The following is a 144,179-nucleotide window of genomic DNA, read 5'->3' on the forward strand; positions in this document are numbered from 1 at the left end:
TGGTAGCTTTGCCGAGGAACTCATGACTACAGTCACGTACAACACAACGGCCTGGAGACCCTGCCCCAGGAATCACTTATTTTTAATGTATTTTCACTGCACACACTCTTCTTCATCTCTGCTATGAGAAGGGTTGATGGTAGGGTTGTGAAATCAGTGCATGTAGGCAGGGCTCCATGTTTCAATCTTTGCCTTTTACAAATCATTTTGAGTGAATAGTATCCCCATCTACTAAGAACAAGTTGCAAATAGAGGTGGGTGCACCAGCAAATATATATAGGGGGCCAAGCCAGAACTGAGCCAAGAGTGTAGCTTGGCACTACGAGTCCGCACACGAGCGAAGCTAAGAAATGTTTTGCATGTAAATCATGCAACAACATAATGTAAAAATGTGATACAGTTGCTTCAAAATTCAAAAAAGTGTATTTCTTTTAACATGTGAAGTATTTAATCTTAGTACATCAGATTATATTACAGTGTAGACAGACATTTATTAAAATGAACGTTTTTTAACATGGACTTAATATCTCGCCTTCAACGACAATGTTATTAGTGAACAAATAGACAAGTCAATAGTCATATAAAATCTAAATCTGGCCTAAATTCTTAGTTTAAATGGGGTAACATTATAGCATGTTAAATCAAAAATAAGAGATGCATGTGCAGTGCACATCATGAAAGCAGGCATTTAAAAGTGTGCTCATACCTGATGATAAAGAAAAAGGAGGCTCTGTGAAATAAAACGGTCGCTCAGAAAAACAAATTTGGACAAGCAAAGACGCTGGTATAACTACCAGGCCAAGGATGCATTTTGGAACTGTGTTTCATGCTAGTGTTTTTATTTGTCTTTTTAAACAATATTAACAGTTGAATTGCTAGTACTTTTACTCAGTATTAATAACAATTTCTGAGGAGGACGTGGAGTAAAATAGATTGAGCCCCTTGATCTGCATAATCTGATACCAATGTCCCAATCTACCTATGAAAAAAGATGCATCTCCAGAAATACTCACATTACAGGCATTGGCTTCTGTGATATAGGACAAATTGACCTGCCAAATGTAAGAACTGAGCCCGTTTCTTATAACTGATGCACTTGTAACTAGTTTTCTGTTTGATTCTCTGCAAAGGCGGGTATGCCCATTCGTGTCAAAATGGCCTTTTTGTTGTATGCTGCTGTTAGAAGAAGCGTTCAGATAGGAACGTGATAAACCCGTGCTAGGCAAGGATTCTGTAAAGGGATATATGTGTCAAAAAACATACCTGCTTTGTACTATAGATGGTACGTTCATTGTCAACATAGCTAAGTTAGCATGAGCTTCGCTGCCATGAGGCTGCTTTTACGCTCAACACTGCACGCGTTTATTTTGCAAGACTGTTTGTGCCCCTTTCAAATGAGAACTGTCTGCCTTTCACATTCTCTGCTGTGCTCTGAGGTTTAGTCTGCACACGATGTACAAGGTCGATCAACAATGCCCATTGTTATTCTGTTCTGGTCAGTCCCTCACACCTAGACATAACATGACACACAGCTGCACTACTGAAAATCGTATGCTTTAATATTGCAAGCGAAGCATGTTGTTCATGCACTTGGAGAGAGACCTTTCAGCTGTGCTTGTCCTGTGATGTAAACCTTCATCTAGGCCTTGAGGTATGGGGTCTGCTGACAAAGCCCAGAGGTCTTCCTTTTTATAATACATTTCTTTTTACCACGGGGAGGGTGGTCAGGCACTGTAATCCTTTTCCACTGTCTATAAAATGATTTCCCCATTTTTATTCGATGGAATTTAAACAATGCTTACTATATTTTATTTATGCATTTTGCTGCTAGCATTGTACCATAGTGCGAGTTAGTTAAAATAAACATTTTAAACTATACCACGTCTCAGATTACTCTCATTGTGGACAAATATGAGTGAGTGAGCAAAAGAGTTGTCCGGCTCCCGCGATCCCCGAGAAGGTTCGGGAGTGTCGTGTTCTGGGTTGTCCAATCATTGGTAGGTTCGCTGTGCGTCAGAGAACAAATGAGACACTTGCTAGTCGGTTTGGTATTTTGGGTACTAATGTGGTAGGTCGGTACACCCCTATTCACTGAGGTCCTGGTTTCTTGCACATAGTTCTGTATATGTGCAGCATCCCCGCAACATGGCGCCACCAACGTTTTGGTCTGGTTCTTATCTGCGAGACGCTTGTAATGTAATGTAAAAGGGCATTTCTATAGCGCTGCTTTCACTCCAAGGAGTATCTTGGCGCTCTATCCAGCCTAGGTGAAAGGGCTGGGGGAAAAGAAATGACCTGAGTATTGTGCTACACACTACACTACACTAGCATCAGACAGGGTGAAAATCCAAGTTTTCAGTGCTTTCCTAAAGTGTGACTCCTGAGAAAGTGTACGTAGGTGAGGTGGTAACTTATTCCAGGCTTTGGAGCCCAATACAAAAAGTGATTTACCACCTTTTGTTACCAGCTTGAATCGAGGGATTGTGAGCAGATTCTGACTGGCAGACCTTAAACAACGAGTGGGGTAGTATCTCTTAAAACCATTACACAGGTATTTTGGACCCTGTTGATGGAAGGCTCTGAAAGTAATTATCAGAATTTTAAACAAAATTCTTTTCCCTATGGGCAGCCAATGGAGCAGCTTGAGTGCTGCTGAGGCTGAGGACCTACGAGGCCAACGCAACACCAGCCGAGCGGCTGCATGTTGTACCATTTGCAATTTATGGAGAACTATTTTGTTGGCTCCAGCATATAACCCGTTGCAGTAGTCCAACCTGGAATTTATTAAAGCCACTGCTACTGTTTTCCTGGCCGACAGTGGGAGGAAATCAAAAAATTTTCTCAAAGCTTTTATTATCTGGAAACACGTTCCGGCCACTGTCACTGCTTGATGTTTAAAAGACAGTTGGTCATCAAATTTGATGCCTAAGTTACGGGCAGATGTAATGGTCTTAGGAGGTGTTTCCGCATCCACTGGCCAGCATACTCCAGGGGAAAACAAGTTGTTATTTCCGAACGGTAGGATTTCGGTCTTACCAGCAGTACATTTCAAATGATTGTCAGTCATCCATTTGAATGTTGCTGCTAGACAATCCTTGAGGTTTTCTTCAGCATTCGGTCGCTCCCTATCCAACACCAAAATGAGTTGGGTGTCGTCAGCATATGAGATTGAACTGATCTGAAATGACGCGATCAATTCTACTAGGGGTGCCATGTACAGATTGAATAGTACTGGGCTTAAGCTCGAGCCCTGAGGAACCCCTGAGCGGACGACCTTTGCTTCAGATTGGTGTTGACCCAGTACTGTGACTTGACGTCTATTACTCAGAAAATTCGTAAGCCACGCCAGGACATTCCCCCCTATGCCTGCGGCAGCCAGACGATCCACTAAGATGTTATGTGAGATCGTATCGAAGGCTGCCGACAGGTCGAGTAGAATTAGAACAGCCTTCATTCCCTGGTCCAAGGCTGCTCGAAGGGTCTCTGCTGTATAAAGCAGGGCTGTTTCTGTAGAGTGTTTTGAACGAAACCCTGACTGGTTGGGATGAAGGATATTATTCATCTCCAGAAAGTTTGTCAATTGAATATTGACGAACTTTTCGGCCAGTTTAAACAGCACAGGGAAATGGGCCGTAAGTTGGATAGGGTGGTAGGGTCGGCGAGTGCCTTTTTTTGGAGGGGCTTAACAGCAGCACACTTCCAATCGTTCGGAATATCTGCCGTGGCTAGAGATGAATTTATAATCCCATTGATTATGGGATTAACTGTCTCTGCTAGAGTATGCAAAACCAGGGGGGGACAGGGGTCCAGAGGTGATCCGGATTTAGTGGCTAAAATAGCCTTCGAGGTCTCCTCAAGAGAGACCAGTGTGAAATCTTCCAAACGTGCAGTAGACCTTATCGCCTCCCTCTGTGTAGGGACAGTCGACATGGTTGAAACTAAGGGAAAGGTTTTTACGATAGAAAGAATCTTGTCTTCGAAGTAATCCGATATTGCGTTACAGAGATCCTGGGATGGAGGAATCTCCTGCAATAGGGCTACTGGACTCATGAACTCCTTTACAATTTTAAAAATTGCTTTTTGTTCCTGACCTGCCTCAGTAACAGCCTGTAGATAATGGGCTTTCTTAGCAGATTTGAGCTCAGCATGATATTTTCGTCTTGCTGACTTATAGATGTTGTGGGTGGTGTCATCATATTTTCTACGCCACCTTCTTTCCAGGGTTCTTACCTCTCCCAATTCTAGTTTCAAGGCTAGTGAGAACCAGGGGGCATTCTTTTTAGTTTTGGTAGTTCTTAAAGTGTTCTTATTTGTTGATTTTAACATTGCCCCTGCTTTGGCAATCCAGTCGTAAAAGATTTGAGTATCTGTAGTGGTATGACCGGATAAATCCGGTATACACGATTTCAATTGGGTTACAACATCAGGTCTATTGGCTAATTCTTTCCAATTGGGAGTGTGTCTGGCTTCAGGCTTTGTTTTACTTATAGCAGGAGAAACAGTAGGTAGGGGGTTCAAAACGATATGGAACGGAATAAAAAAGTGGTCAGTCCAAATCTGAGGACTGGGTTCTCCAACCCTCAACCTAATGAAGTTAGAGCAGACACAATCCAATAAGTGTCCAGCCTGATGTGTGGGTTCCCTGTTAAGAAGTGTGAGTCCTAGAACTTCAATAGTATCCATGAAACTACTCACTCCAGGTTCTTTAGGGGAGTCTAGGTGCAGATTTAGATCGCCTAATATTGTAAATTGGGAAAATCTGAGTGTTAAATCACTCAAGACTTCGCCCACCGTATCCAGGAACTTTGAAGAAGGGCCCGGAGGGCGATGCATAAGAGCACCCGAGAACGTGAGTGAGTCATGGATCCCTAGAGTGAAGGCCAACGCTTCGGCTCCTTTTATGTCCACCAGTTCTTGAGTGGAACATTCCAGAGACTTGTGGTGTATTATGGCGAGGCCTCCTCCTCTTATTTCTGGTCTATCCAGCCGTTGTATAAGGAAGTTCTGTGGGATGGCTAGGTCGGGATTGCACCAGGATTTTAACCACGTTTCAGTGACCAAGAGTAAATCAAGATTATTCTCTACGATAAGGTCATTGATATTTTGGGAGTTTTTAACTAGGGATCGTGCATTGATTAGGCCACCCCGTAATACGGGTGCATATAAGGGTTTGTCCGGGGAGGGCTCCGGAATTAGCGTCAGCTGGCACTGACTACAACCAGCCGGGCCGATCCATGTATCAGGATGTAACGCATCATGGCATGAAACATGGGGCCCTTTACAGGATAGCAGGAATTCCCTAGACATACCTGGGGTGGGAGTGATGATACCAACAGTAGCACAGAGTCCGCCGCCTCACCGCTTCCTTAGCGCTGACGGGCGCAGACGGGCAGGACTCTGGCTTGACTCAGGCGCGAGTCAGGCGCTACCGCTGCGCGTCACCGCTGCGCGGCAGGGGTTAGGATTAAATAAAGGCTGACCTGCTCTGAGCACTAGAGCGCTCAGGCGAATAACGCAGAGGAGGTCCCGGTCCCACCCAAGATGGCGGAAAACGCCACAAAGAGCAGGTGAATACCCACTTAAATCCGCTCAAAAAGTGGTGGGGGGCACAAATTAGAGTGCAAGTGTGTGGGCGCTATGAAGGTGATTCTAAAAACAGGGTCAAATAAATTAAAAGAACCAAAATAGAAAACGCGGTAATATTTAAAAATTAGCGCTGCACGCTCTGATCTATGCTGCCAGTGAAGCGTAATACAAATATAACATTACCTTTCCCAAGGGCAAGTTGCTGCAGGTGTTCGCCTTAAATAAAGGCTGACCTGCTCTGAGCACTAGAGCGCTCAGAGTAGTGCTTGTCCACAATACCCTCACTTCTGTCTCGGTAGACAGCTGTGACGGTGCAACCTCCTATACTGATGTTTTTATAGGTTCTTTCAAGCTTGAAGTTTTAAAATAGGTTTCTCTCTCTTTATTCTTGAACCAGTTGTTGCGCTGCCGCTTTTTAGGTTGTTAATCTTTGCTTTCAGTGATGGCACATAATATTCCGCCTCACAGTTGTGGGGCTTTCAGAGCCTTTTTGGCTATACATGAAGTCCCTGATTCAGGTCATTTTTGTAGTAGAAGCGGATCCTGCTTACCACTTCAAAGTGTTTTTTTCATGGGTCACCTTTCCGGCGGTGGATGGAGCAGATAATCTGTTTCATGAGTACACTGCCATGGCCCTGCCTAATGCATTTCAGCCCTATCGGCCTCTGGAAGTTCCGCTTACAGCTTGGAGATACCGAATTTGATTTAATGGCGCCCTGCCTATCCCAATCACGCCGGTCCGTTCAGGCCCTTTATCAATAGATGGGGCCACTTTGCCCATTTTGGATGGGTATACCCGCACCTGAGGACAACAGCCACGCTGGCAGAACTTCAAGTGTTACATACTTCCTTGATACACGTATATAGAGCTGTCATACAGTTCATGTCGCGCAATTGTCAGGTGGGACCACCTGGCGTTGCTGCGCAGCCTGCTGGACCTTTTGGTGTAACCATCAGTTCAGTCATGGTAAATTCGGTAATGGGCAAGCACCCACAAAATAAGGGTGATTTACCGTATTGGCTTGCAGAAAAATTTGGACAACTTGAGGCTGTCTTTCCTAATATCAGTCCTGTGGAAAAACACAGGATATTACTATACGTTTGCCTAAAGACTTACTTCTTGAGGTGGCTGATTGTAACACCTGGGGTAGGGTGTTTGCAGCCGTGTATTCAAAGTGTTTCGGCACTCCCTTAATGACTTTACTCCCCTCCGTGATTAAACGTGTTCAAGATGAACATGGTGCTGAAGCAGCTGTTGAACTGGGGATGCGACAGGTGGGGGTGTTCGACGTGGTTGCCGATATAATCCTTGCCAATGTCCAGGGTGATGCCGTGAGCTTTCAAGTGGCGAACCGCTTGGAGTCTGTCCCCGAGGCAGACAAACCACACTAATTACCAAAAAGTATTCCAAAGGCTTATAAAACCATAGGCCGCAATAGTTTGGGAGTTAAGTCTTTTACTCAAACGCAAACTCAATCTCAAAAACAACAACAGGGCCAGTCTGACAAAGACAGGCATCCAGTCTTTCCGAAAAGAAACTGGAAGAATAATAAAAAGGGGCAGCGACAACAGAAGCAAATGCGGGTGCGGGTTCACTGACAACGGAACCCACTGAGCGCATCTATGACTTGCGCGAACGCGCAAAACTTAAAACTCCTGATAGATTTCAGATTCCTGATCAGCGTTCTCCTCGTTCTTCACAGGACACGTCTGGCTCTCATGTCTGAGGAGGGGATCGCCAAGATCATGGCAAGAGTCAGCCTGCGCCACAGGGACGTGATCAACCTCGACAATTTGACGTCAAGGGTAAACAAGAGGAGCAACCATGCTTCCGACCCACCTTCCAAAAGAAAAAAGTTTCCACTTTAACAGCGCGATATGCCTCAGACGGTAAGAACACGACCACTGGATTGGACTTGGGCTGTGACTTTGCTCGACAGCGCAGCGGAAGTTACCATAGTGCAGGAGGCACTGCGTCCTTGTCTGGAGGCGACAGCAACTGAAACTTTCATTACAGTAGAAACAGCTGACACCCGAGTTGCTCCCCCCCCCCCCCCAATAGACTATATACTATAGTTTTTCAAATTGCAGGTGACATTGAACGTGTAGTCACAGGGATTTTTGGGGAGAATCGGACCTCTCTGTACGACATTTAGTCAGCGGAGGCGGATTGGCCCCCACCTTTTGTTCTGCATCGAGAGAGAAGGATGTGATACTTCCGCGTTTTTCGTGTTACATCTCCAAAGAGCATGCAGAGGCCTTTGCAGCTGAGTGGACTTTAGCCCTGGCACCAGCAGTGTATCGTAATTAAGTGGGCTGGGATAAAGATTCTCCGCCACATGAGATTCCATTGCGGTCTATACCTCGACCACAACCCCAATATCCCATCTGACAGGAAGCTAAAGGTCCCGTTTCAGAGGTTCTAACTGAATATCAAAAAGTGATTGAGACATGTATGTCACCGATTAATAATCCTCTTTTCACTGTATCCAAACCTGATGGGTCGTACCGCATAGTTTTAGATTACCGGCATTTGAACTCTCATTGTGGTACTTTTGCAGTACAGAATACCCATAGCTCTGCTCTAATAGACAGTCTAGTTCGTAAAAAAATATAAAATGACACTTGACATTTCCAATGGCTCTTTAGCCATAACCTGTCCCCTGAATGCAGTCAATGGACAGCATTCACTTCCGGTGGAAAACAGAAAACATTTTGGAGTTTCCCTATGGGGTATAAGACTAGCCCCAGGGTTTCTGCAGTGTGAGTTGTCTCTTGTTGGACAGCATTGACCCAGATGCATACTCATACGCTGACTATATTTATCTAACAGACGACGAATTATGGCCGCATCTATGCCGTGTTGATTGCATCATACTTTTGTTTGCAGAATACAGTTACAAAATTAATTTTGCTAAATCACACATCGCTTGCTATGCGGTGCTCCTTTTGGGCTAGGAGCGAAACAATGGAAGTAGGGACTTGACGCCCCACTTTCTGGAGAAATGCGCACATTTGCAGTCTCCGACTTCTCTGAAAAAACTTCAGTCTATGCTGGGATTTTTAAATTTCGGGCGGTCTTACATTCCCGATTATGCCCAGTGTATTAAGCCTCTTTATGCCTTGATACAACCTACATTTTCTAAAGCCAGCTGGCTTCCAGAACATTCTGCTATCTTTGCAGTCTGATCTTCTTGAATCTACGTACTTGTTGACACATGATAACCACACAAACCTGGTGATACGAATCGTGCCAGGAGATGTGGGTTTCACTTACTTGACGTACAATGAAGGTGACACAGTACCTATTGCATACAAATCGCATTTGTACACTTCAGTAGAAATGTGGTTTTCCATTGTTGAAAAAGTTCAAACTGCTGTGCAGATGGCAGTCCTGAAGGGACGCGCAATAGCACAGGGGAAACGCATTTTGGTGGTCACTCCTTACCCTGCATTGGAAGCCGTGACCAAAGCAAGTGTCCCAAACTCTAAAGCATTACATCCCCATTGGAAACAATGGGCTACTTCTTTGACGTCTCCGGATGTCACGTTTATCTTTGATCCTTCTCTTGAGACACAGGAGTTTTTGCAGTATGAACACGTTCATCCACTTCCTCTACTTGGCTTCCTCTAGAGGAGTACACATGTATCATTTACACCGATGGTTCAGCACAACCGGACACTACAGTTCTAAACATGCTTATTCAGCGGCTTGTGCTATTATGACAAGTAAGATGGTGAATGGAGGATTCCAAGTCTGAAATAGTTAGTTTCAATGTACTCCATAGGTTGAATATATATTTGTCCTTTCAATAGCTTGCCCAGTAAGGGAAGCAGAAAGATAGCACGATATTCAGAAAGGTTCACAGGTGATAAATGTACCTTTTTTTTATTGGAATGACCTGTGCTGTTCTCCAAGCGAAGCGGAACAAGTTGAATAATGAGCAAATGATAGGAGCAAGCTGAGAGAACAATGTTGCATAGATACTATGTGGACAAGTGTCTAATGGAGACCCTGATTTGGCGGCAGCCAATGCTTTGTGAATGTCATTGGCAAAAGCAGCTTAAATTTGTCCAGAGCAAAAGCACTTTTAGAAAGCTGCAGACGGGAATTAAACTGTTCGCTTTCTGGCTCAGCTATTGTAGGGAAATTACAATAATTTTTCCTTCAAAGTGATTCACTAGGGAATCTCATAACGCTTGGGATGGCTGAATCTCTTGGAAGCAGGCACAGGGATTTATGAAATCATGGAGAAGTTTGAATAACTCTTTGGAAGAGTTGCTTGCAGGATTCATTAGATGAGAAATGTATGCCTAGCAAGCTTTTTTTCATGGTACGATGATAGCTTGTTACAAATTATTTATACACTGGTGAGTGCTTAGTCGATGGGGGTCATCAACGGAGGATCTTTTCTTAAAGAGGACTCCTTGAAGGGAGTGCGAGGTGCAGATGGTGGAGCTGAAGCTGCTCTTTGATGAGAGGCAAACAGGCCAGGCAGTTCCTTTTTTTGCCCCATTTTCCTCAAAAGTTTCTCTGGCTTGAGACTTAGATTATTTAGAGTCTGTATGAAAAGAGAATGGATCCCCCTCCTTTTTTCTAGAGAAGGTATAAGGCTTCTACTCACATTCACAGCCGGAGTCCTTGGCAGCCTTCTTTCTATGCAGCCAGAGAAGCAGCCTATCCTCTCAATCCTGGAGGAATTTGCAGGAAAACTACAGCAGTACTTGCATTCTCTTGGCTTATGGTATGGATAAAGGCAATACTGGCACTCTTTGTGTGGATCCTCAGAGTAACGTGTGGATTTTCCACACGTCTTGCAGGGCCTAAACAACCTTTTTTAGGCTCAGACATTCTGCAGAAAAACAGGTAAACACACTTCCTTAACTGTACCTAAGGTGAAGAGAAGCGATGACTGGAAACTGCAAGTTTAACAGTTGACAAACTTTGACTGAGCACAGCTCAGGGAGATTTCCTAACACAAGCATGTGTATCTATAAAATAGAATACTGCACAAACAGGGGGAGCATAATCAACTAATCATTCACAGAGAAAACCTTTCATATTGTTGATTTATAGAGTTTAGATTTTGGGACAAACAATATGGCATTTTTATTATAATCGTCCTTATATAACAATAACTTATGTTATTGTTAGTCCATAGATCATATGCTGGGGCCATGCAACAGTCTGATACTTTTGAGCATTTCTTCTGGACTTGTTCCACAGTTGACTCTTGAGGGTATACCCGTTTGATAAGCCTTTTTTGTTTGTTAGATTGTTAGATTGTTTCTGTCCATTGCTGGTAACTCGTGCTTTACCCCCTGTGGCTGGACGCCATGCAGCTTTTTAAGGCTGAAAATTTTAAAGAAGGTAATTTATTTTACAGATTTATTTAATATTACATAAAGTGTAAATGGTGAGCACTCGTGAAAACACTGCACGCCAGGTGAGAAAAGGGTGTAAAGAAGTGAACACACAATGTTTGGTAATGTATTTGACAAAGCAGTAGATAAGCGCTATTTAAATTGTAATACCCACCGCATACATTGATATACCATTTAGAAAGTCCAGAGATAAACAAATATTTTGGTGTGGAGTACTATGGCACCGATCACTATGGCTTCCAGGCCAGAAAAACATGTTAGCAGTGGGAAAGTGTGAAAAGGGAAAAGGTATTGGTGTGGGATTCTGTTACTCTAAAGGGGACATCCAGTGAGTGATGACACAATACATCTCAAAAGCCAAGCACACATCTTTAAACAAAGTAACCTCCTAGAACGCCTAATGTGGGTGATTGTTAGCGATGCACGACTGGGTGAAGAGCAAAGATATTTTTTATCTGTAGGATAAAGATGAGAAGAGTAAGTGATCGTCATAAAGGTGGGGCAGAAAGAGGATCTGGACTGGTGTGGGGGGAGTTGTGACACTTGCCATATTCTCTCGTACAATTTCTGGGCTAGCCTGCTGCGACTTCACTGGACTGCGGCCTTGACCAGGAGTGGTGTTCTGAAAGGAGTGCATTGATGTACCAGTGTAGTGATGTTCTCACTGGTTGGTTTAAGCACAAGCTGTCCACAGTGCATGGCGCCTGGTTTGCAGGTTTCACAAGCGTTGGATGCATTTCTGGGAAAACACACAGAACATTTTAGGTGTGACTGGTTGTTTAAGGCACTATTGTACAAAACCTTGACAAAAGATAATCTCTCTCAGAAAGATACACATTTAAAAGCATAGCGTAAAAAAGCCTTCTACGCTTCTTAAATTGAGAGTCAACAGGATCTAAGGGAAGAGGATTCTAGTACTAGAGAAGGAGGATGGGAGTAAATGTCAAATGGCTGGAGAAACAACAGACATAGCAGTCCACGTTTTATGCAGGCACCTCGCGACTGAACACACCAAAGGACTACTTGAGCACATGAACTTTAATATTTTTATACAACGGGTCAAAATAAAAAGCAAAATAGGTTATTATGTTCAAATGTTTATTGTACAAAGTTCTTCTGTATCATAACATGATTGATGAGGACCTCGCCAAACTCGGACCTTCGCTTCAAACGAAGGGAACAAATGTGGCTAGATTCATCTGACACGGACATGACCAGCCCTGTTAATGGCAGAGCAGAAACTTTAGGACTTTACACGCAATAAGGTCTTCCACGGGGGAATGTCTTGAGATGAGTATTTTTTGCATAAATGCAATAAACGTAATCAGTCTAGCTTCCTAGGGTGGGACAAACTTGAGTGATGTCCTGCTTTTGGAAAGGAACAAAGGTCCAGCTGGCTGGAGTTTCCTGACAATCTGTAACAGCTGCCCTCAAATACTACTCGAGTTTAAGTGCTTGCACACCAAAATCTATTATCAGGCCTTGGCTGCAAGAGCAAGGACCCTGCAACATTGTGTTTTCCCTATGGATGTTTGTACACCTTATACCATACCCTACTTTGCATTCTTAAAACGTTCTACAAACCTCAACTACCCAACAAAGGCCTGGGAGAGAAGGTCCGAGACAGATTTCATGATATCCTTAAAAGTGAAGTTACTTAAAATGAATCTAAAGGAAACTTGTGTTCATAGTCAGTGGTTACCCTTAAAATCAGTCATGAAACCACCATCAATTCCTTGTTGGACAGCTCAATCCGAAATTCTTAGACCATGTCAAAGAAACGTTACAAGCAAACATAAAAGTAGTTCGTCTGAGATCAACTGGTAAGAAATGGGCTCTCTAACTTGCACAGATTCAAAACCAACAAATATGTCCAAACTTTGGAAGTCATGTCAACAAATGAGTGAAACCCTATGAAGGAAGGGCACTAGCTAGGTCAATGAAGTTGGTCATCCCAGTTCTGTCAAAGGCAGGTGCTTCTGGCCAGGAAAGCGGGCACTGCTACTAAATCATATTACGTCTCTACAGCAGAAGATGAAAACCACAACCTGCGCCCGTTCCTTGGTGTACCACAGCTAACCTCTGTGCATGCCGCAACAGAGGGACACTCAAATCTCCCATAGCACATGTCCACTGTACAAGATCACTAGGTTTCTTGGCAAATAACAGTAAAATAACTGTGCAGCTCCAAGGAGACTGAGGGGTAGTACAGAGCAGAGGTTATGTAGAGCTATCTATGATCATGATGTGAGTCTAGGGTAATTATTTTCTTTGCCACATAGTCATGTTTAACTCAAACATTTCACAGTTAACTAAAAGCCTTGAGGACGCTCACTCTGAATCTGAGGCACTAGTGGATTTCGGTGGCCAAGAGCCACAGGCACCCTCACAGCACTAACAACTAAAACAGCAGTCGCAAGGAAGGTCGCAAAATATTTTTGGTCTCCATCAAGCAATTTTTTTTTTACATCAAAACTAAAGGCTACAGTCAATTGAGAAGAAAGCACTCCTTCCCACGCTTCACTCCTCCTGATACACATGAGCATCCCTATTCCACTAAGCCTTATAAATATAAGAACATAGGAAAGTGGAGGGTGTGGATTATACAAAAAAAACTGTACATCGCTCAGCAAACAGCAGAGCTGCATTAAGATTTAACCATCATCGATCAAATGCAAGTTTCAGATCGTGAAGGATTGCTATACGCGAGGGTAAGGCCTCCTCGCACCATGAAACATCCCTTACCTTAATGTGGGGAGAGAAATATTTTGTGCTCCCTGAGACAGTAGCGAAGCTTTGCAACAAGTGAAAGAGAGGCAAGTTATGCTGCCACCCTGTCTGAGCAAGAGTGTGAGGTGAGGGTCCTAAAATGCTTATCTACCAGCCACAGGAAGAGGGCAGAGTACTGACCATGTCCCCATACTTCCTCAAGCAAAAACTGTTGAAAGGCATGAACACAACAGTCGCCCGAGTAAAAGAGTTGAGAGCACCACTTAGTAGTGGTGTTCACGTGACTCCCCCCTCCCCCACTCGCCCACCCCCAACAAAAAGCAGCATTAGCCCTGTGCAATGCTTCTCTTCCATTCAAGCATGGAGTGTGCGCTCTGGCTACGTCGGACCTTGAAACTATCTGCGTTTTGAAAAGCTTTTCCAGGTAATCTTTCGGTTTCATATCCAGCTTCTCTTAGCTTAGGTGAGCCGGACCCCTCCTCTGCAAAGCACACCTACATAAAGCCTAGCCGGCTCCTCTCAAAAAGAAAACGCCTACAGTGGCCGTCATCACTGCTCCCAGTTACAACACAGCTTTCTGGGAACACCAATGCGCACTTACTGATGTGCCATCTCAGAGTATAGAAGACCTTGAGCAGAAATTGCATCTCCAAGCCCCACTGTTCGCACAGGATCTTTGCATATTAAGACAGGAGTGTAGTGGAAAGAGACAGCACCCCTCTTCCAAACAGAGACAGGTTCCAAGGGATTGAAAGCTATCCTGATGGCATCATCTGTGCGAGACGTCACGAACTCCACTGGGGCCTTCAGGACAACCCGGGTCATGTCAATGGCTTCAGTGGCACAAGCTTGTGTTGCTGCGACCCGGGCTCCAGCAGCCACAGCTGCCACCTGATTTGACCAATGTCCCTCCACAGTGGCCAGCACATGGAAGGCCAGAGTGTGGAAGTGAACTCTGGTGAGATCTGATCCTCTGCCCTCTTCTGTCCTTCCGTTCTCCTGCAGAATCCAGTATATAATGTCGCTGACCACTCCAACATCTGGTACACCATTCCAGGTGGTCAGGGAGGAGTGCGGGCCAGAGGAAGACTGGGTGAGGAAGAGCAGCTCTTGTTCATTCAGGCCGATGGAATTCAGGAGGGGAAAAACCTGCTAACAGAAAAAGATGGATGAAACAGCAGTACTCCCCGAGAAGGGTCAGCATAAGTCTTTGTCATGAGGGAAGGATTCCTTGTTCTTTTCATCTTATCAAACACTGCAGTACCACCACCAAGACTCCAGGAAATAAACCTCAATGCATTGAGTTTATAGTCTAAAGTGCTTGCTTGTCCCCTTGAAGAGGGGCATGCAGCACTGCAGAAGTGAATGTTTCCTCCACAGACAGACACCAAGTGACCTCTTCATCCAAGGATATACAGAAGTGCTCCACTGACAGAACTACTGATTACCTTCTCAAATTAAGGCCGTTCAACTGTTCAAGGCTAATGTTAATTTGCACTCTTTTTTCTACGTTCCTTGTACAGGTTCATGACAGTAAATAGTCCGGAGTAGGAAAAAAGTCTCAGAATTTTTTCTCAATCCACAAAGGAAAGTTGACACATTTCAGATATCACTTACCACCAGCTCCTGTCCCCAGCCCACCCACATACCACCAAGATCTTTCTCAATCAATGATTTTCTGATCATTTCATCCAAACTCAGCACACTCCTTCTCATCAGTGGATGCTGCTCTGGTATCAACGGTGAACAAAACAAAGGGAATGAAAAGACGAGGTTAAAGCAATGGTTTATGGTCTCAGGAGAATGTGATTTGGAGTCCTTGCAACAAAAACAACCTAGTCTTCATTTCAATCAACAACTGCCTGAAAGCCAATTGTGCAAAGCTGACTTGAAGAACCGTCAACAGTTGACCATTGAGTTAGAGCTGCTGGCTCAGGGAGAGGAACCTTAGCATGTTGATGCTTCTGCGTTTTATTCTGTATTTAGAATGTTAGAGTTTCCTGCCTTACACAAGGAGATCCTTATCTGTTAAACCCTCTGACTATATTCGACCTAAACAATTTCAGTTAAGAGGTGCTGTATCGTATGATGGAGAGGGTTATTTGGATGCATCATTGTGCCTCATGTTCATTGGACATTAGGTTTACGGAGGCAGTGTGCGAAACCCTATTGAAACACCTCAATCTTCCTAGATTCCTCTTATAATATTGAGAAATGCTTGGATTTGGCTGTGTCAGTCCTGGCTCCTCAGGTCCAGGCCTTTCCTTAGAGTCTAGCTAAAAAATTGGAAGGAGGCTCTAGACCGTCCCACAAATAAGTGTCTGTAGGTTCTTCCCCCTGTTCTAGCTTATAGACCAAATTAGACCGCTTTTGTCATCCAACTAAGGTGGACTGCATGGTCCATCATGACCGTTTGCTTTACCTGGCTGTCTGCCACACCATCTTTACCTTTTCCATTTGTGTCAGGGTGTCCCAGGGGATTTCAAGATAGCACAATGGCCTAACAGACTTTTCCAGGAGGGTGGTTTAGGTGGGGGTGGGGTGAAGGGGAGAAGAATACACAGTGGAGATAGGGACGATGGCCTAATTAAATGAAAATGTTAGTCTGATGACCGAAATTTGAAAGACTAGTTAAACTATTCAGCCAGGACCTACGTATTAAACAAAAAGAGCAAACAATTTTGTTAGTTTTATGGCATAACCATTGAAAACGTTAAAGTACAAAAGGATATCTGTAAGATGACGAACCAATTTGCTTGTTGATTAAGAGACTGTATTTTTAGGTTCAACCTAGACAGTGCATGTTATGTCAGTAAGACATGCTGCATCTCTTCTGTGGGCTTTTGGCACGCCCATTGATTGCCATTGGTTGTTTTCTATGGCATTCAGTAATGCTTGCTTTTTAGTGGTGTTCCCTCCCATAGGGTGCAGTATGTGATCCTTCTGGTTGGCCATCATGCGTTCACGGATCCCCCTGGTCATCTGCTCGGTTAGTCTTGTGTTTATAGTGTAAATAAAGGAGCCTCAGCCTATCGTGTCTGTCGGATGCTCTCTGTGCTAGCTCAGTAACGTAATCTGTAATAGACTCCTTCAGCTCGCTACATCGGGTGCTGTTGCTACCGTCAGGCACAGGGAACATCATCGCAGAGAGCAAGAAGAGCAGATGGTAGCCTCGGAAAATGCACCACGCACCAGTGAGCCTTGGCAGTCAGTGTGCACCTACACCTGCGTGCATCTTAATAGCTCTTGGTGTCTGATACCCATCCACTAAAGTGATTTCAGATCCACTTCATGGAACCACCTACAATAGTACTCTTAATGAGGCAGCCTTTTAAATGTTTTTTTCTTGCTTGGTGGCTTTCACCTTTCATTGACTTCGTCTTAATAGGCCACTTTCAATTGTTTGCCTCTGGCTGCTCTCCCTCCCATCTTCCCCTTGTTTGTCGTTCCATGGCCCTTTCCAGACAGCGCAGCCAGAAGATCTTCTGCTCCAACTGCTGATGTAGGAGGTGCAGACTCCCCCTCCCGCCCCCACACCTCTGGCAGCTCACCAGTTCACGCTCCATGTCTGGGACAGAGTGCACATCCATTCACGTGGCCCACTGCCTTGCATTCACGTGGCCCACTGCCTCCTGACTGTTTGCTCTCTGTGCTATCTCAGGGGTGCCCAATCCTTTTGTTCTCCGCCGCAGTTTTGCACTTTCATTTCTCTCTGCCTCTTGAAGGCCTCAAAAGCTTCCGGTAGATTATCTGTTCGAATGACTGGGCGATTGCATGCGCAATTTACGAGTACTATTAGTTACTTGCAAATTGCGCATGCAATTTCAAGGATGCAAGGGTGTTAAAAGGACACCCTGTTGCACCCCTGAAATTGCTCTGTGCACACATGTTGCGCACACACATGCCCCAAGGGCATGTTTGTGTGTGACCTACAATGTTGAAAAATGCACTTTAGTGCATTTTTCAAAGTTTTTGCAAATTTGCATCAAGTTGAACTTGATGGTAATTTGCGCCCTCTAATAGCGAAATCACGATTCTAAAGTAGTTCTTGCACTGCAGTTAAGGAATCGTAAATTGTGATTCTTTAAATGCAATCAAAATTTGAGAAATCACAATTAATGGAGAATTCTCAAATTGCGAGTGCCTTGAACCTTGATGCATCGCAAATGCCCTTTTTACGGGTGCAAACGGAAGATTTTTGCGAATGGCACAGTTTGCGCTCGCAAAAATGGTGTATGCATGTGCCTGCAAATTACAGCTGGTGTTAGTTTGCCACTATGTCAACTACCATAGTGTAAAACGTGAAAAGCTGGTGATAACGGCAAACAATAACAAGGGCATGAATTTTAATTTCCACTAACTTACAAAGGCTTCTTTGTAGGCTCCACTTTTTTACAAATGTAATTAAAATGTATCAATGTTTTAATGTACTTGTCTTCAACCCACTTCTGAGAGCTCAAATACCACCTTCACTTCTCTGCTGTCAATTCTACTGCCAGACCCATGATCACTGCCACACTGTGCGATAATGTGCTGCATGGCTAAATAGTTAAAAGGTCCCAAAGGTGAGACAGATTGCATTGCAAATGCTTGTTCACTATGGCCGCGTTTTATTTTAACAAGGGACGAAACAGTAGCTTTAACCATTGTTTACCTTTGAAATGCTCAGCTGGGTTACTGTGCCAAGCGAGAATGAACATTGAAACTCCTGCTAACATTCTCCTCCATTTTTCAGAAAAAGCCCACTTTTGTACTTCACTAAGTCCGTGCTTGGAGCCATCATACCAGCCAGTTATCAACTTCTTCAAATTGCCTTTACGGGGTTGCTCTTTTGTGCTAAGAAAGGTTTCACTCATCGCTCCAGGCTTCCACCTGATTCAACAGTGACTTTGCCAAGAATACCTCTACTCACAGTCTGTTGGATTGTGAGGACTGCACCACGTGGGACACTTAGTTGTGTGACATCACCAGTGGATGGTACACAGCAAGCTGAGATTGTTTGCAGGGAACTGTTCTTCTCTTTTCACCTCACTATTTGGATCCTTTTTTTACCAGATTCCATGACATTCCTGGCAACATATTGGTTCAAAACCTGAACTAAATCTGTTCTTAAGTCATGCTACACTATCATGTATTGTTAAAGGTACTGTGTGAGGACCACATTAGTAGTCTCAGCATGTAGAAAGGAAATATTACTGAGATGACTTCACCCCATGTAGAACTTGCAAAACACGTGATGGCCTCTCTCATCCGCACGGAGAGACACCAAAGTGGGGATCTTTGGCTAGAACTTCATGGAGGCATTTCTGTACCACTGTTTGAGGAGCGGGGTGGTTCTGGATCTAGCGTTTCCAGGCTCCGGGGAGCAGCAGAGTCCCTTGAAGAGAACATTTCTGATCGCATCAGGAGCATCTTAAACATGAAGTGCTGCAGTTCCTCATTTATGGTGTGTGGCTTAATTACAGGAAAATGGACGTGAAAGGAAGTTGGTGGGACGTGTAAATACGACATGATTTCAAGCTATGTAGTTTGTTATGACATGTTTTCAACGAAGGACTAAGCGATAATGACCTACCCAGCGTAACAAGACTGCGAAGAACTTAGGCCACATTTTTTTTACGTGTTTGTCAGCAAGGGGGGTCAAGGACATTTCCGGTTTATAATAAAGTAACCATCAGGTGATAGTACAAACTGGTATGCCTATTTCTCGGCCACCATTACATCCTCCTGCATCACTCTTCCTACTACCCACCCCTCTGCCCACTACTCTTTAAATTGATGTCAGTAGTTGAAATAGTTTGTTGACATTGGTTACATGATGTAGCCTGCTACATGGCATATAATGTAAATCCAGTGACCGGTGAAGAATTTCCTTTTCTGAAAACCACAATTGATGAGTTGCAATTGTTTGGGGGTTTGGAATACAAGTAAAGTAAGGATGAGAAAGGAAGAGGAATTAATGAGAAAGGGCATGGGGAGATCATTGTGAGGGGAGGATTAGAGAAAGAGGAGGCAATTTGGAATAGTACTGATTACCTGATGCATGATATTGTTCATAAGGTCATGGTCAACCATACTGGCTAGTTCCAAATGCACAGGAATATCGCTAGGAATGTCAGAGATGGAAACAACAGCCTGGAAAGAAAGAGTGACACTTATTTAGCAAGTATTCATATCACACAATGTTACAAAGGGGACAAAGGGGATGTAGGAAGGGTCCTCACATAAAGCCACACTAGCCTGGTGAGTCACTGACCTCTTGCAGTCTGCTTTCCCGCGTTTCTGGGCTTTGTCCTTCCATCATATGCAGACCGGACAGGACCACAAGGTCTGGCTGGAACTCCTCCAGGCTTGCAACAAACACTTCCAACATGTTCATGGCCCCATTGGACACATCGTGGGAGAAGATGAAGCGACTGGCGCTGGGAGCTCGACTCGATCCCCACTGCTCTCCTAGTTATGGAGGTAGAACACATCAAGAGATCAGCAGCTGCAGCACCGACTGAATCTTCCATTTAAGGTGTTCCATCAAAGAAAACAGCGTGGATTGCTGCATCAACTGAACTGACCTATAGGAATCATAGCCATTATTTCATAATGTTCATAATGTTGCCCCTACCTCTGTGAAGCGCTCTGATATCTGTAAAGATCTTGTTTGCGCTATATAAAACTTTGAATAAATAAATAAATAAATAAATAAATAAATGTTCCTAGATACAGTTTAGAAAGAATATTAAAATTTGCATGTCCGGTGTTGCACATTAACTTGCTAAATAATGTCAGACCAATGCTCTTGGTCTCAGTAAACTCAGGAGTAACTATAAAATTGTAAAACAAGCTGCACCTGAGACCTCAGCACCAGATACTTCGGCTAGCTCACACGACATCCTCTTTAGACGTTGCCGGTCAATGAGTAGTGACTGAAGCAAATGACACGTTTACAGCGCATAATCACTTAGGTGTCCATGTTCCATTGGTGGCTGCTCCCTTTAAGTAGTGAAGCGATCAAGCGGGCACTCCAGAATGTCCAACGCGCTCAATCGTGGCCTGTTATAAACAGCGTTTATAACGGGCCACGGTTAAGAGCCCTGGAGTTGGGGCGGAAGGCAGTGCGAGTTTCTCACACTTCCTGGCCGTGTTTTAAAAAAATGAAACAGTATCCGAAATGAAAAGAAAGAAAAACATACCTACCTACTCCAGTCCTCTTGGGTCGCAATTCTGCAGCAAGGGGTCTCTGAACCAACTCCCCTAACTACTCCATATGCTTATCTCATGATGTCAATCAGCATGAGGGAAGCACCAGGATTGGTTGGAGCAGGCTGGCTAGCTCAGCGCTCCCAAAGGCACTGGAGGCCTGTGTCTGCTCTCCACCAATCTGTCTAACACAGGTCGGGTGAAGAGGTTTAAAGTGCACGTCAGGCTGGCCATCACAAGACAGCCGGCTAAAGGGACATGCGCACTTTAAACTTTAGGTGTATACCAATCCTTTCCCCTGCTGCCAGTCAGCAGTGCTGGACCCGCCCCAACACTTGGCTCGGGATGACCAGCTGTGTTGAAAAATAAAACGGTAATAAACTCATTTTATTACAGTTTCATTTTTCAATTTTGCTGTGCTGGCAGCAGGGAGGGCGCCGATCCTGCGCCTTAGTGGACACACTGCCATGTTCTAACTGAAAAAAATATTCGATTTTTATTCAGTTCAATAGTGTAGTAAAAACACATAAAACCTTTTAGTCTGTTATTTTCCACGACAATGAAATGTGTGTGTGGGCAATGAGGCTTACCCAATGTTGCAGTAGGAAAAGTAGATGCTCTATCTGAAATAGGGAACACCAGAGTGTGCAACTAAAATACAGTCTAGGCACTGTATTTGGCCTAGGCGATTCAGTACAGAAAGTTACGCTCTGCATTTAATGTTCAGTTTTACTTAATGCCATGTTTAGTGGGCAAACGAAATCTAATGCACTCTGTAATGGACAGAGGACGTTTGGGTATGGTGGTTAATGCGTCCACTGTAGGGGCCTGTGTTTGACCTCATGGTCACAGGTTCAAATCCAGGCAGATCCACTCAGCCTTTCATCCTTCAGAGGTCGATAAAATGAGTAACATTGAGTTGGCTAATAATAAACATCTGTTTTTAAGCTCGAAGATGCCCTAGGGTGGACGTGCCCTTTACAAATACACGTTATGTTATTTGGAGGAGTCGTGTGCAGGGCCAGCTAGTGTGGAGGCAGAGCAGCACAGAGGCCTGCATAGTCTCATGGAGAAGCGATGTGAATTAAGTGGCAGCAGCAACAATGGGCAATTTACTGGATGCAGTTGAGTGGGTGATGCAATTCAGGAGATCATGCGGAGGCCCACAACCACAGGGACAAAGAAGCACGTGCTGAAAGAGCTGTGTACTTAGAGGTATGGAAGATGACCCCGACAGTCAAACACTTAATAGTGGTCGGTCTACTAAGCTTCTTCAGCTCTTCCCTCACGCTCCTAGCAGTTAAGCACAGCAATGGTAAAGTCCTCTTTCTCAGGTAGACTTGTGAGGGCTTCGCTCCATAAGGTGAAGAAACATGGGCCTGTCTGGGCAGCGCCAAAAATACTCTGGTCTTGGGAAGTCTCCTCCCAAAGGCACCCGACCACATGGCAGCATTCACAGCACCTGACCTGATTAAGGCAAGATGTAAACATACTTTGCAGCCTGTTTAATTCTTCAGGTTGAAGCAAATGCATGGCTTGTCCTCAACCATGGTCCTGACACTTCTAGTGTGGACGGCTAGCCACAACCCCTCCCCTGATCTTATCCTTCTCTTAGTCTGGTGGACAGTACTTTGACTTCAAGTCCGAGGTGAACTAGAATAACTGTCACTCAGAGCCAGCATATATTATGCAACAGTGGCAAATGGTTCCAAGTCATCTGGCCACTCAGAATTCCTGCAGCACTTGAAATTTTAGCTAGAACTAATCAAGGTCAAGTTCACATTTCCCTTAAGTACAGTTTAGACCTGTGGTAAGGAAAGCTCTCATAATAATTACAGTTTCTCAGATTTCATGGTGATGGCTGGCAGAGTCCTGCGCTCATTTTGCCCCAGGACTCAACCTATACCTCACTGATGAGCTAAGTAGCTTGAGAGTGGTCTGGGATTGCTTCTGTTTCCATCTGAAGGGAATTGGCCTGGCAGTTCAGGCTGGACTGCTCCTATTGCAGCAGGATCAAGACTGATTTGCATAATGCGGGTCTCGGTCTAGAATGGTCGAAAAACGATGGTCTGGAATACAGTCCAGAGAGATAGCCAGCGGCTGCGATTAATTCAAACATTAATCCATCTCCTTGTTGTTTTTGAGAAGCTTCAATCCAGGTACACACCAAATGTGAAATAAGCCTAAATGTTTAAAAGCGGCCATATCCACTTTTGTTTATAACCACACTAGCAGCCCGCCCCGACGTTGTCCGGGTATGAATTGCTGCCGGCCAGTAGTAGATTGTTTAGTAAGATTTCGTTTAGATAGCATTTCTTATCTGTGACAGGCCTGTGAAACGCTCAGATTCACAGTGCACTGTTGATGCACTTAAGAGTGCGCGTTCAGTAGTGTGTGAACTCGAGTTTCCCTACTTTATTTTTCCTTGCAATATTATATAGCGCAAACTCGACAACATGGCATGAGCACAATTTACATTACAAAAGAACACATTCATTTGTGGTAGGCATGGGGAGACAAAGCGATTTGCCTGGAATCACAGGATGTTGAGCTGATGCCGAGATTCGAACGTAGCTCCCCAGCTCTAAAGTTCGCAATTCTAGAACTTGTGGCGGGAGGTGTGTCTAAAAGTGTATGTCGGTGCTGGCCATCAATGAGAGAGACCTGTGCATTTTTCAAATGGGTTGTGAAAAAATATGACTATGTTGCTGGAGGTGTGGGCCGCCGTGCCACCAATGTACTTACCGGGGGAGGGTAAACACCCATTATTCCGCAACTTTCTTTCCGCATACCATCACTCCGCATACTTTGATTACGAAAGTACCATGACTCTGCAATGCCATTATAACGCATGACATTACATTTTATATGCTTTTACCACGCATACATTTACAACGAAATTCGTTGTAAATGCATGAAAGGTAAAAGCATGTTTTTTTAATGTTTGGATAATGTAAGTATGGGTATAGGGGTATATGTTTTGGGGTGTTTTGAGTATTTTGAGGGTTTAGATATAGTTTTGGGTTATGGGGTACAGGGGTAGTTTTAGGGTTTAGGTATGGGTTTTGGGGTACAGGGGTATTTTTAGGGTTCAAGGCTAGGTTTGGGTTTTGGGGTATTTTTAGGGTTCTGGGGTAGGTTTGGGTTTTAGGGTACAGGGGTATTTTGAGGGTTCAGGGCTAGGTTTGGGTTTTGTGGTACAGGGGTATTTTTAGGGTTCAGGGCTAGGTTTGGGTTTTGGGGTACAGGGGTATTTTTAGTGTTATGAGGTAGGTTTGGGTTTTGGGGTACAGGGGTATTAAGGGTTATGGGGTAGGTTTGGGTTTTGGGGTACAGGGGTATTTTAGGGTTCAGGGCTAGGTTTGGGTTTTGGAGTACAGGGGTATTTTTAGGGTTCAGGGGTAGGTTTGGGTTTTGAGGACCAGGGGTATTTATAGGGTTCAGGGCTAGATTTGGGTTTTGGGGTACAGGGTATGTTTAGGGTTTAGGGATAGGTTTGGGTTTTGGGGTACAGGGTATATTTTATAGGGTTAAGCTGGGTTAGTGTTTAAGGGTGTTGGTGTATTTTAAGGAGTAAGGGTGGGTTATGATTCTGGGGTGCAGGGGTATTTAAAGGGAGATATGAGACATGGTATGAAGGGCGGAACGTACCACACGCCCCCACCCCCGTCTGCATAGCCTATGTCCTTCTGCTGCAACAGCCCTTTCCAACGCTGTATTGGGTGTTGTGATTGGTGCTGTGGTTCCTGAGATTACCCGCCTCAAAGGTTTGGGCTCTCTCTTTATTATATTAGTATGGATACATCAATTAAACCATAGCCCTTCACATTGCTAATTACCAATGATCTACACGTGCAAAATTCACGGCTGTGTATGGCATGGTTATAATATTACTAGATTTGTGCACCTGACTAATAAAAATATTTTTTTTTCTTTAAATAGGTGACATTTGTACACAACTATAAACTGCAGTAACCCTTTCCAGGGTGACACAAGCATACAATACATATATTGAAAGCAGACTTTTGCATGGAAGCATTGTATGCGGCTTCCCATCCAGAGGCCTGTACTACATGTAAGCCCTCTAAAATTAATGTTGGCCTCTATTTAAGTAGAGATCCTTGAGAATGCATGTTAATTCAACTTCACTTTCTTCACTAATAAATTACTGTTATGATCGGATCTGGAGATTTCTAAGATGGGGAAGAAATCAGCTGGAGACTGTTCAATCGAGTCCCATTGGACCTTATACTGCTGGGTCTGACCGACCTATGCTCTGGTGTATATTGGTTTTACAGGAACTACATTTGGACAGGAATTGCCAGTGTGTTAATCTTGCATAGACTGCATGCCCGTTTTATAGACTTATTGATGTCCCGATCCTACTCATTCATGGTTAAAGACATAATCTACAAAAGATTTCCAAATTTGGCATAAAACATGGAGAAGATCCAATCAATGAATTCTGGAAGTGATCCCCAAACCTGCCACAAAGGATAGATACAATGACACACATTCACTGTCCCCTGCAAACCATGCCTGAAGTACAACGAACACATTCCATTTTTAAAAGTTCCTCTAAATTGTCCTCATGTTCCCATATCCTGATAACATAGCCCGATTACAGCCTACGTGGGGAGCCAACAAGGTACCAATTTGTGCCCTAAGATCTGGGATTTCCAGTGTCTGGTCACCTGCTTTGAACTCCAAGATCAGGTGGAACTCATCCACCTCCTGGAGGGATGCTGGCGGGACTGCAATCTGCTCATCAAGAAGCTGGTGAAGTTTGGGACCGATGGGGCCACACAGAAGAACCTGAAAACAGAGAAAGACATGTTTAGGGATAAAAAGAGGCAAGGATGGAGATAAAAAAACTGGACTCAAGGAAACAGTCAAGAGTCAACTAGGCTGGAGGAATTGCTAGATAAGAGCGGACCGTTGCAAAAGAAATACAGGACACTAGAGGGCCACAAGGACAGAGATTTGGACATCATAAATGCACCAAGGTGATCAGTTTACATTTATCACATCAAATGGAGCTTACCGTCAGACCAGGATTAGATGCCAGCTTCTGACCAATTAGAGCAGCATTTCCTCCTACATAGATCTGTAAAAGGTAACGAAAATAAAGTCATTGCAAAAACAAACCTGCCACTCAATCTCAGATGTGGCTGTGTGTACCTGGAATGTACGATGATACTTGGCTACAGCTGACAAGCGACTGTGCTAGATATCATTCGCTCTGATTTTGCATGGTAATGGCACTCTACAGGCTCTACATAGGTTGTAGGATATAACCACCTATGAGGATGATTATCGCCTAACCCTACAACAGAGGTTACAGCTCGCCATGAGTGGCCTTTCCTGGTTTTGCAATGCAACTTTAATAGAGAAGATAAAATTACTAGCGCTCTGTGCATATTACAGCAATAACAGTGGCCTTACCCAGGCCCCATGCTAATAAGTCTTATGGTGGTTACCATTGAGGCCACTTGTATAAGGAACGATTAGCCACAAAAGCATTCATCCTCTCGGTCAACAGAGCCCGCTACTAACAATTTTGCGAATCAATGGATCCTACCACACTTAAAAACAAGGCTCTATATTTCTTGAGCAACAAGACTGGCATTGGGGATGACTTATTCCACAAGTTTAAAATGGTTAGATTTATTAAATGGGTGGGCCATTCTGTCAAATCTATGCCAGGTGACTGTGTGGTTCTGAGCTTCAGGTCACCCGCTTTGGTTCGCCATATTTTTTGAGATGGCCGGTCATTTACCATACACTGCGGATGGGATTAGACTCCTCCCCCTTGGTTTTTTCTACAAACAGCATATGATGCCTAGAAACAGGGATTTTTCTGCACCACAGGAATTCAACAACTGGTACAATTTTCCCATTCAGATCAATAATCGCTATGAGGTTTTATCCTCACTTGAGGATATTGACTGACTGGGAATGGATGGTAATGGACAGCTGGGATCAGGTGGAGGGGCTAAGAAGGCAGGGGTCAAGGACCTGCTGACTGTAGGGTGCATAACCCCAGTTTCAATGGAGGTGGGATGTTCAACTCAAGCTACAACAGAGGTAGTAACAACAAAGGTTCTCTCCCCCCTTGGAACCTCCATGTTACCCCACCCCCCAGTATTAGAATCTAGTTTAAATGTGGCTGGGTTACTTACTGGGTGTGGTGGTCTGGTTATGAGGACGTCATCAATGATTATTTCCTCCTGGATATTAGCGGGCTTGGAATCGAAAGTATTGTCAGCTGACTGGACATCATACATAGAAGGCGCAGATATCTGTGCATTCCAAGAAACATGGTCTACAGAAGGGGTATTCCATGTTAGTTTTCTAAACTTCTTCAAACCAGCAATTAGGGGTTTTAGGGGCAGACCAGTGGGTGGACTGACCTGCTGGGTAAGGCAAACTGAGGGGATAAAGGTAGACGAGGTTACTATCGATAGCCCAGATATCCTGGTTATAAAAGGTCAGATCGGTGAGTGGCCTTGACATAACTTTGTACAATGTTTACGCTAGGGGACAACCTGGTGGAAGGAGTTCTCAGGTTATTACGCTTTTAGAGAGTCATTTGTTACAAGAGGCCCCCAATGGTAACTTAATCATTGCGGATGATTTTAACACCTGCTTTGAACCAATAGACCCAGAAGACGGCAGGCTTAGTGAAGAGGTTGATTCGCTTTGGGGGGGTGCCGCAATTGGACCTCCAGCCCATCAAGAAATGGACCGAGGCTGCACTACAAGTGAAAGGGTTGTGCCTGGAACGGGGCTTCAGGGCAGCCAATGGCAGGACTAAGTTTGATGCCAAGGGAGCGGTGACCTTTGATAATGGTAGATCCAAAAGCCGCATTGATTACATTCTCGGGAATGTGGAGCTAGGGTCTACAGTAGTGGATATGGAAGTGCCATTCCGCCCTGAAAGTGACCACAATTCCTTTGTTCTCACACTAAACGATAGGAGCTTCTCTGGACCCGTACAGACGGAAGATGGTACCTGCCCTAATTTGTTAACTATTTGTAATGATTTAAGAAGAGTTCGGTGGGCACGGGTAGTAATAGACGAAAGGAAAGTGGTGGAGATTAGGGCGTTAGTATCAGGGTCTCTAAGGGAACTATCTGAATGCGGCTCCCGAGATATGCTAAATGCCAAACTGCCGGGAATTCACAATGACCTTTTTAGCAGCCTGAAAAGGTTCTTTATAAACGCTAAACCCGCTAAAAAGATTAGTATGCATAAGCCTAACTCAATGTACAATAACACGGGTAGGCTAGCGCATAAAGCTCTAGTGGTGGCAATCAAATCTAGGTCCCATGGTAATATGAAGTTGTGTAGAGCAATATACAAATCGGCCTTAAGACAGGCCAAGAGAGATTGGGACGAGGATCGTTGGCGATGTCTATTATCAGCTTGTAAAAGCAGGAATATAACCAAATTGTGGGATCTTATTAAATGGGGGAACGGGCAGCGGTCGACAACCCCGAACAACAATGTTGAACCGCAGCAATGGGTTGCCTTCTTTGAAGCCCAATTTCAATTAGGCACTGAGAGGATAGAGGTTGCTTCACACATTATAATCGATGATCCCTTGCTGTTCAATGTTAGAGAGGTAGAGACAGTGTTGAAGTCTATCCCAAGTGGTAAGGCACCGGGGCCTGACTGCATTCCTGCTGATTTATTTAAGCAAAATAATGATCTATGGATCCCCTATATTACCAATCTGATAAATTCATTAGCTGGTGGTGCACCAATTCCTGTATTTTGGTTCGGAGCGGAAATTATTCCGATTTATAAGAAGGGTGATCGCTCTGCTCCGGCCAACTACAGACCCATCAGCTTAATTGATGCAGTGCAAAAGATAGCAGCACGTTTGATTACTGGTAGGATTCAGTGTTGGATGGCTGAAGATGACATTCTACCACCTCTACAGGCAGGGTTCCGGTCCCATATGGGGACCTTGGACCAAGCCTTTAGATTTGTGTTAATATATTGGAAGGTGGTCTTTTTGGGTGGGGGAAAGCTCTATGCAGCTTTCGTGGATTTAAAATCCGCTTTTGACCTCGTCCCAAGAGCAAAATTGTGGCAGGTTTTTTTAAGGCTAGGGATGCCTAAAGAGTTAGTCTCCTTTATAATAAGACTCCAAGAATCTACTTCTGCCCAGGTACGTTGGGGCAAACCGGGTGAGGTCACCGAGAAATTTAAGGTAGGGAAAGGCGTCCGACAATGGTGTGTGCTGGCACCTACACTGTTCTAGCTATTTATTAATGAGGTGGTGCAGTATTTTGTTAATTACCCAACGGATGCGCCAATGCTAGCTGGCCTCAAGGTGCCCTTGCTCATGTTCGCGGATGACACCCTGATACTATTGAAGACGAGACAGGGGTTACAGCTGGCACAGACTCGCTTCGAGGTGTTTTGCCGCGAACATGAGCTTGTGGTTAATGTTGGGAAGACTAAGTTTATGGTGCTCCATGCGTCCAGGCCCGTCAAAGCACGAGTTTTTATGGGTGGGAAGCTCCTGGAACAGACCAATGTCTTCACCTATCTGGGTGTCACTTTCGGCAACAAGTTGAGCTGGAAACCCCAAGTTAAGATCCTTGCGCTGAAACACGCCCAATTAGCTGGAGCATTGATTAAGGAACACAGGTTATCTCTAACCAAGCCCATAGCTCCTGTTGTTAAAATCTACTCAACGCAAGTCATTCCTGCTATCCTATACGGTGCTGAAATCTGGGGATTTAGTAATTTGACCCAACTGTCTATTGCACAGAATAAATTTATGAGATCGGTTGTGGGTCTGCCTCAATCCTCCCCCCGCATTCCACTGCTCCTTGATCTAGGCTGCCATGCAATTGAGGATATCGCTCGCTACAGGCCACTGGCTTTTTAGAGGCGTCTCTGGATCACTCCAGAGCTCCACCTTTTTGCCAGGGCGCTGTTAGAAGTAAGGGTTATTGGATCCTTCACACAGGATCTCATGGTTATCCAGTATTAAAGCTCTACTTATTGATATGGGGATGAGGGATCTCTGGGATAGCCCAGAGACGGCGGAATTCCCCTCTAAAGAATCCTATAGAGCAGCATATTGGGAGCTAAAAAAAATCAGGAGATTCTCCTACCTTACTAGCTCTACTCTTTCTAGGGATTTCCTTGAGCTAAAAGATGAACCCTGCCTGGAAAGTTACTGGGATCTCATATTGAAGCCCTTAGATCGTAAGCTTTATCATCAGTTTAGAGTAGGGACACTGGCGCTTAGTAGTTTAACATGTAAATGGCACCCAGGAACTAGCGATAAGTGCCGTTTTTGCCCAGATCATACAGAAGATATTGATCATCTTTTATATGTTTGCCCGGTTTACCAACAACCCAGAAGCTTGTGGCTGAAATCAGTATGTTGGAATCTAGGAACTAGCTCTGCGATGGTCGCTAAGAGGATACTGAAATCTGGCTCTAACGATATTGCAGTAGCTAAGTTCCTGAGTTGGGCATGGGTACTACGGGTGAACTATGGAGGGCCTCAATAGCTATTTGATTAAATTGTTGGGTTACTGTGTCCACCGTGTGAACTGAAATTTTAAGGATTTTATTATGTGTATAAAGTCTTGTGCGTGGGTTATATTTAATCCTTTCTTAAGAACTGTTTTTAAATTGTAACTATAGGTATTTATTTTTTTAGATTTTTTTGTCAAACCATGTAAAGACAGCACTTTTGCTAAGGTGTATTTATGGTTGTAACCTTTTGTAATTAATTGACTGTCCTGTCTTTTAAGATGAACAATCACAATAAAGACTTTTTTTAATTGGATCCTACCATTGCAGCACAGGATCTACTGGGACAAGGCTAATAAGAGCACCACTAGTCTGCATTTTCAAGATGATTCTAGCTGCAGACCTCCCCAATTCTCCTCCATGGGAGAACCACTCAGATGCAGGTGTTATCCCATTAAAAATGCCTACATCACCCTTTTACAGAGCTGGTAAAATACATCTCTCCTTGTCAAGGTTTAAAACTGTTCCCAAACGTCTTGCTGGAGAAATTTCAAACCCTTGCATTCATACCTGCGCCCCTGGATACTCCGAGGCAGCGCGTGCGATGGCCCGGAATGCCTCCTTATCACTGAAAAAGCGCTCAGCTGCCACCCCTTTCTCCATGAAGTGGATGAAGGCTTCCTTTAGGTCAGCCCTGGACCTCAGCACCTCATGATCTCTCCCATCGCCAGGGTCCAGTCCTAGGGATTGAAGAAGCTTCACCCCAGAGAGCACCACATCCACACATGCATTCACTCTGGAAGAAAAAAGACACAGAATGACCTATGTGGCACAAAATCATATTAATTCTAATTATCAGCAGCTTTAAAACTTTCAGATTTTTTTTTAAATCAGTACAATCGGAGCATTAAAAAAAAAACAGATAGATTACACATTATGGAATGACTAAGTCACCAACATTTGGCAACCTCAGTGTAGCATGCTACCCATTCGAAAAGGGCTACTGTGCCTTTTTGGTGGCAGTGTAGTAAGTGCTTTACAAATACGCATATCAAATTATAGGGGTATACTTGAGCCTCTATAGTTAAAGTTGGATAACTCATACTAGAGCAGGGGTCTTCAACCATTTATGCAACACGAGCTGATTGAACAATGAAAATTGTTCTGAGCTCCTAATGGCTTTGAACACTGTTGAAGTGGTGACTGCATCAAATAGGGTCACAATAGCGAGCACACCTTGCAGGATTACAAGTAGTGACCATCAAAATGTATGTGACAAGTTATGTAAAAATAGCTTTACTATTCTTTACTGCACATCTACAAAATTGGAAGATATGTATGTCTTGCAAATAAATTATGTGCAGTTAAGAATGTTAATAAAATCATACATAATAGGCGTCCCCTGCTTGTCTTAGGTGTGGATCAGAGGTGGGAACGTTGATGCATACAATTTGGGACTGCAGGGCGCTACAGAGATTCTGGAAGGGAGTGTTCCAATGCCTGGGTGAGATTCTGGCCTGGGTGCTTCAGAGAGATCCTAAGCTGGCCCTGCTGCATGTCATGGCCGGGGTAGGGGGTAATAGGTATAAGCGCCATCTACTGTTACTGGGTCTAACGCTAGCAAAGAGAGACATTGCACGATCGTGGAAGGAGCCCCGGGCCCCGTCGCTTGTGGCCTGGAAAAATGGGATGGACTTCTGCATGGGGCTGGAGCAACCCATATATGTGGCTAGGGGCTGCCCTCGGAAACATTTCAAAATCTGGAAGAGGTGGGCGGACTATCGTGGTTTGGAGCTGGATCCGCCACCTGAGGACGATGCTGACCAGCCCTCCTGACAGCTCGTCAGTAATGACTATAATACTGGCACGCAGGTGCACTTGGCACACATTATACTGGATGTACATGATAGAGGTGGAGCAGGAAGCGGCACGCGGGGGGTTGATCTGCGGGTTGGGGGGCGCGGGGGTTTCATGGTTACACCTTCTGTTTGTATGTTCTGACTTAATATAGGAAATGACTGCATTTATGATTGGTACATTGATAATGGTGATTGTCTCTGGATTACAGAGCGTTACATAATATGTGCTTACTAAGCAATCAATAAAATCTGTTTTAAAAAAAAAACATAAATAATTACCTCTGTGATGTTGTGGTAGTCGACAACATGGATTCGATTATTTTGTCGGGATGAGACTTAAAACTCTATATTGTAATAGAATACCAACCAACCACTGCATAAAACAGCACTACTAACTACAAAGTTTAATCAATATAAAATACCTCCACCTGACTAATAAAATAACATCCACATCAGAAGGTGCCCACTGAGGCAAAGGAAATACTAACACCTAAAAAATCTCCTCACCACTGTTCGAATCTCATTCAAAGAGCAGCTTCAAATAAGTTCTGGATTTTTAACCATTTTGTTTTCAAACCTCCATATCCGTTTCTCAAAATACATGTTTTTCTGTCTCAAAATACTTTCCATTTTGGATTAACACACTCAAAGAAACTCTTGTCTTTTTCTGAGGAAAGAAAACAAGTCACCTTTTGCCTCAATATTCAGTTTCCAGTCATGTTCCCCAAATGTCATCTTGTGATTTCCCCTAGTACAAATGCATCACATTGACACATTCCGCTCCACCTTACCAAGCATTACCATTACATGTCATATCACAATGCGAACAACCACATCAAGTCAGCCATCAACATTATTATTCAAAAGATTCCCATAGTGATAGTCATCAATTAGGCCAAGCAGCATACTCACAATATGGCAAGTATAGCACACATAAGCATACATATGGCACCAAGACATATTTCAACAAATATGCATACATGCAAGCACACATCACTCCCACCGTCTAAAACAAAAAAGTCCATTACCTGTCTAAACTCTCAGTCCAGCCGCTGCGTGCCTTATTAGCTGCACAGCTGCTAACGCACAATTATCTCACACTGTCACTCTATCTCCAGTCAGTGGCATACTCTAACAATTTCACTCTGGATGTTGCCAACACTGCTTTTCTAGCTCAATTTTCACACTGTGAAACCTACTGTATGATCGATAAAGAGGAGATTACAAAGTGACCAACTTTCATGTGACTTTGCTAAACAGAGTGGAGACAGGTGGTCATGTTACAGTTACCTTACGTTGGCATGATGTGTTTCACTAATGTCTGGAACACAAACATTTGCAGTTAAGATGTTCATATTTCAATTTGGTAAGAAAGAAGAAATTGATTTATTCATGACATCGTTACACTTCATTTGATCATGACAATGTTATAATTTTTTTAGAGCTTGAAGTAAAATAAAAATATTTGCGTCCCTAACGTGGTATATCTTCAAAAAATACAGTCTGTCCAGATGACATCAGCACAGTCAACACGTTTCATCTTAAAAAAAAAAAAGACTTAGTTCGTGGTCGCTCACGTGTAGCATCAAAAAGGCTGCGGATGCGTAATTTGTACGTCAATAACTGTGGTACACGAAGTATTTGACGCTCAAAGAATTAAATAGAGAGCATTTTGCGGACATTGAAGAATGCGTAATCACCCAAGAGTCCATAGCGGTAAGTATATCTGACATGATAAGTATACAGAATATATGTGAAGATCCCCCTTGCTAAGTGATGCTATCCACCAAGTCGGGCTCCCCGGCCGGGGCCCTCTATGAGGTCATCTGGACGGATTGTATTTTGTAGATATATTATACCACATTAGGGACGCAAACATTTTTTCTGCTCTACGTCACGTTCTAAAAAATTATGATATTCCCATTTAAAAATTAACTGTAACGTTCTCACGAATAAATACGTTCCTTCTTTCCTACCAAACGGATATGTGACTGCATCTTACTACAAATGCGTATGTGCTCCGGAGATTAGCGAAACATTGTAGTAGTCACTACTTTGACAGTGTACTTGCTTGCACCTCTTGGGAGCATGGGTGAGGTCTGTGATAGCACTGTGTAATATTGCTCTTATTACTGACCACACTCGTAGGAAGGTGTATGTGCAGGTTGTATTCCTTCTTTTGCTGCCAGGTTTGTAATCGCTGTCATGATGTGGGTTTGTTTGTAAGCCTGTGTCCCTTCCACTGGTGCGGTTGATGACCACGCCAAGGATTTGGCTATGTAATTGTATTGTGTAGTATTGCCATTTTCAAAATGGATAGACCCTCTAAATTATGCATCGCGCTGGGATGCACTTCAGGGAACTAATTCCATTGTACCAGGGAACTACCCGTTGGGGACCTCTATTCTAGAGCGAATCCAGTTTTTGCACCCGCAATAATAGAGGCTTGAATATTAAAGCTTGAAGAGTGCCAGTATACAGCTCACACATCACAGGGAGTCACAAAATGTTTATTTTCCTAATTTAACATGGGTTTTCCCACAACAAACGCCTGCGCACAGAAAACTACGGAACGGCTATGCTAAAGTTCACCAATTTGGTGCCTTTGCTTTGTTTGGAGATAGATAGATATCTAGATAGATAGATAGAAAATTACTAGAAAATCGAAAAATGTGCATGTGGCACATATTCACTAGACATTCAGCTTGTCCACCCTTCCAATGCACAGGACCACTGGCAAAAAAAATAAGTGCAGCAGTTAAGCTGATACTTTATTATTTCCACTTATGCAGGCAACTCCTGCAGTGATCGCCAGAGGGAGATAAAACAAAAGAGCCTGGCTATGACTGGGCAGACAGATGTACACACCCATGAATGCAACAAAATGTTCCTCCCTAGCCTTGCCACGTGGCCACAGAGTGCGTGGACGCTACCCCTTTTTAGTTTTCACCCGAGACAGCATGCATAAAATGTCAGCGAAATCTTGTCAACAAAAAAGGCTTAAGAACAAGCTTACAGCTGGCCTATTAATTACCATTACTTACCACCGGTTGGCTTTGAATCACTCTTGTTTCCTTGTTTTCTATTGGTCACTGTCTCGTAATTCTTGCTGGGTCTTCAAGTGTTTGCCCCTGCTGTGGAGAATGGACCAGGTACAGTTTCCTGTTTGCAGCCATTCACTCCCTCCTTCCACTATGTATGCTCTTTCCCCAACTCCACCCTCTCTCCATTGGGTTGCTGTTCCTTCCCTCTCCTCCACACACCCCAAACTCTTTGTTGTATTGCTGCTCCTTCACTCCACCCTCACATCCCCCTTGTTTTGCTTGACCCCTGCCCTCCTTTCCATGTCCATTGTGTTGCTAATCCCCTCCCTTTACTGTTCCACTCTCCCTCCAGCCCACCACAAAAAAAACAATAAACAAAGACAAATAGTTCTTGCAGATGCAAGTGCTATTTGTTTGTTTTTTTAAAAGAAGATTTTTAGACATATTGCACAGCAACCTAGGCTGCTGTGCTATATGGCTTAAAGGAAAAAAAAGTGCTATGACGCAGTTAGCGCAGACCGTGCCCCACCGCTTTAAAAATGTTTTTATTTTTGTTTTACTTTAAGCCATGTTGTACAACAGTCTGCGCTGGCAACATGTCGAAACACACACAATGATAATAGATCTTGCTTAGGTGAAACCTATTAGCTGGGCCAGTTGCTTGTTCAGTTCACCCACCCGCCTTGCCCAAGGGTGGGGAGTTCATTCATACGCTTCCCCATCTTGGGAGACGTATGTTGGGGGGAGGGGCACCTTTCCCAGAGAAAAATAAGGGTCATTTGTTTAATTTTTAAGATTTTCCAAAGTACCGGATATGGATACTTAAATAGGAATTTATAGGGGAAACAATAGTCAGGGTTCATTTTTAATATGGCTCTCTCTGTTGCCTCGTTTACTTTAACTATCAATCATAAATCATTAAGGCAGCTCTAGGACACATTTTAAAGTGCTTTCTGCGTATATGTTAGTCTTTAAATAGGTACTGAGAAGACGAAAAAATACAGTCTTTAGCTGATTTTCCTACTTTTTTCCTACTCAGCTGGACATTAAAATACTGGTCATGCAGGTAAATAAAAATGGCCAGGTAAGTAATCCTAGATGTGTGCCGTCCATCCATGACGGAAAACCAACACAACTGGCAACTTTCAGCAACCCAGATACTGTTTATGAAACCCCTCTCCCGTGGGTACAAAGTTTTGGCCCCTTCCCCCTCTACCTACTCAAAGGTGAGGTGGGCCAAGAATAATGAAGTGGAGCAGACCTGGTGATATTTATGTCCCTCCCTTTCATGGTATGTCCAAGTGCGGGCGTGAGTACACCTAAACCCTAGTATTACTCTCCCTCTACCCATTCCTTAACCCTAAAACCACCCTTAACCCCCACCTTTACCTCTACCCACATTTTTACCCGGGTTTTTAATAGATAACATTAAAATAATATTATTAAAAAATGTTTGGGGTTTAAACACCCGCGGGGCAAAATACTGCTTGGTAATGGATGCGTGGTAACCATAACGATAGGAATCACTTACCTGCGAGTTAAACTATGTGGTATCTGTCATGCGTCATAAAATCTGCGTGGTGAATGTAAAATACCCTCCCTTAACCTCATTCGAATTCCTCAACTGTGAGGAGGGGGGCGACTTTGCTACACCACCCACTTTGACGAAGCGCAGGAAGTGAATATCTTCTACAATTCCCCCATCCCCCCGCACAAGTTAATGCTTTCCTTAAAACCCCAAAGAGATTAGATAGCACCCCGACCCTCTTGATTAGATGGCTACTAGTAGAACCAAAGTTTCGTTTGGCTTAGGTGGGACATTTTCAGGTTCTCAGTGTTCTTATATATGACGTCTTAAGGCATTACGTATGACACTTTGAATGATTATTTCTCAAGAGAAAAAAAAAGCATTTCTGTTTATTCAGGGCACACGTTGGGGGTGGGCAGAGTCCCTCCTATTTTTTTTGGGAGGGGTCTCCATTCCTCTTACTCAAGTTTGAAGGGGGCGAGAGGTGTCAACTAGTGCTATCACTACAACTGCTTGCATTTACAAACGCTGCCTGTGGGTAAACTGGTCCAGTGTGTTTCCAAAGGTAGTGTCCCTTTTATTTGTAAGAAATGCACAGAGGGTTATCTTTCAATCACATATCTCAGGAAGAACAGAGTACTTCACTCCATTATTCCTAACCTTCTCCAATGAACTGCAAATTTGCCAAGAGTTTGTGCTTTTAGGCTGGATGTGAATACCAGCAGATACAAACATACATTAACAGCGACTGTGACTGTTCACAAAAAACACCTATTACATGTTGTTTAATCTCAAAACACATACATTTAAGATGGAATACCAGGTTCCACATCCCAGTTTTAAAATACTATTCCTTTCAGTCATTTCGAAGCTCAAATACACACAGATGTGTGCCAGCATCATCTGCGCCCATCGAGTCAAAGTTTTATCCTACGCCAATGGCGCACAGCGGATACACTCTGTCTCCGACAAAACACTTACAACCAGGACAAAGTTCTCCGCTTGCTTGACCAAAGTCGCTGACTGGAAGAAAACCAGCTGTCTCAAACTGAACACAGACAAGGCAGAAATTGTAATCTTCTCTTTGGTAGATGCTGCTCTGGTGGCCTGCAGAATTGGCTCCCCCACCACGCTAAAAATCTAAGCATGATTATCGACAATCAACTTACCATGAAACCCAAGTCAACACTGTCTAGGTCTCCAGCTTCTGCACCCTGCTGATCTTCAAATAGCTTTCCATCAGCGCCTGCAGAACTGCCACCCAAGCATTCATCACAAGCAAACTGAACTATGAGAATACCCTATATTCTGGAATCAGCACACACCTGACTAGGCAACTCCAAATCAGGGCTTCAAGTGGATTAAAAAACTGGGGGGAGTTCAGTCGAAGAGTCAGGTCTTGAGGTCCTTCCTGAACATGTGCAGAGTTGGTGAGCGTCTGATGTTCACTGGGACATCCTACATCGCATTCCAGGTCCTGGCTGCGATGTAGGAGAAGGCCCTCCGGCCTGTTGTGTTTCTGCGGATTCGGGGAACCTCTGCCAGGTTGGCGGAGCGGAGGTTCCTATTGGGTACGTGGAAGGATACTCTCTCGAGGTATTTCGGTCAGATGTTGTTGAGGGATTTGTGGGTGAGGAGTCTGAAGGTGACCCTCTTCTCGACAGGGAGCCAGTGGAGGTCTCATAGTTGTTTGGTCAAGTGCTTGTGCCGCGGTGTCCCGAGAACGAGTCTGGCTGCGGCATTCTGGATGGTTTGAAGTTTGTGTAGAAGAATTCGGTTGATTCCGGCATATAAGGCGTTGCCGTAGTCCAGTCTGATGGTTATGAGCGTGTGGGTAACGGTCCTTCTGCAGTCGGCAGGGGGGTGGAGGGGATTCCATTTGAAGGTCTTGTGGAGGATGCTCAGGCAGTTGTAGCTAGTGGAAGAGACAGCGTTGATCTGGCGGTTCATGGAGAGGGAGGATGATGCCGAGGGCCACCAGGTGTTGTCCCAGGCGTAGGTGCATGGTCCGAGGTTGAGGACCTCGGTCTTCTCTGAGTCTGGTGTTTTTAGGATCCTTCGTGAGTGAGAGGATGAGCTGGGTGTCGTGGGCATAGGATACAATGCTGAGCCCATGCAGTCTGAGGATGGCGGCGAGGGAGGCCATGTAGACTAAGAGCGTGGGGCTGAGCGATGATCCTTGGGGTACTCCGCAGTTGATCTCAGTGGCTTTGGAGAGGAAGGAAGGGAGTTTGATCCTCTGGGTTCTGACGGAGAGAAAGGATTGGATCCAGTCGACGGCGGCTCCTTGTATCTCCGCGTCGTGATGTCTAGTTGGAAGCATGCGATGTGAAACTGTCGAAGGCTGCAGAGAGGTTTAGCAGGAGGAGGGCCTTAGTGTGCCCCTGGTCAGGTAGCATGTGGATGTTGTCGGTGGCGGCTAGGAGGGCAGACTCAGTGCTGTGGTTGCTTCGGAATCCGGACTGGGAGGCATCTAGGATAGAGTTCTCTTCAATGAAGGCGGTCACCTGGGCGTTTAAGAGTCTCTCGGTGACGTTGGCTGCGAAGGGGAGGAGAGAGAGGACCGGTAGTTTTTCAGGTCTGTTGAGTCAGCCATTGGATTCTTAAGGATAGGTTTAACCTCCGCCCGTTTTCAGTCATCTGGGAAGATGGCGGACATGAAGGAGGCATTGATGGTTTGTCCTAGTTCAGGTGCGATGGCGGCGGCTGCCCTGTGGAATATGTGTGGTGGGCAGGGGTCTGTTGGGGCTCCTGAGTGAGTCTTCTTCATGATCGCGGTGATGTGTTCGACAGTAGCGAGATTTCATGACATGATGGTAGGCTTATTGGTGATGGTGGGGGTGGGGTGGGTGTGGTGTCCGGCATCTGTTAGCTGAAGTTGTCGTAGAGGACCTTAATTTTCAGATGGAAGTAGGAGCTGAGCTTGTCGCAGAGTTACTGGGTAGGTGGGATGTCCGTGGCTTAGCTGGGGCGTTTTGCGAACTGCTGTACAACGTTGAACAGTTCCTTGGCGTTGGTCTGGACTTTGTCTCTTAAGAAGGTCCGTTTAGTGTCTCTCATGCACTGGTGGTATTCCTTCAGGGCGCTTCTGTGGTTGTCCCGTGCTTTTCCGGTTTCGCCAGGTTTTCTCTAGGCGTCTGCAGGAGCGTCTGTTTTTTTTTTTGCAGTTCCGTGGTGAACCAGGCGGCCTTTGGAGGGCGATGTCTGGCGGGGTGGTGGAGGGGTGCGAGCATGTTGGCACAGCAGGAGACACAGCGGCGCAGTTCAGTGGCTGCGGAGTTGGTGTCGGTCACAGCGCTTGGAGCGGTGGGGGGTCTTGGAGGAGGGTGGTATTGAGGTGTTCCTCTGTGACCTTGCTCCAGTTCCTTCATGGCGGGGCGGGCTTGGGTGCGGTGGTGGTGTTGAAGGTGAAATGGACACAGCAGTGGTCTGTCCAGAGGGGCTGGGTGGTGTGGCTGAAGAGGAGGTTTGTCCATCCCGGGAAGATTGGCTTGAGGGTGTGTCTAGCTCTGTGAGTGGGCATGTTGACCAGCTGCTTCAGTCTGAGGTTGTCGAGGAGAGTGGTGGAGTTGGGGTAGTTCAAGTTGTCAAGGTGGAAGCAGATAGTCCGTGGAGGTGATGGTGTGGGGTGCGTGGGGTGCAGCGAGCTCGGCGATGGTAGCCACGGCCTAGGTGCGATCTCCCGGCGGTCTGTAGATGAGGGTGCAGCGTAACGTGGTCCGGTGGCTGGTCTGGATCTGGAAGTGGAGGTGGTCTGTGTTGGAGTGAGGGTCACTCTTGCTGGATGTGGAGAGTTGGAGAGGGGTCTTGTGTGCGATGGCGAGTCCTCCCCCTGTGCGGTGGGGGCGGTCCTTTCTCTGGATCTTGTAGCCCTCGGGGATGGAAGTGGCGATGTCGAGCTGGAGGTGGATTTGGACCAGGTTTCTGTGAAGAAGGCGATATCGGGCGAGAGGGTGTCGATCACGTCCCAGATATCTACGGCGTGTCGGTGCAGGGAGCGCACATCGAGGAGGATGCATGTCAGGGTTTCGGCAGTACGTGCATCACGTGGGCCTTCGGCGTTTGTGGGGGTTTTGTCAATGGTGAAGGATCTGCGGCAGGGTCTGCATGAGAACTGTCCGTGGGTGGTGTTCGCCGAGGATATTCCACAGGCAGTGTGTCTTCCGGGATTGAGTGAGTGGAGGGTGGTGGAATCATAGCAGTGGGGCCTTGGGGAGCCAGGGTTCCTAGCACTGGCCGCGGTCGGGACGTGTACGGGCGCAAACGGTCACCATTAAGTAGGGGAGGGGGCGGGAGCAGAAGTAGGGAGGAGGGAGCGAGGCTGTGTCAGGGGCGGGCAGCAGGGGCAGCAGCGGTGGCAAGAGAGGACTAAGAAAATATAGCGGGGAAATAATACGGGGGAAATCACAAGAATACAGTAACACAATATCAACACAGTAATCAACAATGCGGAATTAAAAGAACGGAGTGGCCGGCAAAGTGATGACCAAGAAAATACAGCGGGAAATCTAGTAACACGGGGGAATCACAGGAATACAGTAACACAATGAGAACACAGTGATCAATAAATGCAGAATTAAAGAACGGAACGGCAGGCAAAGTGGAGAACAACTGAGGAGCTGGGCCGGGCTGCTGGCGCAAACCCTGCTTGTGGAAGGGCTCTGTAACCGGAGCATAGCGGCTGAGAGGCGGAGCTGCTGCTGGGGAGAGAGCTGGCCTGGAGCATGTAAGGACCTCACCTTCCATAGCTCCACTGGCTTCCCATAAATAAACAAACTTAATTCAAACTCCTAAAGCACACCTTCAAAGCCCACAAGCTCACAACATAGATCCAACCTTCTTCAACCAACCCACCAGACATCTCTGATCAGCCAAACTCCAACTCACACTCATCCCAAACATATACAAAATCAGAAGAAAAAAAATTCGGACCTTTTACATTGCTCCTAAAGCATGGAACGACTTGTTCTGGCACATCAGAGCCGCCTCTTCAATTCCTGATTTTCACAAGAAGCTGAAGACATAGCTCTTCGACTAACTCTACTAGGCTAGCCTTTTGTTAATCCATTAATGCTCCTGCGCCAAGACACCCTGCAGGGTGATAGAGTGCTGTACAAATACTCATAACATAAGACCGATAGGCAGAAAATGTATTTTAAAAAAAGTAAAACAACCAGAAATGTTTTTATATTTCTTCGTGATTCGCTCAGCTGTTGTTTTTGTAAAACAAGCATGTTCCACTTTAAGTGAGGTATATTGTAAGGGCATACAATTACTTCCTACGACGTCACATATTGTGATATTTCCTTTGATGTCCCCCCTCCCCCCCCCCCCCCGCACTACTTTTCTGAAGACTTATGCCCTGTGTTCATTTAATGAGATAATTCTCAGAAATGCACACTTTTGTCCATTGGAATGTCTAGAAATGCCCTTCACACTTCAACTGTGCTCCTGAAGTGTCCATACAAGCTTGCTACCCTACGACCCTGAATCCAAAGGGATTAGGGCTGAAAATCCAGGTCTGGCCGAAGGTGTCAGTTACATAAAACAAGACACACTGACAGCCATGTAATGGACTAACCACTTGCCCATAATGACTGACTGGAGTTGGTATTTGCAATGGAGAATGACCCTGGACTGAATAATGCTTCCCATCCTCAGAGAGAAAAATATAAAATATTGCAAATTGTTTTAACTGGCCTTTGTCAGAGTATAAGGACATCAATCGTGACTAATGTAGCAAATCAGCAGCCAGTATCATGGGCTGGACTAATTTGTACTGATTTAACTGTATGAGGCCAGTGAAGGAAGCACCCAATACATCCTGCCACGAGGAGAGTAGACAAGGACGGGAGACCGCTACTTTAATTTTACTGTGCAACTATATCATTTAAGTAAACAACATAGCCAGTCCAGGCTGAGACCTCAATAATAACCCAACTCTCCTGGGCCCTGCTGAACCAGAACTGTTGCAGCACTGCTCCCACAGAGGAGCTAGCTTAGAGAAAATGAGCGACAATAGATTTTAGTGCAGTAATGCAGATGCCAGAACTAGGATGCGTTATCGTTTTTTAAAAACCTTTATTTTTTCAGTTTTATCATAAACAGTGCAGTAGCATTGAGTGAAAGTAGACTTAAAAGTGAGCACAATGGTCCAGGGAAACATAAGGACCTCCCAGAAGGTCCCACATAATTTTTTATGAGTCTCCAGCCACTCGACCGTCTGCATTGCTATAAACAACTATTATAATCCAGGCTACCCCTTTTTAGGGGACACCCACCCCGACTATTTCTTCCCCCACTGCTTTCCCCATTTTTAGCATCCTCACTGTCCAAAGAGGTTATAATTGTCTCAGATCGAGGAAGACATCACACACGTCCTTCCAAACAGCAAGATCGTCTATTGTTCATCATCGCTGGCAAGCTTCATGCGAGATTCCTCTGGTGTGGACCATTCCAACACCTTGCTATGCCAGCGAGTAAAATCAGGTGTCCTCTGTCTCATCCAGGTTGTAGCAATGCAGCGCCTGGCCAGCACTAGTGTCAAGTGCAAACATCTATACGCCATCTTCCTGCTCCTTGGATGTTCAACATTACCCAGGAGACAAAATTATGGTGTGTGTGCAAGAGGTATAAGAACATTCCTCTGTATCTCTGCTACTACCAGTGTCCAGTAACTCTGTACTTCCCTACATTGCCAGGCTAAGTGATTGAAGTCTGCCCCATAATTACCGCACCTGGGCAAGTATCAGCACGCAATGCAGCTATTCAATGCAAGCGTTTGGGAGTAAGGTACATCCTATGCAGAAAATTATAATGTACAGAATTAAAGCAAGCATTGCATGACACAATATGATTAAGGTCATTGACTCGCACCCAGTCTCCATCAGTAAGTGTACTGTACAGGTCTATGAACCAGGTCAAGCGAGATCATGGAGGAGGACCTACCGCATCAGTACGCATGGCTTTTTACAATAGCATGATCAAGTGGCGGCCCGCACCCCTGGTCAGTAGGACCCCAAGAATGTGTGCAGGTTTAGGAGCAGCTGGGTAGGTTAGCCAAGATTCCCTGGTATTTCGCCAAGACCTGCGTGATTAATACTATAAAAAGGGCCCAAGAGAGAAAGAGAGTTCAGCCTCAAATGTTAGGAAGTTTAAACTTGGGTATAGGTCCCCGAGGAGTTCACACCCACAGACATGCGCCACATTTAAAAGCGCATATTGCCCACCATGTGCCGGACAGGTTTTAGTATCCAGAGTTGGAGTTTAAGGTGGAAAAGGCTCATTTCAGTACTGCCCAAACAAACCTGTGCCAGAATATCGCCTTGTGTCTATTTATGGGACATCCAAAGGTAGTCCTGCGCGATACATTAAGAGTTCGGGTAATCAGTCAGCATCCACCCTGCCAGTCAGTAAGCGCTTTTCCCAGTTGTCAGCCGGGTCCAGCCACTGCGCCGCATGTTGCAATTTGGCCCCGGAATAGTATTGATCAAGCTGTGGGACTTCCAACACTACCTCCTCATATTGTCTCATCAGTGTCGACATGGCAACTCAGCTACACCTTCCCACTCACAGGAGAGATGCAAGGATGAAGTCCAACTGCCGAAAAACCTTGCCTGAGATAAAGGTCAAGGAATTCTGCAACACGTAGAGACATTTAGGGAGGAGGACCATTTTGGCTATGGCCAAACAGCCCATCAATGAAAGATGTAATGTGTTCCAAAAGTGGACTGGACTTCAATTCCTCAAACAACTCCTTACATTGAGGTGGAGCTGTAATTTCCAAGTATGCGCCACTTTAATTCCCAGTTAACAAAATTGGGTTGTCTCCCAGTGCAGGCCCACATTGGGCAATTGAGTGGGTGGGCTCCTGGCCAGGGTGGCGAGGGGAACATCAGATTTGGCCCCATTAAGCTGTAGTACAGATTTATTCTTGGACCTTTCCAACAAATGAAGCACCACGGGTTCAGCCACGCAGGGCAGAAGGGGGAAGGGAAGGGAAGGGGAAGGGAAGGGCCAGGAGGGGGAGATTGAGGAGACAGTGGGTCATCTGCATATAGGGAAATGATCTGTCAGACGTCACCGAAACGAACGCCCTACTCCCATGCCGCATCAAAATCACTAATGGCTCAATCGCGAGTGCATACAGGATTGGTGAGAGGGGGCAACCCTGCTGTGTTCCCGGTCCCAGGGTCCATGGCTCTGAGTGGAAAAGTCCCACCGCACTCTGGCTCGAGGCTCATTATAAAGCAGATGCACCCACCCGCAGAACTGGGATTAAAAACCCATGACACGCAGTACTTCTAGGAGATTGCCCAAATTCATGGTGTCAAATGCTTTTTCCAAATGAATGGAGACCAGCCCAACCACATCATCACTCGGCCCAACCACATCATCACTCGGCCCAACCACATCATCACTCGGCCCAACCACATCATCACTCGGCCCAACCATATCATCACTCGGCCCAACCACATCATCACTCGGCCCAACCACATAATCATCACTCAGCACCACAACAGCATCACTCAGCACCACAACAGCACTGTCCTTGCTTGCTACCTACAAGCATTGCCATAGCCAATAGGGCTCGCATTAGGAAAGTGTACGCTATTGGCTTTGTGAGTAACAATGCTATTAATTTATATATTTTCAAAGCCAATACATAATGTCATTTACAATACCAATAGCTCACACTTTCCTAATGTGAGACCTATTGCATGGCAAATGCTTGTTCTGCCTTGATCTCTCCAGATGAGGTCCTTCCAGTGACTTGCACACGCCCGGTTTTATCATCTCTCCACCACACGCCCCCAGAGTGATGTGGTGGTGCCCCTGAGTGGTGTCCCAGAGTGATGTGGTGGGGCCCCTGAGTGGTTGTCCCAGAGTGATGTGGTGGTGCCCCTGAGTGGTGTCCGAGAGTGACGTGGCGGTGTCCCAGAGTGACGTGGCGGTGTCCCAGAGTGACGTGGCGGTGTCCCAGAGTGACGTGGCGGTGTCCCAGAGTGACGTGGCGGTGTCCCAGAGTGACGTGGCGGTGTCCCAGAGTGACGTGGCGGTGTCCCAGAGTGACGTGGCGGTGTCCCAGAGTGACGTGGCGGTGTCCCAGAGTGACGTGGCGGTGTCCCAGAGTGACGTGGCGGTGTCCCAGAGTGACGTGGCGGTGTCCCAGAGTGACGTGGCGGTGTCCCAGAGTGACGTGGCGGTGTCCCAGAGTGACGTGGCGGTGTCCCAGAGTGACGTGGCGGTGTCCCAGAGTGACGTGGCGGTGTCCCAGAGTGACGTGGCGGTGTCCCAGAGTGACGTGGCGGTGTCCCAGAGTGACGTGGCGGTGTCCCAGTGTGAGGCGCGCGGCAGTGTGAGGCGCGCGGCAGTGTGAGGCGCGCGGCAGTGTGAGGCGCGCGGCAGTGTGAGGCGCGCGGCAGTGTGAGGCGCGCGGCAGTGTGAGGCGCGCGGCAGTGTGAGGCGCGCGGCAGTGTGAGGCGCGCGGCAGTGTGAGGCGCGCGGCAGTGTGAGGCGCGCGGCAGTGTGAGGCGCGCGGCAGTGTGAGGCGCGCGGCAGTGTGAGGCGCGCGGCAGTGTGAGGCGCGCGGCAGTGTGAGGCGCGCGGCAGTGTGAGTAATGCAGCAGTGTGCGGCAGTGTGCGGCGCGCGGCAGAGGGCGGCAACGTGCGGTGTGCGGCAGTGTCCGGTGCGCGGCAGAGGGCGGCAACGTGCGGTGTGCAGCAGTGTGCGGCGTGCAGCAGTGTGAGGCGTGCAGCAGTGTGAGGCGTGCAGCAGTGTGAGGCGTGCAGCAGTGTGAGGCGTGCAGCAGTGTGAGGCGTGCAGCAGTGTGAGGCGTGCAGCAGTGTGTCATGAAGCAGTGGGAGTAATGCAGCAGTGTGCATCAGTGTGAGGCGTGCAGCAGTGTGAGGCGCGCGGAAGTGTGAGGCGCGCGGAAGTGTGAGGCGTGCGGAAGTGTGAGGCGTGCGGCACTGTGAGGCGTGCGGCACTGTGAGGCGTGCGGCACTGTGAGGCGTGCGGCACTGAGGCGTGCGGCACTGAGGCGTGCGGCACTGAGGCGTGTGGCACTGAGGCGTGTGGCAGTGTGCAGCATGCAGCAGTGCGAGTAATGCAGCAGTGTGCAGCAGTGTGAGGGGTGCAGCAGTGTGTGGCGTGCAGCAGTGTGTGGCGTGCAGCAGTGTGAGGCGTGCGGCAGTGTGAGGCGTGCGGCAGTGTGAGGCGTGCGGCAGTGTGAGGCGTGCGGCAGTGTGAGGCGTGCGGCAGTGTGAGGCGTGCGGCAGTGTGAGTCATGGGGGAAAAAATGCAGTGAGAAGAGTGGGGGAGCACGAGCTGACGAAAGTGTGGGGGAGGGGATACTCGAGCCGACGAAAGAGGGGGGAGGGGGAAAGCTCGAGCCGACAAGAGTGGGGAAAAAAGCACTAGCAGACGAAAGAGTGGGGAAAGAAATGCACGATCCGGCGAAAAAAGCATGAGTCAGAGAAGAAAGTAAAATGTGAGCCAGAGAAAGACAGGAAATAAGTAAAGAAACATGTAGAAAAAAAAAAAAAAGCTCTCGGCATTGCTGTGGTAGGGGCGGGGGAGTGCATTCCTTTCAAGTCTGATGCAGGGGTCGGGGGAGCGGCAGCCTTTGAAGTCTGATGCAGAGGCACAGACAGATGGTGGTGTGTGATGTGGCTGGCGATGATGTGCACGTGCATAGCTCACATGAACTGTACGCGATCCGCAGCTAGGTAGACTTTTCTTTTCCGCTTACTATAATCTCGCCTATTTGTCCCTGCGGAATAGAATAGGCGAGACCTAAAAAAAGGCTATGCAAGGGGGAAAAAAATCAGGGACAGAAGAGATGGACAGTAAGAGGAGAGGGGAGGCAGTGACGAGCGAAAGTAGCAATAGAACAAAGGGACATCCGACCAGAGACGGCACAGCAGGGACTGCAAGAGACAGCCCACAGGGACCTGCAAGAACTTAACCAACCACGTTTAGTGTGGGGCTCTGAGAGCGCGCAGTGACAGCAGAAAGGCTACAACGTCGCATTCATGACATCCAGAGTCGTGCCTGAGACCATTCAAGCTGACAGTGGAAGACCTACAACAGATTCAAGAAGGCAAGGCGACTTCAAAGTCTATAACAGAAGGCTACCATTGAGAATATATTTCTGAGATAAGGTTTGTGTAAGCCTGCAGGGACTGGGGAGGGAAGGTTTCAAGGGTAAGACTGTCTTCACTTAGTGCACTGAGCTGCGATCTCGTCTTCAACAGCAATACCGACTGAATCACATTAAGATGGTCACCGAGTTGCGCAGTCAAAATGGTATTTACTAGGTCAATGCACTTGTGCACTGGAGCGGTTCTGGGTGGGCCATGTAATAAGTGCAGCGTGGGGAAGATTGGAAGCATCATATGAGATTTTTCAACTCATTTTTCAAACTATAGTTTAATTTAAACAAATTGTGATTTCCCCCATCATCTCAGGGTTCCATCCTACCTACTATTTGGAGCGTGCCACCACCCAGCAGGAAGGCAAGAGGGGCAGCAAAAGTGAAAGGGGTCCTTGGGATAAAGAGAATGGCTGCCAGGATGTAAGTGCAAGGATCGGGGCTTATAGGCAGGCATTCCACCATTCTAAAAGCAGAAGGAGCACCTCTCCTAGAAGGAGGAGGTGGTGACAAGAGAAATTCCAAATCCACCCTAGAAGAGTCAGCATCCTACGGTACTCTGTCTGCCACATTAAAATCGTATTCTTAACTGGTCGGCGGTTGGCGAACCTCTGTCCATCCTAGCACCATTGGAAGTTATTTGAAAGAGACTCTGAAACCTCCAACAGGCAGGTACTGACAATAGAAGATTGGAAGGTCATCATTGGTGTCCATCTAGCCTCGCTTCCAGGCTGACCAAGACATAATTTCAAAGCCTCCTGCAGCATGCACTTGTGAAAAAAAAAATATGTTACTGTGATCCTCAGTATACCAGGAAATGTAATGGAAGCTGAAGCCCTTTCCTAGCTGCCTCTTTTTTCAGGGTTCGCATCTGCTATCACCATATGATAGAGGACTAAAGTCTAAAAACCGTAAAATTCCTTATTCACCGCAGCCACCCTCTGGATTTTATCAAAGGTGACTTTCTTTCAATCATACAGTGTTGGAACAAATTGCGTCTTTTCTGACATTCTTTGTCAACCACACAGCATTTTTCTGCGGCACATCAGACAGAACTAATAACCCCCAAATCTTCAAATTAAATCGACTCACTTTTGGCATTAGATTAACCCAGAGCACGAATAATACTCGCATGTAATAGATTCTTCATTTTCTCTATGTGGACCTTCAGAAAAGAGACAGAAGAGCAGACAGGTCTGAAATCTATCGAGTCACAACATACCTGTCTTCAATTGCTTCACGCCCTTCTATTTCGTTTTCACTCATTTCATTAGAAACTTTTTATTTAATCTCCGATGGGCGTCTAGTTATCTGTCTTAGTCTTGTATATTTTCACGGTTTGTTCCACTTCATCTAACTTCTCATGCATTTTGCCATTGGAGTTCTTTAAACGTTTCTCTTCTCGCCCCCTCTCTACAAGTCGAACAGGTTGTTCACTTCTTTCTCTGGCCTCTCCATCATGTAGGATGTTTGGTCAGGGGGATAGTGGATTTTAGCTGCTTGGAGTGCACCACATTCTGACTTGCATGTCCTTTCTGCTGGTCTTTCCCACAGTCCTGCAATTGTGATGCACCAAAAAGGTACACCTGTGTAAATTCAAGGGTACATTTTCAAGGGTAGAGAAGATTAAATACATTTTTTCAGAAAGTAGAGACCCTTCTCCCTACCTTCTCGGAGAGGCTTACACTTCAGATCTTCTGATGCTCTTAGTTTTCTTCTGCAGACCGAGAGGGTTCCATTGCTGCCGCCCTTAAGAAAAGTGGGGTGGAGGTGGGAAAAAAAGCAACGGCCGACTTCAGCCAGTTCCCCCGCTTACAGTAATGTCTCCCTACTGCAGGCGGAGTGCCTTCCTTCTCTGAAAGCTCTTCGGGCTACAAGCACTCACCAGCAGCACAGAGATCCTAACACTGAGCGGACATTTGGATCACCTATGGATGAAGGGAGCTCTCTGAGATTGCACTCTAATGTGCTAGCAAGGAAACTCCACCGCCCCCCCGCCCCTCATCTGCAATAGGTTTAGGTTTTTGCACTACTGCAAATAACGAATCCCCCAACTCTGGGTTCAGGAAGGTGGCGTGATTGGTCAGGCCAAGTGACCCAGTGGAGCTCAGGATTACACAATATTCTCCCCTAACTCTCTAGGCCATGCCCACTGCTACTCATGTTACAATGTAATGGTTTGCTGAAAGTTATTGATATGCATACATGTTTACCAATAACAACTTACACTTAATTGCAATTTAAGTATTCCTCTCTTATAATTAAGGTGTGGGGGGTGTACTACAACGTTTTTCCAAAGCTCTAACTTTTAAATAAATCGACCTAAAATTAAACATTTTAATTTTATTCAGATTATGATTTGGACATAGCTTGCATGATCAATAAAATGCATAGCACAAACTCTGCTTTAAACATGCTTTATTTTTTTTCATTCATTGTGCTGTTGTGTTCATCTTTCCTGGAAACAGCCCAGATACTGTCAAGTATCTGCCCATATAGTATATTTATGACAAGCATTTTTATTTGCTTCCTAGATAGCTGCATTGTGGAGTTATGGTCTGCTATCCTTGCGTTACAACCCGCAGATTGTAAACGTCTGAAACTTCTACGTCATGTAATCCAATTTGTCACTTTTTGATGATCGTTAGTGTGACACCCTAAGTGCACCTTGTATGGCAAGATGTGGGTCATGTTCTCACTATGGAATCGAGCTTCAGCTCTTTGATGAGACTCAAATAAGCAGAAACCAATAGGAGGGAGCTTGTTTTCAGGTGCGGAGGGGGCCTGGCCTTGCACTTTGGATTAGACTGTTCCTACTGGACCAAGGCAAAGCTTTATTTCCAGGCGGGTGGATCTTTTCTAGGGTGACAGTGGGCAAAAATACAATGACCTGGAATGCGGCGGTCAATAAATGGACACTGTAAAGATGTTTTTATTTTCCTTATGGATAGCTTGAAGAAAAGGCAAATCCTCCCCTCCCCTGCCCTCCCCTCCCCTCCGGCCACAGTGCCACCTTGTACATAATATGCACATGAAAGGTGTCAAGTGATTATGAGGGTATCAGTTACAAGAAAAAAAGCCACAAATGACAGTGTTGGTATTTTTTGATTGAAGATAACAGATGATACAGGAGCTGACAAGGCAAAACTACCTTGAAATCAGAGTAGGAGCTCAATGTACAGTCTTCCAGAATAAAGAACTAAACAGGAGTACTAACCCTGAAAATGAGAGCACAAAGAGGATGATGAATGCGACAAAAATAGGGGAAGAAATTTGTTGTGATGCATTCTTGTCTGACCAAAACTCCTTATGTATGTGCAAAGCAGGAAATAATAACAAAGGAAAAGAGGTTGACACCATCTTGGACTGGGAACTTAAGGCAACAAACACCGAGACAAGGACTATCTTTGACAGGAATAGATTTAAAGCTAGTGATGTCCCTTGCTCCAGAAGAATTTTTTTTATTGCCAAGAGAATCCCAACCAGCTGAAGGAAACATCTATACAACCACCAAATGATTTTATAATAAATTTGATGTTTAACCTGGATTTTCTTTCTTACTTTTATTTTATTTATTTTCAAAGTTTTATATAGCGCGAACAAGATCTTCACAGATATCAGAGCGCTTTACATAGAGGGGTACATGAGGGAACATAGTTAAACAGTAAATCAATAGATCATACAGTACAGATAGGTGGCTGCAAAGCCCATCACGTGACTAATAAGACAACTCATACAGTTAAGTAAATGGGTCAAGCATGTTGCACAGATCGGTGCAGGGTGTTAACAGAGTTCGAGATAATAGATCAAGTGTATTTAGCCATGAGGATAGCTTTTACTTCTTTTTTAAAGAGTGTAGTGGAAGAGATAAGCCTGGTTTCGGGAGGGAGTGAGTTCCAAATCCTAGGCGCCAATCCTGAGAAGGAGCGCTTGGATGTTTTTTCCTTCCTGAATCTTCGAGGTTTCAGCAGAAGATTGTTTGTGCCTCTCGTGTTTCTAATTGCCCCAGAGATTGTCAGTTTCTGAGCGAGGTAGCCGGGTGAGTTTAGGTGTACCGCCTTGTGTGTCATGCAGGCGATTTTCAGATGTATTCTGGCTTCAAAAGGCAGCCAATTCAGGGATATCAAGTCAGGGGTAATATGGGAGTGCTTTTTTGACCCAGTGATGAGTCTCGCTGCAGCATTCAGAGAAGCTCTTAGTGGTGCGGTAGTAGTAAGGGGGAGTCCGCAGAGGGCGGTGCTGCCGTATTCAATACGTGGGATGACTAGCGCTTGTACTGCTGTTTGGAAGTCTTTGGCTGGGAGGTAGGGTTTAAGTTTCCTCAGAGTATTGATCTGGAAGTTCGCTCCCTTTGTTGCCTTGCTGATATGTTGCTGCATGTTGAGGTTGGTGTCAAGTGTTATGCCTAAGGATTTTGCTGAATCCACTATGGTCGGTTGGACATTGAGTGCGGTTAGGTGCTTAAGCCATGTTTGTGTGGTGGATATTTTCGTGGGAGGTGAGATCAGAAGGAACTCAGTCTTCATAGCATTGAGTTTGAGGTGGTTATCAGCCAGCCAAGATTGGGTGCTTCTGATCGTTGAGTTCAGACGCAAGATGTCTTTGGGGGATTGTAGCTTGAGATATAGCTGAGTGTCATCGGCGTACATGTGAAAGTTTACGTTGGATGCATGTAGCAAGGAGGTGAGAGGTTCCATGACTAGGTTGAACAAAGTTGGGGATAGAGAGGATCCTTGGGGGACGCCTAGCGTTACAGGTATTGGCGAGGACATCAGGTTGTTGCTCTTGAATTTCTGCGACCTGTTGTGAAGAAAGGACGTGAACCACTTGAGAACAGTTCCAGATAAACCCATTCTTGTGTTTAGTAGTTCTAGTAGATTCTCCTGCGATCCTTCTTATTCAAACTCACAACAGCTCTAAAAGCTACATTTTATACTCTTTGCAGTCTAGAGCTAACATTAACCGAGAGCACCGTAAATAGACCATTACGATAATCAGACCTCCAAGCACCAAAAGTTTATGCTGCGCAGAGAAGAGGAAACAAACAGGTTTCAATATAGAAGGCTGGTAAATAACATTTGATGATTACATTCTTGGTCTATGCCTCCACTGATGTATCTCGGTCAGATAAAAAAAACAGATTATACACAGTAGTATTAGTGTTAGAGTTTGTTCTAAAAACAATTGCAGATGCAAAGAACCAAGAATTCACCGTTTTTTCTTAGGGGGATGAGAAACGTAGCTTTTAATCTATTTATTTGAAGGTGACTGGAACATCCAGTTCTTAATTTTGGTTAAGATTTCTTGTAGACTATGGCCTGTACGAAGGTTGTTGGATACACAAATGTACACATGGGTGTCATTCACATAAGATTGTACTATAACGTCAGTATTCATAATGAGGTGAAACTGGGTGGGGGGGAAGGGAAATCATAGAAATATTAAACAAGACTAGTGACATTGGGAGTCCCAGTGCTAACAGGTGACAACACAAAAAAGCACAATCAGACTCTCGGTAGGACCTCTGGCTGAGTAGAGAAATAAACCAACTAATGGCCAAAGGCCCAGCAAGCATAATATCTTTGCGCTAACGTCCGAAAAGAAAGCAATAAATACAGCATAGCCAGGACGGTTTCCTGTCTCTTGTATGGCCAACTCAGTGTGTTGTCCCGGCATCATTCAGGTGTTTTTGGAGTAGGCAGATTACTAATTTCCCTACAATCATGGGCAAATTCACAGATTAGTAATTGGGCTAAAATTTGACAGAATGGCTTTATCTTGGAATATTGCGGTGGTTAACTCAAAGTCGAGTAATGTTGACTGGGTGAGTTTTGTCTCAGATTATGACCTAATTTATTTGCAGGAGACATGGTCAACAGTGGATTTTCATATAAATGGGTTTCGTTCTTTTTGTATTCCAACTAATCACTCCACATCTGGTAACACGAAGGGTGGATTGGCAATTCTTCCGGCTGTCAAACATGTTTTGGTGAAAACAAAAGTAATTTGTTCTTCCCCGTGGTATCATTTAGCATTATTATTATTATTATTTAACTTCGGAAGATTTGTCAATTGTAAACTATTATAGTAACATTTCTGAGCATCGAAATTCTAAGGTAGGCGATTATCTGCAAGAAGAAATTATCAATATTTAATCTATGAGGTCCCAGCTATGTATATTATGGTTTGGTGATTTTTTTTTTCACAACAAATTTTTATTATTATTCAATTGAAGGGAAGCAGAGCAAAAGATGTGGTTCCCCACAAACAGGAGAGTGCCACCAAACATTGTAATACATTGTATTTTCGTCATTGTGATGCTAAGTAAAACGAGAATAAAGCAAAGTAGGCCATCCTTCCCTTTACCCCTACCCCTCCCAACATCCCCAAAGGCCCAACTACCCCACTACCCACCCCTTATCCCTCCCTAACCCTATGCACGTGCAGAAAGAAAACAGTTGTTAACGGTCGTGAGGTATGACACAGTAACGAGGCCCTCTCAGAACCTCTGTCTATAACTCCTCCTCATTCGCAGCAGGGGGATCAAGAGGTAACCCCCTATATTCCGCCCACCTCTTCCAGATCTTAAAATGTTTACGGGGCAGCCTCTCGCTTCAAACACAGGCCGCTCCAGTCCCATATAATAATCCAGGTCAGCCTTCCATGCACACAGGGGGGGGCCCGGACTCCCTTCCACGCTCTGGCTAGGTCTCTCTTGGCCACAATCAGTCCCAGTAGCAACAGGTGGCGCTTGTATATGTTCCCACCGACTCCCTCGAGTACGTGGAGTAAACCCAGACGGTGAGTGCGTGGGAGGTCCCAACCCAAAACCTCAGACAAGCAATTCCATACGCCCCTCCAGAATCCAAGCAGTCGAGGGCATGACCACACTGTATGCATCAGCGTACCCACAGCCGCACCGCACCGCAGACATTCCGAGGAGCTAATCAGTCCAGCCCTCCAGAGTCGCTCTCGGGTATAATAAGACCTATGGAGGTATTTGAATTGAATCAGGCGAAGCCGCATCGCTATTGCAGTTCCGCGCGGGGACTCTAGGGCTTCCCTCCAGTCATCCTCGTCCAGAGGACCAACGTCAGCCTCCCAGGCCGCTTTCAGAGGGAGCAGGGTGGAAGAGCAGTGGGTCACCATCGACTGGTAAATACGAGAGATCTTCTTATTACCAAGGTCTCCCATGAACACCTTCGCTTCAATGGGGCTAAACTCCGGGAGTGAGTCCAGATCCGCAATGCTTGGTGTAAGTGCATGCCGGAATTGTAAGTATCGAAAGAACTGGGTTCGGGGCATATTGAATTCAGCACTGAGTTCCTGAAAGGACTTAAGAGTAGTACCGGACATGACATGTCCCAACATTGATATTCCAATGGCTTCCCAGCCATCAAACCCGGAGAGCGTCATCAGTTCGGGAAGGCGTCCATTGTGCCAGAGCGGTGGCTCAGCTGTTAGCCTACCCCACCAACCCATACGACGTAATGCCTGTCGCCACACCGCAAAGACCACGTTCGTAACGCACGGCAACGCCCGCCGCAGCCGGGCCGAGTAGAGAATCGTGTGTAATGTATGATCGCCCATCAAGGAGCGCTCCAGGGCATATGTCGGGTCCCCTCTGTCGCCATACCACCACTCATTGAGTACGAGCAGCTGTGAGGCCTGATAATAAGATAACAGATCCGGGGTGGCCAAGCCACCACAATACGTGGAAAGGAAGCACGTCTTTAGTGCCACTCGGGCCGCGCCTCCAACCCACAGAAAGCGACTCAAGGCAGAGTTAGCCTGCCGAAACCACTAGGGAGGAATAGGATGAGGGTAATTCTGTAATTGGTACAAAAGACGCGGAAGAGCTACCATCTTAAATATCGCTGACCTACCAAAGATGGTGAGGGGCATTCGGGACCAAGTCTTGATATCCTCCTGAACTTTATCCCACACGGGTACAATATTGCGCTCCCACGTAATATGTGTGGATTCGGAAAGGAACACCCCCAAATATTTCAGACCGTCAGTTGCATGCTGCAAGTTCATCGCCCAGGGGTCTATCTCCGCCGTGCCTCCCAGCACCCAAAGGGTGGACTTGCCTAAATTCAAGCAGAGACCCGAGACCTCCCCAAATATGCGCATGATTTCTAACACTCGGGGCCCCGAGCGACGCAAGTCAGTGAGAAAGAATAGGACGTCGTCCGCATATAAGGCAATCCTGTCGAAAAGGGTCTCAGACCAGACAAAACCCCGAAGCTGGGCATCTATGCGCACCCAGGAAGCCAGAGGCTCCATGGCCAGAGCAAACAGGTACGGAGACAAGGGGCACCCCTGACGGGTCCCCCGTCCAATGGAGGACACCCCCGAAGTGGCCCCAGCAACCCTGACAGACGCCGTGATATCAGTATAGAGCAAAGAAACATATGACAGATACACTGGGCCTAGGTTGAGGCGAGATAGGAGTGCAAAAAGGTACGCCCAGCTAATGGAGTCAAACGCCTTATGGATGTCTGCTAAGAGCAAAGCCGCTCTGTCCCCCAGGGTCCCCATCGCGTCCACCGCCGCCTGTGCGCGCCGGATGTTGTGTCGTGTCGCACGGTGTGGCATGAAACCTGCTTGGTCCGGATGAACTAGCTCCAACATATATGGGAGTAAGCGGTTCGCTAGTGCCTTTGCCAGTATTTTGGCTTCCACATTGAGCAATGAGATGGGGCGATACGAGTCGTGCCTGTCAGGGGGTTTGCCAGGTTTCTGGAAGACCACGATCTCGGCGTGCCGCCAGTCCGGAGGCAATCTGCCCCGCTCACGTGCAGCCTCCAGAGTACTTCGATAATGGGATCCCAGGAGGAGCTGGAATTTCTTAAAAAACTCACAGGGGTAGCCATTTGGACCCGGTGCTTTCCCCGCATTAAGCTGGCCCAGCGCCTCCCCAAGCTCCTCGGCCGTAAGGGGAGCATCCAGTTCCTTCCTGGCCTCGTCAGACACCGCCCGGGGCGGCAAGTCGTCAATAAATTTAGCTACATCGTCTGCGTGGAGACTATCTTGTGGGGCATATTGGGACTTAAAATAATCAGCAAAACTCACTGCAAGCGCAGCCGGGTCAGTAATCGTCACTCCGTCTTCAGCAGTGAGGCCCGGCAACGTGACTGGTTGAAGACTTCGCTGACATAGCCTATGGAGCATGGTGCTGGATTTATCTCCCCATTGGTATATTCTGCTCCGCGTGGCCAGCCATGCCTGTTTAGCCTTGTCCATCAAGATAGAGGCGTACGACTGTTGTGCTTGGAGAAGCAACCGTATCGCCACCTCATCTCCCCCTCCCCGACTACGTTGTTCCAGGTCTTCTACGAGTCTGGCAGCTGTAGTGGTCGATTCCCGTCGTTTACGGCGGGCCTCGGCACACCACGCAATATCTACCCCCCGTATAGTAGGTTTCATGGCCTCCCACACCACCTCAACATCCATATCGTCCACTAGATTTTCCCGCCAGTAGTGTGCGACGGCTTCCCGTAGATGTTGGACATAAGTGGGTTGCTGTAGATGCCACGATGACATCCTCCACCTGAAGGGTTGTCGCTTCGTAAGCAGTGCTATCGTGACTGACACTGGGGAGTGGTCTGAGAGCCCCCTCGGATGTATCGCAGCCTCGCGCACCCTGTCCAGATACATTCCAGGCACAAACATCTAATCCAGTCTCGAGAACGAGCCGTACACCGCAGAAACATAGGTGTATTCGCGCACTGTTGGATGCATATGTCGCCACACATCTACCCATCCCAGTCCTGCAGCCGTGGCCTGTAACCGGGTTGGGGAATTAGGGGAAGGGCCAGCAATCACCCCCAGCCGCCTCTGACGGTCCACACAAACATCCATCACCTCATTCCAGTCCCCTCCAATCACCGCCAAGGATTCCGGGACCTCCTCCCACACCTTAAACAACTTCTCGGACAGGGCCCACTGCAGAGGGGGGGGGGGGAGCATATACACTTCCAAAGACTATCGGCTCTGTGCCCACCTTACCCTTAATAAAGACATAGCGGCCGTGAGGATCCACCCACTGCTTCTCATGGACGTAGGCCACCCTGCGGTGCACCAGAATAGCAACACCTCTAGAGCCCCTGACGAACCCAGCATGAAAGACTTGATGATATCCAAACCTCTGTAAGCTAAGTACTTTAGTGCCCAACATGTGAGTTTCCTGGAGCAAGAGTACATCAGCAGCCTCCCTCTTCCCCCAACGCAAAACAGCCCCCCTTTTAACGGCATCCAGCATCCCCCTGACGTTCCAAGTGATTACCCGTAGGGACTCGCCGGGAAGTCTATGAGTCAAATCAGCCATAGTCAATCGAGGTCCAATAAGTATGCCTCCTGTGCCACCTCCACCCACCCCGCACTGTCTTCAGGTCAGAAACAATCAGCACGTGCAGTACCCCCCCCCCCGCCCGTCCCAGACCCACCCAACATCAACAAAAACTACTCCAAAATGTCTACCTTTCCCAGTCATCGCTGTGCCCACATGTCCTGTACTCAATCCCTGCTGCCAACACCCCCCATCCCCATACTCCATAGAACATTGAAGTACCTGTCGCGGCATGGGCCGCCCCGGGTCCAAAACAGAGGGCCCAAGACCAACCATACCAATGGATCCCATCACCCCTTAAGAACCGTAACTCCCACCCCTCCCTCAGCCAACAACCACTTCGCGTGGTAGTCGAAGGCCCTAACAAGTCACCTCCAAACCCCTTAACCGCCACCCCAATTACAACCAAACCTCCCAAGAGCTAGCATCAAAACCAGTGCCCACACTTCTAGGGATGAGGCCCGACCGTGGGCCTCCCAGCAACTCGAGTCGGCCGCAGCAGTGCAATCTCACCCATGGACTCAAGAATTATCGTCAGATTGGTCAGACTCAATAGTCCCCTTATCCTGAGTCGCGCCGGCAGAGGCGGACCTCTTCCTCGACCGGGACCTCCGCTGACGGCCATGTCGGGCCGGCTGACCCTTCCGATCCTGCGACGAACCTCCAGGGGCACCAGGATTCAGACCCGGCTGAGCATGTGGTCTGATCGGCACCGACTCGTCGGTCCACTGGAAGACCTCCTCCGGGGAATCGAAGAAGTGGGTTCGGGACTGATAGACAACCCGCAGGCGGGCTGGGTACAACAGGGAATATTGGATCTTCAATCCCCGCAGTTTGGCTTTAGCATCGAGGAAGGAGCGACGCTGCTGCTGCTGCACCAACTTGGTATAGTCAGGAAAGATCATGATCTTCCGATTTTCGTACATGATGGAGTCTCTGGCCCTCGCCTCTCGGAGAATCACGTCGCGATCATGATAGTTCAACAATCTGGCGATGACTGCCCGGGGTCGTTCCCCCTCCGGCGGTTGCTGAGTTAAGGCGCGATGTGCTCGTTCAATCACAAAGCAAGTGGAAAGGGCCCCTGTGGGGAGCCAGCTCTCCAGCCATTGGGTCAGAAACAGTTCCATATTGTCCTTCTCGCATCGCTCCGGAAAGCCAACGAAGCGTAGGTTGTTCCTACGTGCGCGACCTTCGGCATCCTCCACTCTGGCCGCGAGATTCTTTTGGGCGTGTTCCATCGCCGCCATTTTGCGTTTCAGGGTCCCCACATCGTCTTCCACCACCGAGATCCTCGACTCCGTTTCTGTAATCCGCTCCACAGCATTCCGCAGATCTTGTCGCAGCAGGGTCACGTCAGCTCCCACTGCACCAATCTTCGCGTCCAGCATGTCCCTGGACTGGGTGATCGCCGCCATAAGCGCCGCATTATCCGGCCCAGTTCCTCCGCCACCTCCGGGTGCTCCAGAGCCCCCACTGGGCCCTGTAAACTTGTCTATGGGCCCTTGTTTGGCCGGGCCGCCACCTCCCCTGGTCATAATTGCGTGGAACTGTGAAGCACAGTATGAAGAGGGTCCACAGAGGGGGCCGGGGGGGGCCCTCACACCAATAAGTGGATCTGTCCGTGGTCGCGCAGCCCCCGGAGACAAAGCAGCTCCCCACCAGGTCTGGGCAGCGCCGACGGGTCAATGTAAATCAATCGCTAGACAGCTTCCTCGACTCCCCCCCGGTTGGGCACACTGTAGGTCACTCAGTGGTCCGCCTCTGACTCCATAAGGCCCTTAAGTCCTCGGGCGTCCCGCCTGCTCCACCTCCGCCCTCTTCAAGGACGACCCAGGGGGGGGGATCAAAGGAGCCCGTCGGCAGCCTCAATCAGGTTCTATGCCTCAGGCCGTGAAATGGCCAAGGGGGGTCCGCACCAGAGAGCAGTGCAGCGGTGTACCTCTCAGCCGGCCGCAATCGCCACTCTCACGGGGGCATTTAGACACCCCTAACGGTCAGCCTCAGTCCCGTTTGCACCCGACCCCGGGAGGGCGCGAAAGTCCAGGGCTCGGCTTACCGACCAGGATTTAGGCCTCCGCTCCTCCCAGGACCTCCAAGCCTGTCTCCATTAATGCAGCAAGTTCGGCAGGCACCCAGCCACAGCTCCACGGAGCTACCGCCACCCAGGGTCAGTCCGCCAGTTGAGCAATCCACTGGCTCAGGCAAGCCCCGGCGGCCACTCCACTGCCGGTATCGCCGGAGGCTCCGAAAATCGAGGTCCCGGTCTCTCGGCCCCGATGTAGGCCGCGTTTCTCTCCAGCCTCCTCCAGACGTCAGAATAGGCCCCCCTCACTACCGGAGGGCCCCCTCAGCTGCGCTTCGCTCCGCCAGGAAGGAGAGTCCCGCCAGCCCCGGGGAAGCGGATGTTGGTGGGTCGGCGCGAAAATCCCCCAGCCGGGGAGCGCCAAACTCGAGGTCCCGGCTTCCCCTTCAGGGACTAGGCCGCAGACTGATGCCGCTGATTTCGGCTCCGCCAGCGATCCGGGAGCACCAAAGGATACACCGGGCGACTCCACCTGCCTTCCGCACTGCTCGCCGGTGGTGTGGGTGACGGAATCGGGTCTGGAAGCAAGGATAATTAGTCGGATAAGGAACGGGCTGGTGGGAGCTTTAGCAAGCCACGTCCACCATCTTCGCCCGCGTAGCCACGCCCCCATGGTTTGGTGATTTTAATTGTACTCTTTTTAAATTTAGCCGGACTCGCGTTTGTGGGCTGGATTATAAGGATGGCCAACCATGGTCGCATTTTAACCTTTCTATTTAAGGGAAAGATCTAAACTAAATTGTGACGGGTAGTGACTTTTTGTTTTTAAATGATAAACTTTGACAGGGACTGGTTGACCTTTGTGGGGGGTGGGAACGCAAGTGTAATTGATTTTATGTTAATATCCAGAAATGTTATTAATATATTTGAGGATTATAAAGTCAACCCCCATTGTTCCAGTAACCATAATCCCTAGCTGCGAATTTTATATTGTAAACAAGAAAAACCCAACTGCATGAAGTCCCAATAGGATAGAACGCCAATCAAGGTGTTAGGCTTAAATGGGACCGAATATGTTCAAGGGCATTTGTAGAAAATCTAATTAGTGTAAACTTTGAGAATTTTAATAGCTGTTTGTGCTATGAGAACCTACCAGCTGCTATTGTCTAGGATTTATAACATCGGTGTGCAGTCTTTCTCCTAAACTTAGGGAAAAACCTCATCGTCATAAGGAGAAGTCTTTAACACAGTGGTTTAAAAGAGCTTGTAGGAAAGCCCACACAGATTTAAAAGCTGCTCTTTTGGCCATCCCACCGGACAGATATAGTCAGAACCCCGAGAAAACATTATAAAGTTATGATTAAACAAAGAAAAGAAGAGTTAAGCCTGGTCAGATTTGGAGGAAGCAGTTGCCCTCCAAATAAAATAAAGTTATACAAAAATATTTAACCCTGTAAATAAGGTGGGTGCTCTGGGTGATCATGAATTTGAAGAGTCCCTCTACACGGAACAAACAATTCTATTACTGTAGTAGAGGAGGAGAATGCAATTGCTTGGCGGCATTCGCTTAAAAGCGCCGGGTCCTGATGGGATTCCCCATCAAACCTTTTTAAGGAAAACAGTAGGTTGTGTGTTCCAATGTTGAACAAAATGTTTATAGCGTTTATAGTGGGAGCCTTGCCAGTCTCATGGAGAGAGGCTATAGTAGCCCCAGTGTTTTAATAGGGAGATAAAAATGATCCGGGCTGCTATCGATTGATTCTACTGTAAAGGTGCTGGGTAGGGTCCTCCTGGCTCGACTAGAAGACTGGGCTGCTGTAAATAATATACTATCAAAAGTCCAGTACGGTTCAGGCGAGGAGTGGGCACTGTAGAACAGTGCCTCATTCGATCATTGGTTGTCAGTAAATACGCCAAGTCTATGAAGAGCTCTTTACATCTTGTCTTCATAGACTTGTTGTGCACTTTTGATATGGTCAACCATGATAGTTTGTCGGCATTGTTGGGGGCAAAATGGAGGTAGAGATACCATTAGTTGACCTATTACATAGGTTGCACCATGATACCTCAGTTAAAACCTGTCATGGCCCCAGTGGGGAGAAATTAAGATTCATATGTCAACTGAAGGGGTTCATCAGGGTTGTATTCTGGCCCCATTTCCATTTCTTATATAAACGAATGGACTAGAGGTGCACCTATTGGGGGAAAACCTTGATTATCCTAAAATTGGCCCAGATTTTATTCTGACGCTTCTATATGCTGATGATGCTGTCCTTATTGCAAGCATAGCAAATAGCCTACAGAAATCCCTCAACGCCTTTGTTAGTTTTATGAAATTTCTTGACCTGAAGGTTTATCACAAAAATCGTATGTCAGGATCTGTGGCCCTAAATGAACAAAGTCCAGAACCATCATGGTTCAGGGGAATAGAATTACTAAGGTCAATATCTTTTCTTACTTGGGACTAATTTTTAATACACAGCACTCAGGGGACACCCTACTCAGAATTAGATCTTTGCAATCATCTATAGTGATTGAGTCACTTTTACGCTTTGGTGCACAATTGAGAAAGAAGCCAGTAAAAGAATTGCCGACCCTTCACAAAGCATAATGTTTATCGATTGCTTCATATGGAGAGGGTGTTTGGGGCTACAGCAACTACGCAAAGCTCCACTTAGTGGGAAATTATTTTATCAGAAGACTTTTAATGGTCCCGAAAAGGTATATCAACTCTTTTTTGCCATTCAGAAATGGGTTTGGAAATAATGGAGGACAGACTTGCGCTTGCACTCTTGCTGTTATGGGCAAAGGTTTTGACTACTCTGGAATTAGAGTTTATAGAGCAATTATCCGAGACCGTCTCTCAATGTCCAATTTAGATACTATTCCACGGCTCAGGTATTTGAAACTAACCTTTCAAGATTTAGGATTAATTGATCTTTTTGATAATCCAGCTGCAATGCCCCAACAAGTAAAACCATCGATTAAAACAGCTTATGCAGTAAGGGCTAGTGCATAGAATACACACGTTCTGAGTTGGCAGTGTTCCCTGGCTCACTTGAATCTGGGTCTACTAACAAATCAAGCTCAACTTGGCTTTTACTAGGAATCAGCAACATACGCAGCTGGTCCGATAAGTTTGTCATGTGTCCATGGAATAAAATGACAAACAGAGCCATTTGCACTTTAAGTTTTGCCCTTTCTATAAGAATGTAAGAGTTACATTTTTGTTCCCAATGTTGAGACCACTCCGTCCATGTGTTTATAAAGATGGTTTTAATTATTTGCACTCTTTGAATATTTGCTCAGCTGTTTTAAGTTTATTTTAGAGGAGCTATTTCTATCTGGAAGCGTCACGGCTAGCAATGGGTAGGAATTATATGTAACCACTAGTTTTATTATCGGATTATATTTCGGCATATATACACACAGGATAGAGGTTGTTAAATTGTTTTTGATGCCTTTATTGCTCTATAAATGGATTGAGTTTTTAATGAAGCAAATTATTGATTCACTTTTAGGATTTATTTTTAAATCAAATAAAGCTCGTTTTGACTGACAGACTGGCTGGATCCAAGTTAGGGCTCTTAGGCAAGTGGTCGATGATCCTGTTTTTAAAGAAATGAGATATTACACCCTACAAAAAAGAGCACTTAATAAGGAGTTCATTAAAGGAGTAAATAGTGTGGCAAACATCTTCAATAGCCAAGCCATGGCTGGGTCTAGGAGGGCATCTGTAAGATTAAGTTATTTAAGTAGCATTTCAATTGCTAGGATACAAGGTGGCGACAGTGAGAAGGTATGTTCAGCAGAAAGATCATTAGAGAGAGGAATCAGTGGGGCTGGAGGTTTATCGATCATTTCCAGCTTCAAAATGTTTCCTTTCTTTTAAGCATAAAGAATTATTGAGGGGTTTGTATAATCAACAGTATGAGCCACTGAAGGCTAGTAGTAGATATGGTTAGAGGCAGAATTTACCAGTTTGAAGAAAGTGTGGTACTGATTGGTAGTGTTTTCAATTTTCTCTGCTCGAGAATTATTTTTAGCTTAAAGGATTGCTCCTTTGTAGATCTTATTTGCAAATAGGTGTTCCAGCCGTTAAGCTGGACATTTATACTTTCTCCATTTTTATTCTAGTCTACGACCTGGCTGTTTTAGTGATTTCAACTCAGAATTAAACCAAAACTACCTACACCCTCACCGAGAGACCACGTCCGCAATCTCGGCATTATCCTAGACAGCAAATTTACCATGAAATGCCAAATCAACGCAGTCGCCGGCGCCTGCTTCCACACCCTTCGCATAGTCTGAAAGATCTTCAGACGGCTCACCGTCAACACCAGGAAAACAGTCACCCAACCCCTAATCACCAGCAGACTCTACTACGGCAACAACCTCTATGCAAGAATCTCCACCAATCTCCTGAATTGACTCCTGACCATTCAGAAATCAGCAGCAAGACTCATCCTGCACCTTCCCAAAAGGACGCACTTGATCCCCCACCGCAGGAACCTCCACTGGCTCCCCGTCCAGTAAAGATGCCAACTCAAGATGCTGACACACACCTACAAGCTCTTCCACCAGTGGAGTAAGAAACTTGCAGAGGTTCCCCCTTCGCCCCCGACCCAGTCAGGAGCACTCAGGCCAGGAGCCCGCTGCCTGTCCCCAGGGCTGGAGGGGGCTTCCTGGAGCTCGGGCCCCTCCACTGTGGAGGCTGATGTTATGCCACTGACTTTATACCATAAAATACCCACACCAGTTTATCTGTGGCCTAATGTGTGTCCCTGTACAATTCGCTTTGTTTCTAAGGACGCTACTGATAGTTCCACTCATAGAGAAAAAAGTGCAGATATATGTGAAAGACCATGCAGGAATGTGTAATCGCTGATTTGGTTAATAAATGTTAAAAACTTGTTCAAGGGTTCTCATTCATTATCAGAGATGTAATTACCTTTTCAATTTATCTGCATGGATTGCAATAAATTACGTCCCCTCACAACACCTCCCTTGGTTTATTGCATATGCAGAACCACCATATCTGCATTTAACTATTTAAAGAAATGCTACCTGTCCACTTACAGCAGACCGTTAACAAAACAAGATCTCTGTGCATGGCACAACTGTGCTAGTCATTGAGAAAAAAGGCTGGTGTCATAGGAGAGCCTTTTTGTGGAGAGTTTCCACTTCCTTAGCGCTTACCTACCGCAATCCCTCATGTGCAATCACTCCTTCACATCTTCACCACTCATTCAACATTGTAACTATATTTGTCCCTCCACTGCCTCCAAGCAGAGTCCTGGTTATGTTTCTGTCGTTGCACACATCCGGTTCCTAGGGTTGCCACCGAACCGGTTTGATATGGGCATTAGCGGTATTTTAATGACAGGGCCCATACAACAATTAGAAAGTACCGATTGCTCTTTTTTTCCCCTTAACAGTACATATTTTAAACCGGTAATGTAAAAAGGAAACATTTTAAATGTGTTCTACTGCTGCCCTGCTGACCCGATTGACAATTTAAATAAGCAAAGAAAGAAAGGCCATCTTAAAATGATTACAGATGATTTCTTATAATGTTCTATTTAAGAATCATATTGGAGCCTTTGCAGAATGCTAAGCTGGTAACAGATGGCCATACTTGTCTGTTGGTATTAAAAGGTAGCAACCTTACCTCTGCCCCAATGGGTTCTGTGCAGCCTCTTCCCCTCTCAGACAAGCAATTCTCTGTGGAAGACGCTTTCTATGGAGGTAGTTATCTGCTCTTGTAAGGGGCCTGATAGACTCCGAGGGACAGAGAAAACAAAGTTGTTATTTTGTTGCTCTTCACTTCTGAGTCAGCCCTGTCAGCAGAGGTCAGAGCAGGCTGCACACTGCATCTGCTTTACCAGAGACAAACACTCTATACAGACAAGCTGACGGACCCCCTTCATATATAGAAGACTGGGGGTACCCACACCGCGGTGGCTGTAGGGGTGTTAGTTACGCCGGTGCCCTCCACAACCAAGGACCAGCATACATCAACCACCTCCTGAACTACCTCTAACCCTCCAGACACGTGCGCTCCACCGCCCTGGCCCTCTATCACACCCCTCGCATCCGTTAAAGGTACAGCAGAGGTCGCTCCTTCTACCTCATTGCTAAGTCTTGGAACAACTTACACCTCCGCCGCTGAACGGCATCCTCGCTCATGGCATTCAGAAAGGGACTCTAGACATGGCTCTTTGGCTGATTGCAGAAGGTTCTCAGCGCCTGGATATCCTCACTGGTGATTAGCAGCGCTCTACAAAGTGCTGATTGATCGATTTAATAGTTTCTACTTTAGGTGCCAAGTAATGTAGATTAAAGTTGATTTCGAAACGCTCAGACTAGATCACCAGAGATGTTAGAAATGGAAGCTGAAACATTTCTTACAAAAAGCACATCCAAAAGTAACCCTTGCAATATGTTGGCTCTTTAAATAATGGAGTGACACAATTGCTCAAGGAAGCACAAAAGAGCCGATAGGGCACCCGAATCATCGTCCAACCAAAGGCTGAGCTCACTTAGGAGAAGCACTAATGTATGTGAGGTATTAACTGACTGATAAAATGTAGAAATCTATTAATTGGTTCCTGCTCCTGCCAAAAGGTGACTGCACAGAATGCACTTCCCATCCAGTGTCCCAGTTATTACAGGCAGGTGTATTAACAGCAAATGTGTGTTTATAAAATCATTCCCCCTCGCCGCCGCCCCCTCAGGTTCTCTACTGATTGGTAATTAAGTAGTTAGGAGATGTCAAAATGGCAACAGCACCATCTCTGTGTACACCACGCCAAGATTATGTTGGAAATTGCACCTCAGAAATCACCTGGGTAATTTGATGATACAGTTGCACTTGATGCTTTACTGCTGAATGTGAGTTTAGGAAGAACTGAAGATTTACAGTGAAGATTTCAGTACAACTTGTTCGTTGATCCAGTCCAAGTGCATCACAAAGATCCAAGTCTTTCTTCTGCATGGAACCATAGGTGCAGTGAAGCAGTTACTATAGATCTATATGAAACACTGGAGGTGAAGACGACTGTGGCACACAGCCAGGCCGGGGACAGTGTCCTTTCACCGAGTGGGCCAGATACATGGTGAGGAAAGCCAGGGCAGCTTCTAAATAACACAAGATAGGAAACACCACATTGAATCAAGTCTCTGTCATGCAAGCCATGTAGCATCAGCGAAGGAAATCGGCAGAATTACAGTTTCAGGTCTGCTGACTATTACCCCTCTCCTTTGTCTGCCACTGCCCAACATACCCAAGACAGGTGGGGTGTGTAAGTGTAATGAGTTCACGTTCTCAGGCAGAGGAGTGGTGGCCTGGTCTTCCTTAAACTAGAATTACAAAACGTGTAATGGCACTATGTGGCCTTAGAAAAGTCCCTCAAAGTGTCCTTGATCATGTTTAGACAACTTCGGCATCAGTTGCTGTTTATGTACATTGGCTCAGATGCCAGCTTCTGTCACTGCCCGGCACTGTGCAGCACCGACTTATGCTACTATAGTGAGCAAGAGGGAGACACTCTTTATAGATAGTTATCGTACCAGCCCTGCTAGAGTTCTACACAGCCAAGTTATGGTTACTTATCTACGACGTCTGCAGCTGTTAAGGGCAAGTCTTGCAAAATATTTGAAGATCTGCGCTGAACATCTGTATTTGAAATTGAATCAGGCGAAACCACTTCCTGGTATTGCACTGCCCTGACACAAGCCTAAAAAATGAGGGTGGAGACAGAGCTGCTGGTCAGAAGACGATGGGGGCAAAGCGGGGTGACCAGCAAATGTTGCGAGGTGAGAGAGCAACACATGGGGAAAGCAGGAACGCTCCCTAAAAAGCAGGAACTAAGAGGAGAACAGACCGGATAACCAATGATATTAGTTTTCTTAGGCGGCACCGACAAATCAAAATGCGCCCTTAAGTCTGGCTGCTGTCGCCTTGTTGTGGTGCGCGCTGCAAAAATGTTATTAATTGCCTCACTCTGATCAGACGTTAATCAGAAAAGTAAGCATGGGGTTTAGCCTAGGAAATACTATTGGCATAGTCAAGGCAGGCCAGGTTAAGGCACTTTTGATTATTATTCTTCAGGCAGAAAGACAAGCAGCAACAATTATTTATGCTTTCGATTTAAGACAAAGAAATTGGAACTCGTACAGCTATTGATTTTGTCTGAGAACCTCAGAAGCCTATCTGGCTCCAGCAGACACTTGAGTAGTTCAGAATAAGAGAAAACTTAGAATCCAAACGATTTTGTCTTCTATTGCTGAATGTTCGACTAGGCAAAAGTGTAAATGCTATTGCTATTCCGGGGTTATGGCCTTTATTTTCCAATGCACATGTAAATAACCCTTGTTGCAGGCTGAAAGGGCAGGCAAAGTGTGGCCCTAAACGTTTTATGGGATATAGCTAAACCCGCATTAAGATCTCCCTGGAGGGGGAGTGGGGATATTCCAAAGAGACAGCAAATACAATGGTTAAATAGAGACAGCAAATACAATGGTTAAACAAAATTATCTCACCCTTTGGTCGTGTTGGCAGAAGTGGAATGCTGAGTCTTGGGAAGTGTTCACCAGTACAAGACTAAATGGGAACTTAACTACCTACCACAAAAACAAGCATCTGCAATGCAATAGGTCTCACATTTACGCGAGTTTGAACTATTGGCATTGTAAATGACAATGCCTTTTATTTTAAATGACAAAGCCTTTTATTTATGTTTTGGTTTTTAAAACATCAATAAAAGGCATGGTCATTTACAATGCCAATAGCTTAAACTCTTGTAAATGCGAGACATATTGAATTCCAAATGCTTGTTTAAAAGTGTAAGTGTGTGTGGGGGTGGGGGAGAGGGTTGTAAAACAGAAGGTAGCAGAAGGAACACAGACTGGGAGAGTGTGGGGAAGAAAAACTGAGGCTGTGGGGAAGCAAAAATGATGGTGTGGTGAGCAAAGGGGCATGGAGGGCAATGGGAAGCAAATGATAGAGCAATGTGACGGGCAGGTGGGGAAAGCAAATGAGCGAGAGCAACGTTAAGCTGGGAGTGATAGCACACCCTTGACAGGTAATCTGAGCCATGGAGCAAAGCGCAGCGAGCTGCCACTTTGGAACTGTAGAACTGCTCAGTAAAGTGCTCCAATACCTTCTGGTTGGGTTCGCGCTTTTCGGGAGTGTGTGTCCAAAGAGACATTTGAAGCCAAAAATGTTCTTTCCTTTTTGGATCCATTTCACAGAGGAACAATTTGAGAAAAGAGTGTAAGAGCCCTTTGTTGAAGTCATGGTTTTTTGCAAGTGAGCCTAGAGTAAAGCATATTCATGTTTACCATAGATATTCGTTCAGAAAATAAACACACCCGATCTAGCAGAATTTAGATCACGCACCTTTGACCTCCCTAAAGGCATCGCTGAGTTGCTACCTTCCGTCTCCCCTGGCCCCTGAAGAGCTCCCAGTTTGCTACGAGTTTAACAAGCCGGTGGTCACAACTGCACACGAGAGACCTTCCTGCCCTCCTGCAGTAAGAGAAACTCATTAAAGAAAATAGTGCTTACAGACTAAAGAAAACGTACCTTGTAACAACCGAAGTATGAGGGCCAGTCCTCATGGGAGGTTATAAATAAAGACAAGGTGGTACTAAGGCAGGACTAACAAGCCTTACAAGGAATCAGAAGCCAGCATTTACGAAGAACAAGGACACAAGCCAATGACAAATATGGGCGGGGCTTTAAGTCCATACTCCAATACAGCATGCCTCGCAGAGCAGCGCATGCGTTGCCCAGGCTCGACCTAAAAAAACCGAAAAATAATAAAATTATTGATTTTGTAGGGATAATGCTCCCTAATCAATTTGGCTACAAACGGGGTACATACAAAACAAAAACGTCAAAATTTTAAAAATGCTCTTTGGAAGAAAAAAACTCCTAAGTAGTTATTAAGTATGGCTTTAAAAATAAAGTATGGAAAAGTTAAGTACCATACATCATCTCATCAAAACTGTCAGCTAGAGATCTTCCACCCACCAAGGTATTTTCTTGTGAACCTCAGGATGCAAATTATTTTTATGAAAGGCTGGTGGGGCAAAACTGTTAATTTAGGTTCCTGCGCGCCCTTTTCAATCCTGCTGAAATTGCACACGCCAGCATTTAAAGATAGAGAAGGTCCATTTCAAAAAATTAATCTTGTGCCTCCTGTTGGTCATTTTTATTAGTGCAGGTGAAGTTTGTATGGTGGGTGAAGAACATATGCTGTTCCTAACTTCAAGCTGCCATAACTAACAAAGGCCTGGGCACATCAAAGGAGCACTAGGGGACACGCAAAACACTTCCACTCTTTCTGTACATCTAGGTAGAGATTGAATGAAAACATTCATGCCTGCATTAGTGGTCATTTGCAGTTTCAGGGTTCTCTTAGGTCATCAAAGCTACCGAAGTCACTCAGGACCTGCCAAACAGTCTCTTAAGGCAGGCAAGCACAGCAGTAGGTAAGATATTTTAGCTGTGTTGGCTCTTGTGTTTATATAGCTGCTTGCTTGCGCTACCCAATAGAATTGTCAAGATTCTGGAAGGTTGGGTGAGCTTTTGCTAGTTTCTCTTCGTCCTTTAGTTCTCTGGTTGTACCCGTTCTATGCCAAATACTTCCACCTCCGTTTTATTCCACTCTGCATCTTTTTACACTGAAATTTAAGGCAGAGTGCGAACTGAGTGGTCCAATTCTGGTAGATGGTTTCAGCTCAAGAGGGACTTTACACGAGAAAAAACTCGCTCTCCACTCTAGGGGATCGAGAAGCTTTTAGCATCCAGGAATGGTACATACCCAAAAGGCCTCAGCATTATATAAGGAAATTGAAGGTTTCGATTGAAGCAGTTCATAAATCTTAAAGTGCATCAATAGTGAAACACCCCTAATATAATCAACTCTACTGGTTTATTTACAATAAAGGAATCTCAGAGTTAAGTGGGAGTTGGCCTGACGCTGATGGAGTGAGCGACTTCGCTCGGAACTCTGAGCGGCAGAGTCATTATCCAGTACCAACCGGTCCTAATATACCCAGCACAGGGACCCCAAAAGGATCCCCCGTCCCTTGCCTGGAGGTTGAGAAAGCGGATACTGGCGGTGCTGACAGGAGGAGAGCTCTGGCCTCATTGGTTCCTGTCTGGACTCAGGCTGCGACGCGAGGCAGAGACCTAAGATGGCAGCGGAGGCCTAGAGCGAGGGAGCTAAGCAGACGACTGGACCGAGAGCAGCCTGGGACTGCAGTGCTGGCTGGAATCTGCCTGGTGCTGCTGCGGGAGCCCTGGGGGGCCTTGCTAACTGAGACTGTCGCTGATCCAGAGTTGGCGATGGAGGAGCTGCGAGCAAGTGGTGGAACTCCTGGCTGCTTCCTTCCTGGGCTCTGCCTGCAGGGCTGGAGCCTTGGGTGTGAGGACAGTGCAGAGGGCTCTGGGTGCCCTTGCTTCTACCTCTGCATTGGGCCTGCGGCAGCGGCCTGGGAAATGCCAGTGTCGACTGGGATGGCCCACGGACGGAAAACGGCCTGATTTTGCCAGCTGGATAGGAGGAGTGACTGGAGCGGGCAAAGCCAATAGGTCCCAAATGAGAGAGCTATTTGCTTTGTCAATGCTTGTTTGCCCCCAATTATGCTAACTAGAACAGTCACTGGCATCTTACAATTTCTGTTTGCCGAGAATGAACACAGTGGCAAAAAATACATAAGATGAAGCAGGATGACTGTGTTGTACCTCACTCTACTTACTGCCATGATGTGTACCTGTGGGAAGGCACTGATATTTAACAGAACCATACGAGGTCTGAGGCCAGTACAGACATTTGATCTAAATGGAGTTCAAAACTGTTGGTAAAAAAATGACAAATTGTTTAGGGACTTTACAGTGGGTTGATGGAACTTCTGCGCTGTACCTCTTACTGGGGTAACTGGTGTATCAATTTCAGTGTGACCTGGAATTTTAAATGTGATTGGTTGTCAGCCTGTAAAACCTATGAGTAAATTATTGTACAGTGGTCCCTTGATCTGCAGCCAAATCTGCCAAAGATACCAAGTGTAACAGCTGTGGGAATAAAGACTTCGATATCATCAGGTTCCATTTGCAACAGGGACTGGGAACGTCAACCTCCGCTTACTGTGTCCTTACTGCATTGGAGCTCATAACAGTCGGAAAAATAACTCACTGAAGGGGAAGGAAGGGACCCAATTATGGTCCCAGGGTCACTCACGTCCACCTCTCAGCCTTCCATACAAATGAAGAGTCAGTCAAACAGTAGAGAATACAAACCAAGTATATTTTTTTCAGATACACTTGAGCGGAGTCCAGTCTGACCAGCCTCCTTGGATTGCTGCAGAGGGACAGACTTTACCAAACAGATACAATATTTACGTTTTCTGAACCAAGAATGTCCCGCCTCTAATGGAAATCTACTAGCATATGCAGCTAAAACAAAGGAGTACAGCAAGAGGTGTTTCGACTCTGGGACCGGGCACACGTTATCTACCTACCAAGGTTATTCTGTTAATGTCTACAGCTAGGCTAATGGGAAAGGAATGCATTAATAGGAACAGCATATTCATTAGCAGCGCAAGACCTAAACTTGGAGAAACGAAAATGTCCACAGGCTGCCTCTCGAGTCAGGGGATACATGGCTAACGACATGATTCAAAATGGCGGCTGAACATAAAATGGTGCCGCAAATGTTACCTCAAAACATGCAATGCATAAAAGTACAGCTTAAACATTTTTATTCCAACAAAAGAACCTCTTTGAAAAATATTTCAAAACTCACTTTTTTCCAACTAATATTTTCATATAGCTCCAAATCCCTGCCAACATGTGTTTCGGGCCCCAAAGTGGCCCTTCCTCGGGGGCTCATGGATCAATTATCTCTGAAGCACAGTGATCATATGCAAGCCTACTTACTCCCTCTGTCGCAAGATGACCATTTTCCTCTTTGGTCCACAGCTAACCTCTTAGACACGTCATTATAGTCTGGATTCAGTTCAAAGCATGTACAATATGTGGCAGACAGTTCTCCACTCCAGAACTACATAGGGCTTAAGTCACCGGTCTTTAAAAAGTCATGAAAGAACAGAGGTCTGGGGGGCTGTGGCACATGAAGTGGGGTTGAGAGAAGGAAATAAAGGGATGAAAGCAACAGAGGGTGGGGTGAAGAGGAGAAGCAACGGGCAAGAGAGCAACACAGAGTGTGGAGGGGGAGAAAAGAAGCACACTAGGGAAACTGCTGGGAAACGCATGCCCTGGCAAAGCCAATATGTGTAACCTACGTGGCCGGTTGGCTTTGTCCATGGTTTTAAAAGTGCTGCACAGCTGCATGGCCAAAACGTAAAAAAGAAAAAATTTAAAGCAATATGATGTAGCCACGTCATAGCAATTGATATATATTTTTTTGTTATTCTTGCAGGGTAATGGCGGGCCGTTAAACTCTGGTTAAACTCGGGCCATCAGCATGAGGGGTTCCATTTTTTTTAATTTTTCAGTTCCGAACCAAAATAATAACTTCCCAAACATCCGGTGACATAGATATTACGCCTTTTTGTAAGATCAATCACATCTGTTAAGTTTACCCTCTAATGCTTTATTAGAAAAAAGCATAATTAAAACAAATCCGGGCCTTTTACAGAATGTAAATTCACATTCTTGTTATCCCATCCCCCTATTTTCACACTATGTAATTCATTCGCCCACAGACATGCACGACACATGAGACGGGGCTATATGGGAGCATCATCTCACAGGAGGCCGGGCAACGAGGCCCCATGAGGCATTGCAGCACTAGGCTTTGTTGCACCTGTGACCCTAGAGGCACATGTTAGCAGTGCTCCAGGGGCGGGGCAGACAAAAAATAGACAAAGCAAGCCATTGAATAAGAAGCAGACAAATGAGTGTGACAGGAATACCAACCAATGGTAAGCAATGTGTGGGTTCCAAGGGATGTATATGAATTAATAGAAAAACTAAAACGGAGAAACCACATTGAAGGAAACCAAATGATGAAAAAACAATTTTAAGGAAATACAAGTTAATCAAAAATTAAAAGAAGCATTTTAAAAGAAAGATAATTATAAGAAACATCCAAAAATCATACATTTGGGTGAAGACTCGGCTAGTGAGGGTTTTTTGGGTTAAGGGATGGAGGGTGTTTCAGGTCAATGAGGTCTTTTAGGGTTCAGGGATTGGTAAGGTTTAGGGGCGTTAGGATAATTTTTTTTAAAGAAATCAGGCATGGATGGGGTTAAGGAGTGGTGAGGGTTTTTTAGAGTTCCGGGCTGGGTGGAGTGTAGGGATGTTGAGTTTGTTTTTAGGTTTTACAGATGGGTAGAGTTTAGGGCTGGCAAGTGTTTTTAAGGGTTAGTGATGGGTAGAGTTTTTGGATGGTGAATGGTTTTTAGAGTTCAGGAATGGGTGGAGTTTAATGTGGTGCTGGGTGTTAAGGGTTCATGGATCGGTGGAGCATAAATGTACAAAGAGTTTTTAGGCTTCAGGGGCGGGGCACCTTAGTGGTGAAATGGCTTTAGAGGTTGTGCATGGGTGTTTTTCAGGGTAAGTGAGGTTTTTTTTTAGGGTTCAGGGATGAGTGGAGTTTAGGGGTGGTTTTGGGATTTAAGGGATATGGGATGGATGGGGTTTGGGCATAGAAACGAGTTTTTGGGTTCAGGAATGGGTGGAATTTAGGTGAAGTGAGGGGTTTTATGTTAAGACATCGGTAGAGTTTAGGTGTAGAAATGGCTTTTAGGGTTCAGGAATGGGTGCAGTTTAGGGCTAGAAAGGTCTTTTAGGGTTCAGGGATTGGTGGAGTTTAGCGGTCAGAAATGGGTGTCGTTTAAGGGGTGGGGAGGCATTTTTTAAGCGGCAGAGGAGTTTTGGGGTAGTGAGGGTACAGTGTGAATCATAACCATCCAAAGTAATGGACAGTGTAAAAAATATAATATCCGAAATAATGTCACCCGAGGTGAAAGACTGAAATAAATACCTTTGACAAAAATGTGTCTGAAGGAAAAACTGGCAATCTTTTTTCCTATAAAATCACATATAACCGGCTCCATGGCCCTTCTGTTCTATACAAGCCTACAATGTCTGCAACAGATAGTGCTCACGCATGCTGTTGAATAGGGTCTAGCTCGTCAGCAGATGCATAGTGTCTTGGGGCAGAATAAACATGCTTGCGCTCTCTCTCGTAAGAAGAGAAGTACACGGACCCTACTAGCAGAGAAGTCCCTTATTTTTAGGGTGATGGGCTCCAGACTACGTGGGTTCACTCCCGCTTTTTCAGGCACCAGCACATAAAGCTCTGCCTCCCTGTTTATCTACGGATGAGTTTCCGGAGATAGGGGAAGGTAGCCGTCCATATGTATAAGACGGCTTAGCTGAACAAGGTTCTACTCTTGGAAGAGTAGAACCTTGTTAGAACCTGTTAGCATCAGTTGCAAGTGCCATTCAATTTCTTGCAACTGATGCCAACAGCAACTGCTCCGCCTGGTTCAGGCTGGCAGTGAGCCAGGGCCGGCCGCTCCCTCTGACATAGGATCTCTTAGTGGGAGGCCAAATATGAAACTCAAGACCCAGTTTTGGACAAGCTGAAGCTGGTGGAGCACGCCCTCGGGCCGAGCTAAATACAGTATGACAGCTTACATTAAACCCCTGCCCAGGCCACGGCTGTTTTCAATGGAAACCCGAGTGCAAAGACTTGTAAAATGTACAGAACTGCGCAGGACGGAGTCAGATGACATCCTCGAGCCAAGAGGACATCCTCGAGTCGAGGCAGGTCCTCGGGTGCCATCCTCGAGGCGGGGCGGGGCCGAAGCGCTTCCAAAGTTTCTTGGCCGGGGTTTGTGGGTGAACTGAGGACTGGATGATCCAGCAAAGAGCGGGTCCTGTTAATCGACAGAGCAAATAAGACCAGAAGGTCTGTAGTTCTGTACAACACATTGTGAAAGTGCTGCCCATACAATGCTGAACCGTCTTTCAGCTGAAATTCAACAATTGTAACCTTTCTTTAATAGACATCTGACTTTCATACAAACATTTTAGTCACAGGCACAATTTGGAGAGGGTTATTCTTGAAAATCTTCTGTTTGCAGTTTAGGGGTCCAAGATTGCAAAGGGCTTCACCACCCTGACAGTATAGTACACTTTCTGATCCAGGAATACTCAAAGCGTGGCCCAGGGGCACAAGCGGCCGATATTTACATTCAGGCCCCTGATGAACAGAGGCATTATTGGGCTGCTCTTTACCAGCCTGGGCACCAATAATAAACACGTTATTAAATGGGCAAGCAGTTATTTACAGACTGACTAAAAGGAAAAGAAGCGTTGAAGGTGTCCGCATCACTTATCTTTGGGAGCACATTCATTTTTTAAAAATCATTGTGCAACAAACATACACAAATATAAACTCACTTCACAATTAGAAAAAAATGTATTTCATTAGCATGCAGAAACATTTCAACTTATACATCATAATATATGACTGCACTTAGGGGCCTTAATAAGAAGAAGTGATAATTTTCAAATATGAACTTAAAACCATTCATGCCTCCTCTAGCCCTGGCAACAATGCCATTAGTGAATGAAAACGAGAGGAATTTGTCACGTGCACTATCTGAGTTCAGTATTCTACTTGTAACATTCTAGTTTATTCAATCAAACACATGAACAGGGTTTTGCACAGCGCATAGCCTGAACTCGTGTATTTCAAGGTGCTCTTATATTTGATAATGAAGATAGAGGCATAACGAAAGCAAACAAATGTCTAGTATTACACAATTTGTTCAAGTGGAGATGCCAAGATTGGTCCCAGGTTGCCTGGTTTCAGGTTTCATATTGTGCAAGGGAGCAACTAAATGGTTCTCCCACCCTCATTAAAAGTTAATGCTTGGCCTTCAATTCTTGGTGCATGAAGTTAGAGCATGGCAGACAGAAGTCACATAAAGGCTTTGTTCGTTTTGAGGCGAGCCAGAGTAACATTTAGCTTGAGCCTTTCTGTGCCTTTTCCACCGCTATCGCATATCGGGAATGAAGGGGACAAAGGCAAAGGAAGGATAGGATTTGACCCTCAAATAACTCCGCTACTCACTGCCAACACTATGTACATGATTTGCTTGCCATACGTCCACCTTACAAAACCTCCGACCCTCAACCTGCTGGCATCAATGTGTCCCTCAGTCAAGCCATTGACCAAACTAGATGGCCCCTGGGAAAATGTTTGCGAGCACCCGCGTGAGAGACAATGGGGCTTGGGTTCATTGCCATGCGTTTAGTTTTTGTTCAGCACTTCCTCTGCTTGTGCATTTCATACAACAAACAAGTTAACAAGTCTTTAAGAATAAAGCAGACTAAAATACATAGAGACTAAGGCGCTGGAAGAGTGATGCTATAAAAAAATGTATATGGGTCATCAGGATGTGTTGAAAAAAAAATTGTGTGTTGCGAAAATGAGAAGGAATGGATTATGCCTGAATTTGATAACCACTGCAGAATCAAGCATAAGATAAAACAAGCATTCACAATGCAATACGCCTCGCATTACTGAAAGTTTGAGCTATTGCCGTTGCTAATAATAATGCAATGGAAATAGCTCAAATTCCCAATAATGCAAGAGCTACTGCATAGCATATCAATCGCAGCACCGGCGCTTTAACCTTAAACATCTTAAGCTAACAAATCGCAACAAAAGTAAACAAATAGGAAAAAAATGGCTGTCGCACACTTTCTTTTTCTATTTGTTTACTTTTGTTACAATGGCGGCACTGGCGCTTTCTTTTTCTATTTGTTTACTTTTGTTACAATGGCGGCACTGGCGCTTTAGCTATCTTAAGCTAAAGCGTGGGTGTTGCAATTGTTTTAAAAGTAAAGAAAAAGAAATAGAAAAGAAAGGTGTGGGGACATTTTTTTCCCTATTTCTTTACTTTTGAACCAATTGTCAGACCCACGTTTTAGCTTCAGATGTTTAAAGCTAAAGCGGGACCGGCCGCCATTGTAAGAAAAGTAAACTAACAGAAAAAGAAGGCATACAACCGCGTTTCACAATCACAACAAACAAAAGAAAAGCACGGCCACCATTTTTCCAGCCAAGGCATGCCGCACTGGTTAAATACAAAATAAAAAAAAGTTGGGGGAGAGCGCATCCTGTCTGCAACAGTAGGCAGCAGAAAGCCATTTGAGAAAATAGTGTTCAGAGGCTGTAATTAAAATATACGAGTAACACATGTAACAGTGTGTCCTCATGGGAGGTTACCAGAAGAGAAAAATCGGGAACAAGGAGGGGCTACTAAGCCTTTTGACCTAATGAAATGACACCATTCACAAAGGACAGTGACAGGAGCCAATTAAAAAGATGGGCGGTAAGTAAGCAGAGCCGCATACCAATATCCTGAATACAGCATGTCTCAAAAAGTGCTGTGCTGCCTTAAAAAAAAAAAAAGGGCGTGCAAATACAATCAAATGGGCCATATAAAACTCTAGCTCTAATGTGTGGAGTCTAGTTTAGTTTTTAACAGGGAGCACCATAAATATCAACTCTGTGGTATTCCATTTTAGCTTCCTTGGATGGATGAAAAGCATTTATGGATTTAGAGATCTGTATGTACCCATTAGATCTCAGCACCAATGATGTGAAGGGGTGAGTGTGAAGCCACCTAGAATGTGGCAAAAAGTGAAAAGCAGAATACTGCATGCAGAGGAATGCTGGACATAGTGGAGTATTGCAATATCCCTACTTATCTGACATATCTAATGATAACAATCCTCTGATGACAACCTCTTGCGGGATATCTGTGACTCTTAATACAATGGTGTATGATCAATTGTGCCCTGCTGAACGTATTTTGTTTTCTATACCGGTCATGTGATTAGGATCATGACCTTCCTGCAATGATGAACATATGCTTTTTAATACGCCAAAACCCTGGCATAATGAATGCGATAATATTGTTTTAATGTGTGGTGGCACTACACACCACTAATGATACATGACCTACACGAAATGAAAACTGTCTCCATACATATGTGTGTATATATACATACTGATGTTGTTATATTATCTCGGACTGTAAAAAATGCACGTTCTTGGTACATATCTTGACTTGTGTATTATACTTCACTGTATATACTGCACTGGTTTGGAACATACCTATGTACTTTTTATGTTTTTATCATTAATCTACACGGTTGTATATGTTATATCCTGTATATACACTCACACAGCCCTGATGAAGCCCCAGGCCAGATGGCCTTGTAATGGGGGTAAAACACGTGTTGGCCGTTTTGCTTTGAACACATACTCCCATAACGGAGTTCTTTCACCGGTTTATTAAAACACTGCATTCAACAAGCCAAGTCTGGGATTTTTTTTCCACGATTATAAATATTATTATTCATATTTGTCCTGACCTACTTTGGATACAAAATGGGGGCTTGCACACAAAATGGAAGATGAGCAGAGGCTAACCTAACAGAATACATTTTTTACCGTTCAACACCAGGAAGTTCACACCCACGCAATTCTTACTATTAACTATAGTGCACAAAATCCAAAAGCTGAAAGTACTGCGGATATTATGAACAACTGATGCAAAACAGGCATTGACTCCATTCTTAAAAGAACATTAAAATCCACTAAAGAAAAAAGTCTTAATTTTAGATAATGCAATGCAACATTTATAGCTTGCAGCTAACAGCACAACCTTCTTGGCTGGATTTGCGCAGACAGCTGTGCAGGATACAACAATGTCCTCCAAAGGTATTTTTGCAGTTCTTTAGTAATTCGAGCTAAGGGAGGTTCTGTGACACTTTCACTTCACAGATCAAATTAGACTTTTGAGGAGCGCATCATGGCCCGCTGCCAAATTCTGCGTCCCCCCCACCTCCTACCTTGCGAAAGATACGTCTCTCAGAAGGAATGCCTGATCACAACTAAAGGTGAGAGGGCCACCAGGGTGGCTACCCTATCCATGGCAGGAAGGAGGGAAGAAGGGGCAAGATCTGGGAGAGAAAAAGAGGATGAAAATAGCCTTTATTTAAAGTATAGTGCAGACCTAGCAATGCTTCACAAGATACATTGGATTTTGATAGCGAAGAGAAGAGTAACAATATGTACATTTATGGCAGAGACGGTATTGCTGGAAATAGATTGAAAAGGAGGGCTCATTGGGGCTGTAGAAATGACAGCAGATTTGGGGTCAGTCTTCGGTTCTCTGGGCATTGGTGCAATTTGTCGGCACTTAGCATGAGAATGCTTAATCCATTGTCTTTTGTGGATCTCCAGTGGGAGGCTAACTTTGCCTCTAGTGACCTTTCACCTCCTGTGGTGCACAGTATGCAATTCAGGTACTTACTGAGAAAGAGATCAATCGCTTGGTGTATAATAGAGACCACTGTAAAATTCCTTCTGGCTTTGAGGGGAAGCCAACATGTCTCTCTCAGAATTTGGATTATGTACTCAGATCTATCTATGTGCATCTTTGAGGAGGTGAGCTGTTGAATGGAGACTGGCTTTGCGTGGAGCCAGGCTTGGTTTTGGGAGACCTGTGGGTACAACTTTGCCCCCGTCCAGGTGAGACAACTAGAGCCTGCACCACTGCTCTGAAGTCTTTATAAAGTTTTTTTTTTTTTACTTTATTTTCCCAGTTTTTGCATACAGGAATAGGATAAACATTACAGTGCGGAGTACTGTTTCAGTGATAAACGAAAATACAAATCTAGCAAATAAAATGAAAAATGACCATAGATATCGGTGTGATATAACAGTGCATTACGGCCAGGATTCGGAGGCAGATATCCAGTGAAATCGACACAATAGTTCTCAACGCAAGGAGGCGTAACATCAATGGCAGCAAAAAAACAATGCAATTAACGGCATGTTGACATCAGCAACAGGGACAAAATAGGCATTCATACAGCACTCCCCCACAAAACCAGTGTCTAGCCAATCCCCTCTGGAACAATACCGCTAACCGCCTGCGATTCCCTGACAGGTTTAGGTTTGGCAATGTAAGCTTTGTACGGGCCCAATATGTCCACTGGACATGACGAGCTAGGGATCAGAGTGGAGTATTCTTCGCAGTTCACATTGCAAAATGCCAAACTCCGAAGCCAAGCCTGCAGGGAAGGGGACTTCTTGCTCCCCCACAATAAAGCAATCTCCCGTTTGGCCAACAGAAAGCCCAGAGCCGCCAATTTCCTGACCTTTCGAGGGAAGTTGACCACGTAACCCAGCAGTGCAACCTGAGGGATGGGAACCAATTGTATGGACAGTATGTCCCCCAATGTGGAGTGGACGAGGGACCAGTACTGGTGTATCTTGGGGCAGGTCCAGGCAAGGTGAGCAAAGTCGTCAAACTGAGCCAAGCACTTTCTGCAATGGTGGGGTCTGCTGTGATCTATCCCATGAGAACTGGCGGGAGTGTGATACATTCTCCGCAGGAATTTAAAATGAAGCAGTTTATGCCTGCTGTTCAATGAGACCTCATTGGTAACTTTACAGCACTGTTCTCATTGGTCGTCAGAGATGGGTCTACTTAGGTCCACCTCCCAAGCCACACGCACCTTGGCGTCAGATACAGGTCTGGTCATCCCACATTGCTTATAAAGTTTAGAGACCAAGTGTGCACCAGTAGGGTTCTGTAGCAGCAGTGTCAGTGGCGGGGCCGGTTCAGGAGCTGAGGGGAATGAAGGGAATGTGGCCCGAAGCATGGAGTGTATCCGTGTCATGACAAAGGTGTCCATAAAGGAGCGCTCTGTGAAACGGGCCTCCTCCGATACAGAGAAGGCATGACCCTCAGGGAAAAGGTCACCGATGGTGTGGATGTGAAATTTCTCCAGTGTACGCTGAACTAAGACCTCCCCCGTAATTGGAAACCATGAAGGGTTAGGTAGGGGCAACTCCAGAGAATAGAGCATCTCAAATCCCAGCAATCTACGCAATCCGTCCCACGCCCAACATGTGGTGGAAACCGCCTGGACATCTTGGGGGTCACGAGGGAATCCCGTCGGCAGGATAGTGAAGAGGTGTCGCGGGAGTACCAGGTCCGCCTACGGTTTTAAATTTGGGACACGGGCATCAGGGTGAAACCAGACATGCGCGTAGCAGCATCGTGCTATGAGATAATACAAGTAAAAATCTGGGACCCCAAATCCCCCTCGCTTGTACGGTAGGGTCAAGACCTGCCAGCGAAACCGAGGTGTTTTATCACCCCAAACAAGGCGCAATAACAATGTACGCAGTTGCGAACAAATGACTTTTGTAAGAGGGAATAGGAATGTTATTGAAAAGATACAGAAACCGGGGGAGGACCACCATTTTGATGATTGCCACTCTCCCAGTCCTTGACAACGGCAGTCATAGCCATTTCGTGATCTGCGATTCCAGGGAGTCGATTGCCCTTCCATAATTGAGCCCGATCATAGTGGCGGTATCAAGGTGGGCATAAACCCCCAAATATTTCACCGCGTCGTTGTACCACTCAAGTGGGAACTCGCAAGTCCAAGCAGTCCTGCTGGAGGTTAGTGGAAAAAGAATTGACTTATGCCAGTTGATACTGAGCCCAGAAAACCTGCCGAATCGGATAATTTCCAAGATCAAAGGTTCCAAATTGAGATGGGGCATCCTGACATATAAAATAGTGTTGTCCGCATAAAGCGAGACTAAGAGGGGGCCAGTGCGGAATTGGAGGCCACAGTGAAAATGTCGTTCCTGAAAATGATGCACTAGAGGGTCCATGGCCAGAATGAAAAGCAGTGGGGACAAGGGACAACCCTGTCTCGTACCGCGAGATAGAGGGAAAGGGTCGGATAGGGTGCCATTCAGGCGCAATCTGGCAGTAGGTTTGGTGTATAGAAGCGCCACCGTAGAAACAAAGCATTCCGGCATACCCATGAATCGCATGACCGACAGGAAGAAAGGCCACTCAAGGGAATCGAACGCTTTTTCAGCATCCAGGAGGACGGGGGCGGCCGGAGTAGCGGGGTCGATTCTGTGCAATACAGTGAACAGGGTCTGCAAGTTGAGTGAAGTAGACCTATGCAGTACAAAAGCCAGATTGAGCCGGCGCAATAATGGACTCCATTAACAGAGATAAACGAATGGCTATTACCTTAGCTAGAATTTTATAGTCGAGATTCAATAATGATAGCGGTCTATAGGAGCCACACAGTTTAGGGTCTTTGCCAGGCTTGGGCAGGAGAATGATGACCGCCTCTCTAAATGTTGGAGGAAGGGCGCCCACCTCCAGCGCCTTCGCGTAGACCTCCACCAACCGCGGGACAAAGATGTCTTTATAGGCTTTATGAAAATCTGCAGAAAAGCCATCAAGGCCAGGCGCCGAGGAGCCCCGTAACACGTCGATGGCTTCTAGGATGCTGTCTTGGGAAATGGGAACGGACAGTAAGTCCTGCATATATCGTTCTAAATAGACCAGTGCGATTTCATCCAAATATTCTCCCTGTTCCCGCGAACCCCCGGTAATTCTGGAAGTGTACAGTGATTTATAATATGAATGGAAATGGTCACAGATGTCCGGGGTAGAGTGCAGCAGAGTGTCGTCCGGACCAGTAATTTCCGTGATATAAGCAAAGTCCTGCGGGGTCGCAGTGTGTGCCAATAATTTACCCGGCCTCTCGCTCTCACCATATCGCCTAGCGACGTGTCGCTTATTAAGGAACAGTAGCTCTCGCTCCGCCGCCTCTCGAAAGTCAAGCAACAGAGCCGGACGCTTAGCCTCCACTGTACTAGAGGCCATGACCAATAACTCTTGGTCCAGGGCAGCTATATCCGTTTCGATCCGATTCAGAGTAGAGCAGAGATCTCGTAGGACTCCGGAATGCTTCGCAATACAAACTCACCTAATATAAGCCTTGAACCCCTCCCAAAGAACCGCCCAAGTGTCAACCGACCAAGTATTAATGTCAAAATAATTCTCGATCGCCTGTCGCACCTCCTCATTAAAAAACCTGGTCAAGAAGCGCGCATCCCAGAAAGCGCCATTGTCTTTCATAGCCCCCCGGTCTAGGGATGTACAATTGGAGCACCACCGGAGAATGACCCGATAGCTTACGTGGAAGAGTGAGTAAACCTCCCAGCCAGCCAGCAATTCCCAGGGAGGTAAGCCAATAATCTATCCTGGTCCACGTGTTATGGAACCCCGAATAGTGTGTGAAGTCCGGAAGATGCGGGTGGAGTGTACGTTCGACATCTATCAAAGAAAAGTGAGTGCATATGTCTTTGAGGGCTTGACGGGCACGAGGCTTCGTGTCAGAGGATGTGGAAGTGCTGTCTCCCTGGATGGATCCAAAAACAAGTTAAAATTCCCCCCCCCCCCCCCCCCCCAAGTATCAGTAGCCCGGGGTCAAGCGACAGAGGACGAACCTGGAGCTCATGACAGAAAGTTGGAGAGTCTACATTAGGACCATAAATCCCGACCAATGAAACCCTGTGTCCCATCAGAGAACCAGTGACAGTTAGGACTCCACCCTCAGCATCAATACAAGTGTTGTGAAGCGAGAAGGGGACACGTTTGTGAATGAAAATTGCAACACCCCTGGCATATCGACTGTAATTGGAAAAAAATCTATGGGAACCCCAACTCGTCGCGACAGGAGTGGAGTCGGAGTTGGACAGATGCGTCTCCTGCATGAACACAATGTCGATGTGATGCCTGACAATATAGTTGAGAACTTGCCTACGCTTTCTGGTATTATTTAATCCTCTAACATTCCACGACATCAAAGAGAGCCCGGAAGGACCAGGCTGCTGCCCTAGCTTGACCATTGGCACATCACCTCAAACACACCGCAACTCATGTCACACGCACACCGCACACTAGCAACTTAAACAGCAATACCGCAAAAATCATTGAAACTGCGCAAATAACCACCCCCCACCCACCACCCAGCCTCCTGCTAACCCCAAAGAGGCAGATCCCTTGTGTACTAGCCAAAAGATGGCACAATGAAATCAGCAACATAACTGTATGATACCAAAACGTACATCTCAAAGAGAACACATATATAAAATTACCTTGGTATTCACCATAGGGCGTGCCAACAGAGGAGAAAAATGTGTATAGAAACTAAACATTGCAGAACACAATAGTAAATGTAACAATCATTCAACCAGTCCGGGTTGGGAGAAGAGTTCTACGCTTTCCTGGGAGCCCACCAGAGATGGGGAAACGGAGTGTGGTGCATCAGTGTTTCCAGATCGGTTCTTCCTGTATGTTTGGCAAAATTCCTGTGCCTCCGTTGGCGTATCAAATAGGAGAGTTCTACCATCTACATCCACATCCACCCTCAACCTCGCAGGGTACAGCATGCCGTATTTGAGCCCCAAATTCTTCAAGGCTGCCTTGACTCCCTGGTATTTACGCCTCGCCTCTTGAACCATGATGGTAAAGTCAAGGAAGAAAGCCACTTTGCTCCCCTGCCACTGGATGTCGCATCTGTCTCTGGCCGATCGGAGGGCGGCATCCCTGTCCCTGAAGTTCATAAGCCTGGCGATGATGGTTCTCGGGGGAGGGCCTGGTCGAGGTCAGGGGCCCAGCTATCTATGAGCGCGCTCAACAACAATGCCTTGTGTGGACGTTTCCCTACCGAACAGCTCCGCCAGCAGTTGCTTCACAAAAGGTGTCCATACGCCCAGTGGCATTCGTCTCCGAAACGCCGAGGATTCGGTTATTGTTTCGGCGGCTGCGGGCCTTTAAATCTTCATCCTTGATGGCAACATCCTTGAGGATCTTCTCCGTCCTGTCCAGTCGTTTCAAGGAGGTTGATGCACCGTCTTCAATGTCCGAGACTTTCGACTCCACGACGTCTAGCCGCCGATCGTGTGCCTGGACCCTAGAGCCCATATCGGCCAAATTCTTGTCCAGGTCATCAAATCGACCATCCAGCGCCTTAAAACCGGCTCTCATCTCGGCTAGCATGGACGTCGTGAGAGAGGCAGGTTCCGCGGTGTCATTTGGGCCAGAGGCTCCACCAGACAACCCACGAGGGGCATCCGAGGCGGGACCAGCAGCCTTGTCAAACTGTGCCACACGCTGTTTCAGGTCTTTTTTCCTCATATTGCCAGAGGAGGAAGGGGCCTTGTGGTCAGTTGGACCTCAGGCCGAGGCAACACCAGAGGACAGAGCAGCGACAGCCGGACACGTGATTGACTCCCGGCAGAGCGCCAAACACCAGGAATACTGCGGGCCTGACGGTGCAATGAGGAGGATGAGGCAAAACTGGCAGTGTATGGAGGGAAGCCCGAAGTCCAGGCCAGGATGGGTTGAAGACACACAAGCAGTGTAAGGGATGCAGGTAGAACCCCGAAAATGCCTCAGGCCGGCACAGCCGCGAGGCAATCACAGTCAGCGAAAGGCAGGGAGGAGCAAAGCCAGCAGCCAGCACAGGTCTCAGGGAGCAGGTAGGCGATCAGGCAGCAAAGCAGCACCTGGATGAACAACCCTCTCTGGGGAGGTCAGGGCCATCAATGCAGAACGGCCACCAAAGGAGAACACAGGCCCCCAAGCAGCCGGCAGCCACAAGTACTAAATGCTAGGCAGTAGAGAGGGGAGTGAAAACGTGGTCTCCGGTGTGCGGTCCTCCCAGGGCAGGCCATCGCACTCCCAGGCCGCCACTTGTCAAGGGGGGGGTAGTCGGCGCACCCGACGAGGCCCAGCAGCGCCCCAGCGCTGGGGCCTCCCCGCCAGCCCAGCCCAGCCCAGCCCAGCCCAGCCCAGCCCAGCTGCGCGAGGCCCCGGCTTGGACACGCCCACAAGGCCGGAGTTCCCAGGAGTGCTCCGAGAGCCGCGGGACCCGGACCAAGGCGCAGCAGGGGGGGGGGGGAATAGAGCCCACAGAATGGATCGTGAGGAGAGCACAGGGTAGCACCGGACACCCGCCAGGGCCCAACTCACCGCACCCGCAGTCGTCTTCACTCCCGCCGGGGAAGGCCTGAGGGCCGCGCCAGGTCTCCGCGCCGGCCTGTCTCACACCAGTCTCGGGCAACACTGCAGCTGGTTTCGGGCATCAGAATGTCCCTCTCATCGTCCGGGTCCTGCGGGATGGCGTCTGCAAGAATAAAGCTCCTACATCGAGCTAAGAAGGGATTTGCTGACCCTGCCGGCGGAGCTTCAAGCAAAGGCGGCCATCTCGGTCGCCTCCGTGGTCACGCCCCCAGTCTCTATAAAGTTGACAATGTCTTAGCAATAGTTGAACAAGGTAGCTTTTGCAAATGTTTATATGTGATGTATCATAGTGAGAGTTTGATCTATGGTAAAACACAATGATTTGACAGAGGGGAGGGGTTAGTTTAGAAGAGAAACAGAGCTGCACGTTGAGGAAACCATTTTTGGGCTAGTGGTCAAGTTTCGTTTGAGCAGGAGGAGGAGAAATTCAGTGTTGATGGCTTTTAGTTTGAGGGAGAAGGAACTTATCCACTCTTGTCAGTTTTACGAGGAAAGGTTTTAAAGCTGCAATGTTGGATGTGCTAATAGCTTCAGATTATGTTGAATATTTTCTGGTGCAGCACGATCTCATAATAACTGTCTCCAAAATGTGTGGGTTTGCTCAGTTTCAGCTACCGAAGAAAAGCCAAGGTAATTCCGGAGACTCTGGGGGACAGCCTCATTGTTAAGTGACTCATTTCCGGGTCGGGCCAGTGAGAACCGCCATCTTGGTTGGGTTAGCGGTCTAGCAGCTCTGCTCCCAACCAGAACCAAAACGATTCAAAAAGGGGGGTGGTGATGGACAGAGTATCTGAATTAAGCAGAACACTCCTACCCAGTCAAAAGATCAGGGCTTGATCCATCACCGTTTTTTAGCTCACTGCACCATCCCAGTTCAGAACCTGGCTACATGCAAATTAGTCTGTCCCTGGCCCAGTGCATCATGGGAGCAGGGCAGACCAAACTACCAAGCCAATTCTTTACTGGAAAGGAAACAAGCTTCCGGGGACCGGTTTCTGGCATTACAGCCGTCTTCGGCCCGGCTTGCTTGAATCCTGATGGTGCAGTGAGCAAGGGACTCACATCTGAGCATACCCTTCCACACTTGTGGTGGCCAAAACGATTCAGAAAGGGGGGTGGTGATGGACAGAGTATCTGAATTAAGCAGAACACTCCCAACCAGACCCAGGCACTATAATTGTAGGAAATGGCGCAAGAGCGCAGCGGACGCGCGCAGCGGGCGCGCCGCCAGCGCGCCAAAGGCAAGCCCGTCTGCGCCTCGACCGGGCCCAAGGCCGGTCCCCCTGGACTTTTCGAACCCCATACTCCTACACCTACTATAAAGTTCATTACCTATACAAAGTCAAAACTCGTGGATCTAAAAAACTCCATTACTAATCATGATTGTATTTGTTACAACCTAGATGACTTTATTAATAAAACAACAGCCAGATGCCCAAACTGCTTGCTTAAGGTGACCCCAACATCACTGGCATCAACTCCCAGTGTACATGCCACTCATTTTAACTCCAATCCCATTAATTTTGTACTTATTAATGTGCGTTCTCTCCCAAAGCACAAAATAGAAATACAGGAACTGTTAATTAGCCATAAGTTAGAACTCGCTTTTCTAACAGAAACCTGGGGTGACCCCTCTTCAGGCCCTGACTTTTGTGCAGCTATCCCAGAAGGCTACTGTGTTTCTAGGCACGATAGGCCTTTAAAAAAGGGCGGGGGCCTGGCGATTATTCATCACACATTTGCCATAAAAACTGAGCCAATCACGGGATTGGTCTGTGAAACAATGACCTTTTCTATTACTTTTCCTAATACACAATCGTTCAGAGGAATCTTGATCTATCGCCCACCAGGTCCGCGAACGTTTTTTTTTTTTTTTAAATAATCTACATAATCTCATGGAATCAATGGCAGGAACTCCCGATTACACTATATTGGGAGACTTCCATTTTCATCTTGAATCTGTACACGATAAGGAATCTTCGTCCCTAATAACAGATTTATTCTCAGCTGGCCTACAGCAGCTGGTCATTACACCCACGTATACGGCAGGTCATATCCTGGATGGATTGTTTACGAGTAACCCTAATATTTTAATATCTTCTGTCCTACCTCTCACGTGGACCGATCGTTCTGCAATTATCTGCACCCTACAAATCACAAAAGTTAAGGCAAGACATAGTATATCGCGTACCCCCAAACCGGTCAGAGCATGGAAAAATACTGACATCAGTCTTCTGCATAAAACGCTGTCCTTTACCCAACAAGAAGTTGCAACAGATCCGGATACAGCAGCCAAGGAATATTCTTCTTGGCTAGATAATGCTTTTAGTATAACAGTACCGGTTAAGAATGTCTCCACTACTCGGAAGGTTCCCTCAGCACCCTGGTTCTCAGAGGTGTTAAGATTGGAAAAACAACGGTGCAGAAATTTAGAGAGAAAATGGCGTAAAAACTATGACAATAATGCGAAAGATCTATACAAGGACTCCCTTACTAAATACAAACATCTTATCCTAGCCAAAAAAAGCAAATATTATCAAACACAAATAGATATGGCTCATAATTCCAACAAACCGCTATTTCAGGTGGTAACCAAATTATCCAATCCCCCGACAAGCACAGTCACAGAGGTATCACCTGAACTTTGCGACTCTCTCGCAGATTTCTTTGAAGACAAAGTGCTGCAGATTCACTCAAATTTTGCTACGCAAGCTAATCCAGATTTCCTGGCTAGAGATAGATTGGCTAATAACCTGGTTGCGGGTTTCTCAGAATTCAGCCAAGTCTCATCTGAACAAGTGAAAGAGCTTATTCTCTCTATAAAATCAGGTTCCCCTCTGGATCCGTGCCCTCCCTCAAATGGTACAATTTATTCCGGAGCACATAGCCTCTACACTGACTAACATTTTTAATGCAATGTTTAATACCGGATCATATCCCCTGACTTGGAAAAAGGCTATTATTAAACCTCTTCAAAAAAATTCCACCTTGGATCCCACTCAACCCAAAAACTATAGGCCTATTGCATGCCTCCCTCTCCCTTCAAAGATTGTCGAAAAGATAATGAATATTCAATTATCTCAATATATTGATCAGAATAATCTTTTGGACTCGACCTAATTTGGGTTTAGGAAGGGTCATGGGACGGAGACAGCCCTGATGAAAGCGGCGGATGATCCTAGATCAAGGAGGAGCAGCGATTCTTGTCCTATTGGACTTGTCCGCGGCTTTTGACACGGTCGATCATTCCATTCTAATCGACCGTGTCTCAGCCATGGGCATAGGACATAAAGCCAAAATGCTACTCACCTCTTTTCTAGCCAACCGCACGCAATCGGTGAAATTGGGAGAATTCTACTCACCAACGTTCTCTCTGCCACGTGGTGTACCACAAGGATCCTCCATTAGTCCGACATTATTCAATATTTATGTGTCAGACTTGGCTAGGACCATTAAAAAAAATCAGGGATGAGAATAACGTCATATGCCGATGATACCCAACTAGTGTTGGCAATACACAACGATGGCATGCAAGTGGCAGCCAGTTTCCAGGAGGGAATGTTAACCATTAGCTCCTGGATGGCACGAAATTCCCTAAAGCTAAACTCCGACAAAACTGAGGTAATGACTTTCGGAAATTTATCACCAAGTTCGTCCCCCATGTGGCGGACAACCGACCTGGGACCACTGCCGCAACCAGTAAAGAAAGTCAGGAACCTCGGGGTGATGTTTGACGATAAGCTCTCATTCATTCATCACGCGAATGCAGTTGTATCCGCATCATTTAACATTCTTAGAATGGTAAAGAAGCTTCTCCCTTTCCTTCCCTTCAGTGCGGGAAAAACTCATGTGTACGCTGGTTTTGGCAAAGATCGACTATTGTAATGGTCTCTTTCTGAATGCTCAGGAGAGAGTTTTAAACAAGTTACAAGTAGTGCAAAACGCAGCAGCAAGAATACTTTCTGGTAAACCTAAATTTAAGTCCATATCCTCAGTTATCCGCCAACTACACTGGCTACTAATCAGATGCCGAACAAAATTTAAGGCTCTAAGATTTCTTGAAAAAAGCACTTTGTCTATATACGCCCTCCAGAACTCTTTGCTCATCCTCAGCACGCTGCCTGACCATCCCACGCACACAAAAAATCATCTTGGGGAGACAGAGCATTCATAGTCGCGACCACCAGACTGTGGAATACCCTACCCTTTCTCTTCATATTAAGTCCAGCCCATCCCTCATGACATTCAGAAAGTTGGTAAAAACCTGGCTGTTTAACCAGTGAGTACGCTTTTCAATCTTACGTTCCTCTGTCTTACAGCGCCGAGACACCTCCGGGTAGTTGTGCGCTATAAAAGTTTCATAAATAAATAATAAATACATGTTTATTAAACCGTTAAAATATATATCATTATTAATTTTATCGTTAAAAATTTTTGTAAGGGTTCATTCTGGGACACTGCATGTCTCAGAATGAACCCTTTGTTCCTCTGAGGTAAAATAAGCATTGTGCATTTATTAACATAAAATAAATCTACCTTCCAAAAGCTCAGCGCAGCCAACCATTCATGAACTGGTTTCTGCACGCAATGCGTTAGACCAACAAACAGATGACATTTGCCCAGAGAATTTTCCATAGTCTCAGACAACACGTTTTCACAATGACAGGCTACTTAAGCAGGCTGAACATAATTGCATTTATGTATAGTTGTGAATACAACAGTCTAATTTACTGGTAAGAAACACGTTTTTCTAGTCTTGGGATATACTAATGATATAGGGTAACTTCTTCTAACCAATGTTTAAAGGTCAAGAATACAACATTCTTTACCAAGTTCAACTGTTATTATTCTACCCTAAACTCGGATTGTACACACACCATGATAAATGTGAACTAGTTATAGGAGATCAGCTCCTCTCAAACATCGCTAAGCAGATCCAAATACTCTTATTAATAAGTTGCACCATCCACTGTCGAATGTCTGCCTGATCCCTGCAATTTGTTTTAATATGCATCTTAATTATATTCCCTTCCTCTTTTGGGCAGATTTTTTGTCTTGACAGAATTCTATCCGAAGAATTCTTTCCGAAATAAGGTGAAGAGTGAGCACGATGGCCGACATAGGTCCCCTGAGGCTTCAACAACCTGGGACCACAATCTACGTTAATCCCAGCTCCATGTCAACAGTAAATCCAAGAAAGAATGCAATCTGTAATCTTCTTGCCTTGCTATACAAGGATGGCAGGAATCTCTTACCTGCCTTCACCACAAAACTGACACCTGGAAGGCGGCTTCCCCGCAACTACTGCAAGAGGAACTGCGATTCATACTCCGCAAAGGAACAATCCCACTGCCCATTCCGCAGGTGAGTAGGAGCAGCACCCTCATCCCGGGCATTTCAAAGATCCCCGTAGGCATCTGCACTGGAGGGAACAGCTTCCATAGTGACACAATGATGGCTTGCAGTGCAGTCACTCATCATGACAGATCCACTGTGGTATGCCCACCTTCGACCACACCCAATACTCACTGATGGTGCCCCAGTCCCCCAAGTGAGTAGGAGCTATTTTGGGACTCAGGCCGATCTTCCACACTACAGTTGAAGGCCCAAAAGCTGTTAGACCAACCTGGAACATCCTGTAAGACGAAAATACAATACCCGCCACCCACACCGAGAACATACTCATCAATAACCTTAGGTCCATCACCAAAGCAAAGCGGAATGGGAGACTGGCCCTTTGATACACTTCTTCCACGGAGTCTTGTTTTGTGCTGACTGAGCGACTACAGCTATATCAACCCCTATCCAACCCTTGATGAATCCCTCAAATGTAAACCCTTTGTTCAAGCAAATGACCAAATGTGTTCCTAACTCACAACATGTCCTATCCACCCAACCTCTTGAAGCATGGCACTAAAAACTTCAAAAACAAGATTATTAAGCAATTCTCGGAAACACTAATTGCGGACCAATAATTCACCAGTCAAACAGACAACTCAATAGAGATCTTTTGATATATATATATATATATATATATATATACCACACTAACATTTGACAATAGACCCTCTATAAACAAGAGAAGGTCTCAGGTTCCATGGTCATCTCCCATGGGAGAAGATTAACTATTAGCACTTCCTAACTTTCCTGACATGGTTACTATACCCAGATAGAACAATGGGAATATAATTGTCCAATCTTTGGACTTTACTCTGACTCAGTTTGATCTATGCTTCAACAACCTACATCAAGCTTCGAGAGGACGGTTACCCAGATCTCCTCCTACAGCTACCACCTACCTCTCTGCACCCACCTAGAAAGCACTCCTACTCCAACTTCCACTGTACATTCCTAAGTTTGAGCTCAGTATACGCAACGTACCTGCAGCCATATTCTGTTCTCCTCTCAATTATACTACATCTCCCCAACAGTATATCCCTATCTCTTCTACCCCCAACGCACGTCAACCATATTCATTTACCTGGAGCACCCCCCGCCCCCCATAATCACCCTCTCCTGCATGACCTTTCCTCCACTACTCAGCCACTATTCAGCCCAATGTGTAGTCCCCAAAACCTTGATTCAATGTAAACCTCTAAAAATAAAACCTTCGACCTTTAAATTCCTATATGTTGAAGTCAAAACAACAGAATTTCAACCAACAGTAATACACACCATCTTCGCTCTACCAGGAGAAAACTCTATACAGCACAAATGCTCAAGTTAATCACAGAAAATTCCTGCTGCACCTCAACCCACATCTTTCGAGGAAACGAGAATTCAGTCTTCACTGGGTGGGGAAATACCCTTGATCCTACAGTCACACAACTGGAAAGCTTAAACAGTAACGACCTAGAGCAAGCTTGCTCAAGAGCTACTCACACGAAAGGAAATGTATTTGACTGTGATATCTCATAAAGAGAAAGTGTCAAGACAGACACTAGTTTCTGCATCGACTAGTCAGGCCAGTTCCTAATTCCCTTTAAACTTCTCTGCATAATAACAATAGCCTGATGCTAACGCAAACACCCAAAAGTATGGATCAGGAATTTCAATAGCGTCTTCTAGAAACAGATGCTGATACTGGTCAATCACAACCCCAATGAATAGCTTTCCAATCTGATCACAGCCCTGCCTGTAATGGCAGACAATAAAAGCTACCAAAAACAAGCATTGGAAATGCAATAGGTCTCGCATTAGAAAAGTTGGAGCTATTGGTCTTGTAAATGACAAATATTTTATTCATGTGTTGGTTTTTAAAATAGCTAAATTGATAGCTTTGTCATTTACAATGCCAATAGTTATAACTTTTGCGAATGTGACACCTATAGCATTTGTAATGCAACATGTTTTGTGTTTACGTGACTTAGATGGCAGCTTGCAGACCAACAGAGTGATTTAAAGTTCACCCCGTCCTTCCTTTAAAGCACCAGCCGATGTTTCTTTCTTAATACTTATGTTTTAGTGAGTACGATTTCTGAAGAAGAGCCTGCTTTCTTCCTTAAAATTTGTTCACACAGATGTACTGGTGTGTATGATTTTTTTGCCTGCAGGGTAGCTCAGTGAGCTGAACACCTCGCTGCTGCAACAGGCAGTGACCTGGAGTCAGGAGTTCAAGTTTCCAACAACATGAAATAATTCCTCAGCCCTTTCGAGGTCAGCAAAGGGAGTACCATTAAAATTGATAAAAGTAACATTTGCTGTTTACGGCTCATACAATTGCAGAAATGCGGTATGCCGTGTTAACATAAAATATATTGTTTTTTTTAATTTAACTCTAAAGTGAAGCTCGCTGGTGAAAGGGAGCGATTATCTATTGCAGGCCCATTTACAAAACAGGCTCTTTTCAACCGGTGTCAAATTGTTGTGCGAATGCACAAGGTTGGACGAAGGGAGTGTGATCAATGGTGCACAGCAAGCGTGCAGAAGTTCCAGAGACAAGAGAGATTTCCAGGATTACCTCCGAAGAGTACACAAGTTCCATTCCGATTATTTACATGGAATTTATTTTATGTGGCTATCCGGAAGGTCTGGCATGGATTCTTGCTCTTGATGCTCGTAGGTCGCCTCTGGCTGAAAAAGACAAAAAAACATCCTGATATGGAATGAATACACAAGAAACCTCTGGGTTGGGATTTCCTTAACCGGGCTTCACGCTCTGTTTGATCGAGAAATAAACTAAAAGGGAAATTGCACCGTGTATCCATCGGCACAGCGCTTCAGAGCCTCTTTGGGGGTAAGAAGCGCTGGCATGCCTTCTTTCCTGCATACAACCAATCCAACCTGCCAGTGTTTTAAAAGTATGTCCTTTCAGATGCGTGCGTTTGACCTTTGGTGGAAATGTTACGGTATGTTATTATTCTAAAACTTTATGCATTGATTTTAAACCCACTTCCGTTTCACTTCCTTGAATGACATTGTGACGTGTGATATATCGCTCCCTCCACGCACAGAGCACTCTTCCCTCACCCCTCTGATCTGGCCGAAAACAGTCAGGCTCTAGATACAATGTGTTCGATCCGGCCATGAACAGAGACGTTTTTACTCCGGGTGTTAAAGGAAGTCACGAAAATCTGAACACACAATCTTGCCCGTTGGCACCTATGCTGAAAAAGTAGGACTGTCCTTTGTGGCAAATCCATCTTCGAACGAGTACCCCGCAAAATCAAACTGATCTGACTGCACAAAACCGCACAGCTGGGCTCTAAATATCGTGAAATAAAGCAAGCGTGTTCGACCAACCATTCAGCAACAGAAACCCTACTATCGGGCTGGTGCTACATTAAGACAACTGCGGGCAGCAGCCTCCCAGTGCCGCCACACATGGCCAAAAGAGTGCATTCGGTTGCAAAACATGGTCTAACAAGCAGCACCCAAACACCTCTGAAGGGAACCATTGTCGTCACTCACCTGTGTCCGTGACCGAAAGAGCTAGCGGAAGCCAGGCAGCCTTCGTTGGGACATGGGCGGGGCCTGCAAAGCAACAGGAAGGAACTGCCGGGAGAACGTCCTGGAACCCTGCACGCTGAATGCTGGCTGCCGAGGGACACGCGGAAAGAGCCCGGTGAGTGGAGGGGGAGGAGGAGGAGGGGGAGGGGGAGGAGGGGGAGGAGAAGGAGGAGGAGGAGGAGGGGGGGAGGGGGGGGAGGGGGGGAGGGGGGGGGAGGGGGGGAGGGGGGGGAGGGGGAGGGGTAGGGGATGTACGCGCGTGTGTGTGTGTTCGAGTGTGTCTGTGCGTGTGTCTGTGTGCGCGTAGGTCTGTTTAAGGGGGGTGTGTGTGTATGCAGTGTGTGTGCGCCTGTGTATGCGTGTGGCTGTGTATGTGCGCATGCGTGAGTGTGGCTGTGTGTGTGTGTTTGCGCACCGGAATGTGAGGCACGAGATGGGCACGGCGCCGTGCGAGCCCATGAGGTGAAATCTGCGCTCGTGCCCCTCTCGTGTCTACATTCCCAGAAACGGATAACAATAGTCGTCGAGGAGACGCAACGTCTGCTCGACCTAAAAACGAAAGGGCAAACGAGCCACAAACTAGTTTTCAAGAGAAAACTTAAGACAAGAAAGCCCAATCGGAACATGAATGGCATAAAAATTCCTCGGAGCTGAAATTGTTAACTTTACATAATAAACACAAAGAAAACAAAAATAACATCATAAATTAAAGGCCAATTTCATCAGATTTGAAACTGAAGTCTCTAAAAGTCATGAGAAAATGTTCGACCTCGTCAAAAATCTTACCACCTCACAAGCAGACCTTAGTAATCCCAAACTCCATAAGAGTCCTGAAAAAAAGATCTGCGCCTGCTTTAACAACAAAATAATAGTGATTGAGCTTTAAATGGATTCAACAACTGTCGAAATGCTAGGGGCAAAACTAACTGTCAAAATGTCAGTGAGATGGTAGATATTCAGAAAAACATCACTCGTCGATATTTTGCGACAATTTCCAATATTAACCTTAATATACAACTTACTCACAATGAGTAGTACCTAACAATCTCATATTAGGTAAAATCAACCCCTCTCCTTAAAAAACCAAAGCCTGGAACATCTAATACATTTCTGCTCAGTTTCTAATCTTCAGTTCATGAATAAAGTTTTGAAAAGATACGTGGACAAGCAGCTGAAATTATTAATTGAAGAAAACAACCTACTGGATCCTCACCAGTCTGGGTTCAGATCCGTCTGTAGCACAGAACTGGCTGTGTTACAAAGGCATGATGACACTCGTGCCATCTTAGACATGGGCGAACCCTGCCTGCTAGTTCTTATGGACTTCTTGGCTGTGTTTAACACTATCAAAGAGTCTCTGCTAAAAATCCTGAATAAACAGATGGGTCTAGAGGGTATGGTTGTATCATAGTTTAAATCATACCTCTCAAACCTATCCCAGCAGTCAAAAAACAGACAAACACCTCAACTCCCTACCCACTGGAACGAGAACTCCCCAAAGGTTCCATCCCCACCCTTTTCAACTTCTGCATGGAACCCCTGGCCACTCTCCTGAGTGAATCCGATATCTCATTTCACTTATACACCGATGACATTGAACTGTACCTCAAGGTCTCCCCCCCTGAAGAATTAACTGCACTAGGAAGGAGCTACAATCCGGATGGCCCAATATCACCTGAAACTGAAGCCTCAGAAGACAGAATTCCTGGCTCACAGCACCACTCACATTCAAACTTAGGCGTATCAAACATTCTCAACAGCAAGTCTACTATTGTAGAAACAGTCAAGTCCCTAGGCTTCACCCTGGACATAAATGTAAATCTTCAAGTCCGTATCATGTCAAGGAATGCACAACACCAAAACAGGCTCTTTCTACAAGTCAAACCCTTCATTGAACCAACAACTTCAAGAATATAGTGCAATTCGTAGAACCAATAAAACCAACTACGCTAATGCATGCCAAGCATTCCTAAAACTCACCTAGCTCATCTAAAAGTAGCTCTCAACTCAGCAGCACCTATTAGCATGCACCAATTTCTCAACCACACTGATCAACATCAGCTGGCTACCAATCCAAGCCAGAAGTCAATTCAAACTAGCCTGCAATACCCAAAATGGTCTATACAGTGGGACTCCAAATCATCTCGCCTGCAAATATGTAGTTTCAGGAGGATCCAGAAATCTCAGAGCTGTAGATGCGTTTCATCCCAAACCTCCTCCCTTAAGGAAACAATGGGTTATCAGTGGTTCGGATATTAGTACCTATGAGCGCTTTGACCCTAGTATTGTCAGTTTTTAGTCGGCGCTGGTGACAACGCTATGCAGCCATGCACCATCGCAGAGGAACGTGGGGACTACCGTGCAGTAGGAGAATGCGATGAGGGTTCAACCATGTTTCCATCACATGGGCAGTCCTGTGGTGACTCAGGCATTCCCCTCAGGGCGGGCAGATATTCTTGGCCTCAATGTTTTCAATATAAGTGTTCAAGTCTCTGCCACCACTCTGCTCACTCCCTACTCGCGTAGTAGTGTAGTGTGTTAGCCTCCGCGTGTGCCTATTGCAACAGCGTGCGTAGTCGCCTCTGTGTATCCGGGGCAGAGGGCGCCTTCCATGTCATCCCAATTTGTCATTTGAAGAACACACACGCATGGTCTATGAATCTATGTAGGTGTTTGTCCCCTTTAGGTTTGGGGTGAAAGGCCAAAGAGACAGGACTCCCGGGTGGGCACCAATGTGTGTCCCGCCAATTCCTCCGTGACCTTCACCAAGCCCACTTGAAGTGAAGGACATTCCCACACCAGGTGGTAAAAACGCGCACCCACAGTCTTGCACCACCAACAATGAGGTGTGGATGTGGGGAACATGCGCTTAATGCATTGGGAAGGAGAGATATGCTTGGTGTGTGTAATCAAATTGCTTGAAGCTAAATCTCTGGTTCCTAGATACCTGCTTCATGTGCTGGAGCGCTCGTGCCCAGGCCTGGCCTGTCAATGATTGTGGGAGGACACTGTTCCTAGCCAGTGCCCTCCCTAGCACGCCAGATGTCAGTGTAAGTATAACGTGGAGCTAGTCGTCGCATGCTACCATGTGTAAGGAGAGCATGGAGTATGGGCGATGGGGACAGTTCGACACCCCAGCCTGCACTATTCGTTGGATGATGTGGTACGTCAAGAATTGTCCTGCACCCATGTTATATGTGTCCATTATGTCCTGGAGGGTGATAAGGGCGCACTTGTGAAAGATATTCCCTAAGTGGCCAACCCTACCTCCCCTATGGTGTCAAATCATGTCTCCCAGCTAGCTCCCGGATGCCCATGCAGTCAAAAGCATCTGGGCGACTCCCGTTGCAGATGATAGTCTTGAACTGTCAATCATGTATAAACACTTGTCTCACCCAGCAGACTACGGTTGGCAACCCTCTCAGGGCAGAGGGTCACATCTAGCCAGCGCTGTGGCCAATGTAGCTGTGCCACCAAATAGTACATTTCAAAGTTTGGAGAAGCTAGCCCTCCCTCAAGCAGGACAAGAGTCACCCAACAGCAACCCCATCTCCCCCATATCAGCTTCAGTAGGAGACCATTAAGCTATTGAAAAGACTACTTGAGCAGCATGAGCAGCATGAGCAGGAGTGCTGCGAAAATATATAATCTGGGTAGCACAAGTATCTTAGCAATCACCACTCGCCCCAAAGAGGAGAGAGGGAGCGAACGCCTAAAGGACAGAGATCCCTGGATTGATCTCAGTGTCCTACCCACATTGCCCTCCTTGAGGGACCGGTCTGTGTGGTATATTTGGCCGCCTAGGTATTTAAATGTATCATGACACCATCTGAGCCGGAGTCAGGGCACAACTATTAGGGGGCGGGAGTCGGAGTAAGAGGGAACAGGCATGATTTGGACCAGTTGACCTTGAGTTCGGATACAGCCCCAAATTTGTCTAGCAAACGCATAAACGCCAGAAGGGAGCTCCCGACCTTGCGTAAGAAGACCAGGGCATCGGCCACATAGAGCAACACAACGTGGTGGATGTCTAGCTCTGAGATCCCGCCCATTCTTGCGCCCGTAGGCGCAAGCAGTAAGCTAGTGGTTCCATGGCCATCGCGAAACCCCCTCCCTGTGCCCCTTTGGACAGGAAATCTGCCCGAGATCAATTGGCCCATCCTAAATCTAGCCTTAGAACTCGAAACAAACTTGTGAATCCAGCCCAGAAACCCCGGCTCGAATCCCATTTGCTCCAGGGTCAAAAGCAAGAAGTCCGAGCTCAGGGTGTCAAAAGCTTTTTCTATATCGTTCGACACCGTTACTCGTCTGTGTGCCTTGAATGGGGTATCATGTATAAGCTGCCACAGCAACCGATGTTTAGGAAGGTGCTTGTTAGAACTGACCCAAAACAACAAAAATCTACAATACAGTATTAAGAAAATGACTTTAAGATGGTAGAAATAACTCAGTTCACTTAAGATGGTAAATGCGACACGTTTCCCACAAAGTACCTTTGGATGCGTCACGCAAGATAAACAAAAGGTTCGCAGGGAGAACGATGCGTCGGTTCCTTGCTTCGGGAGAGGCAATGAATCTGTTCCTCAGTGCTTGCGCAAAGTAGGTGGTGCGTCTGTTCCTTACTGGAGAGGAGGTAATGCGACAATCGAGGTGCGACCCGGTTGCGATGGACAAAATGGTGCCTAGCAGCGATCCGGTGTGATGTGAGAAGATGGAGCCCTTGATGCGAAGCAACAACGTGAAGACGATGCGTGCACGCCCGGCAGCTGTGCTGCGACTAACTTTTGAGCAGCGACTGGCCCTCCGACACACTTCTCCTGTGATGCGACAGAGACCCTTGTGGTTGCAACACCCTACTCCGGTGATGAGACGACACACAGCTACGAAACAGACACTCTTCTCCAGGGATGCGACGACGGCCCTAGCGGTGGCGACACGCTTCCCGGATGATGAGACAGCTGCGAAGGCGACACGCTTCTTCTCGTTGAGTCGCGCTTCTAGCTCCCAACACGCAGGTTTCTGCAGATGGAATTCCCAGCAAGGAAATTCAGAGGGAGCTGGTGGTGAAGTCTTGTATCCCTGAGACTTCAGCAGGCGGCAAGCACAGTTCAAGCCCTTGGAGATTCTTCTTCAAGATGATGAAAGTTGCAAATAAAAGTCTTTCTCCTTTCCTTGCCAAAAAAGAAATCACTGGAGGCTAACCCCAGCAATTACACACTGGCACAGGGGCAGTCAAAAACTCCTGCAGATTCTCTGGTTCTTCTCCAAGGCAAAAGCTGTCTTGATTTCCAGAAGTGATCTAATTTTTTGGGGTCTGGGTCCCCCTTTTTATACAAACAAATCCTTTGTCTCTGAAGGCAGAGAGTCTGTACCTAGTTCAAACCAGTTCTGGGTGAATTCTGCCAGTGCACCACTTCTTCCTCTGTCAGTGTGGGCCAGGGTCATCAGACGCACCACAGGAGGTGGAGCAAGCATTGTGGAAGGCAGGCACAGCCCTATTCAGGCCCAGGTGCTACTCCTCCAACCACTCCCAATGCAGATAGGTCTATTCAGCCTTGTGCTGACTCACTCTGTCTCCTGGAACCCCCTAAGCCCCCGTCACTCACAAACCAGACATGGAATACACAACCTAGCCTAGGCAGGCTTGGATGGTTAGGAAAGAAAATACCTACTTTCTAAAAGGTGGTATTTTCAAACACAGAATGTTAAAACCAACTTCACTAAAAGATGTATTTTATCATTCTGAGTTCAATAAATTTGTTTTCCTACCATGTTCCCTGGGTTAGTTAGTATTATAAGTTATTATAATCAAACTGCCCATTCTGGCCTATTGGTACAGGTAGCCTTGCAATAGTGAAACACGAAATTGGCTGTACTTCACTGTCAGGACATGCCACACACATCAGGCATGTCCTACCTTTCACATACAATGCACCCTGCTCTATGGCCTACCTTAGGGTTCGCCAACATGTAGAAAAGGGAAGGTTTAGGGACTGGTAAGTGGGTGCACTTACCAAGTCGACATGGCAGTACTAGACTGAACACAAGCTCTGCAATGGCAGGCCTAAGACACACTTTACAAGCTGCTTCTGTAGGTGGCACAACCAGTGCTGCAAGCCCACTAGCAGCATTTTATCTACAGGCCCCGGGCACACATGGTGCACTTTACTAGGGTCTGACAAGTAAATCAAATTATCGAATCATGGAGTCACTAATTCATTACATCAATTTAACATAGGGAGCACTTGCACTGTGGCACTGAATAGCAGTGGCACAGTGCCCAAAGCATCTAACCAGCAAAAACATATCAAAAACAGAAGAGACAACAGCAAATCATGGAAAGGAGACTCACACAAATGGTACCAGGTCTAACAGTGCTGCACCCAGGTATAAATCCCAATTGATCAGCATGCACCAAGGTGCCGACTATGGGTGTCACCTTTGGGTCAGCCAGTTGTGGAAGTGTTGCGTCGTTCTGGTGCATGTTACATTGTGGAAGGGAGGGACAGAACGATCCCAATGCACATCTGGCACACAGATTAAGCCTCCAACCCAAATACCCGGCGCATCACGTTTTCAGAAAAGCATTGGGGTAAGTAGGTCAAAGTAGTCTGACTGATTGGAGCCATATATTTATTTTCTTTACGGTTTTTGTAGAGCACATACATCGGGGATATCACGGCGCTTGTAACTATCATTTGATGTTCGCAGAGTGAAGGTTGGAGTCAGATACATTAGTCAGGAAAGAGGCAGGTTTTCAGTGTTTTCTTAAATACAAGATAGTCCTTGGTACGTTTAATATCCAGGGGGAGCATATTTCTGTGGGTGGCTGCCAAAAACGTAAAGGAGTGGTCACCCGCTCTGGCCTTCTTGATCTTAATGACTTTAGCTAAGGTCATGCTAAATTAACTTAGATGTCTTATAGGGTGATAAAATTAAGCCCTATTTCTCAAGAGCAGTGGGCCGGAGTTATGCAAAGACCTATATGTGTCACAGAGTAGCTTAAACAAAGCGCTCTTACGTATTGGCAGTCAATGAAATATTTTTAAACAAGAAGTTGCAGTATCGCGTCTGCCTTAATTGCAAATCATATTAGCGGCTGCATCGTGGATCGTTTGGAGGTAAATAGATCGTCTGCCATTCCCATATATAATGCATTTCCATCCTCGGGCGACTGATTATCAAAGCCCGAACAACCATGCAGCGTCAATCCATCGGAATCTGTCTACACAATTTTCTAAGAAGCTTTAGCAGTTTAAAACAACTGCCACAGATCGCCAACACCTGATCTTTCATGGTGAGGTGTTGATCTACAATGATACAATGATTTTTTTCTGATTTTTTCTGCACTGCAGCGGTGCCAAGCAAAGGAGGCCACCAGGAATTATTCAATGCGTTTTCAGCACCACCAATCAGCCTGATTTCAATTTTCTCTGCATTGAGCTTCAGGCAGTGCACTGACATCCAGCCAGCCACCACCGAGAGACAGCCTGCCAGATCTTGCTTGGTATTAGACTGACCGTCGCCCAAGAACATGATCAGCGGATCGTCGTCAGCAGTAGAGCAAATGTCAAAGGCCCACTTTTTAACCAGATTGGTGAGTGGTTCAACATACACCATATTTAGAGGTATGGGGAAGTGATCTAAATTGGTCCAGCTGGATGGACTGGGATCTATTATAAAGAAATGAGCTGAACTTGGATAGCAGTAGAATGGAAGTCTGTTTCATGCAGCCTCTTCATCAAAAGTATATGTGAGACAGTATTGAACGCTGCAGACAGGTCCAATAAAATTAAGACTACAGCTTTTCCCCGATCTATTTTTAGCCTAATATTATCCAAAACTGCAATGAGCGTATTCTCGGTGCAGGTATTCACTCTAAACTGGGAAGGGTCAAGCAAGTTATTATCCTCCAAGAAGGAGGAAACCTTACAGTTGACCAATTTGTCAAATATTTTGGCCATAAATGGCAGCAGTTAGATGGGGCGATAATTTGATAGAGTAGATGCCTCAAGGTCAGCTTTTTTGGCTAAAAGGAGAATTAGTGCATACTTCCATATATTTGGGTAAGTTGCTGTTTTACCGAAGCATTACAAATCGGAGTAAAAAATGCACTGAGCTAGATGCACATTCCCCTACTAGTGTCAGCTGGGCCAAGTCTAGGTGTTCCTCCGTTATTACATATCTCCCTCCGGAACCCGCACCGTAGTTATCCACCACATAGGGGACCCCAGGAATGATCCATATAAGCTCTCCTCATGCAAATGCCAATAAGTATGTGCTATAGACCTGTGCCCGTCAGTGGGTGTGGACCTTTTAGAGTTCTGTAAGTGTTCAACGTATTTCTTGTAACATGGCAAAATATGTATGACAGTGCTTGAGGTAGGCATAAATTCGGCATCATTTAAAAGGAGTTGCCGAACCACTCATATTCCATGTTATCACAGTGTATTGTGAGGTAAGACTATCTGTGTGCGTATTCTCACGGCATGTGACGGTAATGTGTATTCCTGGTAGCGCACATTGGCCCAAAGCTATCATGCATCTTGTGTCCAGCACTGCTCACATTCGTGTATCGTAACCCTCCCCACCATTAATATGCATACCAAAGTTACCCGACAGTGTGAAAAGGCTCAATAAAAACATAAAACAACAAAAACAACATGACAAGTGTCCGCCCCATATCAGGTGACATTCAAGTCCCTGGCCATGCACCCTTTATGAGTAAATAATAATTAGATCAACTGTTGAATGGGTGAAACATGTCCACTTTGGAATCTCTGTATAGAGTGAAAGAGCAAGTGCCCATTATCTCCTTGCAGCAGGCCCAACTTGGAGGGCCCATCAGTAAGCCCGCCAGAATCTTAGAGGCTTACCTTGGTGCTGTTCAATCCTGCCAGCAGTCCAATTCTGTAAGCTTGTGGACATGGGGCCCAGTGTGACAAGAACTACAAGTCATCGCCTGCCTGTGGAGGGAGTTTCAGGCCCCAGCGGACACCATCTGTTGAAGACCCAGAGCCACCCGTGTCTGAGCCAGACTCTGAAGGCTGCTCCATTCACAAAAGTGCAAAGGGGGTTTGTGCTGTGCAGCAAGAACTCTTTCACAACCTGTGCCTACGCCTCTACCGCTGCCTGGCCCCGACGGACCTTAATGGTCTCCACTTCTATAGCCTATTCCCCAGTGGATATTCCCCAGTGGCCGCGGTCTCAGAGGGATTCTGAGCCAATACCTTGGCATGGAGCCGGGTCCACATGTCCTCTGGAGCGGAGAAAACACGGCGGTCTCACTGATCAACCTGAGTTTTGATGGAAATAAAAAGGCATATTTAAAGGTGCATCTCCCACAAGCATTGTTTGACTTTCACACAGGATCCATGAAGATGCTGCACTTCTGCCATAAAGTCAGGGCACGCTGTGATCACAGCATTTTCATACTGCCAGGGGCACTTTGTTCGAAACTACTATAGCACCAGGGCACAGTCCAGATAATTGAGGAGTTAGGCAATGATGGGCCACGGTGAGGCTCTCGGTGTGACGGCCTGCCACGTATCCGGTGTGCCCTCCCCACCGAGAAGAGTTTAGGCACGTTGTCCACTAGCACCATTTCCATCAGTCAGGTTTCAATGAAGAGCTCCACACTGGCGCCCTTATATCGCTCAGGAAGTCCCAGCAAGAGGACATTGTTGCACCTAGAGTGCCCTTCAGCATCTTCAGCTCTGCGGTGTAAAGTGGCCACCTCCTCGCCCATTGTTTTCAATTGAGCCTGCAACTCTTACACCATGGGTCTCATGGTGGTCAGGGCAGACTCCGCTTCATCTACCTGATCAACCAGCTTTCAATGATATGCCTTTAATAGATTTACGTTTATGGAGACTTCATCAATCCTGGATCACCTGAAGAACTGGCTCAAATTGGGTGGAGTGTGCGTGAAGAGTAGCTTAGAGGTGACTCGGAGTGTCTAAGGATCTGTCTGTGGGAATAGAGGGCGGCGCAGGGCCACCAAGGTCTTGTGCCGGAAGCTTAGTAGATTTGGTTTTCACCATAATTATATCCCTCAATGTGGCCTCCTCAGATAAACTTGAAAAGCAGAGGGCACGTTGCCTCCTCTTTTCGTACAGAAGCAAACATCCACAGTCCACCGGGAGGGGAGCAAAAAGTGGGCCTTTGTCCCTAGTCACCAGGACCTGGCCCGGGACACTGCTCTCTTCTGGCAATGCCTGTGGCCCTGCATCGTGCAAAGGATAACTGGTACTCATGACTGGGGATTCTGCCCATTCACCACCGAGCTGTACCAGTGTCAAGGGCCCCCAATGTAATGGGTAACATAATAGGGGTAAGGGCCATCCAATAATGACCTTGCCTAGGCAATCCACCCTCTCAAGGGCTGCCAGCACAGTCCTTGACACTACAGGGGACCACTGAGCTGAAAAGGCAGAAGGAGTATTTGCTTTATGTAGTAGGCAACTGATTCAGGAGGTATGTATTCAACAAGGCTGTTCAACATTCGAAATCCTTGATGATCATTTACTTTAGAGGCCAAGAGTTTCTGGGAACAGCAGCATGCAGCTTTACCTTGATTTTATTCAGGGCTCCACTATTTCCAGTACCTAGCATGCTCATGTCCACTTCCAGGTAGACAGGGACCCCGAGGGAACCGAAAGCTGGGAAGCCCCCTATCCACTCTGCCCTTGTCAGGTCAATAGTCCAGGCAGGCAGACAGTGGGTCAAACACGGGGCGCCGGTAGGCCTGCTGTGCAAGGAGCAATGCTCAGCGGGCCAGAAGAGAAGGATGTCAGCATAGTAAACTCAATGTTGGTGGATCCCAGGACGACACACACCGGAGCCGAGCATTTTCTCTGCTCCTCTCAGGCAGCGCAGATGCTGTCGCGCCCTTGTGCCTCTCCAGTGATGAAGGACGTAGCCTCCTCATCTCCGGGCCTGCTTCAGTACAGTGCCACCGCACCCTGGTAGTAACAGCCCCCTCAACCTTCGCCAGTCAGGCGGAGGTGTCCGCTCATTGAGGCATGCTCCCACAGATCTTCCAGGGGGCCTCAGTGGAGCAGGAGACCCCAGATGTGAGGGGTAACGATCAGCCCACCGGGGCACCACAGGTAGGCTGTGAGGGGACATCTGCCCTCACTGCTCAGAGGCACTCCTCTCCTCGCACCGTCACTCCCCTATCGTGGTTCACACATTGTGACGGGCCGTGCCATTAAAGGCTACGCTCCAGGCCTCACCTCCAAGCAGCACCCTTCACCTCCATGGCACTTAAACGGGGGCAGTGCTTGCGTGTCTCCCACACAGTTTGTTTCCTCCTACAAAGCGGGCAGCTTGAAAAATAACGGACGGTGATTTGCGGCTCGATGAGGAGGATGATCAGAGGAATATTTGCAGGTCTACCTCGTACTTCGTTAAGGCGCATCTGATGCTGCTGCCATCTTGGCCACGCCCCCAAACTTAAACACTTTATCTTTGGCCAGCTCTTCCAGTAACTATTCAGCTCCAGCTTGTTACACCCATTTGGACATTCTCCCTGGATGAAGAAGCGTCCATGGAGAATACAATGAATGTCTCTACTGAGTAGGTTTTCTTTTGGATTCCACCATACTCTTAATGAAGACCAGCCCTTTGCCCTACATCTCACCCACCTACTCCTTAAGCCTCTTGCAATGGACAATCCCTTTACTCCCACTCCCTACTTTTGTTACCTAGTACCGGCTCCACTTCTTATGTAAATACAGGCCTCTGAATGCCTTCTTGCTTTGGCGAGTCAGATTTGATTAGGTCAAAATATATTTAGGGCCGACCTGCCCGTTTTGGCCAGTGGACAAAGTAAAGGTGTTCTGTTCAGTCAAAGTGGAGGAGCAATAAAGATGCCTTTAAATATTATTTTTATCTCGTCACATTTGCTCTGTGCTCAGAGAGAGGTCAGAAGTCAGTTTACAATGACTATTCCTTCTTGGACTGCAGAGTCCCAGAATGTTGTACAGTAAACTGCCTAACCAGCTGTACGAAGTGTGAAATGAAAGGCTGTAGGGAATCGGGCTTTTCCAAACACTCATTTAAAAATATATTTCAGTAGTTGCGAAAGCCCATGTTTTGTACTTCTGTGTGATGAAAAAAGTGTTTTAATAGGATGAAAAACAAATCAAAGCACTTTACTTGATGATGTGCGAATTCTACATGTACTATCTGAAACCCAATTTTCACATTTTATTTTTCATACACTATATAGTTATATCAGTCAAGCTGCAAAGTAGTGGGAAGGTTTTTGTCTATTTCTTGGACATTCACTGTCTGTACATGATAGTGCGCTACCACATTATGCTCTAGTAATGTATTTATTATCAGTGAGTGTTTAAACATCAACGAGAAACACTCCTGCCCCTGTCCTGATGGCAATGCTATTAGTAAACTGAGAGGCATGTCAGGGATCATGTGCACCCTACATGTGGGCCAGATTCTTGTTATACATGGAGCAATCTTTAACCTATTTAATCAAACGAAAGAGATGTGTTTTGTACAGCACTAAGGCTGAACTCACACATTTGAAAGTGCACTCAAATGTGGGAATGAAGAAAAATAAAAATATTTGCCAATAATACCATAGTTTGGGACCAGTTTACGGGCCAAGTAAATTACAAATAGGTCGAGTAGATTATTCAAGTCCCCAGACCTGCAGGTCTAGTAACATTTTTATGATTTTTGGAGGCCTGAAATATATCCTTTTCCGCATGTATGCACCAGATGTCCATGTATCTACAGTACAATTATTGAAGATATAATATCTCCATCCTTCCCAATAGACCTTTTTGTATACATTGTATATGCAATCTCTGTAACACTTGTATTGTTTAATTTAATTGCTTTGATACGCATAGGGCTCTGGTTTGCGCTATGTAAAACCTCAAATTAATTAATAAAGGTGTACCTTGGCCTACATCCATGACTTTATACAAATATTTACCTTGCATGAGCTTCCATGCCTTCAAGCCATAATCAAACCATTAGGACAAGCCCTCATTTATAAGGGCGTAACAGCTGCTTAAGCTTTCGTAACATGGACCAATCAACAGTTACCACATACCAAATAAAACAATGTTGGCTCTGTGACTTCACTTTATTTGTTTCAGGCAAAACTTGCACAACTTAACAACCGAAAATACCAATTGGAAGACAGCCATCTTCACAGACACACAACCAGATAACGTGTTATTTTTTAAATCTAATTAGGAGTGAATGCTCCTTAGGTTTAGGTTTTCTTTGTGCTAATTATAGATATGTGGTTTGTATTTGAAAATGTACCCAACTTATAAGTTAACCTATGCAGGCGAACCTTGGTTCTATCGCATAAAACTGCATCATCACCGTACAAAATTGATACAAAAGTAAGATTTTTTTTACGTTCCTCAAATGAAGGGAATATAAAGGAACACCAAAAACAAACCTTTAATTTGACCCTAGGTTTGTCTGGGTCCAGTGAGCTGCAAGTCGGAGTGCCACAAGACTCAGTTTTTAGCAGACTCTTTACATTTATCTCATGCCCTTTACTTTTTAGGCAGACGCCCAGGGAGCAAAAATAATTTCTGATTCGGGTGACACCCAGCCACTATTTTCGTGGGACAGGGATGAGATGTTTTCAGGTGAAAAAATTCTGAATCTGCTTAAGAGTGGTCTTTCAATGGCTTACACACTTCCATTAGCTTTAAGGTAATGTAGAAAAAACACTGAAATACTCTTCTTTGGTGTTAAAGCACAAGAGGCCTGGCAGTCCTTTTGGCCGATGGATGCTCCTCCTCCACTACGCCAGGCAAGTGTGGTGAAGAACTAAGGCATTAAGTTTGATGGTGAGCTAACCTTTCTGCCTCAGGTGAATGCTGTGGGAGGGACTTGTTTTGATCTGCTGACTGTGATAATAAAGTTCCTGTAATGTCTCTCGCATCAAGGAAACAGGCAGTTCAGGCCTTAATAACAGAGGCTTGACTATGGTAATGCACTGTATTTGGACCTGCCTGACTTCCTGATTAGGAAATTGCATGTGGTCCAAAGCGCAGCAGACTGGACTTTTCTCGGACTGCCTCGCTCAGGAGTGACTGAATGCTGCTGCTATTTAGAAGATTTGAAGACTCACCTATTTAAAGAACAATACGTCACAATGCACTAACCGTCCACAACCCAGCTACCTCTCCTATCACTTGTTGACTATGCTTGTTTTTGACCCATTACAGCACTCTGCTGCCTTTTGGCAATGTTTACACAACAGAAACAAGCATTTACAATGCAATGGTTTCGCCTTTGCAAAAGTTAGAGCTATTGGCTTTGCTCATGACATTATTTTTATTTATGTTTTTTTTAAAAAAACATAAATAAATGGCATTGTCATTTATAATGCCAATAGCAGGGCAGGAGAGCAAGCACAAGCAACGAGGGGGCAGGACAGCAAGCACAAGCAATGAGGAGGGGGGGGCCGCAAGCACGAGCAACGGGGGGGCTGGGGAGCAAGCACAAGCAACGGCAGGACAGCAAGGGGGGCAGGACAGCGAGCACAAGCAACAGGGGACAGGGGAACAAGCACTGAGGGGGGAGGACAGGAAGCACGAGCAACGGTGGGCAGGGGAGCAAGCACAAGCAACAGCAGGACAGCAAGGGGGGCAGGACAGCGAGCACAAGCAACGGGGGGCAGGGGAGCAAGCACAAGCAACGAGGGGGGAGGACAGCAAGGGGGGGCAGGACAGCGAGCACAAGCAACGGGGGGCAGGACAGCAAGCACAAGCAACGAGGGGGGAAGGACAGCAAGCACAAGCAACTTTTTGTGGACCTGTGAGATTGTCAGGTGGACAGGGTCATGGTCTCCCTTGGCCCCCCCCCACACACACACAGAGCCCCACACACACACACACACAGAGCCCCACACACACACACACACAGAGCCCCACACACACACACACACAGAGCCCCACACACACACACACACACACACACAGAGCCCCACACACACACAGACGCACGCAAGTCTGGGATAGAGCGAAGGAGTGCAGCTTAAGTGACAAGTGCCCCTGTGCCGAGGCGCGCCCAGCAGTGGGAGGGGAGGGCTCCTTCTGTGCAGGTAAAGAGCACGAGTCTGAGATATACAAAACACTTTGAAAGTGGTGTGTGGTCACAGAGGAGAGGGGCGTAACAGATCCAGAACTTTAGTAAGTGTTGTATTACAATACATGCATATCTAAGAAGAAGTGCTTTTTCTACGTTAACGCAGAAGTAAGGTGTTGAGGTTAACGGATGCCTTGGTTCTCGGATCACTATAGGCACACGGGTTGTATAGATTACTACAGAAGAGGTACACGGATTGTTTAGTGACTTTGAAAAGCCCGGTGTGCACCACTCTTTCTGTGAGCTGGTCCCACAGGCGGGGTATTATTACGAGCCACGTTTTACATTGCAAGAAATAAATGACACCAGAGCAGCAGAAACAGAGTGGGTGCAGAGAGTAGAACACGTGCTTCTCAACCCGGCTCATTGTCCAGCCCTGCAAAACACAACTGCGTGTGTCAGGTATACTAGTATAGTGCCGACCGCGAGATCGCTAGTTTCTAAGTGCTGTGATGGGTAGCTGACGGGAAAATAAAGCATGCGAGAGAGATGTGCTCTGAATCGAGCAGGGCTCTAGTGTCTCTGGGTGTGCCTTATTTTCTTTGAAAGAAGCCATGTTACAGAATTGTAAACATGTGCACGGTTTTGAGAGGGAGCAGGTTGTAAAGGCACAAAAAACAGAGCACATGATGAGCCAGCGCACTTTTAGAAAGGTCTGAGCTCTAGGCGCACCCTGGCTCCGCAATATTATACCGTTTTTATACAGAGAAAGTGAAGCACAGGGCGGCAAAAAATTTGCCGAGGATCACACTGTTGATCAAGCGGGGATGCTGGCTTTAGAATCCATTTATCCTGGACTACACCTGTTATTTTAGTCATTTAGGCACATGATCACATATCACCCGAATTATCAACTCATCAAAACTATGAGGTCATTTTTGTGCTAAGGATCGACCTTTAGAACCCCCGTCAATTTCACCCATTGAGCTGTGTACGTAAGCGTAAAGTTAAATGTAACTTGATTGTGTTTAGAATACATAGTACATTCGCTGGAACCAGTCTATAATTAATGAACATCTATATCTGAATTTGCTAAAACTCACTCTGTGATGACAAAATTAAGAATTATCAACCCACCTCTTCAACAACCAATAGCAATTACAAAGCGCACTGAAGCCCACGTTGGACGAGCAAGCACAAACCCACCGTGAAAGCCTTGCAGTGTCCCAGACAACTGTGCATTAGACTGGCATTGTGTGGTTTCGGCTGTGCACTGTGTCTAATGTCGTAGCGACTCTGCCTGTATGCCGATTTTTGAGCTATATCAAAGCGCCTTGAAGCTGCCATGTGGAGCATATAATAAGTAGTATTAGAAACTGTATAAATAAGTGATACCCTTGCAGAAACTAGGTTCTCTCGCGAATGAAACTATCTGGCCAAAAATAAGACGACAAAGCGGATAGCGGGAGTGCCCCGGTCGACCTTGTGAGGCCCGGCGGCTCCCGAGTGATCGGACCTGCGGTGCTGCGGGGGAGACTCTGGAGGGCATCCCAGAAGTGTGAGCACCCCGGGCCAGTCGTCTGCTTGAGTCCGCACCCAACATCCAGCACAATGGCTGCGGAGGGGTTGGGGGGGATTTGGTGGGGAAGCGCTGGAATGAGAGGCCGGGGGCATTAAAAAGAAAAGTTTTTAAAAAAAAGAAAAAACTTACCTGACTGCCGACTTGGGTCCGACCGCGCCGCATCTGCTGTCCCCTCCTGGGACAGGGTTCGCGTTGGCGCCTTCCGTTTAGTGGCTGGTGACAACAGCAACCCCTCTTCGCCAATCCAGAAGCGGCGCCTTCTCCTGAGCAGAGGGGAGAGCAGTGAGGGCGTGTACCCTTCAGAGTCTCTCTCTTGCCTGTTTTCGCTGATGGGCACAGCTGACTCGAGTTGCACGAACGGGAGGGGGGCGGGAGAGAACACGGACGACGGGAGGGGGGCGGGAGAGAACACGGACGACGGGAGGGGACACGGACGACGGGAGGGGGGCGGGAGAGGACACGGACGGCGGGAGGGGGGCGGGAGAGGACACGGACGGCGGGAGAGGACACGGACGACGGGAGGGGGGCAGGAGAGGACACGGACGGCGGGAAAGGGGAGGGAACAGGAAAAAACGTAACTCCGCCCTGGGAAAAAATCTCGGGAACGCCCCCGAATCTGGTCCGGCCTTGACGGACAGATCCGGCACTCAATGGCTAGCCTCCATTTATGGAGCTAGCCAATGAGAGCCGGGGGACGTTCCCGAAGTGCTTATTGGGGACATAGGATTTCACCTGCGCTGAAAGGCTGCGCAGCAGCCTTCGGCAGGCGAAACCAAAAAACATATTTGGATTACTTACTCACGCTAGGCCTGCGCATCATCTCTTCAAAACAGTGAAGGTGCGCCTTTGGGAAGAGGCTGGCGGGTAAATGCAATATCTGGAAGAAACACTGGGGCTGGTACAGTGCAGGAGTAGCATTCTGGGTTTATAAGACTCTCATATGCAATGTTCATTAAAAATGCTGCAGTTGCTGCCCTTGGCTGAAGAGGGCACTGGAGTATATCAAAAGGTAAAGAGTAGTGTGGAGTTGGATAACTGAATCCAGCGCTGATCTTGCTGGTATAGGACAGGGAGTGAAATGTGCTATTTGCATCTGTGACGTCGGAACAGTAAGGAAGGGGACAGTACAGCAGAAGGTCTGGTAGGAGGGAGCAAGCAGCAACATCTGAAATTATCAAGTGTCACCGGCACAGTTCTCCAATCCAACCATTCCAAACCAGACATTCTTCCCTGCAGGTGTTCTTCTGCATCCTGAAAGTTCCGTTGGTTGAGTTGGGAGTACAGAAAGCGTACAGATGAGGAATCGACGGACTAAAAGTGTCTCGTGAGAAGTTTTAGATCCTGTCGTATTGTTTTAGTGAAGGACCTATTCATTAAGTGAATGATTAGGGAGGGAGACCTGCGGGACGTCAGGAATCCCCGAAACCTTTTGTTATGTCTCAGAGGAGATCAGTCATGTCGGGGAAAAACCATATGCTTCGGGACAATGGAAGAAGTGAAAATGGGCTTAGAAGCTGCCTTTAGTTCCACGACTTCTGAGATCAGACTACAGCTACCAAATTTAGCAAAATATGCCATCACATGTCCTGTAACCTCAACTATCCTTTCTGACAAAATTATGGAAGCATTCAGAGATGGGCAAAATGTGTGCATAAGCGGTGCTGTATTGACTGTACGATTACATATTGATATGGGACTGATACTTGGCAAGACAATGATTCTGTGGTCCTGGGATACTGAGGCTGATCATTATAGCGGTGTCATAATTTACTAGCCATTACATCAGACCTCCTACCTTCCTATCCAGTCACTTAGTCTCCAACCTGAAATTAAGACAGATGCAAAAAAAAGCAAAAAACTTTTAACACAAACCTTTGACGCTCTCTAAGTATTATGGGTAGCAAGTGGAAGAAAAAGTACAGACTAACTATTAAAAACTAGATCACTCTCTCCACCCTGTCTGTGGGAAAACAATCTTGCATGAAACACTATAAGACCTTGGCAGATAAGCAGTGTGTGTGGGTCAGTCAGCTTATCTTTAGTAAAGATGATGGATAAAAAACAAAATGGGATTTGAAGACATCCTGAAAATGCATTTCACTTCCAATATTGGTGCATATAACACAATCTTAACACAACCTCGTGAATATTTTTTGTAACTGAATTTCCTCTTGCTATCTAATAATGAAACAGTTCTTATATAACAAACTGCTTGTGTATGTGTGGAGACTGTTCCTCTAACTGCTCCAACACTCATTTTGGTCTGTGTCCTCTATATATGCATGCCACGGGTAACAAACCCAGACTAGTTGCCCCAGCCACACACTCTTAAGTTTACAGCTTATTTGTGTTATACTAGTCGTTAAATGCCCCGTTATGTGTAGCTCTAATAACAAAGGAGAGGGTATTTAATAACTAGTACGGCCCAAGGTAAAATTACTCCAATGCTATAAGAACATTCCACATACTGAGGAAAGACGTAAATTAAACAATGTGCTATTCATTCCTAGCCCGGAATAAAGGTCAAACAAAAAACTATATTTTTTCGGATTTAATTTCTGGAGAGGTTCCATTTAAGGGCAAAGTGAAGGTATACCTTGCCCGTGAGCTCTTCACCTCAAGGGAGTGGAGTATGAGGACCTGAAAAAGGTTAAACTATCAGGTCTCTTAAGACAAAGGCTACCGTCTAATCTCACATGATGGATACTATGTGCCTGCTTGGAAAACTAGTACAAAGTATCTGGCAACTCACCCGACAGCCACTTTACTCCACTGCTTGGTGGGGGCAACAATGACAGCCTCCCACGCCGACGCGAGGTTGTACTCCACGGAGGCCGTGCCCCGCAGATCCCGGAGAGAGTCAGACAGGTAGTTCAAGGCCGAGCTCGGTAAGTCTGCGTCAAAATGATAGAAGTAGCCCACTGCCAACGCCATCACTGCCACGCAGGTCGCCTTCGTCCACATGTCTTTGGACACTAAAGTGAGCCCCACAAGGGCATATGGGCTTGGAGTAGAGAGGGCAGGGTGAATATTCTGACGGGTGGAGACGAAGTGACTGGGGAAAGCTTCAGTGACTAGTATGGATGCAAGGGGCTGGAAATAAAGAGATAGAATTCGAGAGGAAAGAGGTCTCAATGATTTTTTTTTTAAATGACAAAGAAAGCGAACAATGAGGGGGAGGTGGTTAAGCCCAGGACTGAAAGGACCGGATGGGGCGAGAGATAGGAAGGGACGAGTAGTATCGTGACGAGCGAAGTAGTCAACTAGGGGTCAGGAAACAGGTTGAGAGTGAAGGGTTCTAGAGGGGGGATAGAACGGGTAGAGTGGGAAATGAATGAGGATGGAAAGGTAACAGGAGGAAAACTAACGATGGTGCGGGATGCGCTAGAGGGAATAATATGGGTAACAGGACAGATAAGAGGAGGACAGCATCAAAGGAAGAAGCTGATCATAATGAGACCGGAGAGGCTGAGTGAGCTGGCCCGCAGGAATTTCGTCGACCCCGGGCTCTGGGTAGCACCGGAGTGAATGAATACATTGACAGCAAGACACATTTCGACCAATCAGCAGGAAGAACGAGTTTGAAAGGAGGACGGGCGGCGCCTCAGAACGAGGCTAGAGACAGATTCAGGAAGAAGTGAAGTTTCGTACGCGTCCAAATGTAGTGATTGGGAGAATAGAATCCTTGCATGAGGCTTGAAACGCAGAAGCATATGCCTCTTGCTCATGCAAACATGGCGGCCATCTTTAGATGGAATTGTTAAACATCTCTTCCTTTCCGTTCGTTGCAAAGGGGCTCGTAGAGAAATTGAAACGGGTTGTTTCTATTTTGTTGCAACCTTGTACAAAAATTAACATTTAACCTGAATGTACAGCTAATTTAAAGTAAAATGTGAGCGTTATTTTGACATCACACCAAGTTTGTATTCTAATAATTGTATATGTTTATATTCTTATAATTGTATGGTGAGTAACAACGAACTTTTTATTTAAAGAAGTCTGGCATTTGGATGAGTCTTTTTATATCGTGTCTTAGAGCAGTAAAGAATAGAGCGTAACTTCTAACTGAACAAACCCATTCGGCGTGCCTAGCAACGACGTACATTACGTGAAAGGCACTTCAAGCGGCCCTCTGACTACCGCCTGTGTTGCTTTATGGTTGCTATCTCCTTCCGTTTTGTTTTTCTGGCGTGTTAGGTCAGTCAAGTGTGAGCGCACCCAGTGCAGTCTCTGAGCAGTGCTAATATTGGGGAAAAAAGAATACACTTTGGAATCCATTAATTGGCTGCTAAGGTGCGGCAGAGAAAAGAGGAGAGAAGTGGTAGTCTCACGGCAAGACTCTTGTATAGCGCTCCAATACCTTCGGGTCGAGTTCGCACCATATAAATCTGCAACAAAAAAAAGAGGGGAGAGGATGTGGCCTTAGGGACAAAGCTGCCGACTTTGGAGCTGGAGAATTAGGCTCGAGCCTTGGCGTCTGCTCAGTGTCGTGACCCGACAGTGTGGGCAATGGACAGTGGGGCATTAGGACCCTGTGGGGCCTCAGGCAGAGTGACCAAGTCACCGGACACCAGATCCGGTGACGGGGACAGGAAGGGGACACACAATGGCTAAGGGGCAGATGGAGACGGACGTGCTGACCAGCAGCTGACCAGATGCTAACCCGCTGTAATGCGCGATGCAAATAAAGGTGTATGAGATGAAAATGTGTCCCGTGTATGATGTACTTCCCGGCGCACGACCAGAACACGACAACTGGCGACGAGGGTAAAGAAACGGATGGACGCGTGGATGAAAGTGTGTCCAGCAAGTACATCATCGTGAAAAAAAAGAATAAAGGTGCTCACCCTGGATGCGCCGCAAGACAAATGGAAGATGGGAAGAGCGACGCGGGAGCCCACCAAACAGCGACAGGGGAAAGATGCAGCAGATCGCGGTAAGAGCTAAGACCAAGCGCGGGCCTTTGAAAACAAGGCGCGAGGTCCCGGGAGAGCTCAGGAGTCTCGGCGGCCATCACGAAGTCAGGCGGCTGAGCCAATCAAAAAAGGGAAAAGGAATGAGGAGGCCATCATGAGGTCAGGAAAAGCGAGATTTCGATCGCGAAATCTCGCGAGATAACGGCGACATTTTAAATGGGACTTTGGAGAAAGAGGCCATAAGGAAAAGCGGGGCGGCCATTTCAAGGCCAGGCGAAGTGAGACAACATTGGAAAAGAGACAATTAAAGAACACGAAGAGAAAGAAAGGCAAAGAGAGGCAGAAAGGGACTAAAGACTCCCACAACAAAAAGAACATAGAAGAAAAACAAGGAGCAAAAGAAGACAAAAGAAAAGAAAAGAAGTACACCCAAAAGTCAGAAACAGAGAAATAAAAGGAAAAAAGTAAGGAGAATAAAGAGGCATAAAAGAAAAGGAAGGACAAAGACGACCAAAGTATTGTGAGAATGACGGCGGACATTTGAAGGGGACATTCAAGGAAAGGTCATAGAAAAAAGGAGAGCAGCCATTTCAAAACCAGGCAAAGGGCAAAGAAGAAGAAGAACACAAGACAAGGGGAATTAAGGAGAACGCGAGCAAGAAGAAAAGACAGGAAGAAAAAGAAGACAAAGAAGAAAAGGAAGATAAAAGGCAAAAGAGCGATAAGGCAAAGGAAGATGATGGTGCAATAAGAAAAGAGATTACCAGAGAATAACAAAAAGACAAATAGAGAAAGAGAAAGAAGGAAAGAATATATACACATATAAGAAAGAGAAACAAGAGAGTGGAAGAAGCCAGAGAAGGCTACATAAAAGACAGGAAAGAGACCCAACAAAGAAAAGAAAGAAAACAAAAAGGAAAGAAAGCAGAACAACAAAGAGAAACGAAAGGACAAAGAAAGAGCAAAGGAGAAGTTACAAGGAAATAAAGAAAAGAAGAAAGAAGAAAGAGGAGTAAAATAACGAGGAAAGAAGGGACCAAAGAAATAGGAAAAGAAAAGGAGAGCCTAGGGAAGGCTACAAGAAAAGGAGAATAAAAGAAGAAGAAGAAGAAAAAAAAGGACACAAAAGGAACACAAGAGAAAAGGACAAGGAGAGCCGAGAAAAGGCTAAAAGGACAAGGAGAGCCTAGAAAAGGCTAAAAGGACAAGGAGAGCCCAGAAAAGGCCAAAAGGAAAGGAGAATAACAGAAGAAGAAGAAGGAAAAAGACACAAAAAGGACACAAGAGAAAAGGACAAGGAGAGCCTAGAAAAGGCTAAAAGGACAAGGAGAGCCCAGAGAAGGCTACATAAAAGGAGAAGAAAAGAAGAAGAAGAAGAAAAAAAGGACACAAAAAGGACACAAGAGAAAAGGACAAGGAGAGCCTAGAAAAGGCTAAAAGGACAAGGAAAGCCTAGAAAAGGCTAAAAGACAAGGAGAGCCCAGAAAAGGCTAAAAGGAAAGGAGAATAACAGAAGAAGAAGAAGGAAAAAGACACAAAAAGGACACAAGAGAAAAGGACAAGGAGAGCCTAGAAAAGGCCAAAAGGATAAGGAGAGCCTAGAAAAAAGGGATAAAAAGGAGCAACACGGAAAGACATACCGCAGGAGAAAGAGCAGCAAAAAAAAAAAAAAAAAAAGAAGAAGAAGAAAGGACAAAGACGTGCAATGAGCAGAGCGGACAAGCGCCACCAAGGAAATAAAGGCAAGAGGCACCTCAGGGCCAGGACCAAAGGTGTTGAGACAGAAATAACATAGAGACAAGACAACAAGTTCTCCAAAGAGTCACTGGCGGTGACAAAAGTGAAAGGATAGATGATAACGGCTGCCGACGAACAACAACGAATAACAAGAAACAGATAGCATTTCAAGGACAAAGAAGGCAGAGGAAGAAGAAATGGCAGCGACAACGGCAGCCACATGGACGGTGGAAGATAGAGGACAAGGAAGCGATGGAGACACTAGATCCATAAAGAAATGTAGAATGACAAGTTCTCTCTCTCTCTCTCTCTCTCTCTCTCTCTCTCTCTCTCTCTCGTTCATTCACCCCCATCCATATAATTGTGAATGAGGACTATGGTAAATGTGTCACGAACTTTTGTTTGCAACAAGGAGGGAGGTGTCGTGACCCGACAGTGTGGGCAATGGACAGTGGGACATTAGGACCCTGTGGGGCTTCAGGCAGAGTGACCAAGTCACGGGACACCAGATCCGGTGACGGGGACAGGAAGGGGACACACAATGGCTAAGGGGCAGATGGAGACGGACGTGCTGACCAGCAGCTGACCAGATGCTAACCCGCTGTAATGTGCGATGCAAATAAAGGTGTATGAGATGAAACTGTGTCCCGTGTATGATGTACTTCCCGGCGCACGACCAGAACACGACACTCAGTATCCTGTGCTTATGAGCAAATCACCGAATCTCCCCGTGCCTACCAAAAATGAATGTGTCCCTGTGTAATGTAACTGGTAGTCATGTACAGTGCTCCAATACTTTCAGGTTGAATCCGTGCTAAATAAATCTGCCAAAAAAAACCAAGCATTTGCAATACAATAAGTCACATTTGCAGTCATTTGAGTTATTGGCATTGTAAATACCAATGCCTTTTATTTATGCATTTTAAAAACCTGTAATCAGTGCTTAAACACGCACTTTATCCTTACAGTTGTTTCTGACGAGAAGCAACGTGGGCAGTAATTTGTTGGAATGGTGATCCCGAATAGAGGCGGTGCCGAGGGAGCCATTGTCGTCGGGATTACGATGTCTCTTTCAGACAGCCTTTTCATGGCGGTCCAACCGCCATGAAAAAGCTGTCAGAAAGGAACTTAGGTGGCCCCAAACAGGGCCCCCATCCCTCATTACCTCCTCGTCCTGTCTTCCAGTCCCATTCCTTAACAGTGAGCAGCTAGTCTGCTCCACAGAAACCTATTACCTAACTGAGCTTTTTGCACTTCCCCTAACATGGCGTCACCATCAGGTGACAATAAAGGGGAAACATCCTGTTCTTTTTTTAGGTCTCGTCCTATTCCATTCCGCAAGGAATGAATAGGACGAGACTATTGGGGCTAAACTAAGAGCTAAACTTAAGCTCTCAAAAATGCGGATTTCCAGAAGTGCATGTGTCCTGTGCACGCGCTTCTATCCGCCTGCCTCGCATCACCACATGAAAGCCACATACACTTCAAAGGCTCCGCTCCCCGCCCCCCGCCTGCACTTCGCACTCTCCGACTTCCCCTCCCACCTCCCACGGCCGCTCTTCCCATTCACGCGCTCGTTACCATTTGCTCCCGAGCCGCATTTCTCCTCGCCCCCTAATGCCAAGAGCTTGTTTGAATTGGCCCCAATTACGTTTTCCGTCATTTGAGCTTTTTCTCCTCTATTGCTTAAAACCAGTACCTGAATGTGCGATCTCTGCCTAAGTGCCCAACGATTTGTTTAACTTTTCCATTAATAATTCAGGGGCGTTAAGACTTGGTATCTCTAATTCAATAGGGCCATAAATGTTTATTGATGAAGAGGAATACAATGAACAATGGGGAATGATTTGTTTGGACTTCAGTGGCCTGGCTGGTGCAGGGAGGGGGTCGGGGGCTGGATGCAAGGGTAATGATTGAGGGCACTGGAGCAGTACGCGCCTTCGTCATTTTACATTTTTTACTGCCTTAAAGTATTTATTTCAGGTGATTATGGCAGCATTCGTTTTAAAAGGACAACTAAAACATAAATTTCACATTCATAATGTGCGCGCGCCCACAGCATCTTTTCCCCACTAATACCTTAACCAAGCGCATGTGTGGTTTAATAAAGCGCATGGAGGTATGCAGAATTTTAGCTCACGCTGTTGTTCGTTAGCCACTAGATGGCACTGTTGCGCCTGTATTCGACTGCTTACGCTCACTATGAGCTCAAGATCTCCCATGGTTGCACGGATAGGAACACCTAAGCTCACCTACTCGTCCGCAACGAACCGTTCGGAACCGTCCCCTGTCTGCGGATCCTTCATAAGAACAAAACGTCTCAGTTCAGAATCCATTAAACAGAATAATAATGGATGATCTTGAACGGAAATATTAAGAGTACATTTGTATCTAAAATTCAAATGCAGAAAATCCTTTTAATAGTAATACACGCAATGTCTAGTTGGAAGCAATTTATTGGCTTTTAAAGCGCAATTCCGAGGGTGCAGCTAGTGTAGGGTGAACTCAGTGTAAAGTTTTAGAAATAAAAAAATGGATGCTCCGATATTAAAAAAGCACTGGTGAGAGATTTAGAGGCTAAACCAAGGGTGAAACCATCGGCGGATTTCGTACAGTAAGTGTGGAGCAGTGGGGCGGAATGCGCGCGCACATCAAAGCCACCAGCCTCCCTCCATCCATTCATCCCCCCACTCCATCCATCCTTCCCCCCACTCCATCCGTCCATACATCCCACTCCATCCGTCCATACATCCCACTCCATCCATCCATCCATCCCACTCCTTCCATCCATCCATCCCACTCCATCCATCCATCCACCCCCACTCATCCATCTCCCATCCCCCCACTTCATCCATCCATCCCCCCACTCCATCCATCCCCCCACTCCATCCATCCATCCCCCCACTCCATCCATCCATCCATCCATCCCCCCACTCCATCCATCCATCCCCCACTCCATCCATCCATCCCACTCCATCCATCCCCCCCACTCCATCCATCCCCCACTCCATCCATCCATCCCACTCCATCCATCCCCCCACTCCATCCATCCATTCATCCCCCACTCCATCCATCTATCCCCCACTCCATCCATCCATCTCACTCTATCCATCCATCCATCCATCCCCCCACTCCATCCATCCCCCCACTCCATCCATCCATCCCCCACTCCATCCATCCATCCCCCCTCCATCCATCCATCCCCCCCACTCCATCCATCCATTCCCCCACTCCATCCATCCCCCCACTCCATCCATCCATCTCCATCCATCCCACTCCATCCATCCATCCTCCCACTCCATCCATCCATCCTCCCACTCCATCCATCCATCCCCCCACTCCATCCATCCATCCATCCCTCCACTCCATCCACCCATCCCCCCACTCCATCCATCCATCCATCCCACTCCATCCATCCATCCCACTCCATCCATCCATCCCCCCACTCCATCCATTCATCCCCCCACTCCATCCATCCTTGCCCCCACTCCATCCATCCATCCCCCACTCCATCCATCCATCCCCCCACTCCACCCCTCCACCCATCCCACTCCATCCATCCATCCCCACTCCATCCATCCATCCCAATCCATCCATCCATCCACTCCATCCATCCATCCATCCATCCATCCCACTCCATCCATCCACCCCACTCCATCCATCCATCCCCCCCACTCCATCCATCCATCCCACTCCATCCATCCATCCCACTCCATCCATCAATCCCACTCCATCTATCCATCCATCCATCCCCCCACTCCATCCATCCATCCCCCACTTCATCATCCCACTCCATCCATCCATCCTTCCCCCCACTCCATCCATCAATCCCCCCACTCCATCCATCCATCCCCCCACTCCATCCATCCATCCCCCCACTCCATCCATCCATCCATCCCACTCCATCCATCCATCCCCCACTCCATCCATCCATCCCACTCCATCCATCCCACTCCATCCATCCATTCCACTCATCCATCCATCCATCCATCCATCCATCCCACTCCATCCATCCATCCATCCCAATCCCTCCATCCATCCCACTCATCCATCCATCCCACTCCATCCATCCATCCCCCCACTCCATCCATCCCCCCACTCCATCCATCCCCCCCTCCATCCATCCGTCCCACTCCATCCATCCTTCCATCCCCCCACTCCATCCATCCATCCATCCCACTCCATCCATCCATCTCCATCCATTCCACTCCATCCATCCATCTCCATCCATTCCACTCCATCCATCCATCTCCATCCATCCCACTCTATCCATCCATCCCACTCCATCCATCCATCCATCCCCCCATCCATCCCATCCGCCCCATCCCCCCATCCGCCCCACACTCCATCCCTCCCCCGCGCCACACTCCATCCCTCCCCCGCCCCACACTCCATCCCTCACCCACACTCCATCACTCGCCCACACACCATCCCTCGCCCACACTCCATCCCTCACCCTCTTGCCCTGCCTCTATCTCTCACCCTGCCTCTATCTCTCGCCCTCCCTCTATCTATCTTTCGCCCTCCCTCTATCTATCTATCGCCCTCCCTCTATCTATCTATCTCCCTCACTATCCATCGCATCACCACAGCATCACTCAGGGGCACCACAACATCACTATGTGCTACCACAGCCTCACTGAACGCCACAGCATCACTCGTCGCAGCTACAACATCATTCAGAGCCACCACAGCATCAATCTGTGCAACCATTCAACAACAACTGATTCAAATATGTTCTCTCAATGTTTCAAACTTTATTACAAATGTCACAAAAAAATGTTAATATTTCACTTCTGCTCTTGTAGTTTCATCACAAACAAATACACTAAACATAATCTACCCAAAAGTTATTTGCAAAAGTTTAAGCTATTGCCATTATAAATTACAATGACTTTTATTTAAGTATTAATGATTGAAAAAAATACAACCCATTGTTATTTTTAATATTAATACATCTAAGTCATGTAAATACAACACATATTGCATTACAAATGCTATAGGTGTCACGTTTGCAAAAGTTAAATCTATTGGCATTGTAAATGACAAATTTATTAATTTCGCTATTTTCAAAACAAAAACATAAATAAAAAAATTGTCATTTACAATACTAATACCTCTAACTTTACTAATGCGAGACCTATTGCATTGCAAATGCTTGTTTGTTCTGCGTTTGCAGTTTCCTTCGTGCCTAGCTGAGCTGTGGGTAAGTGTTCCTTTCTTTATTTTTATATTTCGGTTGGCCTGCTTTAGCGGCTGCCTTATTTATTGCTGTAATTGCCCTGGACCCTCTGCTTGTGCTGCCTGCTGTGCTTGTGTGGTTCGCGGTCCGCTCTAGCGGCCGCACTCACCTGATGGGGGTTGTCTCCGCGGCCTGCCTTAACGGCCTTTCTCCTACTTGCCGATCTCGCTGCGCACTGCTTTAGCGGGCGGGGGGTTGCATCGGTGATTTACTGCAGCGCGTGTGCTCCACGTTGTTCCCAGTTTCCCTGGGGCAAAATTGGGACAGCCGGCTGCTTTTTCTAGCGCCCGCCCTTTTTCCTGGTCCAGCGTGAGCTTCAGGACTTCGTTTGTTTAAAGGGGGTCCTTTTCATCGTGCACCCGTCATCTGGTCCTCTGTGAGTGCCTGTTCTGTTGCTGTTTGCGGTGTCTGATCCCAGAGTGTTTCCTGTGGCTATCATGGACTCGGGTGCCTCTTCGTCCACTCCTCCTTTAGATACCCTGGGCCTGTTGATCAATGAGGCAGTGGCTTCTGCCATCCGGGCTCTGGAGGCTGCTGGACCTCCTGCCATGGTGCCTCGTGGGTCTGTAGATCCACAGGTCGCTCCTGATGTCGAGATGGGTCCTGATGTGGAGGACTGTGTCCAGGGGCGCTTTGTTCAGGGTGCGGAGCTCCGACTTGTTCGCCCATGTACAGGATGATTTGGGATTCACTCCTCCAGTATCGGATGTCATGGAGGATGACCTCTTTACGCAATATCACCAGCCGACTCCTGAGTCCTTTCCCTTGCATGGTACTGTGCACAAGGTGATGGATCATGAGTGGAAGGAGGTGGATAAATCCGCCTTCCCTCGCTTCTTGTCTAAGCTTTATCCTTTGGAGGGTTTTGCTGCTGAATTTCCAAAGGCCGTCAAGGTTGACCATTTGATGGCTGGTCTTTCCTCTCAAGGTTTGGTCCTGTCGGATGACACCCTTCCTGCTGACGCTGTGGATAAGCATGTTGAAGGGGCAGTGAAGCGTTCCTATGCTGCTTCCAATTTTTCTGTCAGGGTGACTGCCTATTCTAATTACATGGTCCAGTCTCTCCTCAAGGATTTTCAGGCCCTGTCTCTTCTTGTGCAGGATGAAGAGGATGCCTCCTCTTTCTTAGCTCTCATGGAGTTGCAGGTGCAATACTTGTCGGGTATTTCCTTTGACAATTTGAGTGCTGCTGCGGCTGCTTCTGGGGCTTCGATAGCTACTCAGGATCATATCTGGATGCGTTCCTGGAAAGCTGAGTCTTCTCCGAAGTTGGTCCTGCTTAAGTTGCCCTTTGTGGGTTCCAAAGTGTTCGGGCCTCAACTTGAAGGGATGGTCAAACAGTCGGCAGAGAACCGTAAGCTTGTGGCTCCGGTCTGCCCTCCTCAGGGGCGTGGTTTTGGCTAACGTCATACCTTTGGGCCTTCTACTCGGGGAGCTTCGCAGCCCTTTCGTGGCAGGGGTCATGGCCGGGGGGCTCGTGTAGGTGCCAAGCCCTGGGCCCCTGCTGGTGTTGCTGCCACAGCTTCTTCCTCTTCACAATGACTGTCTGCCTCTGCCGGTTGGGGGTCGCCTTCAATCTTCCCTGCACCAGTGGTTGTCGGTTCCGGATGCCTGGGCGGTTCGGACCGTGTTGGAGGGTTGTCGGATTGAATTCTCCTCTCCTCCCCCTCGGGTCTTCCTTTTGACTCCGCCACCCCGTCTTCCTCTGCGACAGGAGGCCTTGCTGGAAGGTGTGCGCCTTCTGTTGGAGAAGGTGGCTATCGTGGAGGTTCCTCCTCTGGAAAGGGGCGAGGGTTGTTATTCGATCCTCTTTCTGGTCTCCAAGAAGGATACTTTGGTTCTGCGTCCTGTTTTGGATCTAAAACAGGTAAATCGCTTCATCCCCCGTCGTACGTTCAAGATGGTGACTTTGTTGTCCATCCTGCATCTGGTGCTTCCTGGGAGCTTCCTGGCATCTCTGGATCTGATGGATGCTTAGCTGCACGTCCCGATCCATCCGGCGGATCATAAGTTTCTCCGGTTTGCTGTGGGTTCCCGGCACTTCTAATTCCGGGTGCTTCCTTTCGGCCTTTCATTGCTGCCCAGAGTTTTCACAAAGCTCTTGGCCCCTCTGGTGGGTATTCTTCATTCCCGAGGGCTGCAAGTTTTTCCCTATCTCGATGATTGGTTGATTGTTTCATCTTCTTTTTCTCAGGCTCTGTCGAATGTGGACCAGGTGTGTCTTCTACTGGGGTCCTGTAGGTTTCTCATCAATCATCGGAAGTCCTCCCTGGTGCCCTCCCAGACCCTGAAGTTCCTGGGGGCTCTCTTCCGCATGGATCTCGTGATGGTGTTCCTCTCCCAGGAGCACCAGTTGACTTTGTTTCGTCACCTTTCTTGGGTTCTGTCCCAGTCCCAGGTGTCCGCCCGTCTCTGGTTGAGAAGTCAGGGGGAGATGGCGTCCACTTTGTATCTCCTTCCTTGGGCCAGGCTGCATTTGTATCCCCTCTTGCATCATGTCCTGTCGCACTGGGATCCTGCCTCCCTGGACAATGAGGCCCTGATTCCCATCTCTCCTGTGAACCGGATGGATTTCCAATTGTGGTTGTCCCCAAATTCTCTTTCCTAGGGGTTCAATCTTCTTCCTCCTCAGAATGTGGTTGTGGTATCCATGGATGCCAGTGCCGTGGGTTGGGGTGCTGTGATGGGTGCCTCCAAGGCTCAGGGTCGGTGGTCCCGTTACGAGTCTCTCCAGTCCTCGAACTGGAAGGAGTTGAGGGCAGTTTGGTTGGCTCTTCATTGGTTTGCTCCTCTCCTTCTGGGCAGTGCTGTCTCGGTGCAGACCAACAACCAGGTTGTTAGGGCTTATGTCAATCATCAAAGGGGCATGTGTCGGTCTCTGTTTCTCCTCTCCAGGTTGATTAGGCTTTGGGCCGAGCAGAATCTCTTGTCTCTGACGGCGGTCTATCTTCCGGGGAAGGAGAATTGGCCTGCGAACTCTTGAGCAGTGTGTTCCCCTCCTCGTGATTATGTGTCTGTCCCCGGATCTGTTCGATCTGATCGTCCTCCGGTTCCGCCTTCTTTGGCTGTATCTTTTTGCCTCGGAGGATTCTGCCCTTTTTCCTCAGTTTTGCAGCCTCGTTCCCTCCCGGTTGGCATGGGCGATCGACGCTTTCTCCATTCCGTGGTCGCTAGGGCTCCTGTTTGCTTTCCGTCCATTTACTTTGATTCCACGGGTCCTCCGGAAGATCCGGTTGGACCGGGTGGAAGTTCTTCTGGTTGTGCCAGAGTGGCCTCGTCAGTCTTGCTTTGTCCCTGCTTCTGACCTTGTCTGTGTTCCCCCAATGGAAGTTTCCCATGTGTCCCTCCCCTCTGCGGGCTCCTCTTCTCAGGGTTGCCTCCCTGCGCCGCCTCCAGCTGAGGGTTTGGCACTTGAGAGTTTGAGTTTGTTGGGTCAGGGTTGCTCGGTTGAGGTTGTCCAGTGCCTCGAGTTGTCTCGGCGCCCTTCCACCTTGAAGTGCTATGACTGTCATTGGAGGAACTTCTCCTCCTGGTGTCTTGGGAAGGGTCTCTCTTCTTCCTCTTGTGAGGGTGTTGGACTTCTGGTGGGATGGGTTCGTCTTGGGGCGCGCTGTCTCTTCCCTGCGTGTGCATGGGGCTGCCATTCTTGCCTTTCGGGTTCCTCTGTGTCCTCTGTCTCACCGTTGGTGGCTCGCCTTTTGCAGAGCTTTTTGCTTCAGCGTCCTGTCTCTCGCTCTCCTGTGCTGGTCTGGGATCTTCCCCTGGTTCTCCTGTACTTGACAGGGTCCCCCTTTCGAGCCTTTGGTCTTGGTGTACCTTAAGTTCCTGATTACTAAGGTTCTTTTCCTGGTGGCCATTACTTCTGGGCGGAGGGTTAGTGAGATTGGGGCTTTGATGGCTTCGGCCCCCCTTTTTGCACTTTTGCTCTGACAAGGTCATTCTCCATTCCAGGCAGTTTTTTCTGCCCAAAGTGTTGTCATCTTTCAACTGGCAGGAGTATATTGTTCTCTCTGTTTTATTCAGGATCCTGCCTCTATGGAGGAGTTGGTCCTCCATTCTTTGGATGTTTCTGTGACACACTTCCCCCTTTATTGTCACCTGATAGTGGCGCCATGTTGGGGGAAGTGCGAAAAGCTCGGCTAGGTAATAGGTTTCTCTGGAGTAGACAAGCTGCTCACTGTTAAGGAATGGTACGGAAAGACCAGGACTCGGAGTAATGAATATTACCGATGAGTAACCGGGCATGGGCCACCACAAAGTGGCCTTGGGGGCACATGTAGTGCCCCCAAGCACATCCATGTGACATGCAACACATTGTGCACGGAACAGGGTGCATGGATGTGCACAAAGTGCTCTTTTACACGGTGGCTTGTGCTGCGTCCCTTCCGAAGCCACACAAAAAATTACCACTTTGCGACTGCCAGCATGGCAGTCGCATTGTAATTGGGCAGTTGGACTGCCGCCTGCTTGTCGGGCGGTCTCTTGACCGCTATGATAGCATGCGGCGGTCCAACCGCCCCCTATTATAATAGAGGATACATTTTCTATAGCCAAAAAACACAATTTTAGGAATCACAGGTTGCAACATATATGTGAAAGTCGGAGAAACGTTATCCTGGAACGTCACCATTTTTTTTCTGCAACTCAGTGAAAAGAAGACACAGCGGTTGTAAGGTCGGAGTTGTGTTTATTCGGTCTTACGCCCTCCAGATTGCGGCAGCAACTGCCGCCCAAGAATCCACGTTCCATGCTGGAATCTACAGTAGAACCCCCCTAACTAGCACAAGCATAAGCACGAGCTCAGGCAGATCCCAACACACCCCCCTTCCTTCATAATTAATAATAAGAAACAGAGGTAAAGAGAAAGAGAAAGATAAACCAAAAAAACAGGCATAGAAAAACAAAAAAAACAACAGAGTAGAGGAAAAACAAATTATCACATTTTACAATCTAGAAATTCATTTTACAATCTAGAAATTCAAAACAAATTACCCCATTTTATAATCTTGAAATTTCACAGGAACAAACTTCAATCTGGAAGAAGCTTCCCTCAGAGGAACAAGGTCAGCATGAAAAATCCCCTTCCCTTTTGTAGTGGTGGGTGCAACAATTGGAGGGGAATGAATACCTAATTTCTTGTTGACACAATCAAGCATAGGCTTGGGCACAATGCAAATGGTACCCTTATTCCAAACCCTCCCGTCTTCGAACACTACAACATGACCTTTTACAGCAGACACTCTCTTGGGACATGAGAACCGAGACTTTCCCTTGCGAAGAAATCCAGGTTTTTTGATTCTCACCCAATCTCCCACCTCGACCTTGAGTGAACAGTGAAAGGGGGGCCTAGTGTTGTACTTGGCTTGGACGGCAGCCCTAACATCAGTCCCAACAGACAAATTCTTGGCATCCACAACTCTCCTGGACATCCATTTCTTGTTCAGTTTGGAACTGGCCACCCTTCCCCTCAACAAAATAAATGGAGCAACTCCAGTAGAAACATGGGGAGTGGTCCTTACTGCCCACAACATGTCACTGACAGCACGCCGCCCATGCAACCCATTTATCAATGCCAGTTGTAGATGCTCCTTAATAACACGGCTGAAGCGCTCAACCAAACCGTTGCTGCGGGGATGATAAAGGGACATAAGGATATGTTTTATACCAGCATCCTTGAGAAATTTCTGCATCTCGGAAGAAACCAGCTGGGTACTGTTGTCGGACACCAACTCTTCCAGGAAACCTTCCCTAAGAAAAATATCTTGCAAAAAATGTAGGAGTTAGCATTGTCAACAAGCCTGACTTCCGGCCATTTAGACATATAGCCAATTAAAACAAGAGCATACTTTGGGGAACTACCAATGAGGCCAAACGGACCCGCAATGTCAAACGCTGATTTATTTATTTATCTATTTATAAAGTTTTATATAGCGCGAACATGATCCCAAAGGATATCAGAGCGCTTTACAATAGTTGCAATAAAGTAAAAAAAGGAATACCAACCCAAGCAAATTAAATATGCATATCAACAGAAAGATTATGAACATAAGGGACAACAAATGGAAATATAATTATTGAACCATAGACAACTGGGAGGGGAGCAAGTGACTAGAAAAGCAGAATAATACCCAAGGCAGGATATAGGGTGTAAGTCCAGAGCATTAGAGTAGACGATCCGAGACCCTTTTAAGGCAGGTACTTGTTCATGAGGAATCTTTTTACTTCCGATTTGAAGGCAACCTTGGAGCAAATTCTGCGTATTTCCGGTGGGAGCGAGTTCCAGATCTTCGGCGCAGAGCCAGAGAACGCTCGTTGACACGTTCTCTTTTTGCGAAAGATCTGTGGTTTCAGGAGGAGAGAGTTAGCAATCCTAGAAGGTCTACCCCCTCCAGATAATTCAAGCTTTTGCGCTAGATAACTGGAGGTATTGAAATGGATGGATTTATGGAACAGACAGGCAATCTTAAGACTGGGGAGATGTGCTTGTTTCTTTTGGTATCCGTGACCAATCTGGCCGTCGCTTTCAGAGAGCCCTTAGTGGGGCCAAGGTATATTTGGGGAAGCCACAGAACGTAGCACTGCCATAGTCTATCCTCGGCAACATAAGCGATTGGACCACCTGCTTGAAGTCCGCTTGTGGTAGGAAAGGTTTTAGATTCCCGAGTATCCTCATTAGGTGATTAGCTCCCTTGCATACATTGCTGATATGATTTTTCATGTTCAGGTGCTTGTCTAGGGTGAGTCCGAGAGATTTGGCTGAGTCAACAATAAGGGGGGAGCAGTTGAAGGCAGTGAGGTGGTTCATCCAAAGGTCTATTTTGGGGATGTGATTCAGGGGAAAGATGAGAAGGAATTCTGTTTTGGAGGTGTTCAGCAAAAGGTGGTTCTCAGTTAACCAGTTTTGAGTATTTATTAGGGTAGAGTTGAGTGATATGAGGTTATTCAGGTAGGAGATTTACAGATAGAGTTGTCTATCATCTGCATACATATGGATGAGAATGTCAGCGGAATTTAGTGCATTAGCTAAGGGTTCCAAGAACAGATTGTAGAGTATGGGGGATAGGGCAGAACATTGGTGGACCCCCATGGATACTGGTGATAGCTGGGAGAGAGAGTGGTTCGCCTTAATTCTTTGGGATCTGTGGTGGAGGAAGGACGAGAACCATTGCAGCACCGCACTAGAAAGGTCCATCCTGTGCTTCAAAATTGCTAGGGGGTTGTTGTGATTAACAGTGTCAAATGCTGAAGAAAGGTCAAGGAGGATAAGGAGGCAGGATTCATTGTGGTTGAGCATTTTAAAAAAGGCATCCATAATGTGAGTGAGAGCCGATTCTGTGCTGTGCCCACCCCGGAAGCCAGATTGGTGCTGGTCCAGGAGGTGGAAATTCTCAATGTGTGCACAGAGTTGGGATTGGACGCATTTTTCTAGAAGTTTGGCTAGGGTGGGGATGTTAGAGATAGGGCGGAAGTTGTTAAGGTCCTTAATGTCTGCTGTAGGCTTTTTTAGGATAGGTGTTACCTGAGCAGCTTTTAGGAAATCCAGGATCGTACCTTGTGAAAGAGACGCATTGACAATCTTTGTCCAGATGGGGGTGATGTACTCCTTCAGATCTTTGAAGATGGACAGTGGTAATGGGTCGCTAAAATGATTAGATGGGTTGATGCTTTGAAGAATCTTGTAAGTGTCTCTTTCTCTGAGGGAAGTGAAGGTGCTCCAGGAGGCATTGTTCTTGGTATTCCGGCTAATTGGTTCGATTTTCTCAGAATGGGCTGGGTAGATGCAGGCCTACCGGATAGCAATATCGTCTTCCTGGAGTCAAGTTCTATATTGATGAGTCTGGATTTCTCAGCAAAGAAGGCAGCCAGCTCATCGCATGAAGGTGGGCTGACTCCAGATACCGGGCAGTTTGGTGTATCGACCGATTGTTGTTTCACCAGCTCAAAAAAGTTTCTTGGGGCGATTAGCGGCTTGATTGAGTTGGGACCTGAAGTAGTCGGCCTTCGCAATCTTGATTTGTTTGTTATAGGAACTCCTTACCGATCTAAGGATTATTAGTTGTTTCCAAGATGTACTTGATTTCCAGGATCGTTCGATTGCCCTAAGGGTGTGGCGCTCAGTGTTTAAGTTGACGTTGAACCACGGTTTGGAAATTTTAGTTGGGGCATTTTTTGTTGTAAAGGAGCAATGGAATCCATGATGCTAGCGATAGTAGAGTTGTAGAAGGTAGTGAGTGCATGTACCTCAGTCATGTCCACTTGTGGAGAAAGGGCAGATATACAGTGGGTTGCTAGATCTGCTGTGTTGATGTTTCTGAGGTCCCTTTTCCAGATCTACGATTTCGTTGGTTGAGACTTCCTCTGGGAGACTTCCAAGTTGATAAAAAAGAAGATGCAGTGACGATCGGACCAATCACACGAGGTAATAGTGTCCAATGTAATGGTGTGATGTTTGGTGATGATGAGGTCAAGAATTTCTCCTTTATTATGTGTTGGCTGGTCACAGTGTTGAATCAGATCGTGATCAATTAGGAAGGATTTGAGGCATGTTACAGCTTGGTCATTGAAGTTGGACCAGTGAAGGTTGAAATCACCAAGGAAGATTTGGGCCATGGAAGAATCAACATTGCTAGAGATGATTTCCATTAACTGCTCGATGAAGGGGAAGTTGTCCCCAGGGGGGTGATAAAATGTGTGTATTTTGCACACTGGAAGGTTGTGACTGAAGATATTGAGACAGAGATATTCACATGACGTAGGCGTAAAGGACTCCAGGTGGGAGACCGATAGTGTGCTCCGATGTATACAGGCTAGGCCACCACCTAGCTTCAAAGCTCTGTCTAGGCAGATTATGTCATGAGTAGGAGGCACTATGAGGTCTAGGAAGGGAGTGGAAGCGGGATTAAGCCAGGCTTCAGAGAGGATGATAATGTCTATCTCATTGTGTTGGATGAGGTAGAATATGTCTGAGGCGTGTTTGCTGGCTGACCTGCAGTTCAGTAGTACGCATTTAAGATGCACTGGTGTAGGAGGGGGAGGAGACTGTATGATGTTCACTCTCATAAGGTTGTCATTATTTAGGCCTCTTGGATTGTGAGGGGCTTCTCTGAACGGGTTAGCCTGGATAGCTGGAATTTGTCCCTGAACGGTCATGTTGGTGTCTAAAATAAGTGAGTAAGAATTGAGTAGGTCATTGATATTGTTCAACGTGAGATAGGCCTTTGTTCTTCTGGGGCTGGAGGGAGCATTAGATAAGGGTAAGGTTTTTAAGAAGGGGAGTGGGGGAGGCTGACCGGAACGAGTTCTGTCACTAGCAGGTGCTCTGGGCAACTTTGCACGGGTGAGGAGAGAACTGATAAAGGGGAGGTGTTCAATTGAGAGGGCTTTCAAATCATGAAGTTCGATTGTGAGAAGGTGCAGCTGGTGAGATAAGTCATCCAGGCGCGCCCTCAAGTCTGAATGTTGTGAGAAGGGTAAAGGTTGAGTGGGGAGTTACGGCGGAGAAGAGGGTTCTCGATGTGTGCCAGAGAGGTCTAAGGCAGTATTTTGAGATTCCTGAGGGAGGAGCCGGACATTGCGGACTTGCGGTGTTCCATGATGTTCCAAGATGATCTTTTACCACCCTCCAGGCAAGAATGACACCTTCATAGACTACCTCATGGAAATCTGCAATAGAAGGGGGTTCCCCTAAGGCAATACAGGATGTAGGCAGGAAGGAAGGGGATCATAGCAAAAAATAAAGAAGAAACACCCTGCCAAAATGAATATCCAATGGTCCTCCAAGGGATCCAGTTCTGTTAAAGAGCGGGCAACATTACCAGGTATCAGAGCCAGAGATTCAAATCATACTTTTTTATGAAAAATATATCTTTTTATTGATTTTTAAACATATATTTATAAAAAGACAATCATGGATTAAATATTTAGGAATTTATAAAAACAATCAATATAAATTTTCATATCAAATCAGAAGAAAGACATCATCATACAGTTCAGTGTTCCAGACACTCTGGGGCACTTGGGGGGCTCAACAAACACTCACACCTTCAATGGGATCATTCAAACTCATATACATTCAAACCGTTCAACCAGGAGAATTTCACAAGGCCTGCAACAAATAGATGGACTTATGGTTGCATGGACCAGGGTGCAACAATGAGGGGGCAAATTAGATGGTATAGCGTTGCCGTCCTTGGTGGTAGCGCCGACGCGCGTTTCGGTGTAGGGCACCTGCGTCAGGGCAAACGGATGTGGCCGGGGAGGGGAACACACAAGCTGTAATCCACGGGGCTTCAAAGTGTTCAGGTTTAGAAGGATCCGTATTTTTCACATGTGGTAAATAAAGAAGATCTTATTCAATAGAGGGGAAGTTCTATTTCCTTTCCTCGTGGCACTTGATATATGCAGGCCACGTCTAATCGTCAGACAGAGGCAGGGAAAGATGGTTTATGGTTATTTCTTCCTTCCAGGAGGTGTCACCGAGATACATCCCTGATAAATGAGGGGGTAGGATGGCGAATGAGGGTCTCAACAGAGGGCGCGGATTTATACACGTCGCCTGGTAATGTTGCCCCCTCTTTAACAGAACTGGATCCCTTGGAGGACCATTGGATATTCATTTTGGCAGGGTGTTTCTTCTTTATTTTTTACCTCATGGAAATCATCACAGCCAAGGCCTCGCAAAACGCCATTGACATTTTTCTTGGTGACTTCAACTTGCACTGGAACGACCCCAAGGACCAGCAGGTCAACGCAATCAGAGACTTCCTGGCAGACCAAGCCCTTACCCAAGCCTGCTCCCTCCCTACTCACTCAAAAGGGGCCACATTAGACTGGATCATCTCCAATGAATCTGCGGTCAAACTAACTTCCATAGATCCCTGCGACTGGTCTGACCACAACGCTATCACCTTTTGTCTTCCTGGTACTCACAAGACATGGACACCTCACCCGGTGATCCCCAAAAGATGGATCAGGGACACCAAGAACCTGAATCACGAGAAATAGGCTGCCCGCTGTGCAACTGAGTTCCCTCCTCCCCCCCATATCACCACGGTCGACAACCTCTCTGAACATTATTCCACAACGATAGCCAATATAATCGACGACCTTGCCCCGCTAAAACTGAAACAAACACAGATCAAAGACAGGAACCCCTGGTTCAACGGTTCCCTTAACAATGAGAGGAGGTCCCTCCGACAAACAGAACGGAACTGGAAAAAACACCCTACCGCCGACCATCTTAAACTTCTCCGTCTGGCCAGAAAAGCCTACAACAAAAAAATCATCAATTCTAAAAAAGAATTCTTCAGAGCTGAACTGGATAACGCTAAGAATAGACCTTGCAAATTATTCGAGTTGGTCAAACACCAATCAAACAAGCTTGCTAAATCAACCAAAGAAACCCCTATTTCAACAATCCCATGCGAGCAATTCTCCTCCTTCTTTCGCGATAAAATCTCTGCCTTAGGAAAGGAACTCATATCGGCTACCTATTCCCAAACCCCTCCTGTTCTACATCCCCTCTCAGCGCTGCCCTCCCAGACCTCCCCCAAGAACCAAGCGTCATGGTCCAACTTAATTGTCTATGATGAACACTCGATCTCAAAAACTCTTTCCTCCTTAAGCCCCAACATCCCTCTCCTAGCTAAAGTGCTGGAAAAATGTGTACGGCAACAGCTAAGTCGACACATCTCCACCTTCTAGATGACATGCAATCTGGTTTCCGACCTGGGCACAGCACGGTAATGACACTCCTCCACATTGTGGATGATGCCCTTCAAGCCCTTGACCAAGGCAAAACCTGTTTCTTGATCCTCCTTGACCTATCCTCGGCTTTTGACACGGTTAACCATGAAATTCTCCTGAATCGCCTCAAACTAAGGATGGGCCTGGATGGCACTATTCTGGCTTGGTTCCGATCCTTCCTCCAGAACCGCTCGCAGAGAGTCCTGATCAACGGACGGCAACCTATCCGCCTCCTCTCCGATCACAGTTGGTGTCCCCCAAGGATCAACCTTATTCCCTACCCTCTTCAATCTGTACCTCGAACCACTCGCATATAGGTGCTGCGCACTGCCAATATCTCCTACCACATGTATGCCGATGACACACAGCTCTCCATCAATATCTCTTCTCCAGAGGATATCCATTCCCTGAATGAGGCCTTGAAACTAACTGTTCACTGGCTCACAGCCAACCAGCTTAAACTCAACGTCAAAGAAACAGAGTTTCTCTTAATCTCTCCACCAACGCCAATACAGACATTCAAGTGTGAACCAGGGCTATCACAGCGCTAAACTGCTCTTCTACCATTGTGGACTCTGCTAAATCCCTGGGAATTACCTTGGACGGCAACCTGGACATGCGGGGTCATATCAACGCGATGGCCAAAACCGCCAGATTTCACCTGAACTACCTACGAAACTTGAAACCTTTCCTCGACCCTCATGATCTAAAATCGGCTCTCCAGGCCTTAGTCATCTCTCGACTAGAATATGGTTGCTCCACTCTCGCAGGCCTACCCAAGATCTCTCTAGCACCCTTGAAAGCCTGCCTCAACGCCGCCGCCAGACTTCTAACTGGCTCCAAGAAGTTTGACCACATCTCGCCCCACCTTAAAGCTCTGAACTGGCTTCCTCTTGAGGCCAGAATCCAGTTCAAACTGGCTTGCATCACCCACAAAGCTCTCTATTCCAAGTCCCCTGCTTTTCTCGCACAGAAACTTGTACTGTCCGGAGGAATCAGAAACTCCCGGTCTGTCAAAACCCTTTTGCTCCAACCCGTACGCTTCAAGAAAAAAACATACAATCGGGCTTTCTCTGGGGCCGCTCCAAGAATATGGAACTCACTCCCACCCTCCATTAGAATAATACCGTCTCTAGCCCACTTCAAAAAGGAGACCAAATCTTTCCTAATGGGCAAATTCCTCTCCTAAAGATCACGCTACAATCACCCCCGCAACCTGACTTTACCTATGATCACGGCACTATTCCATGGCTGCATTCCCCTATATTACCCACCCTGCACTTTGAACAATCCTTCAGGGTGATGAGACTGCTTTTCTAGTTTTACTGCATCGTTTTTGTTCCTATCCCTTAGAATAGTCGAATATTATGACTGTTTGTTTTACCATATATTGTTTCTATTTGTTTCCTTATCCCTGGACTCCCCACCCCCTTTGTTCTGTATCCAACCTGATACTTCTGTAAAGCGCTCTGATACCCTCACGGGTCTGGTTTGCGCTCTATAAAACACAAAATAAATAAATAAACAATAAGAAATAGAGGGATTGGTGAGAGTAGGAGGGTAGAATGACTATTGTCCTAAGAGTTAGGGACGGTCGCGTAAAGATTGAATGGGATTAGTGGAACAAGATCAGTAGAGGGCACTTACCCCGACTCCGACCTAGTGGGTGACGTCGAAAGAGGGATGCATAGCGGGGGAACTTTCGATGATTGCGAAGGCAATTGGGTGAGGGGGGGACTCAGAGCTTGAGATTTGTCAGTGATGAACACCCAGAACAGTCGCTGACAAAATGTTCAACATCCTTATCTAGGGCAGGCCACCAAAAATCCTGTCTCACCCTGCGCTTCATGGCTCAGATGCCAGGATGGCCTTCATGAACCAAATTCAAATCACTTTTGTGAATAGGAGAGGGAACTACCAACAGACCACCCCTCCTTAACACCCCATCCACAACAGATAAAGCATCTTTAACTCTCTTGTAGGGAACAAGCTCGGAAGAGCAATCTTTATCTCCGGGCAACACACCAGTCAAAATGTCAATGACCCTCACGACATCTGCATCTTGAGAAACACCCTCAAACCATTCTCGTTCGAAAAGAGCACAACCCACAGTGTCTTCCAAAGAACATACTGCACAAACAACCTCCAAATCATCACCCTCAGAAATATCATCCTCACTGGAGAGAGGCAATCTGGACAAGCAATCATCCACAAGGTTTTTCGCACCAGCTACATACTCAAGCCAATAGTGAAATTCCTGGAGCCTGAATTGCCATTTTAAAATTCATGGGGTGGCTCTCCCACTCCCTTTGGTAGTGAACAAATTGGCTAACAGTTTGTGGTCAGTCCTTAAAATCAAGTCGTTCCCCCACAGACATTTTTTTAAGTGTTGGACACCCCACCACAAGCCCAGGGCTTCTTTTTCTATGGTTGAGTAAGTGCTTTCAGCACCCCTCAAAGTTCTTGATGCAAAAGCTATAGTTTCTTCCCTACCATCACCTCTCCTCTGAAGAAGGACAGCCCCCAAACCCACATTACTGGCGTCAGTGGATACAATACACAAATCGTTAATATTAAAGAGTTTAAGGGGGCGAGCATGTACAATCTCTTGTTATGACAGTCACCATCCCATACAAATTTGACATTCTTTTTGAGTAAATTTCGCATAGCAGGTGTTTTGGTTGAAAAATTACTAACGGATTTGGAGTAGTACTCCACCAATCCTAGATAAGAACGAAGTTGGTCCTTGTTCGAAGGTGTGGGTGCATTCTGGATTGCTTCAATAATTTTGAATTTGGGCTCAACTCCCTTGTGGGAGATGTGATGGCCTAAATAGTCAACTCCTTCCTGAAGAAATTTGCATTTATCAGCTCTTAATGTCAGACCACTGGCTCTGATGATGCTCAAGATATGCTTGACTCTCTCGACATGTTAAGGTTCGGTCTTCCCATGGACAAGAATATCGTCCTGGAAGAACACGACCCCTGGAATGTCCTTGAATAAATTGTTCATTAATCTTTGAAAAACAGCAGAAGCTGAGGCAAGGCCGAAAGGCATGCGAATATAACGATAAGCACCCTCCGAAGTGACACAAATGTTAGATGCCTGGACTCCTTAAACAACTCAGTCTGATGATAAGCTGATGAGATATCAAGGGAAGTAAAAAACATGGCACCCTCTAGAGTGGCCAGCATCTCGTTAATGTTCGGAAGGGGGTTGGCGATCAATCCAGATGTTAGTGTTGAGATCCCTCAAGACAACACACATCCTGAGGCATTTGTCAGATTTCTGCGCTAAAATGATGGGGGCAAGCCATTCAGAACCTTCAATGGGTTCATTAACCCCTGCAGCGTATAAACATTCTCATTCTTTCTTAAGTTCAGGGCGCAGACTCAGAGGCACCTTATGTACCCTATGAGCCACAGCCTTTGCACTGTCCTTGAGTATAATGCGATGTTGGAAACCTTTGGGTTTTCCAAGATCACCATTAAACACTTCAGGAAACATTTGCGCCCATTTGCCATTAGAGATCTGAGTAACAATATGATTGGAAGATGTGTCAGGAAGGGTTGATTTGTAAAATTGGCTTATAACACTGCAGGACACTACCATGTCAGGGTGGTTGGGGTCCAAAATAATATTTAGAGGTCCCTGCTCATCCCATCCTAACAAATTTGCTCCTACCTTGACCACAAATACAGAGGCCTGATCATTATTAAAAAACAAATTTGAAGTGAATTTACCCAGCACATCCACTCTTTTACCTCCATAAGCAAAAATGTTGATGTTAGACTGTTTTTTACAAGGGTAAAAGGAGAACCTGAATCAGCTAGGAACTTGAGATTTACACCATTGACTGATACGCAACACGAGGGAGACTTCCTCTTGTTGAGTTCTCCTAAAGAAGATAATTCAACTACTCCTTCAGTGTAGACAATGAAGGAGACAGCATTTATAATTCATAATTCTCACCGTCAGAATACTCAGCAATGGCCTTAACTGCCTTAGTAGGATTTCTCTTTACAGAAACAGCGTTGCACATCCTAGAATAGTGACCATTCTTACGACACTTGTAACAAGTTTGATTGAGAGCGAAACAGAATTTGGCATTGCCCAAATGCGACTTGCTCCCACAGCGAAAACCCATGAGATAATTTTGTTCAGGTCTAGTTTTAGTGAAAGAAAACAGAGAGGGAGAGGAAACGCTAGCATGAGGTATTCTCGGTTTGGGAACCAGTTTAGAATTCAACAGCTTTACTTCACCAGAAGAAGAAGTACCACTCATTTCTTTAACACAAAATTGAGAATAGTCAATGCTTCTCGCCAATGTGAGTGCAGTCTCTACATCAGGATCATCAGAGAACAGTAATTTTTCTTGAATCTTTTTGTTGCAAGTTCTCTCGATTAATTGATCTCGTATGATCTCATCCCTAAACCCTGTAGGTGCAGGTGACAGCCAGAATCCTGAGAGCAGCAACAAAATAAATCATCAATAGATTCTCCCAGAGTTATAGCATGTTAAAGGAATTTATGACGTTCCAGTACAACGTTTCTCTTAGGACTGAATCTCTTATCTAAAATTTTTACAAGAGAGACGTATTCCTCTACCAATAGTGAATCACCTTTGTCACCACCAGTCACTAAAGTACTTACTTCCTCAAGTGGTAAAGTTTTCAAAATGTTCCTGCCTTCGGAACCAAGATTATAAATTAATAGGGCTTTCTTTTTTTTTAAAGTAAAAGTCTCACCGTCGATGGCTTCTAAACATGCATCAAAAGTGTCTCTCCACTGCTCCCATTGGACAGGTGGCGTGCCTGCTGACTGTAAGAAGGGAGGAGGTGCCGAAACACGATCCATGTTTCAATGTGGATGAGTTGCTGCCCCACACTGATACGTGTTATGTCGCACAATACTTTAAGACAATGCCCTGAGAAGAACACAATGAAGAATAAAAGAACTGATGTAAGGTGTGCGTGTCACCGTTTGACAAGCACAGACGAAACCGCAAACAAATCAAGGACATGTGTATCATTTTTCAAATGGAATAAAGGGTGTGCGTGTCACCGCTTGACACACAGAAATGAAATTGCAATAATCATTAAAAGATGTGCATGTCACCGTTTGACAAGCACTGACGAAACTGTAATAAAATTAAGGGTGTGCGCATCACCGAGTCGAAAATGCGCGTTGCAATAGGTACTAGATGCAAATTATGAGGATCCAAATGGTCTTGCAATTGGAATAAGAGTGTGTGTGTCACTGTTTGACACGCAGAAATGAAATTGTAATAATCATTAAAAGGTGTGCATCACCGAGTAGAAAATGCACGTTGCTATGGGAACTAGATGCCAATAATAAGGATTCAAAATGGCCGCTACAGTATCGCCGCGGTGTGATCACGTTGCGTGGTCAAACAGCGGGGAACACAAGCTGTTGGTAATGGAATCCGTTGCTAAGCAACCCAATGCACATGGAAATGTCGCGAAAATGAAGGGAGCGCATACGTCGAGCAACTGACTCACGGTTGGATGACGGCTCCGCTTCGGTTCTTTGATCTCCTTTAGTCACAGCCGGAAATTCACCACTACCACCAGGTAGCTAGAACAACACAGGTAAGGTGCGCCAGGAAGGCGGTGCCAAAACCAGGGCAAGAGGAGGATCACGAAGTGAGGCTCGATGAGCAACAACCAGACACCAGGAGGCAGGAAACGGCTTGGCGTGCAGCAGGAGCACCACAGAAGGGAAACTGGAGGCGTCGGACCACCTCGTCGCCAATGAAAAGAAGACACAGCGGTTGTAAGGTAGGAGTTGTATTTATTTGGTCCTACGCCCTCCAGATCCCGGCAGCAACTGCCGCCCAAGAATCCACATTCCATGTTGGAATCTACAGTAGAACCCCACAACTAGCACGAGCCAAGGAAGATCCCAACACTCAGGAAACCACAGAGAGAGCTTGGAACTACATTACCTCACTTAAGACTGTAGCATGCACGTGCAAATTTGGCAAACTAACTGATTCATTAATTCTTGACCAGTTGGTGCAGTTGTTGAGTCCAGGACAAATTATTTTCTAAAACTCTTTCACTAAAAGAGGCCATAGTAATTTTAGTAGGAATGGAGAATGCATCTGGTTTTGTCAGGGGAACAAAAGATCATCGACAATCTGGACACATAGTCAGAGCACTGTACATGTGGTGTCTGAGGCTGATTTGCAAGTGGATTGTCAGATAAAGCACAAACAGTTTAAAATGCGATGGAACGTGTGAGAAAAGTTGTTCTGAATGTAAAGGATGATGTTAGCATGGTGGATTCTGGAACCTTGATAATGCCCGAGTCTGAGGTGGGAAGAAATTTCTGGTCTTACCTGACTCTGGTTCACCTTATAGCATGATTGCTGACAGAATTTGGGCTGAACACTTTATTGTTGAATTGAACCATCCATATGTTAATCTAGTTAGCTATGGAGAAGCTAAAATTGATGTTCTGGGTGATGTGGTGATGAGGATTTGCTTCCTGGACAGGGAGACCGGTGAAAAAGTGTACTTTGCTAAATGGGATGGTAATCTTTTGGGGTGGCGTCACCGGAGGGATATGGGTATAGTTTTCAATCCCAATGCCAAGGATCAAATGATGTTAATTGACAATGCTTGTGATGTGTAGTATTTTCATAATGAGTTTCCAATACCAGGTGGTGAGGTGGGAGCCTCAGGTCTTCCAATATCTGGGGATCCGTATTTACCATACCACGAAAGATCTCAACAAGGGGTACCTGTCCAGGGCCATATCCTCCATACGTCCACAGCTTTATGGAGCACTCTCCTGCTCACAGTTCAAGGATGAATATTGCTTTCCAAAAAGATAATGCTCCTCGCCTCTTGTATTTCTTTCATAACTTGCCGGTGTTCGTGCCTTGCGCCACCTTCGCAGAGCTCCACAACATGCTGGGAGGGTTAATTTGGACTAAGGGCAGAAGATGGGTGACTCTTCGTAAACTGCAGTTGCCAGTGGAAAAGTGTGACCTAGGCGCGCCACATTTCGAACATTGTTATTTAGCAGCGCAGTTGCAGTGGCAGGTGCGATGGTAGACCCGAGTGGCAGCTGGACGAAGTGGGCAAACTACCGACACACAGAGCACGAGAAACCGCAGGATCGATGCTGCTCCCTGGTGCACTGCCCCGCTGAGGGCGAACGGTCTGGTGAGAGTGGCTTATCAGAGCTATAAGAAAGGCCTAAAGCGCATGACGGACATTAGCCTGAGTTTCTTCATGCAGTTCTGCACATGCATTGGTGGGGATGGGTTGGCGGCCTGAAGAAATGCAGGTGTGTCCTTGATGAGGGACCTATTCAGAGCCCAGGAGCTGATACCAGCCAGTTGCAGGAAGATCACGACCTACTGGTGGGCCATTTCCTGGCCCATGGGATACTGATGGTGGAGATGAGACTCCTGAGGAGTATCACAGACACTGAACCAAAGCAACACCTGTTGACCCATGCCCTGCATGTTATGGGGACTGGTCGGAAACTGATTACCTGGTTCATCAAAGCTTTGGCCCATATGAC

The 144,179-nt window shown here is 46.4% G+C and overlaps 1 protein-coding gene across 2 annotated transcripts; it reads right to left on the reverse strand.

The window, feature by feature from the left end:
* Positions 1-12,052: 12,052 nt before the first annotated feature.
* ADPGK (ADP dependent glucokinase) lies at positions 12,053-116,617 on the reverse strand. 2 transcript variants are annotated; one of them, XM_078685035.1, is made up of 7 exons: positions 115,732-116,617; positions 30,974-31,199; positions 25,940-26,002; positions 25,590-25,710; positions 19,958-20,154; positions 19,738-19,836; positions 12,053-14,850 (listed from the first exon to the last, which is right to left on the reverse strand). In XM_078685035.1, exons 1-7 carry the CDS (start codon positions 115,941-115,943, stop codon positions 14,299-14,301), a joined length of 1,470 nt encoding a protein of 489 aa, XP_078541161.1. In that variant the 5' UTR covers positions 115,944-116,617; the 3' UTR covers positions 12,053-14,298. The 2 variants fall into 2 exon arrangements, with proteins under 2 accessions (XP_078541161.1, XP_078541160.1); XM_078685034.1 differs by having other exon boundaries at positions 12,053-14,853; positions 115,732-116,614.
* Positions 116,618-144,179: the final 27,562 nt, after the last annotated feature.

Source organism: Lissotriton helveticus, chromosome 3_2 (genome assembly GCF_964261635.1).
Source record: "Lissotriton helveticus chromosome 3_2, aLisHel1.1, whole genome shotgun sequence".
In the NCBI taxonomy this organism is placed as follows: domain Eukaryota; kingdom Metazoa; phylum Chordata; class Amphibia; order Caudata; family Salamandridae; genus Lissotriton; species Lissotriton helveticus.

Coding starts and splice junctions, on each gene's coding strand:
- ADPGK (XM_078685034.1), bottom strand. CDS start 115,943: ATGTGGACGAAGGCGACCTGCGTGGCAGTGATGGCGTTGGCAGTGGGC. Junction 31,200..115,731: donor TGGAGTAAAGTGGCTGTCGG/GTGAGTTGCCAG, acceptor TTTTTCTTCCAG/AGTGAATGCATGTGTGGATG. Junction 25,711..25,939: donor CATCTAATCCTGGTCTGACG/GTAAGCTCCATT, acceptor CTCTGTTTTCAG/GTTCTTCTGTGTGGCCCCAT.